The sequence below is a fragment of the Plodia interpunctella genome, chromosome 16, assembly GCF_027563975.2.
Source record: "Plodia interpunctella isolate USDA-ARS_2022_Savannah chromosome 16, ilPloInte3.2, whole genome shotgun sequence".
Classification (NCBI taxonomy): Eukaryota; Metazoa; Arthropoda; class Insecta; order Lepidoptera; family Pyralidae; genus Plodia; species Plodia interpunctella.
The window spans coordinates 3,755,849-3,898,107 of NC_071309.1; the positions used below are offsets into that span (position 1 = coordinate 3,755,849).

The 142,259-nt window shown below is 34.6% G+C and overlaps 4 protein-coding genes and 1 long non-coding RNA gene across 5 annotated transcripts; 4 read left to right on the forward strand and 1 right to left on the reverse strand.

Moving 5' to 3' along the window:
* Nucleotides 1–5,680: 5,680 nt before the first annotated feature.
* Nucleotides 5,681–62,946, forward strand: heca (headcase). The gene is made up of 5 exons (XM_053756286.2): nucleotides 5,681–6,433; nucleotides 24,634–24,730; nucleotides 59,874–60,062; nucleotides 62,427–62,615; nucleotides 62,776–62,946. The coding sequence occupies exons 1-5, from the start codon at nucleotides 5,844–5,846 to the stop codon at nucleotides 62,944–62,946; spliced, it is 1,236 nt and encodes a 411-aa protein (XP_053612261.1). The 5' UTR covers nucleotides 5,681–5,843.
* Nucleotides 43,069–44,673, reverse strand: LOC128676270 (uncharacterized). Its single transcript, XR_008405398.2, has 2 exons — nucleotides 44,535–44,673; nucleotides 43,069–44,238 (listed from the first exon to the last, which is right to left on the reverse strand). It is a non-coding gene; the product is annotated as an uncharacterized LOC128676270 (long non-coding RNA).
* A 123-nt stretch (nucleotides 62,947–63,069) lies between the features above and the next one.
* Nucleotides 63,070–71,605, forward strand: LOC135309864 (uncharacterized). Its single transcript, XM_064436451.1, has one exon. The coding sequence runs from the start codon at nucleotides 63,070–63,072 to the stop codon at nucleotides 63,361–63,363; it is 294 nt and encodes a 97-aa protein (XP_064292521.1). The 3' UTR covers nucleotides 63,364–71,605.
* Nucleotides 71,606–97,144: 25,539 nt separating this feature from the next.
* On the forward strand, nucleotides 97,145–98,944 carry LOC128676534 (uncharacterized). Its single transcript, XM_053756687.1, has 3 exons — nucleotides 97,145–97,586; nucleotides 97,828–97,902; nucleotides 98,697–98,944. Exons 1-3 carry the CDS (start codon nucleotides 97,364–97,366, stop codon nucleotides 98,813–98,815), a joined length of 417 nt encoding a protein of 138 aa, XP_053612662.1. The 5' UTR covers nucleotides 97,145–97,363; the 3' UTR covers nucleotides 98,816–98,944.
* A 20,477-nt stretch (nucleotides 98,945–119,421) lies between these two features.
* LOC128676537 (uncharacterized) lies at nucleotides 119,422–121,680 on the forward strand. The gene is made up of 2 exons (XM_053756690.1): nucleotides 119,422–119,555; nucleotides 120,096–121,680. The coding sequence occupies exons 1-2, from the start codon at nucleotides 119,548–119,550 to the stop codon at nucleotides 121,555–121,557; spliced, it is 1,470 nt and encodes a 489-aa protein (XP_053612665.1). The 5' UTR covers nucleotides 119,422–119,547; the 3' UTR covers nucleotides 121,558–121,680.
* Nucleotides 121,681–142,259: the final 20,579 nt, after the last annotated feature.

Sequence of the window (142,259 nt, forward strand, 5' to 3'; positions counted from 1 at the left end):
AAATAACACTATCTTCAAAAGTATTGAACTAGTGAAAAAAATATTCATTCAGGAATCAATCCATCGCACCAATAACACATAATAAAAATTTTAAATTTTGAAAGTACATTCAGCCGAGTTATTTGGGAAACCTATTAATTTTATACTAAACACATTACTTTCTACATAGTCGTTGTTTTGTAAAACCGCCGAAACAAAGATTGGCCACACGCTCTCAGCTCAAGGATAAAAAAAAACTTCGAAACACAAAAAGAAAAGTGCAATTTCGCATTATGTAATACTCGGAAGAGTTGTCGGACAGGATTCGAATGCAGTCTCGGTTAAAAATAACCCAAGGTTAGCATCGTCGGATCGCAGGGTTCCTTTGTGAGATCAAGGCCCACCGGTTCTGGATAAGTGTGGTATGGCCGCCCGTATTTATGTTCGACAGGGATGGATATTCGATGGAGAAATATTTAAATTTATTGAAGGTGGATTACTATAGAATTTAAAATTTATAATTTTTACAAGTAATTCACGGCGTTAGCCCGTAGACAAGAAATACCACAATTTGTTCCCTCGCTAAAGTGACGGATGTAAAGCTAGCTGCAATAACTTCCAGGGAAATTTGCCTTCTGGATACTGGAAGATCGCAGAACAAGAGATATACCAAGAATATCTTTTTGTCTCAATCTCTCTGACCACAAAAAGCTTGTGTCAAAAATGTAATTTTTGTAAAAAAACTTATTCGCTATAGATTACTCTAACGATATCTATTTTGCAATCGAAAACTAGCATAAAAAAGCCGCCATGTATTTACGAGTATTAACCTAAAAATGTCAATATTTTTATCTCCAGACGGGAATAGCACATAGCAAGAACAGACCGCACACAAGACCAAACTATGTATTAAAAACCAGTCTATCTACTTATATATGTAGGTATGTAGGTAGACTGCACATCCTGCCTGAAGGCTGACCCGTAACGAAAATAGGGTTATTCAGTGTGAGACCACACAGAGTTGACCATGCTTGTGGTCATATGGTTAAACTACGTAGTAGTTAAAAATGAAAAAAAAAATGCAATTTTTTTTTCGTATCACGTGCATGTTTACTATAAAGTCGCCAGTAACATTTTTACAAGCTTTTATATAACTTGTGGTTATGTACGAAAGTAATATGTATGTTTGTTCGGGTGGACAAATAAATTTTGATGCAGATATTTTCAACGGATTACAGTGTTTTTTTTTGTTTGTACACATTTTTTTTTGTACGACAATACATTGTGATGATGGTTCACCAGATCGGCTCCCAACGAGTGTACTCCTCAAACGGTTTAATAATATATTGAATACAATAAAATCGTTCTGACATTAAATAATGTAAGATGTAATAAAGTACCTACTTTCACTATTACCTATTTAGTAACGTCGGAAACGTCCTCATGGCACAAACATTTGAGCATACGCACTGTGAGCACCATGTGGTCTCGTAACTAGTGCATAACCCTAAAAAAACAATAAGAAAAAAAGCGCATGTGCCAAGACCTTGAAGGACCCCATTGCAGGTGTCTTCCACACAGCACCTGCCCCATTATGCCGTGACCTATAAAAGTAATAATTAAATAATTTATTCCTTTAACAAATGCGCTGTGGATGTGGGTCAAATAAAAAATAACGTTTAGGGTTCCGCGTTCCAAAAACATTCGTTTGCGAATAAATAAAAAAAAAAAGAACCTTAAGTCAAGCATTTATGCTAATATTATTAAGCATATCGCGTGCCACAAAAATTGCGTCCATGCAGAGAGCTGTTGGGGAGTTCCCTCGTCGGGAGCCGATCCTATATATATATAGATCCTAAACCGATCCTATACATGTATATATATATATATATATATATATATATATATATATATATATATATATATATATATATATATATATATATATATATATCTTTCATCAGCACTTGATCACAATCATAATATGTCTCAGCAACGGTCGTTCCGAAACGCAGTAGTTTGTAGCTTTGGTAAACATCATTTAATTTGGAATATGACGTGAAAAAGTGCCTGAGAAGGCCTAATTTCTGAATAAATGATTTGATTTGATTAAAATAAATTACATATATATGTATATCCTACTAATATTATAAGGCAAAAGTTTATGAGGATGTACTTACTCACTTTGTGTTTATGTTTGTTACTCTTTCACGCACAATCTACTGGATGGATTGTTATGAAATTTGGTAGGTACACGGCTAGAATATAACTTGGAATAAAACATAGTGTCGGTACTTTTTATTACGAAATTCCCACGGGGCGCAACTAGTAAAGTATATATTGTACCTATTATTTATCATTATCATTATTGTGTCAGTATAATTGAGTACTAGATCGATTATAAACATCTGGAACTCATTGGTTCTTTGTATGGGTATATAAGTAAAGTGACATATTATGTAGGTAGATACTACTGCTCGTTCTAGCAGAAAAGGTCCGCCATCCTAATTAGTCCTGTCCTGTGTTTTAAAATGTCCAGGGATCGTGCTTTTATCTACTGTTTTTAGGTATTTCAGAATCCTAACTACCAATATTATAAATATTATAAATGCGAAAATATTAAGTTTGTTCCTTTGTTATATGTACCTTTTCACGCTCTATCTAATCAACCAAACTTCTTAAAATTTTGTATATATATAGTTTGAAGTACGGAGAAGGACATGGGGTACCTTTTATCCCGGAAAAATAACTGCTCCAGTGGGATATCACGCGGGCGAAGCCGCGAGCAAAAAATAGTTCACAATTATTTTTATGCAGGTTTTTCTTTTTTTAACCTATCTCATCTGATCGTTTTCCCGGTTCCTCACCCATTGAGCGTCGGGGCCCAGGGTCCGCTTTCCTACTTTTTCGTCTCCACTTAACACGGTCGTCGGCATCTCCAGTTGTCGGACGATTGACACTATTTGACACGAATATAATTTACTTCCATTTATGGCTTTCCAAAACGCTGAGGAAGACAAAGACGATTGATAGCGCAGCGCGACGATCATTACGATGCCTTCCAGCGACAGTTGTCCACAGATGTCAACCCACTGCCGGGCATAGGTCTCCCCAGTGACCGGTTGGTAAACCACCAGATGCTGGTCAGTTGACATTGTTTGGGTGACGAGAAAGCGATGGATTCTCATCCATCGCTTGGCACAGGTCCATCAGAATTAGCGCGAAAAAGGATGGTATAGGTACCTATGTATAGTCGTAACTCGAAATGGATATCCATATTATGTATAGGGATATATATCTTATTTATTTATACAAATCTTGCAGAAAAAATTTATAATTTAATCAATAAGTGCGCATAACTAAACTATAATGTAATTTAAAAGACATTCTTATGTATTTAAATAAATAATATCTCATTATATTTCTCATTATATTTCTCATTATATTTCTCATTATTTTACATGATTATTTCATTGATAACAAACTTCCGGAAGGAGGGAACGAAAACACAAAAAACAAATGCGTAGTACGTAATACACAATGAAACCAAAATACAAGAGCACACTCACAAAAAAACTGCGTAATTTTACTAGCTCATGAGAACCAGAGGAGGCAGAACAAATCTCATTCATACTTATACCAAGCTATTCTGCGCTTGCGCACGTGTGTAAATAGGGGATAGCCATTAAGCGGATAACAGAACAGAATTCCCTTTCTTCAAGAAGGGCTGTTCTCCTTGACCCCTTTGGTTCGTCTCCGCAAGTATTGAGACGTGTTAGCTGTATTGTAAGTAGGTATGTGCATAAAAGATGCGCAGTGCGCTTATCTTCTTTTATTGAAAATGTCATTAGATTACCGTGAATTTGGAAAGCGATATTTATCATATATTTATATGAAAAAGTAATCATTAATTTTATAGACAGGTACTAAATAATTAAGTTGTCTTTTGAAGAAATGCTCACTCAACTTATATTACCTACCTACTCATTTTCCAAGGGTTGCGATTAAAATGATATTTTGATTAATTTTGAAACCAATCAATATTACTTAATTAATGGACCCCCCATTAATCAACCGAGACCTAACTAACCTTTATAAAAATATATAGTTTTATAATAATAATAAAAAATTAATTAAATTTTTAATAATTAAAAAAAATTAAATTTATTTAAATATTTAATAATAAAAAAAATCAATTATTTTTCGAAAAAAATGCAATAGCTAATCAGAAATCCAAAAAAACAACAACAATCATATTCAAGTATTTTGCGGCGGCTTGAATAAATTGTAAAAAACATTCTAAATGGATTCAAAAGGAGTCCATCTTTCCCAACCGGTTCAAGGCTGGAGGGTTACAGAGGGAATAAAGGTAGTACCAGCAAACGTGTGACCCAATTTCTTACTACCAGGTGATCGCATTGCATTAAACAGGGGAATTCAAAGGGACACGTGTGAGGCAAGTGGACCCTCGGCGGTCCTACCAAAATAATGCGTAATACCGCGTTAAAAAAGTTCTGTATTTTTCTCAGTCGAATACCTCAGTAAAAAAAATCTGTACTTTTCTTAGCCGTGTCGTGAATGTAAACATCTCAGCGATTTGATATCAGATTTTGGTCATTTTGCCATGGTGTAATGGACTAAAAGTTAAAGCAGAAAATCGGATAGATGACAAGCTCAGAAAATTGTAAAAAATATATGCTCTAAATAAATATATATTAATATATTATATAAATATAAATATATATGCTCTTGATAAAGTATACCTTTAGTTAAATTTATTGTCATTGTGTAAAACTTGGGAAAGTCCATATTATAAAACTGTCATTGTCACAGTAAATTTTTCACTTGTGTTTTAATAATACCTATCATCTGTACATGTATTGTACACTTGTACAGGGTGTAACAAAATATCTAGTAGATAGTACCTTGGTTGTGTGAAGTTTTCTTGTATACCTACTTATAAATACATATTGTTATTGCAATAACTTGTACCTAATTTTGGTTTAGTTAGTAAGCCTAATAAATATATTTGATGTGATGAAATTAATGAAATCATACACGTTTATTGTACCTATTGAACTCCCAACGAAAATCACAATTATTAAACCAGTTTCTGATTCAGCTATGATGTGGAGCTCTTTATATTTATTTGTCCCATTAAATCCACGTGTGACCTTTGAATAGCCATTGATTTCTATAATCAGGATGCATAAAAATCCTTACGAATTCGGTTCACGGTTGATGAGCAAGGAAAGGGAAATAAAACGCCTTTTATTAACAGAAACCTGTTTTGGAATCTTGAATCTTTGCCAAATAAGTAGCTAGTGCTTTGCTTAAGATATTTTTTACTTAAAAATCATTTCACAGAAGATGTGAAGGGACGCGTGTTGTAACTAAAACAAATCATCTTTCCGGTACCTACGTAGCCTGCGTAGGTATGTAGTAGTCAGCTCATTCAATTCTTGGCTACCGCTTTATATAGAAATATAAATGTTATCATTGCAATGCAATGACAAATCCAATGGTCATCCAATAGCAAGCCGCCCCGGCCTCTGCAGCTACCATGATCACGATGCGAAAGTGAAAATTTGCCAGGCACTTTCTCCCCACCGCCGCTGCCGCCGCGGCAGCAGCTTCGCCCCGCCCCTCGCTTGCACCCCCGCACCCCGCGCGCCGCAAGGTCAGCCCCGCCGGCCCGCGTGCCGTGCAACGACGATGGCGCGGCGGCGCGGCGCGACGCTGCGCTCTTGAAATTTCGCTTTCGTTCATCGCGGTTATTAGTCGGCCGCGCGCGCTCTGGCGAGCATGTGTCTTGTGTGACGCGCTCCCTATTTACGTTCGATTTCGTTCAAGTCGATCGCGGCATGGCACCGCGGCGGCAAGGCGCCACCGGCGAACGGGAAGCAGACGATGTCCGTGGGTGCTGCGTTCCCGGAGAGTGCCTTCGCCCTCGGGAACCGGTGCGCATAGAAGATGCGGTCCGCGTGCTATGCAACAACGACACGTGCGCCTCCGGCCGGTACATGCACCGAGAGTGCTTCGAGCAATGGGAAGGCGGCGTGCTCGCTTATCTGAAGTCATGCGGCAGAGCGCGGTCCTGGTCAGAGAGGCAGAGGCATCAGAATCTATGGACGAAGAAGGGCTATGATTTGGCGTTCAAAGCTTGCGGTTGTCGCTGCGGTCGCGGGCATTTGAAGAAAGATCTGGACTGGGCGCCTCCAGGAGCCGCCGTGAGGGCTGATGAAGAGAAAAAGAGACGCCGCCGAGCGAGGTCAGGCCGCACGCCGGTGATAGCCGACGCCCGCACCAGGGCCTTCAGCCTGTCAAGCTCAGGGTCTTGCTCGCCCCCGTCGGCGCCTTCCGAGCCCTCGGCCAGCCCCACTCATGCCCCGACACATGCCGTTACACCCGCTAAGAGAAACTCCAAGCCCGAAATCGTGTCTGATAGAATCAGGTAAGGTCATTTCTTATTAGAATCTTATATTCTCAAATAAATTGATATTGTTTACTTGTTGGAATCTTAGAGTCTTCGGCTTTGGTAGTATTTTAAAAATAACTAAGTAGGTACCTATGTTATTAATATATCAAAAGGGTTTTTTGTGCATTATCTCCGCTAAAAATAGACTGCAGTTTTCATAACTAAACATTGATAAAACTTATCGCCGGCCAACTGATAGCAAGCAGCGAACAACTTTAAAACTCCCTCGAGTCGGCTGGCCAGCAAAACTGGTCCTATAGAATTTAGATAGACTGGCTGGGAACCGGTCCACGTCTATTGAATTTAGATAACATTGCAGGACGTGGCAGGTAAGTGGACATAATGTTTATATCCTTTCGTTTTATAAAACCTGTTAAAATGTTAACAGGGAATGTTAAAAAGTTAGACTGAGATGGGGAGAAACTGGATAGGTAGGTTATCTACAATTAGTAAGGGACTACCCTTAATGTACTAACATTGCCTAGGTATTTAACTCCATCTACTTACCTATGCATTTTATTGTGGAATTTTAATTCTGTTAAGCTGGAGAGTTTGTTCTAGCTTAATCTTTGGAAGTACCTACCTACGTTGAAAAATTAATAATAGCGAAATTCATGAGTAAGACTTTTTTCATCGTGTGATCTACATACCTATTTAAGTATAATATAATAGTTTTATGTTTACATAAATAAGTAGATACCTAATTATGAAAGAAAATCTGTGAGCAGTAGCTTAGTTATAAATAGATTGGAGTTAGAGATTGCAAAGAAAGTTTATAGAAATTATTTTCAAAATTTATATTCGAAGCAATCAAATTTGTCTTTTTATGCTTACCTACCTACCTATGCTCACGTTATAGGTAGGTCCATATGTTTAACTATGTTTTAACCTGTGGTTTCTATAATGTACGATATTTTTTTGTATAAAAATGAAATTGATCAATTCTATTCATGCTCAATGGATATTAATTACAGGAGATACCTACCTAATATAATATTTATTATTCACATGTCTCGTTAAAATGTACTGAATTACCTACCTAGGTACCTACTTGATTCTATGGATAGGTTCACGAAACATTATAATGCGTTTGTTTATCGGCAAACAATGCGCCCAACTTTGACGGATTCGGCATGGTACATTGCTGGTTTTTATTGCGCTAAATAAAACTTCTCATACAAACTATGCAATGTTCATTCTATCTCGTCGGCATCTGAGTTCGGAGATAGTGTGTAGCCGCCATAAAAAAGGTGGACAATCTTGAGGTGTCTTTTTATTCAAAATAGGTACTCACTCATACATTTTAAAAATTCATAAACAATTTACAATAATAGTGTTAATTATTATTAGAAAATACTTTATTGCAATGTGCGAAGATTTTTATTTTTTAAATTGAATATTTCGCTAATGACATGTCAAGATTGTTTTTCTTTATTTGGTGTGTGAATGAACAAGATTAAACCTACTTTATGCACCTATTCTTTTGTTCCGTGAATCATTACAATTCACCATTCGAGTAGGTTTGGGTGCCTGAATAAACAACATCGCTCTTCAGATTCACACTATGACAAAATGGCCTTGAAGAAAAACTGCGCACGATTTTTTCCAGCCTTCCAAGATCTATCAAACTTAGATTGATCCGAGGTTGCGCTTTGACAAGGCACGCTCTAGTTTTTATTCAAATAACGACGAAAACGTGTTTTTGTTCCAAAAATAACAACACAAAATAAAATTTTGTTTAATTTTATCTTTGCTTAAGTATAAACGCTAAATTAATAGGTATTTCGTTCAATTATAAAATCAATTTTCATATATTATAAAAAAATCTACATACAATAAGCTAAGTTAATTATAAATAAATCGTGAATTTCGAAAATAATAATAAATGAAAATAATCTGTTTCGCTTCCGTAGAAAAATCAACGCGGGCGAAGTCGCGGGCAAAATCTAGTATTCAAATAAATTAAGTAGGTATTTTATTTGCATTTCTAACAAATTTTAAATATATTTCCGCTCTCATATTTGTTTCAATACTAGGTTTGAAAATGGAACAGCCGAAATGGCAATACATCAAAAACAGGTGAGCTCTCTACCTGTATTTCCGCAAACGTCAAAGCGTCGAATTACCATTTTCGTTTTAAAAAAACTTACACAACAATTTTTGCATTCGGTTGTTAAGAGGAGTCCGTTCGTGAATTTATTTATTATGAAACTTTTAAGATCAATTAGTTAACTATTTATTATAGGCAAGCGTATATTTTCCTTTTCTAAAATAATATCATGGTATTTCGAAAAATAATAGATAACTGCAAATTAAATTTTAAAAAATTCAAATAACTGAATTAGCTTTCAACGTTTTACTTATATTCGCATAAAAAACGACGAAATGCAACTACTGCAAGTAGCAGTAGTTTGTAGCTTGTGAGAAATAACTATAAATATAAACTAAATTGACGAGAAAAAGTGCCTGTGAAGGTCTAATTTCTGAATAAATGATTTGAATTAGCGTAGTACTTTATACATTCCTATAATAAATAAATTGTCTGTGTAGTATTCCTCTTAAGTTAAATTCGTTGCACCATACCCAAATTGGTGGGGCCCTAAAAATGCAATTTCGGCAGTGGCATGCATTAACTGCGCTTCGGTGCACATCTGGTTTCCGTTTCCCGTCGACAACCTGGCAAAAGTGCGCTTTCCCGAAATTGCAGCTGGCTGCAATAGTGCTAAAATTGCACTGTGTTCTTTACGACTTAATCCGGACTATTCCATGTTTTTTTTTACTATTTTCACAAAGATTTAATTTGCTGATAAAATTTTGCTAAATTGATATCGTAATAATCACGCCGTGGAATGTTTTATATTATGATGTCACAGGAAAAATATCAACGTTTTTTAAATGAAAACTTAAATCAAGAATATGATTTTGGTTGTTTTTCTATGGGAAATGAATGGAAGTTTTTATATAATAATTTGCATTGAAAATAACACAAGTAAATAATGCACGTATTACGGTGCAGCAAAATATGAAGTAAACAAGTTTATCTCTGCTAAAATGCGAGATAAGATCCGTTACATTTTTGGGCGATAAAGCTCATAAAACTCGTGGAGGTTATCTTATCTGGAAGTATTTAGATAAATAATGATTGAAGATGTTTTAGTGTAAATAAATATAACAGTTATGTAATTAAAATTTGGTCACAAAATATCGTGTTCAAAGAATGTTAAAATTTTAAACTACTTTTAAACTTTCGCGTTGCATAATTATATACTAAACAACAGCTTGCTGAGTCAGTCGCCCAGTGACCACGAACCTTTGCAACAAGGTCCGCAACGTCTGGGAAATAAAAAAAGGTATGTGCGAATTAATGTAAATGTTATGACAACTATAGAGTTATATGAGCCATTAATAATGGTCTCCTTGTTCGAAGTGAGATTGCGCAACGGATGAAGAAAAATAATATGTACCTAACGAAATTTGATATGCATATAGTCAACACCCAAAAGATTATAATTGGGTGACTTAATTGACTATCACATAAAAATATTGGTTCTAGGAATGAGTAAGTTGGCATGAGTAAACACATTAATCACAAAAAAATAATTATACTGTCAAAAGTAACTGTTTTACGCTGACAAAGACGCTAAGGATTACGTGCACTCTTATATGGGTTTCAGAAAGTGATGGTAAAAAATAAAAGATATAGCGTGGACTGTTCTATTCTCTGCGGGAATAACAAAGTTTTCTATATATAGATTTGTTCGAGACAGGGTATTGCTATTTTCCACAAAGGGACAAAAATGGCTTGAAAATTAAATTGGCTATAAAATCCTAGCATCAAAAACCGCGAGGTTATTTTTCGTGTTCAATTTATAGGTCAAGTTAATGAATGAAGACTTTATTCACCGCCTACGTTTCAATCAACCGACTATAAAACACTAGCACCTACCTACACTGATTACTCAAAGATCCAGTGAGCACGTGGCCACACCAGATGCATTTCGAGTATTCTACATCAGAATAAGATCTATATTTGCTTGTTACTTTAAAAGAATCACGAGCGAATTATTGCACAATACAGTGCTAAGGAAATTATACTGGAAATGACTCATTTGCGTGCGCCATTTTTTATTGAGTAAATAAAAAAAAGGTTATTTTTTTAGAAGATTTGAAGCTGACTTTGCGACTGACGGTACTTATCACGCCAGCATCAAGAAAATCTTAATGATCTTTGATGACAATCCTCAAATAGTTGGAATCACTCGACATATCCGATATCCCCCCTGACACTGGCAGAAGGGGAAAACCCGAGAAGAGCTGACTAATGTTGTGAAAGATGATTGTACGTGCGAATGGTCTCACAATTAGGATACAATACAACCGTACAAAGTGGAGACGAAAAAGTAGATAAATGACAGCATTTGCAATTATTGTGTACAGGTACAGGTCAGTCAGTGACGTTAAACGTCATACATATTTTGTTGCGTTTCAAAACATATATTTACGAGCGGAAAATTGTGAAGTGCACGCCGTTTGAAATGCAATTACAACTTTTTATTGTTATTTATACAACACAGAGATATTTAAAAAGTCTGCATTTACAACTAGAGTCGACAATACATGCGTCGACAATCAGGTCAAAATACCTAATATTATAATATTTCGGTATAAAAATTAAATTGTGACGGAAGCGAAACCCAAGGGAGTAGCTAGTATCATCATCATCTGCTGCTTGGTATAAGCTTCCTTCGGTTATCAATAATATATAATTTTAGGGCAATAATTTCTTAGATTATTTTTTGTTTAGATATATATCAAACTGTCAACTGTCAATATATTAAACTACCAAACCATCCAGTAATGTGGTAATTCATATGCGTAAGCGCATCTATTTGGCGGGACTGGTAACTCATTGTTACAAATATGGCGCATTGGGTAGGACGATCATCATTATTTAATACTTCTGTAACAAAAATATAAATACAAAGGTTTTTGTTGTCAACAATGTTATATATTTTTTTATTCTTGCTTAATATGTACCATATGTTTAACAAATATTTTAGCTTAGTATACATTTTAAAAAAATGGTGTTGTTTCAAGATGACATTAAATAAATATGGCATAGAATAATAATAATGAAAATAATGAAATTTCGTGGCAAATTCTTCTCCATCCAATTTTCAAGATCCTGAAGCTAGGTACGTGCTAACTAAACTATAAAGGAAATTACTATTTGAAATAAGGCTATTTGCATTCTGTTACCGATCTAGCTGCCGTTCCCTCATTGTGCAGTCACATTAGACAGATCTTGCAGATCTGATATGAATTTTAAAATTCTAGTTATATTGTTACGTCTGCAAAAAAAGGCAACATGCATTGCTTGACGGAAATAGTTTGTGGTATGAGTTTGCGATTGACAGGTAGTATAGAAAACAAATCGCCCGTTGCTGCTTTTGAGTAAATAATGAGGACAGGTGAAGTAACGCAATCGCCCGTACAATAAAATCCATTATGTTGTCCTGCGTGCTTCTTTGCACCTGACAATAACAGCAGCGGATGAAAGTGTGACGTTGGTGCTAAATGGTGTTTAAGTGAAGTATGCATGAAGAGATTGATTAGTATAGAGGAAGCGAGTGAGATTTGTCAGAATCATGGCAAATGAAATCCCTAGGTTCTGTCTACCCTTTTTACTTGGCTCTGGGGCGTACACAGTCGTGAGCGTGATAATATGTATGTATGAGTTAATATTAAGATTTTTAAATATAAATTTACATACATAGTTTAATTTATTCAATGAAATGGATTCGATACTCAGAATAACAGCTGAATAAATTTTATCTCTATGATTAATTTGGCGGGAAGTTATAGTGTATCGCATTTTTAGTCGACAAAAAGCAGTCTGGTCACGTAGTGGCCTTGAGACGAGCCCACCGACCATAGTTGTTTTGTTCAGTCAGCCCCGTAACACAACATAAGTGAGATAGAAGGTCCAGTACATACGAAAACACGCTATTTTTATTGAATTGAAGGTATCGTGAAAATTAATATGACTGGTAATAAAATAATGTAGTACAAATCGCTAATTAGTCTTATATGTATGTATATCTGTCTGATGAAGTTTTAAATTCACTGTTTTTAATGAATTTGTTACTTAAAACCCCACGCTGTTATAACATGCAATCTGCCGTAACAAGAATCTGCCCAAACCAGAATCTATCCTAAACCAGAAAAAGTGCAAAATTGAACGCCTTAAAAACAGATACAGACAGTATGAAAAATCAAATGGGTTTTAAGAATTTAGATATTTTCTGTCATAGTTACAAGCTTTTGTTTAGTTTCACATGTATCGTCAACGGTCTGTACTTAGATTAATAATAAAGACTGATAAAATCTTACAAGTTATATTTATACTATATACTATATACTTGTCAACACAGTTGAAGTTTTCGGTTTACTGCACCAAAATGATTTTAATTACGCGTTCAACGTAACTCATCTCTCTGACGACATAAAAGCTTATGTCAAAAATGAAAAAACCTACAGATATATTTTTAAAACTGTCTTTCTGTATTAAATATCTACATAGACGATATATGTTGTGGCATTTTATAGGCGTGGATCGGCACTTCACTTTGTACATAACCGGTATACAGCTGCGTTGAGTAGAAATGTCACATTGATTAGCTATCACGTTATTTTGGACCGTACATTATTGTCTTGCTGAACAAAAACATCTATTTAAACCCGATATTATTCTAAACTTGATAGACACTAAAAGAGTTGGAAGATAATATACTATCCTTTTACAGCTGTCTATTTCCTAAAACAAACCAAAAGAAAAAAACCTAGAATTTGAATACATTCCCATAGTAATTACCACAGCTTTTGCTTTACGTGTATTAATCACACTCCTAACAGGCCGTTTCACGAATGTTTTTATAATAATAATACTTAACAAAAGTCGACCTTGGCTTAGTTTTTTAACGAATGAACATGTTCCCTCGATGTTTGAGGCGATGACTCAGACACAAGTGGTGCGTGAAGCTTGTACGAGGGGAGGCCTCTGAAGGGTATCGCCGATTTGTATAACGTCTTGAATATGTATAACAAACTCGTTATGAAGACCGAGGAAAGCAACGTCGAATACAGTCACATAATTATGAAAATTACGACTACAGTAATATCAAATCCTTACGAAAAAGGTTCTTGATTGTGGCAAATTTATGTGACATCTGCCTGGCTTGTGTTTTCTTGACATTCATGATTATTTGATTTGGTACTTATAGTACCAAATTTTTAATTATGATTTAAACGTATACTCCATTGTATTGAGTGCCTGCGTGAGTTCAACTGTTTGATAGGTATGCGGTTTTTGACAGATGGTGACATAATAAATCATGTATGCCACTTCTGCTTGGCTTGTATTATTCCGAATTTGGTAAATGCATCCGTATGAATATGGTTTTGGGTGCGTTGTTAATATACATAAAGTATGTTGTATCGTTAGAAACCGAAGTAAAAAAAGTACATATTCGCGTATACTGATGATATCTTATTTGTTTCCTGAAACGAAAACTTTCAAATTATTTGATATTGTTACTTGTAAGTAAATGAATCCGCAATATCAAGTAAAATGTTCTTACCGTATGAAAACTAAGTAGGTTGCACTGTGAAAACGTAATAACGGTAATTCTCCTTGGTAAATTAAACCCTTATATTGTTTAAGTGGTTACAAATTATCGTCTGAGGTCTGTCTGTGTTTCCCGTCGCCAAGAACCGCTGATTTCCTTTCCCATGCAGACCCTGGCTCGTTAGTTCTGTTTTTAGGGCGTGATCGACGCAACGATGCATGCCTGCATAAATTGCATCCAAATGATACACGAACCCTTTATTAACTTCATAAAACGTAATCATTTATATAAACTACAGACTATTCGACCTTCCGTCAAATTTTGGTCCTTATAAACAAATCGCCGCTTAGCCGAGACAATAAGGTTTTGCAATGAAGCTTAAAAAGTGCCGTGTCTCGTCATTTTACTTGCAAATTCACGTGATTATGCAGCGAAGTCGGGTGAAGATGTATTTACGTGTGCATTGTATGCATTGTGTGATGGTGAATAAGCGTAAGCGTGTGGGCACGCACCAAAGTGTGCAACACAGCGCTCCCCTCATTCTGTTTCAAGCGACGACACTAAAATGATCGATGCAACACCACAATGCGTATTGCAGTACGAATGGCATTCACAGTCATAGCCAACAACGACACTTTCAAACTACACTTGATCTGTGCCCATTGCCTGTAATATATACCTTTCCAATCTCGCTTTCGATTCCAAAACATTTTATTAATGCTATATTTTACGACCGCTCTACGTACATGGTCAGCATTGCAGCGGGTTCATTACGCAGTCGAGCGGCACAGCAGCGACAATTCAGAGCGAACTATGCATAATTTAGCCATTAATTCTCAAAATTACTCTTGGAAGTTCTGTGCTCGGCAGACGGTGCTGACCGATGCTATAATATGGTGCATGAATATGCGCTCCATCTCAGGCTGAAATTGCAAACATCGGTGATTCCAAATATTTTACATTTATCAAAAGGAAAGTCGGATCCCGTGAGAGACGGCATCTTGCAAGTGCATTACTCACGGTGTAGCGAACACTCGAATCCAGGCAAGTCTGCGCCTGTTTGAAGCAAACTAACAAATATTTTCTCGACGTTTGCGCTGCATCGGACGGGAGAAAGTTCGTTTAGGTTCAGGGACGAACGGCTATTTGCGTCTCGCGGCCGGCGATCGACGATGCAATTAAATTTGTAAGCGAAGCTTTATGTACCGGCTAAATATACCACGACCGCGCTATGTTGCCGAGCGCTCGTCACTTTCCTCGAGCGTTGGAGAACCCGATTGTTCTTTAATGCAAACGCTATCATTGTTCCTGACATTACATTTGGTTAACAAAACTAGTTCATTGTGAAAGTACTAGGACGTTTAATCACTCGGAAGTTTGTGCCTAAATCCAACGCAAATCATTGTATTCAAATATTGAACTAAATTGCGATAATTGACAGTGTTCGGGAGAATGGATGTCATTGCTGCGGGAATGTGAGCGGTGTGGCAATCGCAACCGTAAGCAAAGTTCAGTAGTTCAATGAGCTCAAAGCGAGCACCTATCGCGAACATTGTCCCTTTCATAAAGGTCAAAGTTTAGTGTTAATTTACTGAAAACCATCGAAAATAAAATTTATAATTCTCTCGTGATTTTTCTTCTTTGTAAAGTGCTAATTATTTGAATTTCAAAAACAAAATATTTTAATTATCTTTTGATTTCCATAAAACTGAAATCTTTTATCTTTTGCCTTCCCAATCAATTTTGGCTCACCTGGGGACATCTTGCTTGTAATACATAAAAATGGTTAAGCTTCTATCATCTAAATTTATTTCATTTACCAGTAAATAAAGTAAGCAATCTAAAGTTGGTTGTCCAGATTTGCCGCATAGCCCGAAGGCGAGATTGGTTCGTCGGAGCCAAGTCCATGAACGAACGAATATATACTACAGTAACTTATTGCTCGCTATAGGCTACGAACAAAGAATTCGAAGTAATAGAAGTTAACTAGAAGTGGCATAGACGCATTATTTTGTCTTCTCATATCTCTCACATCACATACAAGCGAATCAAATCAATCGACTTTTCATTTTCAACCACCTACTCGTATAACTAGGCGAGTGGAGAAACAAAGAAGTGACATGATTGGCATTAAAAATGAACGAGCTCCCATAAAATCCTGGCTTCTTAAATTTTGACAACGATGAGTCTTTTATCACTTTATTTATTTTGTTATTTTTACTGACCGTCTAGAGTAACTTCTGCTTGACTTATTATTTTAAATTCTGTGTCTGGAAATGACGTACATTATTGCTGCGTTGACTTGCTAACTTGATATCATATCAAGTGGGGCCTGTGCAGAACATACTATAAATAATCATGTTAATATCCTTTTGTTTGTATGTCGTTTTGATTGCGTTTGAAATGTTGGTTGCATCGTTTTAGTTTAGTTCTAGCTTAAGGGAGAAGTAAATATCATCTCCAAAATAAAACGTGGTAGAAATTATTTACTTTTGAAATTTGTAATATAACTATGGTACAGAAGTATACACACGGCAGCGTGTGCCGCCAAGTTAAAAAATAAATAAAAATCTGGCGACCGTCGCAGACGTGTGTAATAATAAAACTTTCACAAAATTTGAATGTGAAATACAATGAAGAATGCAGTTGTGCAGCGTTGCAGTATTATATAAGTGTCGGGTTGCCGTGACTGACGTCTTGGCGTGTCATAAAATAGCGTTTTATATTTGTTGTGCACTAACAATTACTGCCGGTGTCAACGAAGACATTGTTGTCTGTTTGTCGTATTCCTCGACTCAACGACAATAATAATCATTCATTATACTATACCTCTATAATATGTGAACATAAGAAATTTATACGGAGCCTCGCATCACTGAATTCTGACTTTCATCTATATATAACTAGATTTAAAAAATCAAGGTGTTTAATTTTGTTAGATTTAATATAATATTTTTTATTGAATCCAATGAAGAAAATTAACTTGTTTTCTGTTTGAAAGAAAGAGTTTTATTCGATTGTCAACTTAAATTTCAATATAATTTATATGTATTGCGAATGTATTTACGCGTTATGTAATTACGTTGAACGATAATCAATTATCGTTTGTAATTTAAACATAATATTTAAGTTCTGTTGTAGAAAATTAAGACGACAGCTGCTAGTCAAAGCTAAAAAATATTTTAATCTATTATATTCAAAACCTACAATTACTAGGCCATTATCTACTAGAAACAAAAAACTTCAAGTAAAAAACCTTCACTCACGTAATAACCACACTAAAATCGTGACTAGTTTTTAGTTTATAATAAACAGAATGATATAAATTACGGTTTAGCAAAATGCGCCAATTTGTTCTTGACATTATCATATTTTTTACCAATAAAAAATAAATATTTCTGTTTATATGCGGAAGTAAATGAACAAGTTGAAAGTAAAGAAAGGGAAGGATTTTTTGAAATAAAAATAGTTTTATTTGATTAAACTGCAAACGATTTTCATGCTGCTTTTTGACAATTGAAATAATACAAAATGAACGAACCCATTAAAGTCTAAAAACAGACCTATTAAATTGAGAACTAGATGGTTTTGAACATATGATTGTGCAAAAAAAACAAACTGGTTTATTAATATACACAGTTTTATTAATATATTATTTGTATTATAAAAAAATCTAGGTAATTTATGGAGTTATTAATCGCGCAGTCATTAGTATTTATTACTAACTTCTAAATAAAATAAAAATTAACACATTAGTATAATATATAATGTATTGATATAAATATTATACTGATATGGGTTGTTTGTAAATTTAGAGATTATCATATCAAGCCTCTATATTTCTGTGTAGGTAAGTGTAAGTACGAATACAGTAAATAGTAAATCTGAAGACAATTGCTTCTTGTATGTATTGTTTTAACAAGTGTTACTTTTTATAACAATACTAAAAATGTACAATGTACAATTGTAAAAAATCAGGTTTGGTGAGGTGTACCTCACAATCAGCACATTAGTTACGCACCATAAAGTGAAAACGACAAAGTGTTTCTGATGACTCATCATTTGTGCATATCCTCATGTGTTTATACATTTAATAGATGTTGCCCGGGGCTTCGCTCCCGTGGGAATTTTGAAATAAAACATAGCCTATAGTAATCTTGGACAATGTACCTTTCTAATGGTGAAAGAATTCTTGAAATCGTTTAGGTAGTTTCGGAGGTTACCACAATTAAATATACAAAATTTCAAGTAGCGTGTTAGTATTAAAATTCGTCAACGTTCGTCCAGTGGCCCAGTCGTCTATTTCGAGTAACAAAAATTCATCTACATAAGTAATGTTGGTAGACTGACATTAAAAAATATCTCGGCTCTGGTAACGGCCGACTGAGCACGATCATTTTACTTTACATACAATGGAGATAGCCTGTCTTCGCCCGCCACGCCCCCGCTCTCAATTGATCTAATTGCCTAATTATTTTTATTACTCGTTTGTTTCGCCTGCCTCTATTTATAACAATTTTTCAATTGACCTTTGTGCGTTGTTGATTTGACTTTTGCTTCTAAAGAACAGAGAGACATTAGGTACCTATGTTACAATTGAATGATAAACATAACATTCGGAAATTCGTAACGATCCCCGATCCTCACTTATCAGCAAAAAGTATTTGAAACTGCACTAAAACAACAAAAGCATATCTGAATTATTATGAAATTGATATAGGTAACTGGTAGATATATTTTTTTGCATGTTTTTTGCAGCGAATACCTATTACGAAAGATTACGTGTCGCTCACAAATTAAATTGTGTACAGAAAAAGCCCGTGTAAAAGTTTTCACGGCCATATTACTAATTTGCCCATTGACATCACATAAACCGTCGTGAATTGGAAACAAAATTTATTTATCGGTATTTTCTAAGCGATGGGAATTTCAAAAAGAAAGTCTTCGTTATATGTTTGGTATCTTAATTTTTTGTGGTGACTTGGTTAGCTCGCGTTCATTTTATGCCAAAAATCGTGCGCAATAGTTGCCGGCGGCGGCGGTGGCGGTGCGGGCGCGGCGTGGTGCGGTGGCGCGATTATCGAATTTGGCGGGGCCCAATCTTCGAGGCCAAGGTCTTTGTTGTTTACATCGCACGGTGTTATAATGCATTAGATTTGTAGCTGTCTCGTTCGCACTCTGTTTGCTACGTTTTCCGGGTTAGCAATGAGGCCTCTTGCATATTTTTAGGATATTTTGCATTTGTTTATTTAAAGTTTATTATTGCACTTAAAAATACCTACCTTTGATGATTACAATACATGTTACAAGTGGTAACTTATTGTCTAATATATTCGTTTTTTCATATATATGTTTTTACTCTTGAATATGATCCTAGAACTTATTTGCTGTGTGTAAATTGCAAGTTTAAATCCAATTAACATGGCAACCTACTGTCTGTGCTATTTAGAGTCGCAATAACAAACTACGATTACGATCGCGCATTTGCAGCGATTTACATTTTATAGTGTTTTGCTTCAAATTAGTATTTTGTTAATTAAATTAGTATGATTATTATGACGTAACCGCGAGAACCCACTAGCCTGCCTGAAAATAATAAAAATAACTTGTAATACACATACAGTGCATCACAAGTTTTTTATTTTTACTTAGTTGAGATGTAATCAAATCTTAACTATATATAAATAAAAATCTTAAAAAAAAGCAAGACAAGCAAACATCGGGACAGGAGAAACTAAATTTACGCTTGTAAAAATAAAAAATGTGAAATAGGTAGTGTTTTGCGTTTGTTATGCCAGGCGAATGTGGCATAAATCTTGAAACCTGCCTGGGTATCTACGTCAATTTTTGCCTTTGACCTAACCTTCCTGTGCTTAGCCAATTCATTATTGTATTGACAGAAACACTACCTACATATTTACAATGCAAACATTTTCATGTTTAGTTACTAATTTATTTGAGTGCACACAGTCCATCAAGTTTCGGACATACGATTGTTTGTATGGTAATATAGCCTAGAAACTTGCATGACTTTCATGCATTTGACAAAGTCACCTTGAATGCATTGTGTTGCTTTGTTTTTATTAAAATTCCTTATTTATTTATTTTTTATTTTTTACCGGAAATATAAAAAAAATATACAATACCGGCTGTTTACCCGCGGCTTCGCCTGCTTAAATGCCCTCGGGAACAGTTTCTTCTTCGTATTAAAATGGGCTATCCGCTATTAGTTGAAACAAAATATCCATAGCGCATTTAAAAGTGTCGCCATCTAGTGTTTTATTTGCAAAGTATTTTATTAGCATTTAGCGCCACCTATAATAGAATACAGGTGTTTCGCATATCCCATAATACTAGTTTTTTCGGGAATGAATTCTTCTCCATAATTATGATTGAGTAAAATATTTATGGTTGAGTAGAACGCATGAAGAGGTAACAAACTTACTTTCGCATTTATATTAGTTGGGATTGGGATTGTATATTAAAATGGCAAACAAATCAGTTTCCCGCCACATGGTCATATATTTAATCTGTTGCAAGGGTCCAGCCGGTCTGGCGTGGGCCGAAAGCTCATCAATGAGAAAGTCTGATACCGGTTCAGCTCGGTTTCTGCTTTCAATTTACAATAGATGTTCAGTTTCGCGTACTAAGTCGATAGCTACTGTGCATGTTGGAATCGTTGTCTGGATTTTTGTCTGTCAACTTGGAAAATTACATTATATATATTTTTTAAATTTCTGGTTTTTTTTTTTAATACATCTAATCCAATAAGTTTAACTGCCAGTTATTCAAATTAAAATTATACTAAAGATGGTTGATTTTTTTTCTTTTAAAAGTAGCTAGGCCGTTTTATTTTATTAAATTTATCTTACATAGGTACTTCTGCTACAAAATAAATCAATTTAAATATACATAAGTAGTTAGTAGAGGTACATACGTATGTATGCACTCAAAACGCACGCCCGCACTGATAAATTCTCTGATATAAAAATCAACTCGACAAAAACATGTTATTTTTATTCAAGTGCCAAGGCCAAGTCCGCCATATTGCATCGCTATTTAAAACGAACAGTGTTTGTATTGTAAACAAGCTCTATACGAGACAAGATAATACGAGTCAAGAATGCGTGGTATTATTTTTTTATTTAAGTAGGTACCTACTTGTACCTACCAAGATTATTTTATGAATCTTCTGGAAAATACATACAAAGAATATGAATGCACCTAGGTATATATGCCTATCCACAAATGAAGTTCTATGTTTTATTTATGAAATGAAATAGGTAATTTTTTTTTATTATTATCAAAAAATACTCCTTGTATTAAAGCTATGTATAATAAACATACCTATTTGTTCTTATTTTAAAAACAATTGTGTTTATACAAAATTTTGTGATTTTTTTTAATTCATAAAAGTGGAATTAACAGCCAGTATTTTCATCGTTATCGTTTGTAAACAAACCATGCGGCGTGAATTATAAACTTAACAAATACCTACCTACGATGAAAAGATAAATTGCGAGATTATTTTTATCGTAATTTATGTTACAAGTGAGTGGTTATGTCACTTAATTGGGGCAGTGTTGTGAACTTTTTGTTGGTGAATTTAAAATAACCCATTGTTCAACCGGCCAAGGTTACCTACATAAGTCAGCCGCACTTCCGTTGCTTCAAAAATTAGAACTTTACGGGCGCACGCGCGTGCATGTTTTTTATTTAATTAAGTAGGTACATACCTATATATATAAATTCCAAAATAGTTGTTAAGTAGTAGTATTTTAATTTCATATTATCTCTATCAACTAAAATTAGTTGTAATATTGTAATTAAAATTCAAATTAACTTTGCTATGAGGTTAAATAATATCATTATTCTGTAAAAATGCAAAATTTTGCAATCAGGAAATATATTCTCATCAGGTTACAAAACAAGTTTAACAACTTTATATAGTTATTTTTCTTGTTTCATACGAATACGAAATTCTTGTTCACAAATTCTTAATTTACATTTTTAATAACATATTTTCTGACCTTTTCGTCTTTATTTCCTGTTAATATACATTATTTTAATAGAAAACTCTCAATTGTTATATACCAGAAAAAGCTTCACTTTTATTATGTAATAAACACATGTATAAATACATATAGTCGATATAAACGAAGTAAACAGACGCCGATGTTGACACAGTCGAGCCCGCGCATCCGCCGCTCGTAGGTACCTATCTAATTCGGTTGGCCTTGGCAATGAACAACATGTTTTTATTTCGCCACACCTTCAACCTCAATGACTTCTATAATACATACAAGCTAGATTACTCATGTCTTGTACATGTGTATTAGTAGCTGCGCTCTCGGGCTACGCTCCCGCGGGAATTTCGGGATAAAACGTGTGTGTTATTCCAGGTTATATTTTAGCCGTGTACCTACCAAATTTCATAACAATCCTAGTCTAGTAGATTTTACAAACATACATCCACTTTCGCATTTATAATTTTTGTAGGATAAACACTGCGAAACTGTTTTTATTTTCTCTTTCACAGATTTGTGTGTGGGCAAATAATGGCAAATACAACTTAGGGTTCATTTACATTGGACGCCATTTTCCAAAACATTTGTTTTGAAACTTGAATAAAATGAAATCAAAAATATTCGATGGAAATTATATGCTTGTAAAACTATGTAGGTATGTATATCATCTGAAGATTCTTCTCTCTATTCTTATATTATCTAGTAGAATAGTATAGACCTCATTGTTTAGGTTAATTTGCATACAAACGAGTATCTGTTGGTTGTCGATGTAGGCTAAAAAAAAATGCAGGTCTACATTATTTCCAATTCGCAATTTGGATTTTGTGCAAATCAGTAGTAGCGATGCGTCATTTGTTTTCGCGTTATTTAACACTCGACCTTGACAGAATCTCGCTAACTAGATTTTTCTAAGCACTTTTTTACTGTTCATACCTATCTATATCGTGAAATATTTTTTTTTTTATTTCTTTCCATTTTGTTCTTCATTTGCTTGTCACGATTTTCACCTGAATATAATTTCTGTATGTTCGTTCATGTTGAAATTATGAATGGTTACATTAATGTCTTTACGCGTTGCATGATAAAAAGAAAAATAAAATAAAAATATAACATAATAATAAATTGGTATCGAACGATATCATTTTAGGTTTTTTTATTAGCCTATAGTGTACTACTGCTGGACAATGGTCTCCACTGTAACCCTGTCTCTATATCTATTCATCTCTGTCTGTCGAATGTAGAAATTATTTAATTTTTTTATTTTTATTGAGCACTTTGAATTGTAGCGTTGGGAAAAAAGGAAATTATTTTTCTGGAACGAAAAATGTGGGACAAGTGTTACATTAATCTTCGCGTTGAACATTTAACCAGTTGGACGCCACTCGGCCGGCCGACTGCCCAGTCTGGCATTCTCGTCAAGGGTAGCAATGAATCAAAATCCAATTTACGTATTTCATTTTACGATCGTTCTGACATTTCGTGCTGGTAATGCAGGTATTGAAACGAGTCGTAATCCCATTACGCTGCTTTGTCACGATCACGCAGACAGGCAGGTTGTATCTGTTTTAGTTGAAGCTTTTACACAGGGTCAATCGACCCGTGCTTACTGGTCCAAAATATGGTTTTACCCGCGCAAAACAATAATGAAAGGTACACCTAAACATTAAGAATCACATTATCTATTAGTGAACAGTACAAAAATCGTTTTAAGGTTTATAGCCTTCATACAGACAGACGCGGCAGGGGGTCAGGTTTTTTGATGAGTGGAAATTCGAAAAGATGAGCCAATTTTTCTTGGTGTTGAGGTTAGCGTGCACAGTGATCATGATTAGATGACTCAGAAAATAAATTGTTATATGTACAATGTTGGTACATTGTGAAAGAGCTGTTTGTTTAAGACTTTGATAAAATCCAAGTAGGTACTTTTTTAAATGAAAAACGCTCTGTTTGTCTTTCATGACGTGCCTATTTGCGAATAGTTTCTCGTTTGTGGATATTTCAACACATATATACAAATACGTATATTGTATGTTTTGTATATTTATTTTACCTATAAAGCCTTATTACTATTACAATAATATTATGTTTAAAGTTAAATATTTGTTAATATGAGTGAGTAGGTATATCCCAACCAATATTAAAAATGCGAAAGTAAATTTGTTTGTTACATCTTCACGCTCTGCAAACTAAACATTTTTTTTTTCAAAGTATATATGTAATTGGAAGCCGCGAGCAGAGCGCCGCAGGCAAAGCCGCGGGCAAGTTACAATTTAACAAATGTAAAATTTTTACTATTTTTGTGTCAACAGTTAGAGAAAAGAAAAACAAATAAAAAAAAGAAATTGTGATAACATGTAAATATTTATTTTCTTTATTTATTGTTCGCGATCTTCTTGGGACGCGAATTTTTTTTTACAAATCAAGTATATGTAGGTACATATATACTTAGCTTTGTACACGAGGTCGTGTACAAAGCTTGTTTGCGTTTTATCAATAAATAAAATCGGTTAATTTGTTGCAGGGCCGGAGCAGGTGCCAACGGGATATTTTCAAGAAGACTGGACTTTTCTACCTTCAATCTTCTGCCGAAGCACAAGGTCAACTCTTACCAGATAAAGGTTAGTGCCAGTTTTAGAAATTCAACAGAACATATTTTATAACATTTTTCTCACTATCGAAACATTTCGATGCGAGACGCAGAGAACCAATCACATTACCTTGTGGTTGTCGTTGCGTCACAATGGCGCATTGTGATTGGTTAGGTGCGTCTCACTGCGAATGGACTCGATATTGAAATGTAAATAGCAAAGTCGCACTTCGTAATGTCTACAAAAACACCTAAATCTGCTTTACCCGACGCAGTTCTCATAAATTTGTAGCTGGTTGAAAACAAAACCTGAAAAACGGTCACTCCCGTCTGTCCCAACCCTCCAAAGCGCGTCGCTGCCCACAGTACCCCGTACCAGTAAAATATTTTTATTGCCAAACGCTTGCAAAGGTGAAAGTTTGCTTTTGTTGTCGCCGCCGTAAAAACATGGCTGACACTTCTCGCGATAAAACCCTGTCACGGTTGGCGCCGGCCACGCTTCTCTGCCGAATAAACGTAACTTTTTCGTAATTTAATCGCGCTAAGGGTGCTTTACGGGACAGCTTTGATCAATATCGTCTGTAGGTACTTGTCTTAGAGATTTATGTTGCAAGGATATTGTAACTAGATATCAAAACTTCACTTAAGCAAGGACCCGGAATCTTTTGTTTTGACAGGTGCAAATTTAGTTATGCTATTCTTTTCTTTTAAGTAAAATAGGTATGTAATATAAGGTAATGTCTGCTAAGTATTTTTAGTACTGTACAGCAGGTACACAGTAAATTGACCTTTATAACTGCTGCGTTATATAACGAATATGTTTCAAGAGACAGTAGACAAACTGTAAAAAAATCTTCCAAAATATAATGAAGTCAGAAAGAATACCACTTACAAAGTGTATTTTCCATGAAGAATGTTTTGTACATATTCCATTTCATTTTAAGATGATACCATTATTTTACCATGCATGGACATTACGAGGTGGTAATAACACCCAATTTGCAATGCATTTTGGCAAGTTGGTGTGCTTTTCACTGTACATTTCATACAGACGAGCTTAAGCTTATTTTGTTTGAGTGCGACTCGCGTTTCCCATACCTTCTCTTTGTCTGCTGATACCACATCAATCCAATCTACCGTCTGCCGATGGAAAACATAAATTAAAAAATCTGTTGCAGTTTCCATCAATCCCAACATGCAAGTCACGCGGCGTCCTAAGTGAAGGATTGAACGCCACACGACGCAATGCACCGTTTATGTTTTGAGTGCACACGGCCGCGACGACATAGGCTTTCAGATGAGCACAGCAAACCCATCTAACATTATGGGTATCAATCGTGATGTATTTATAACAAAATGAAAATTTTGTAAAAAAAACAAAGGATTTAAGAGGAGATGTTAAGAGATACCACAGTTCAAAGACAACGAAAAGGAATTAAATTATTATTAGTAGTTTTTTACTACAAAATAATGATGCGATTAATCGATGATAAAATCGATTTTCTTACTAACTAATTATACACAAACCAATCTCTATTTAGCAATACATTTGTGTGTCCATTTGTATCACGTCGCGTCGCTCGCGCTACCTTGCCGCGTTTGTCGTTCACCTATGACTGCGGGTCACACACACATGAATTATTTTGCAATTTGTCGTTGTTTGTTATGCGTACCTACAGTATCTAATCTCCGCAGTCCTTGAGCCAGTTGTGTGTCAAGCAACGGTCATTCCCCTGCGCCGTGCCGACGTCTATTTTTACCCTACGTTTGTTTGTTATTTATTACTGGCAATACCTACCATATGTTGCTATCAGACTTTGGTAAGTATTTAGTTAAGTAACCAATATGCAAAATAATAAGTTTTTTTAATTTAATAGTTTTTTTAATTTAATATATTTTGAATTCTATTCCACTTATAGAAACGCCTTTCGCCTTTTTCAATTTCGGTTATTTGAGCTAATTGTAACTCTAGGGCATATCTACTAATAGGCACAATTAAATTTAAATTACATTTCTTTCAACCTATGAAAACGGTTTCGAATGGTATAGTTATTTTGGCCGCAAATTGGCCCACTGGGCTGAACCATACGAAAACTTGCTGTGCGGACAAATATTTACTGTGACTCCTGTATAGTCGGCATCACGTCATCCTACTAAAAAATCACTGCCGTTATTACCGCGGCATAAGATCCATACAGGGTAACCTCACATGCATTGACCGTACTTTCACGACGCGTCGTCGATTGAATAATTATTTTCTACCATTTTTATCGGTTGCCAAGCGCTGTCGCCCGCCTCTGCCGTTTTCAGTTGCATTATGCTAACATCTGTGAATGATCATTCATTCAACACATAATGTAAGCATATGAGTGTGAGTGAAAATGGATTAAAAATAAAATGCGTGCCCATGTTTTTATAATTTATCTAACATAAACAGAAGTTTTAACACGACTTTTTCAGGTAGATTTTAGACTGGCTTTAAATATATTTATCTATATAATAATGTTTTAACATTTAACGTAAAACAAATCCTATTTTTCCGAGTTTAATAGTGCATTTTTAACATCCACAGGCAAATTTGTTGGTGCTATATTTGCATTCAGCATTCTTATCACTCAATTGAAAGCATTGTTTGTAATGTAACTTGATAGATCTGTTTGTTTGAACAAAGGGCTTAGAAAGACTTCCGTGAAATATGTATCAAAAGTAACAATAGTTGTTTCTATTTATAAAAAAGAAATACAAAACTTAACAGATGAGATTCTCGATTGGAAATGTACCTACTTTAGATTTCGGTGGTCTTTTTTGAACGATGAAATAGTTTTTTTTTTGTATTGATTTGCTTCTGACGCGTAATTGTATATGAAATATTGAAAAAGGGAATTTTACTTTCCTGGCTCAGCTTCCCTATTCTCTCTCTCTTCATCTTGGCCTCCGATTACTAGAGTTTTCCACTCTAGTCTATTCTGCGCTTGGATGGCCTTGCAGATATCTTCAGCGATATTTGAAAAAGTATTCAAATTGTTTATTTTAAAAGGTTCGAACTAACATTTAATTTCAACAAAACTCAATAATAAGTGTTGGGAAGATTGTTTACATGTTGATCGATTTGTTATAATTTTCATGTTATCTCTATCGCACTAAGACAAGTTGCCTTGTTTCGCTCCAAATCGCGTGACGGTACACAGTTTGCTCGCGCCACCCGGGGAATACTTCATAATGTCGTTTACTGTACCCCAATACTTTCCACAAGCCTTCTGCCAGCTGTTCTCAAAGTTACTTTAGCACCCCCTTAGTGATAGGGGCAAGGACGATATAAAGAAAACTAGCTTTTGCCTGCGGCACCGCGTGAATTTCCCACGGAAGCAGTGATTTTTCTGGGATGAAACGTAACTTATGTATTTCTACGTCCAAAGTACATGTAGGTATGCAAAAATTAAAGAAGATTGGTTGAGCAGATAATTCGTTAATATGTAACAAACAAACAAAACTTACTTTCGCATTTATAATATTAGTTGGAATTGTAGAAAAAAAGAAAATTCTAACAACAGTTCGTCGTAGTCGCATTCACCATTTCGTGTGCCGCTGGTAGCTATGTTTGAGAATAATTGTTCCACCTACCTTTATCTGTAACGGTGTAAACAAGATCGTACTCCTAGATTTCTATAAATTACGAGCGTTCCAAAACGAGGCAATAAAATTCAATCACTGTTGTATGAAATAAACAACATGGTACCTGTCTGCGTTTTCCTACTGGATCTAATAACCAGAGTGAAACTTGGACCAGTAAGCATGATTGATAGCTTCAAGTGTTGCTGGATCATTATATCGACCACTTCTTCTATTTATGGGGGCCGCTATCTACCAGCATATTAATACCGGAGACCGGTCGACTCGTGGAAGGACTTACTGTTTGGCTACGAAATATGAAGATATTATTTTACGAAATTGAAAAGAAATCAAAATTTTCTAACTAGTATGCATGTTCTCTCAAGATAGATATCCCTACAAGGGATAAGTCCGCCGTTGTATATTTTTATGTACTTATTTTCGTGCAATAAAGTAAACTTAATACAAACAGATATTTTTGATGAAGAAACGGACCAGCCGTGGGGCCAAAGTCTTGGCAAAAATAAGGTGGAAGGTTTAGTACGGGTCTGACTAAGCAGCAGCGCAGACGCCGTATGCAGAAAGGGCCCAAACAAGACTACCTTCGAGGACTGTGTTTCCGAAAAAAATCTATAAGTACTCTTCTTTACTAGAAGCAGTAATAGAATTATGATTGCTCTCTCAGTTCGTGGCCAATCGGGCGAGCAAAGGCGAGCTTTAATTCGTAGTGATTTGCACACATATGTTGCGATCACGACCAGACAGCGGCTAACGAGCTCAACAACTTCATAAAGAGATTTATCTTATATGTCTCTGCGGGACACATCAAATTCTATATTTAGACGCTTACCAGTTGTTCAATATGTCCGGCTGAAGTTGGCCAGGTTTATTACATTTTCATGTAAGTTTACATTTAGACAATTTTATGAGATATGGCATGAGGAGCCTAAGGGTCACAAAGCTCTAACAGCTGAAAGGTAACTAGCAGTTCTCAAAGAGGGATGACGACTGGCAGGCGGTTGTAAAATCATGGTCAAATCTTCAACATTTATCAGAAATTTAATTTTTCACGCGAAACTTGGGCTTCGGGGCATCACAGCTTCGAATGTAATCAGGAAAACGCAAGGATAAGAGAGACTGCGTTGGAATGGAAGTCACGGAGATGGCCGCGGTCGTTTGTGTAACTAAAGCCGGGAATGCAACTCGACACCGCGCTCAAGGCTTCCCATGTGGATTAGCGCCGTGTTTTTCTTTGAATCGCCTTGCCAGTCGCCAGCTCCCGCAATTGTTATTGTCGTATTCTACCTCTCATACAGCTCTTTGTAGAAATATAAATCCCTTCAGCAACAGAGACTAACTTTAACATTAACCAATAAAATACAACGCACGTATTTAACGTGGGTTGTAATTCAACTTGAAACAATCAAGATTTATGTGAGAAAATCTTCGTGTTCAATGTCCATAAAATTAGCAATTAATTAGTAAATAGTGATGATAATTTGCGACAAAATAATTATATCAGATTTTGCTTTTAAGGTAAAAATAACTATATTCCATCAGAAAGTCTGATATTATTGCAAAAACTGATTCAGTTGGATCTCGAGCAGTCCCAAGTTATGCCGTAATTCCGCCTCTTCATAATCCACTGTTACTACGAATGCATCTTGATTTTCTCAGCGGACCGTAAATGGCAAGAAATGAGAAAGTAGCCGGTTAATAGATACAATAGGGCTGGATAGGTCTTGCTGTGCAACTTTCCTTCGCTGCAAAAAGTTGTAGAATGACAGGGCGACATGAAGAGAGCATCGTGTTTCTACCCAGACACATCGTACGTTTCGTAAGAATACTATCGTAATCACTCCATTACATAGATGTCTCGATGGATAATTGCTATTTAGGCCTTGTGTATTAAACCAACCGGAGAGCGCTTATTCCTATGCAAAATCACCTGTTAATGGTAGTTCATACACGAAATGTTAACTATTAACGCCTACTGCGTCCGACAACATCATAAACTAACGCACACAAAAATAATGGAGACTACTAGCTTAAAATCTGTAGCTTAAAATGTGTAAATAGCCTTTTGTGTTGGTTTAATACTCAATGTATTTTAGATATAATGAAGTCCTTTAATCTTCTGGAATTTGTGAACTCATTACGCGCTCGCGCCGTGAGGCAAGATTTATCTTGCGTATTTTCTTCGGTTTAACTCAGCTTTCGACACTATCTGAATGGCTACTGCAGTCCTTATAAGGTAAACAGCCGTACGAACTTTGGCCAGCTACCAGCAACCACCGGCCAATACATTTCATGTACTTTTGATCAAGTTTTTATGAAGTTAACGCAAGTACCCAATGCAGGACACTAATGCCTTACAAGGCGCGCTTTTGGTCCAAGTTTTTGTGACTACGTTCGATCTTGATAAGTGATTGCCTCGTTTACGTATATTTGGTGAATATAAGATATATTTCTTAGGTTTATACTGTAGATCACTGATGTAATTTGGAACCTTTCGCTTGAACGACAATGCTGAAAGCCGTTTTTTTTTTTGTCAGGTCTAACATTGTAGTATTTTTTAGATTACTAAACTTTGGGACGTAACCCTAGGTTGTGGCTATTATTATAATCAATAATGGGAGTAGTAAACATAGCATTTGAAAGCATACATCGGTGTGCATAATACTGCCTACGCGGCTGCGACGTAGCGCCGCCATGCGCCCACGCATATGCAAGTTGATTTGGCTCAAATCACCGCTTCATTATTGTATAATGTTGTTGATAGATGAATAACCAAACCTAACCCAAGCTCGCCAAGCCTATAGTTTAGCCTAAGCATTTCCGTATGTAATAATTTACAATTTATTTATTCACGCTGTCGTGTTTCGATGTTTTGGGCGATATGCAATTTTTTGGTTTTTAAAACATTTTTTCTAAAAAAAGGTAAGCAGATTTCGTTCAAATTGATACAGAAAGATATAAATCTGGAAAATAATTAAAATGAAACTTTCTATTGTGTTTATTTTCGGAAGAAGCTCCACCGTTAAGAACGAAATTCATAATTCGGGGTAGTATTTTAAACACCAGCAAAACTTGTACCTACTTTATTCTGAATAAATGGAAAACAACAATAAAATTTAAAGTGAAAGAACATAAGATTATGACATTATTAAGTCGGATCAGCTGATCAGTAACCCTGGAATTTTTTGACACAGAATTCTTTGGACACCAATTCCGTTTCAACATCGAAATCTGCTCATGCGCAGTGTGAAAAATCACCCGTAAATATAATATTAAACAAAGTATAGAAATTCTAAGCACTTATAATTTTTAGCACATTATACTACCTATGTATTATTGTGATTCTGAAATCACGTAACTGAGCACCTAGTTGTTTATTATTAGAATAGAAGCGGGCCGGTCGTTGCTCTCGACTATTATTATTATCCCGATAACGAGAAATTATGTTTGTAAAACATTACTTGATTGCACACCAAAATCGCAAATTTATTATTAGTCATTAGTCGGTAATTATTGCGAGATGATTATAATTCGTATGTTCTTCTACTATGTTCGATGGTATATCCGAAAACGCTACGAAATCTTTTCTTGCCAGAATCTAACCACTTCAAATCATTTATTCAGAAATTAGACCTTCACAAGCATTTTTTACGTCATATTCTAAATTAAATAATATGTACCAAAGCTACAAACTAATAGCATTTCTGAATGCCGAAAGAAACTCATTTAATAATGTTAAGCCCTATCAAGCCAGGAAGGGCTTACCATTTTTTAAATATAAAAAATATATAATTTTTGCTCAGTGATATACCAATATAAGTACAGTCCACAGCACATCAAACTACCCAAATTTATTGCAAATTCCGCTTTACCGCGCCATAGAGGTTCATGCAGGGAAACTTAACGCGCTGTTAACTGTACAAGATGAAGTACATGGTCAAAAGGTATACGAACACATATTATGATTGTGACTGACTGCTGCTGATAAAGAAATAGGTAGATATAATTTACCAAAAGAAATCTAACTTCATCAGAAGCTGCCATCAAATCAGCTCGAATGCAGGTGTACAATATTGATGCAATAATCGTAAATACATATATCGTAATAATCGTGCTTATTGTTAACAACACTTCGGATTTTGTTCTGAAAAGTTTTCCCTTTTATAACATTAACTGACTTGCCAATTATTATCTTGATTAAAAAATCTAGTCAAGACTTGATTAAAGTTAAATAATATATTAATTGCAGTGTTACGTAATGTAAATAAAGTACATTTTATTGGCGACAAGTTTACAATTATAATCGTGAGACTTGCACAATACAATTTATCGACTGGTGTTTAATTATTTTAGAAGTCTCTCTTTTTTTTCTTGTCGAAACATGGAAAACAGTTGAATAGTTTCTTGAATTATATTTACTGATTGAAATTATTGTTTTATTGCAATAAAATTTGAATGTATCTCCCCTTTTTACATATATGAACTGACCTATCGGATGAGGATACTAATACTATTTCGATCATTGAAACATTGTCCCGTACTATAATACTATTATAAATGCGAAAGTCTGTCTGTCTGTTCCGTTTTCACGGCTAAACTGCTGGACCGATTTTGATGAAACTTGTAAGGCATATAGCTAAAGGCTCTCTTTAAACATAAGGTAAGTACTCTTTTTTAATCAACACTCAAATGACTATAATGAGGGGTGAAAGTTTGTGTTTCGCTTTCGTAGAGAAATTCACGTGGGCGAAGCCGCGTGCAAAAACTAGTTCCTTATAAAAATACGTTTGAAGACAAGGCGCTTATTCAAAAAATCACATTTATCAGTGTCACGTTGTGTTCATCTTTTCTTATGGCTCCATCGTTTGCGATAAAAATGATTTTGTCAACATTTTGTATTACTTTTTGTTTTTGTGACGTCTAACGCCTCATAAAACTTTTGAAGGAATTGTAACAAGTCTATTTGAAACATAGTCAACGCAACGGGTGCAGTTGATGTAGTTTTAACCCTGAAGTCGGCCGCTGGTGTCAATGCACTCGCGCGCCCTACATACAGTCATACACTGCGCTGCACGTAGCTGCGACTTGCAAATCTCTTGCGCAGCCGTACCGTGCATTATGATTTGTTCGGTTTATACTATACTAGCGGCCCGTCTCAGCTTCGCTCGGGCAAAATCATAATAACCTAAACCTTCCTCCGGAATCACACTATCTATATCGCATCAAAATCCGTTGCTTACTTTTCAAGATAGACAGCGATAAGCAACTTTGTTGTAAAAGTCAGTCGAGGGAAAGGCCTACAAACTGCAGATCCTTCAGGCATTGTGCTTACGATTTTTCTTGGTAACTTTTTAATCTCAATTTCACCCTTATTGTTTGAACTTGTCTAGCTATACGTGGCCTTGCTAGTTTTGTATTTGTTAGCTCAGTTTACTCGGCAAGTGTCCAGTGATAACTGGGCGAGATTTTGTGTCAATATATTTCATTGCTGTTTTTTATTTGATTATATGACTAGATATTTAATATCATCTGTAAAAATATTAGCTCAATTTTTTTATCCAAAATAAAATTAATCTAAGACGTATGATTGTTAATTTAAATTGCATAAATTGGAACGACCAGTTTTTATTAGCCTTTAGTATCCCACTGGTGGGCATGCATTTAATTTTAAATATTTGTATAACACCAAAGAATCAAACAGCTATTTGCTCTCTATCATCGGAACACATTCTGTAACAAGCCCCATCAGTTTCCTTATTTGGCCCGTCTATAATAAGCGATTCTTGTAATTACACCCGTAATTGCTAGGTGTGGTCTACGCATTACTTCAACAAATTATAACAGAGATAAAGCCAGTCTCAGCTAAGGCCGCCCGCACGCTTGTAACTTAACTGACTTGCAAAATGGGATTATCGATTTATTCGTATTTGAATACCTACATTGGATTTAAACTACATATTATACACATATATACAAGGACATTGATATGTCAGCAACATTAGGAGAATAAATAATATGAATAAATAAAAGTTCGTGCTAAGTCCCGTTAATATATATGTAGTTATGAATTCATATTGGTCTCAGAATATTACCTGCTTCTGTGTCATCCATTGTGGTATTTGTCAACTTAGTTGTTTTCATGTCCTTCTGGAGTACTGGCCTTCTTTTTAGATCGACATAAATTTCGTCTAAAACTTTTTTATTGTTTTATTTGTCGTTAATTTGTTGTTGTTTCTTCAACTTTATTTATATATTTGTATGTATAACTAGTTTTTGTAAAACTTTTGAATGTCGATTAAAAGCTTTTCGCCTTAATAAAAATTGGTAGACGCGACATAAACATTTGTAGTAAATTATTCAGTTTCATCGATGGAAGTAATAAAATAAAAATATAAGGTACGTATATAAGGCCAGGCCAGGAATGTATAGTCAGCCTTAATACTAGTCACGCATTTGCTTCTCTCCCATTTAATGGACCTCTAAATAGTGGTTGTTACTGGATTAGCTGAACCTACAATTTATACTATTATCATTTAAAGCGTTTGCTTTTTAATTGCATTTGATAATTTTTTGATCATATTGGCGAATCACATACGAAATGATAATAAAAAGGTACATGATTTTATTGAAGATCACCACGGTATAGTGGTTTATACCGATATATTGCTCCAAGATGAAAAATACCAAATACTCAAGTTTCTCATAATGCGCAGATTCCCGTCGTGCGGCCACTACCAAGCAATAAAGGCGACATTTTATCAACTTTATCCGAGCTGGAACTGATAAAAACGGAGAAACAAAATGTGTACGTGCTCTGCCCACACGTATCACCTAGCTATTTATATTCTGTGCCTACATAACCAAGACGAGACAAACAGTAGGCAATTAACACACTTGTACAGTCATTATCTCTAGTATTACTCAACAATGCCACCAATTGACTCGATCCCATTATAATCTATTCAAAATAGAATAAATTATGTAAATGTTAGAGCTAAAATTAACCCAAGATACTGTATTCTCGTAAGGGATTTGTTAGTTGAAATTTTTGCAGTGGAGCGATTCGCTCGAGTGCCATTAGGCGCATTGTTATTGCCGGTATTCTCTGTAATGAGGCGCTCGTTTTCGTCCTTTGATATTACTGCTTTCATCCCTTCAGGGCTGAGGCAAACACGCCACTTTTAATTAATCTTATAAGCGTTCGAAAATCGCGAATTTTCATTATTGGCTTATTTCTGATTGAAGAATCTTCTGTATATAGGTAACATCGAAAGGATTAACACTAATCATTAGGCCGATGACCGTCATCACCGAACCGAGAGGTCCCGGGTTCGATCCCCGGTCGGGTCATGATGGAAAATGATCTTTTTCTGATTGGCTCGGGTCTTGGATGTTTATTTATATATGTATTTATTATAAAATATAGTATCGTTGAGTTAGTATCCCATAACACAAGTCTCGTACTTACTTTGGGACTAGCTCAATCTGTGTGATTTGTCCCAATATATTTATATTTATATTTATTTATTTTTAAATCCCGCCGTCGATTTCAATTCAAAATCTTTGCATATTTCCAGTTTCAATTGCAAGTATGCATGCTGATGAGCCATAAAGCTGGATATTGGCTTCTCGAGTGCTAAAGTCTAGGTAAAGAAATCCACCGCAGTTGTTTTTCGAATTGACATTTTGCCTGGAGTTTCGAGCCATTGCCTCCAACAGCGTCCCGGCGAAGGGCTATTTACATGGAAAGTTAGTGAAATATCAACATCAGCTGCCGATTGTCACGTTATATTGAGATATTCAAACTTGCCCCCGTCGGGGTTGGTGCATCTAATTTAAATAACGAGACACCTCGCTTCATCTCAGCTTTACTTATCATCTTTGATGTGGACTTTTGTATCTGTGCATTATTCACTATACTTTGTGGATTAAACACAAAAACTGTTATTCTTTTTTAACTTATTTTTACGTGATACTTGTCATAATACATGAATTAAATCATGTTTACTTATTATATTTTGCTTTGTTTTCTAGGTAAGTTTCAGTAGTTTTTCATTATGTTTGTTGTAAAATAAAATAATTTCTGGTAAAGAAACAACTTAGTCGACATTTTCATTAACAAAACCAAGCCAGCAATTTCGCGCTGTCTTAGTTAAGAACACGAAGCGTGCTTTCTCCTACGAAACTCGCGGCGAGGTGAAGTTCAAGACTATTTATAAACGAGCCAAGACCTTACTGGGCGTCTATTGATCGTCTAGAGAACACGCACCCCGTATTACGGTAGGTTAGTATGCCCGCGCGTTCGTACCCCGGAACCGACCGAAAACTCCCGAAATTTTACTTCCCCGGCCGTATTGATCGGACTTGACATTGAAATCGTAATAGACGCAAACAGCTGGGAGCGAGGGTGCCGGCCGGGCCCTCACGCAATCTACCCTTCTACGACAACTCGATGATAGAATCAATTTATCTTTGTTCCAACTAGTAATTATGCACAGGAGCCGCAAGACGCATTCTAAAATCCCATTTATATTCAAAGCGTTCTGAGTTTGAATGTTATCTAAAATCCGTGTTAGGTGTCGGACAGGATTGCTCTAATCTGGAAACTAAACACATTGTTGAGCTAGCCAGAGCTTTGTTCTCCAGACGTAGCTACAATCACTTGTCCAGACTTGTAACTATACAGATAGAACTTATACAATTTAGCAAACAATGCGATATTGTTTATTTTATTAACATTTGGTGCTATCAGCAGTTGTTTTTATCGCTGAACGTTGTTATAAAGTACAGCAGACGTGGAAGTGTTGCAGCGTAAGTTCTACTCTCTTATCAATTGTCCCTTTTACTATAGACGTGCACCCATTTCCTGGGCGTACAAGTTCTGCTACTTACAGCGCTTCCTGTAGCACTGGTGCCAAGTTGATAACTTTCTTTTTGATAACATACGTGTTCAAACGTGTGCAATGCATTAATAACGTTCACATTGTTCCGACTTTGTTGCTTTTGTTTGTATTTTATTATTTGAAAATTATTGTTATTTCAAAATGGAAGGTTAAATTTTAGCTGGAGTCATATTCCATAACTATTTCCTTATAGTTACTTTTTATTTTTATAGCTTGCTAGAACATCAATGTTTTGTATCGACGTTTTGTTGTTACAAGTTTTAGCACTGGGTTCTATAGCAAGTTTATAAATAAGTTAAATGTATTAAACATTGTTGCGCAGTGCGTCGTTGGGAAAACTCAATGGTCCGTTACAAATTGTAAAAACTCGTAAGTCACAGTATCACAGCCAATTTCTTTGAAAGCTCGCTAAGATAGAACTGGATTACCCGAGGATACTAAACGAAATTGTAGAGAAGTCTACTATTTTTTTTGTTTCTTCCTTATTTCATAGAATAATACTAAGTAACTGCTAAATATTTATTCTGCAAAAAAATAATGAAGACTAATGTATAATTAAAATTGTATACTTACAAATCATTTGAACCAAGTAAAATAATTTGGAATTCAATCAAATCCTAATCTGGCTGTGGGAAGGAAAAGCCGACGAAGCATCAAGTTGAGGACACACCGAGCTTCAGCTGAATACTGATCAGTTGGGAATTATTCCATTACGGCAACTAGAAAAATTCATAAATAAAAAATGTCGATGTCTGCTCCGCTCCAATGCATTTCTATAGAATCACGGTCCCAAGTTAAATAAGTGATCACCGGTCGCCCGCACGTGATCTGGGAAATAAGTGACTCTACACCTGCGGCTTTGAGATCTGCTGACTCGTGTCGTGTACTTCTTTTTCTTTGGAAACTTCAATGAAATATGATTGTACGTCACACCTTTTAATACAAATATGACAAATACGTCTGCAACCCCATACTGCACCTGGATAATTGATATACTGAACATTTTATGTCGTTTGGGTTAATTAATGTATCTGGGTGGATATGAGTAACAATTGGGCGGTTATAAATTTAAAATGGAACGTAAAGGTCGATAGATTGGCTGTGGCGCAGCGGGCGGCGGGTCCCGCTAATCGATCGATGTCTGTGTGCACACTGCTTGCTGGTTGCACCCGTGCATCATTTTGTCTCTTTCCACGTCCCAATATCGCGCCTTCTCCATCCTTATCGCTTATTCATCGTCCCTAACCACCCGGTAGTCGGCTGCCACCCGAACTCCTCTCGTATTTAGACACTACACTACCTAATTTATGTTTTAAATTGTGCCCTTTCCTCGGGGACTTAATGATTATATCTAGTGTTATCGTTACTGTAATGGGCAATATCGTTATAAATTTGTCTGGATTGCTGCACCTGTAATGGCGCAACGCTCGCCCTTTGCTCTGACCTTTAGGGATTTGTTTTCTATCAATGATTGACTTTCGTAAGCCGGGATTGGACGTCTGCGCAATTGTTTGCGTTATTTGGCAAGTTCTAAAGTGCAGTTGCAGTCGCCTACTTATATAACGCACCTGCCTTAGCAGGCCGAGGGCCGTGCCTCACGTTCGCTCGCCCATTCTATGAATTACTTATGGGTCATAGACCTTTCATTATTTAATTCTGTTCCCTTAATTGATTGCTGATTGGAATTCCAGATCTGCTTGTACTGTACTTGTTCGAAATAATACCATTGATCGTATATGAAGTTTTATTAATTTTAATCAGAGTTCTCTTTATCACAATTTTCATTAAAATCTTTACCAGACGGCCCTTTTCCATAAATTTGTTAAAACACAATCACAATACTATTGAAAACGTACTTCAAAAGCTTGTCAGACAAAACTGAGACGTTATCTGAACCGGAAATCTCACACTAGGGTTAAAGGGATCTCAAAGTTTCAGTTCGTTTTCCCGCCTTTTTGCTCCGTCTGTAAATGCGCCAAATCCTCGAACATCCAAGAGGAGGCGGGATAAAACCGGACTGACTTAAACACTGTAAGTACCCTCGACGACTGTGCAAACACGGACTGAAAATTTTTAAATGTATTTAATCTTGTCGAGAACTTCAACGTCTATGAAGAACCAGATGCAATTTCGTAATATCTTTTGTTGGTTTTCGATTTATTTATTAGTACCTTTGTAGCATTGTGTATTAAAAGTACCTTTAGTTTTAACATCTACCTTACGAACAAGTGAAAATGAGCCGGTCAAACCATTTGATTATCCATTGTGTGTCGATTCTCGGCGATCGACGGGTAAGACACCAAAAATAGTGTAGTAATGAAAAGATACTTTTTATAAGCTTTTTCTTAGCGTGTTGATTCGGCAAAATTTGTAAGGATAGCTAAACCAACAACAAAGCTAATGAACACTTATTATCATTTTAAACAGGCTTCTGTGTCAATAGCTAAAAATAAAGATTAATTATTTGAACTTAGCTTTTGACTTTTTGGAAATATCCAAAATACTGGAAGCAGTTTGCCTTCAAATTAGAGAGTTATTTGATAAACAAATCTATTTATTGAATTGATATGCTAATTAATGCAATTAATGCACACCAAAGGATTTAGGATACAGGTTTTAATTGTGGATCGTGTATCGAATAATTTAATTTCAAATTTAGCGATCATAATAATAAATTAAGTCTTGTTATACATAAGGTTGATTTTATCCATGGTAGCTTGGTTGATATAGGATTGTTTAGTAGGATTATTTAATTAAGCTAGTCTTCAAGTTCTTCTCTGCGAATAGATTGTTTTACAACTGCCTAAAACTATTAATCAATAGAGAAAAGAGAAATTTTTTTGAACAAAATTAAAATATGTTTAAAAATTGTACACTACATCTGTTTAGAAAACAGAACCATAACCAAACATGTCTGTTATTATTTTTTGATTCGAAAGTGAATTGAAGTAATAAATATCTAAGATGCATTTACATTTAATTTAAATAAAAGCGTAAGAAAATTAATTCAAGTGAGTCGTGGAGCCCGGATGATGTATAACTGCGTTTACGCTGGTTCTGCGATCTTAATCCGGTGAATTAACCGGATAACCGACCTGACGCGATTTATTATCAGAGACGTGAGGTGGGTGACGTGGTGTTCTTAGCTAATAAAATTATGGTGCCTACAGTCGTACTGTATGGACGTTCTGTAAACGTATCATCCCCACCACTGTAAATCACTGCATCATATTTCTAGCACATTAGCTAATAAAATGCAATACGTTTTAAGCGTCACTTACGAAACATTGTATCTAGCAAAATTTAGATTTCAATACTAATAGTGATAATTCAAATAGACCTATTATTTGCCCCGTATAACAAGTTGTAAATCCGGTCTACACGTTGCAAGTAATCATAATATATTGCTTTGAACTGAACTAGACTAGAAGCCATTATAGAGTAACATATTAATAGACATATTCATACACTTTGTATGCAAGGCTACATCGCTAATGCCATATCACGCGTTTTGCTATCCTTTAGTTTACCATCTTTCAATAAAAAAGGGTTCTTTTCCAACCCAAACCAATAACTGCAGATCAAAAAATGCCAAAAAATCCAGAAATGTCAAGGGATTTTTAAAACATTATTAAATGAATACATAACACAATATAAACAAAAAATACTTGGTTTGCTTTTTAGCCGTCAATATCTATCAGTCATTGCACTAAACTAAACTTCACACATCAGCACTTGAACCTATTAGTTCAACCAATCAATAGCTTTCATTAATCTATTACCGCGCGGTAACAGTATACAAACAAACGCACATACAGTCAGACAATGATATCAGTCATTCCCCGAACCAATGCATCATGTACCTAACTGATTAGTCAAGTATTAGATAGTGTGAATTGATGTTTCCTATTTGAGTATATGACTAGTATTATAAGTTGAAGTATGTTTTTTTAGCAATAATTATATGAAAAATCAATTGACGATTTTCAGCCGAGTCAATTATTACTACCTACAAACCGAATTTGAGGAAAGTAAAATAGTAGCATTTCTAAAACAACTGCCATTAATAAATTTAAATAGTGATTTTAATTTCGTAGGAACTAAAATCACCACTAAAGAAATTATCCACTTTATAATTTTAAGTATGGAACACAGCGAAACAAGCAAGCTTATTTTAATGGCACTGGCTGTTCCTAAAACACTTGCAATCGAACAATTGTAATCGAAGCATTTTTTTTTTCATTAATTTTCTTACCGCCCCCGAGATTTGTTTCTTCCGACCGATTTTTAATTACAAAACACCATTTTATATAATCTTCAATTAAATACTAAATACATGTAGTAGAATTATTTCATATTTAATTAAATTGCATGTGGGTTTTATTGAAATTAGTTTCTTGCTTTATGTCAACTTTATGGGATTACTATTTGGCATTTTGTTTTATGGAAAACATGTTATTTAATATATTTATATAATGTCATCTCGTTAGAGTCAGTTATTGAAAATAGTCTTTTCCCACCACCATTCTATAATCGAATATTTTAAGTCAACAACAACAGTAGAGAAACGCGCGCGAAAATTTTTAATATCTATGTTTAAATATTCAACAAATCATTGATCGTGAAAATCGATCCAGCGTCTTTTAGTTGCAAATATATTTTTCAAAATTCTTTTATTTTGAATCTAAAGGCAATTTGCAAACCAAACGTACCTAGTTGAGGCAGGGCAAGTCCATAAGGCGTAGTTGCAGGCTAGAACAACTATGTTATGTAAGGGCCGTGCGTAGTGCATGTTTATTGACGATACGTTCGCCTTGAAGCGGTCGTTATCCTCTGCAGCCTCTGTGTAGGGCTGTCACAAGGCGATTTTTTGAGCATTTTGACCGTCGTGATTACCGTCGTTCCATCATTATTGTCCCTCGTTAAACACTGATTGTGACCTTCGTAGTGGAGGTGTCGTTACATCTTCCATTTAGAGGTTTTATTCGCAGTTCATATCTTCGAATTATTCCCTATAATATATACGACCATTATTTAAATAATTTCATTATTGTTTTCTAAAGTATGTTTAAAAGCATGTGTGACGACCGAAAGGATTTGTTATAATCCTTTTAAATAATTCCCTATAAGTTATAACCACATTTGTTGATCAACGTGAAAAAAAACTTTTGTCATTTCAAGGCTGCGGTTTTGGTATAATCGATGATACAATCTAGCACTTAGCGTGGACCGTTGAGTGTTGCCCATTTACGTGAACTAAATTTTTGATATATTCTTCGTTGTTCCACTAATTTGATGCAAGAGAAACACCTTAATTATTTTCGTAATTTCAATAAACTTTGTATTACTAGCGGCCCGTGCCACCTCGCCTGAAGACTATAATAAATTATACACCTAAACGTTCCCCATAAATCACTCTACCTATTGGTGAAAATCGTACAAAAATCTGATAGTTTTAGTTTTAGAGTTTATCGCGTTCACGCAGACGCGACACGATTTATTTTTATAACATGTAAGGTAGGGGAGACCGGGGATGGTTGACTAGTTTTATGTTTGAACCTTAATAACTTTGGAGTTTTTAGATAAACATACCAAAATATTGACTGATATGATTAATTATATATTCTTCTAACTAAAAAAGTTTATTTCATTAACATATATTATTATTTAATTGCAAATTTATAGATTTTTTAAGAGCCCTTACCTTTAGTCTATCTACCCCAAACACGGGGTATGTTGACCACATTAAGGGGGTAAGTTGACCTATGGTGCTGACGATGATGATTTATTAAAACAAATTAGAGAAATCTAATTTAGAAAAGAAAATAAAACAACAAAATTAATAATCATATTATCCCTCTTTAATAAAGACGAATACTTCTTATTTTTTTACAACAATTAAGAACATAAATTAACTTATCATCTATTTTTGCACTCAACATTAAATTGCCTTTTGCACATATTGAATGGGAAAAGAATAGATTCAGTGTATTTACTAAATCCATTCTTCACCAGGCGGACTAACAGAATCAGTGCATTCTATAAAAATCGTGTTATCATCATCACTTTCATCTGAATAAGCTGCTGCATCATTATCTTTATTTTTAGCTCCTCTGACCGTTCTTACCTTTTCCCTTAACCTTAACCTTCCCTTTACATTTTCCTTTCCCCTTTTCCTGACTTTTAGATGTAAGTTTTTTAGTTTTTTTCTTCTTCAAATATTCTGTACACGATTGTTTCTGTTTTAATTCCATAAGTTTTTCAGGCATGTGTATAAATAGTAGTTTGCGTACATTTCTTCGATTTTCTAAACAAGTTGAGAGCTTTCGGAAAGGGCATTATGTCTGTTGGATGAATAAAAGAAGTAAAAGGGGTATCAGAAGTTGAAGGCGGTGGAGTCACTCTTTGGTGTTTTTCCAATTGATATTCACTTTCGGGTGTTTGTATACTGAGCTCTTCTCCTGACTCATGCTGTTCAAGAATTGAAGGTGATTCGCAATTAGTACTAGCAGATCTTGAGCGTAATGGCAAAGCAGTAGTCGATTCACTTGAAACAATTGGTTCTTCTGCAGTAATTTCATTATGATGATCAGAAGTGAAGTTGACAATGTTAACCATATTATTGAATATATATATAGCAGAATTTGGAAGGGTGATCAAATGTTCAGCTCTGGAAGACCCTGCACTATCGATATTCTATTCTGGCACTGATGGTATAGCATTTACGTTCGGATTTATGTTCATCCTAGCCGTCGAAGAACCAGCAACATCTTGTGATACTGGCACTGGCCTATCCATCACATAAGCTCCACTAAACTCCGATTCGGGAAATATGTTTTCATTGAGTGGTGATATACCGGATATTATAAAACCAAACTGCATATTTTCAATGGTAGCAGGCAGAGCTTTCTTGGTTTTGTTTCACTTTGGACACACATTATGGCAAGCTCTTTCCACTATATTTTGGGGTACATCAGATCTCGTTGTTTTTCTCTTATATTCTCATTTTCTGTAACAAAATAAAACATACAAAATCAACACATCGTGAATTTGTTATTGTTAGGTATATAGGGGTTGATTGACTTATTAGTCTACCAGCCCCAAAGAAAACTAGTCAATCAGCCCCAGACGCCATTTTAGATTTTGATCGCATATATATTCTAAACAAACATGCTTAACAGAAAATAAATCTATGTATCGGAAAGAGATATCCTTAAAACTATCTGTGAAATAGGAACAATAAACTTCACAACGTATTTATACACGTGACAAAACAAAAGTGTATAGTAGGAAAATAATACTTACGTAGGTCAAAATTCGTTATCTCAGCACCAAACAAAAACGACGCGCGTCGGCTACACGGCACTTCGTACGAATGAGCGGGGCACAGGGCTCGTTCCTTGCGCCTGATTGAAGGTCACGAAACACGTGATGCCGGAGTGTTTTCGACGATTAGTCTACCTACCCCTATAGTCAACCATCCCCGGTCTCCCCTACATATAAGACCTACATTTGTTAATTGACGTCTTTGGAAAAATTGGCTGCGGTGAAGTTTGTGCGCCGCTTCTTCTTCACCTACGCTTTGGAAGTCGACAGTAGTTTAATTAATTTTTTGACGTCAATAAGTGATCATCCTAAATTGCATAAAGAATTTTGAATTTGATCAACCCTAATAACCAGCCGTGGCTTATCGCACGCGTCGGTCTCGCATATTATAGACTTAAGGCTATTGTGAAATGAACACAACAATGATAACGTTTGTGCAGTCATCCAATATGACTGCAGAAACCGCAGAATGACTTGAAAAGGAAAGATAAAGTGGACATTCTAGTCTCATTTAGCATTGAAGGTGGCTCATTGAGCAGTTATGGTCTAAACAGAATCATGTTATATATTTATTATAGTCATGTTTCTCATTCATTGGATGCGAAGTATTTACATAGAAATAGGAATAAATAAACTAAGTTAATAGAAGTGGTAAAGGCGTATAAGTTTCCACAAAGCAACATAATGATTCCACAGCATGGAGGAACTCGGGATAAAACTATTTTGTTGACCCATCTAATTACCGACCATTAGAAACTGCCTTAACTGCCGCAGGCCGAGCCTCTCTGCTGCTATAGATGAATATTGAATTAATACTAATTTAAATAATCGTAATTAAGTCATTACCACAAAGTCTAGACCACAACTCGTGTTTGATACATATTGATCACGTTAGAAATACCTTGACATGTTGGCGACAGTACAGTCAACAGCATATCAAGCCACCTAAATTTACTGCAAATACGCAAATTTTACCATGGTAAAATATCCATGCAGGGTAACTTGACATGCGGTCGACTGTACGTAGTCGCAACAGTAAACAAATTAACCAATAATACACCAATATTTTTGTTTACGTCTGTTGCAACCAAAACTGAAGTTTCTTTAACATCAATGTATTACTTCATACACTATATTTACCAGTACATGCAATAACGCAAACTTTACATTAATTAGACTTAAATATTTATGTAATAATAGAAACATTATTTTTAAAATCAAAATTTTTCGATTCGACTTTTTGATATATACTACCTACACATACCGCCATCTAGTGGCAAGATGTTTCCGCCCGAGTCCTGAATGTTTTCAAGTCATTATTAATTAAATAATTTATGTTATAATTTTTCTCCCCTGTTAGGCCATAATATACGAAACAGTACTAATAATTTTAGCAATTTTAAAGATACAACAAGTTTATTTTGCAATGCAATCATAATTTACTTATGATAGCAAGGTCGTAAATGTCTCACCTATTCTTATCAGGTTATAAAATGACTGATATGATAATGTACTGCATTGTACAGATGTATACATCGAGAGTTATCTTTGTTGTTGTTTATTAATTTCACTTTATCAAATTGTCACACTCAGGCTCTTTCTGATAAATACATTGCAAGACAGAGATAACCAATGACGTACCTAATAGTCAAAAATAAGATTTTTTTGGTTATATTTTGTCAGAGATCTTGTTTGCCAACGCGTAACACTAAACCGTTGAGGTGTTCCCTCGTTGGGAGCTGAACCTGGGTGTACCATTGGATCATGCGTATCACAATAATGCATTGTCATGGAAACTGAAGCGATAAGAAAGTTTCAACTCCGTCGGACAAGCGGAGTAGAACATTCTATTAGCAAGATTGTTTAAGAGACATCAGGTGAAACTAAAATAAAACCTTACATGATACATAAATAACAATTATGTGTCCTTATATATAATAATACTTAATAATTATTTATGTATCATATGTACAGGTTTATAATGATATATCAAACTTGACTGTAATATTCCAGCGGCTGCAACCTGGAACTTAATCCAAATACAAAATTAATTCGTACCAATCATAATATCATACAACAAAGACTCACTGTTAACTGAACATACAAAATAATCTTTAGGTTACGTAAAATGTAACAAAAATTTCCGGAAAGAGCACAGACAGCACTCAGACTCCTAACAAATATTGGTACTGAGTTGGAAATCGAATACCGTACCTATGTCGTTAGCACTTCAACGCTACGAAATGCCACACCACGTCACGTCATGAAGTGCCATGAACAAGCCATTGACTGGGAACATGTGTTAATGTACTTCATTCATTCAATAGACATTGACTAATTTAGATACTAATTAATTGGGAAGTAAAATGCATACATGTATTGATCAATTTCATTTATAGTAAGATTTAGTATTTTTTAGTTCTCATTATATAATTTTAACTCTTTATGACTCCAGCATTTGTGACGTCACTTCGTCCCTACTGCCATGCAAGCACCATATTTTATTTTTAATTTTTGACATACCTAATTGTCTGACCTGATAAAGGCAATAAAATGACTTGAAGTTTTTTTTTTAATTTCGGTCACCGGGGCAAAATTTTGTAGGCCAATATATGTTTGTTTGTTAAAGCTCGACTTTTGTTGGCGAACAGAATGAAAGGTGGATTTATCGGTTAAAAAATCTGACTCGATTGATGCTTTAAAAATATGGAATCACTTTTAAACGTATCTGATCTTTGTGCGTTCGGCCAATTAACTATATGATTGCATAAAATAAAAAAATTCGAAATATTAACATTTGTACAAAATAATGGACGCAGAAACTGGCACACAACACATCCAAAACCGCAAATATCTGTGATCACACTTACAAACAGTGCTGAGATTTTAATTCTGGATCATATCCCTCACGGACCATACAGATACATATACTTCATGATATCCTACTACTTTGTAAGTAACATACTTTATGGTTATGTATTGCCATTTTATTTATCTGTGAACAATTTATTATAAGGCGTTCAAGATACTCAAAACAGGCAACCAAGAGCGATAACTAAAATACCTACAATCAGACACATATCTGACAACTTTATGCCATAATATTTATGCGGTATAAAGCAGAGTTTATGACCATTATGTGTGATCGTTATGACTTCGAGTTAGTGCGTTTGATAGCCCCGAAGGAAACAATAGTTACAGATTTATTCATTTATGATATTATACTATAAATACGCGGAACATTACAGTTACATTAGCAACATAAATTTATAAACGCAGAAACCGGAATTATTAGCGTAAATTGCAGATTGTTTTGTTTATGCAATTGACGCACGTTTGTACACAGCCAGCCACATTCCATACAAAAATCGCGCATGCATACGCGTTTTTCAGTCAGGTGCACCGGCACATAAGGCCACAACCTGTTTAAAAATTAAACCGAATGATTTTCATAAATCTTATTGAAATAAAGGGTTGTTTCGGTTGTATTTTGTGACATCTCCTGCTCATGTATTTTTGCTTATTCAACTTATTTATCATTCATCCAATTCCTAAACGTTATCTATAATATTTATTTGGTAATATTTCCTTCAGGATTTTACAAAATTCCATTGAATCAATAAAATATACACGATAATAATGCTAAAGTTAAGTTAGGAATAATAATTGCAGCGTACGATGCAGAATAGAAAAGAGGTCATAGGATGAATTGAACGGAGCAACCGTAAGTAAACAGAGATAAACATAGGTACTTACATCTAGAGAATCTACTTCTTAATGAAATAAAACTGCAGTTAAAAATACCACTTATATTAAAATTATAAGGTCAGCGCCGATTAACTAATCTTTTCGGGTTAAAGGTTATCTCAATGTAGGAAAAATAAAGCACCATTAGTGCAATTTGTTAAATAAGTTTGTTTGTTCCTGGGTTCAAATTATTACAATTTCAGTCATTGAAATTTTGTATAAAATATTTTGTTTTCTTTTTTTATATTGTAGCTTAACAATATTTTCAAAGAAGTCTTTTTTCTAATTACTAAAATTCTACTAAATTTACTTGCCAGCTCATTCCATAATATAATTCTACAATATATATATATATATATATTTAATAAGTTAAAGTAGGTACCTACATAGAAAATATCTTGACCAAATTTTCATGTTATTGAAAAACACACATTTTAAATCAAAATAATATCATCTGCTACTTATTTGCTTAACCAACTTGTCAACAACATCGATATTGGTTCAGCTGACATTATCAAATGTTTGGAACAGCTGGTTTGCTCATCAGTGCATCTTCATTTTGTTAATATGTACCTAATATTAACAAAATGAAGATATTATTTTGAACTTTCAAAAAAGTTTTATTTTTTATTTAAGTGTTGGGCTTAAGGTTTTATGTTGCGCCGTTTTTGCCAATCATGCAATTTTTTTAAAATAAATGTTTTCAATTGTAAAAAGCATATTTCGTTCTAAAAAATATTTTTGACTGTCTTACAAACACACTCTTTATTTATATTATTATACACCGATCGTATAGTTACTAGATTTTATTTTTCCTTTGCTTCTGTGTCCACGATTTCATTTTACCGATCGAGTCGTATCCAAAGGACTGTCAAAACAAAGCGTTCCAGACCAGATATACTTAAAACATCATATATTATTCGCGAGGTCGAGTATTCACTAAATAAATAGTGTACGTGCAAACCGAATGTTCGTGTGTTTGCAGTGCCGAATGAGTTTGCAGTTGACACTGGCGCATAACGATATGCGCCAATATAGATACATATAGTCTATGAAAGTGAATTTGCATGTTATCATTAAATTTTAGAGCTCCGTTCCCGAAAGATCTTTTTTTAGACTAAGCAGCCAACAAACATTCGGCTGATGGTTAATGGTCACCATAGTCCATGCAGCAGTTGCGTGCAACACCAGGGGGACACGCGCGTTGTCTACTTTGTGGCCTAGGGTCTTTTGCCGCAGCACCCTGTAATGAAATTGCCTCTCTCACTCTTCAAACTGGAACACAACAATACAAACACTGCTGTTTTGCAGACATAGATGAGAGGGAGGTACCCATGAAGACGATATTTGTGTCAAGGTCAAACTACTCAACCAATCTTCTTGGAATGTTGTGTACCATAAATTTTTGATTATGCCAAAAAAATTAAAGGTTTAATATTATCATATTATCGTTTATCACCAAAGTTATTGAGGTTTAACATAACAATGAATTTATGGACGTAGTTTGAAACTCCAATTACTCCAATTCATATTTTATAGTGTTCTTTCGCTCTCCCGTGCAATGACCATGGCATAGGCAAAAAATAAATAAGTAAAAAAGAATTGCCACAATTTCTCAATGAAAATCGACTTTGTGTGAACCACTGCACTGAGCCTACCGACACTCTAAGTATTATAATAACACACTCTAAGTATTATAATAGATTTTATTGGATAAATTTTGGATTTAGTTTTTTATGTTTTGACTATGCACATATTAGGTATTAATAATAGGTACTGATAGCCCATTTTATTTTTTGGCATATTAATAAAATTATGGTGTATAGTCTGAAGAACGAATAAGGATATCTTCCATCCCGGGAAATTAACTCACCCGTGGGAACATCACGCGGGCGGAGACGCTCGCAATAGCTAGTAAAGTATATTTTTCAAATCTTCAAATCCTATGCATTTTTAGAGATTGGTTATTAATTAAGTTCTCGCATTGATAATTATAATTAATAGCAATTATACCTTCAATATGAAACAACGTAAGCACGCGAAATGTTTTGCAACTGCCGATAATTTTACTGTCTGTTCTGTTCTGTGGATGTAGTATGAGACAGTTAAAGGATTTTAAAGCCTTTATGGCTGATAGGCAACGATATCATTCCTAAAGAAAGTTGACAACAGACATTTCGACCGATCATAAAATCAGAGCAGAATTTTAAAAATTACGTTATTTTGTTTTACTTCGGGTGTCAGCTGAGGATGAATCGTACTCGCCAGTATGAGAGAGAGAGATGTCTGTATTTTATTGCCATTATGTTACCCAACCGTGAACATTGACGAGTGTGTCTAGCTAGCAGTTAGCACTAATGTGCTTCCACGCCTTCCACACATAACAATACGAACTAACGATAAAACGAAGTCTGGATAAGTACTTTTTCTTGTAGCGTCTCGCGCGAAATAGCTTCTAACATTCTTGTCACTCATACATCAAGCGTAATTAAAAATATGGTAAACTGGTAAAACAGTGTCTTAAAAGCATTTTTATATAAGATCTAGCTGCGGTTTAGGGCTTCGCTCTAATAAGTACCTCTGTATTATTTTTGTTTATATTGTACTACTGCGCTTAAAAATCCTCCGACCTCCGAATTGATCTCCGTGGCCTAATGGTCATCATGCCGGACTGCTACACCAGAGGTCTCGGGATCGAACCCCGGTCAAGTCAAGATGGAATCTTATAGATTGACTTGTGTCTTGGATATTTATCTATATGTATTATGTATGTATATGTCATAGAATATAGTATAGTTGAGTTAGTATCCCATAACACAAGTGCCTAACTTACTTTGGGGCCTTAATCTGCGTGATTTGTCCCTATTATTTTTAAAAAATCCCCAACTAGATTTTATTACTGCAGTAACAAAGAAGTATAGAATAAAAGATAAAAAACTTAAAACATAAAAATTATTTTTTATTTCAACACTAAATGTATATTGTAACTAAAGAAAAAACAATAAAATTGCTCGTCAAATTATGAATAGATCATGCAATTGACATGGATACAATATTTCATCAACATTCATGCCAATAAAATAATTTATTTGTCATAAAAATGGTGCAGTTATAATAAAGGCGTCTCGTCAACAAGCTCATCAAAAACGCATCAAAACTCTTGCGCCAGCCATTTTTGAGATATGCCATTCTGTACATCAATTTGAATAGCACTGATGAGATTAGATAACACGCAAAAAGTTGGAATTTTAATAGCATTTAACATTGCGAGTCAGCTCTCTGATTCTAAACAACGTGATCTGACGTGTGTGTGACTTGTTAATATTTTCACATGATATTTGACCACTAAATTGTTTTAATCAATTTCTTAATAAACTTAATTCATAAGATTTTTACAACTTAACTCGAGCTAAGAACGTCAACTTTCAATTATTCGTCGAATAGGACCTGTAAAAGTAATCGGTGCTATTCGAATTGGTAAGCAAAACGGCGTGCATCATTTTTAACATGCATTTGTATAAGTTCTGCTTTATTCTCGACAGAAACGTACAGAAAACTGGCAATAAAACAGTAACGACTTGGTTGCTAGTTTGCACACGCCTTGCCCGAAGATATGATTACTGGTTGCGAACGTCTGAATGGACCTTTTCAATGTTTTAATACCCACTAAAGCTCGCATATGAATCGCTCTGCCTTACTGATTTTACGAGTGCAAATCGACAAGGACATTCTCACACATGTTTGTTTACTGCGAAGACTTTCATTTTTTTTTTAAACATTTGGCGAGTGACAATTGCGTAATTTTCACAAATGACAGTGTGTTTATAAATACTGAGGTTGTTTATTTTATTCAGTTACAATAGTTTTTTGTGCCTCACTTCGTCATCTCCATCTGAGGATCTCACTGAGAACTTTGACATTGCCGTGGCCATTATTGTTTAAAAAATATATATTTTGACAGCCTTTTCAACTCGAAAAAGAAAAGGTACTTTTATAAACAAACACAACATGTGTATTTTTGTGTCGAAATAAACATTTCAAGAATTCATTTTGTACGATGTATAAACAAATATTGAGAGGCGCGAAAAGCCTTGATGGGTATGTTGGAATATGTGACGCGAAATATGGAATCCTCGGTACGTGGGACTAATTCACGCGAAAGAGTCCCGCAAGACATTGAATTTTTGAAGGGCTCACCCGCCCTGTACATGCATGAGAATTTTACAAATATTCATCCCAAATCTTCAAGGTACGCGGAGCATTTTCAATACCGTCTGAACGCTGGAAATATTCCTTTGTGAAGATTAACAAATTGCACGCTACGATTCCCGGGAGTTGTATCGACATTTCGAGAGTAATAAATGCTGGAGATTTACATAAACCACCGGGTACTTTGACAGTCGAATACTGATGAGAACCGGGAGTAATAGCCGTGAGGACATTAAAGTACAATTCGCTTCGAATGTCACTTTAACAGAATATTTTGAACAGACCTATGATAATGTTTAAGCCGAATATATAGGTATGATGGACTAGCTGCGCCCCGGGGCTTCGCTCCCGTGGTAATTTTGAGATAAAAAGTAACCTTTATGTTATTCCAGGTTATATTTTGCCCGTGTAACAAATTTCATAACAATCCGTCCAGAAGATTTATATGCACGTATATCCTCACAAATTTTCGCATTTATAATATTAGGAGGAAGATGCTCTTGGACCTGCGCTTGGAAGTCGACATTAGCATAGTAAATATATATAATATATATGTATAATACTAGGTAACAGTAGTATTTTTTTGAAGTACATAAGTCATTCAAGTCGATTAAAGAATTTAGAATTCAAAAGTTAAAATGTTTTCTTATTGTTTGAATCTATAAAATTTGCTGAATGGAAAATATGATAAGATTGTGCGGGAGCTATTCGATTGCATTTGTAGAATGCATTTTCTGATACAAAGGGCGGTATTAGCGGAGAAGTCTGAGACAATGGCAAATACAGGAACAACCGAACGACGTAAGGATAATATATTGAGCACGGCAAATATCCTCCACCATGTGACATATTGTTTGAGATGGCGAGCTGAAAAACCTCTGTTGGCCTCCCTTTGTTCTCACTTTTGAAATCTATGACTGTTATTTTTCGGCCTAATTTGTTAAAAAAAACAATTGATATGTCTTTTAGTGACAATCTCACATTTAAAAAAAATAACTGGCTATGACTATCCTTTATTTGGAACTGAAAATACTATAGTTTGTTATATTTGACAAGTTGGTAGCAATTTTAACACGCCATTCAAGTAATAAATTTTAAATAGATGAACTCTTTTTAGGTTAGTTTTAAATGGTGTACCCACAGTTTTGCCCCACACTGGTGCCATAAAGAATAAAGTTGCCGCCATATTGACGTCATGGTTAGAAAACATTCGTAAAGTTGTTTTTCACCCACAACTTGCTAAATGCGCTTTACCTGTCTGTACCTAAAGAAGCACTTACTTTAGTAAATTATATAAGTTCATGAATCAATTATATATTGCAAAAAAAAAATAAGCCTAGACGATCATTGAAATAAATGAATGATCAACAAGCAATATAGATTGAGCCACAATTTTCGTTCAAAACCGCTTGGCTGTTTAAAAAATCGATTAAGTAAAGGATATCAGATCTAGTATTGAATATCTTGTTGAAGTTAATTGGATTGGCTGTGGGCTCCAATTTCTGCTCGCCTTTCAGACCACTTATTCGCTTCGCTTTTAATTTTTATTTAAGTACTTTAAGTATAGTTGTGTTCTAGTCTAGGTGGTCTGGGACAGTGTTGGCTTAAATTAATTACTTCACAGAAGTTAATTACTATGATTATTAAAACAAATGATCGATTATATTCGATCGCAGAAGGTGAGTGCTGAAAATCAGTGCTGGGTATTGTGTTCAGTGTACACTGAGTCTTCACCTATTGCACGCATACTCCAGTTTCATGTTTTCTCCAAGTTCATTTTAGTGAAATGTTTGTTGGGTGTATATATGCAATAAAAATTAATCTATTCTAAATTATTTTTAGTTCGCGCTCAACTGCGTCGTCATACCATCCTTACCTTACCTTACGTCCGGATTTTGCGTTGAGTATTTCATTCCTTGAGATTCACATACCTATATCATATAAAGCATATTGAACATATAAATTTCAGATTGATATACAGACAGACACAGACATATGAATGATCTTGTGTCGTAAGATTTTTTGATATTCAAGGCCTAGTACCTATGGGGTGAGTTAAGCACTACTAGGCTATTTTTATTTTTATTTTCATTATCAAACTATTTTAAATTTAGCTACGTATTTGTTGGCACTGTCTATTCTGTAGTTTATTTTTTTAATACGTATTTGTTGGCACTGTCTATTCTGTAGTTTATTTTTTTAAATGTCTGTGGCGAGTACCGGCGACGGGAAATATAATAGGAAAAGTTTCATTTAGCTAATTAAAAATAAGCCACCCTCGGGTACAATTCAGATTTATGCTCATTATTCAGCCATGTCTGCCATTTTAATACGAAACGCTCGGTCTACCGGATGAATATAAAGAACAATGGAATATTAACAAAGTTGATTATGTAACATAATAGGGACGTTATTGATTAAATTGTTGTTTCATTATTTGAATGAATTAATTGAGCATCTAAATTTACATTTTCATTTCCAGACAAACAGGATTTTTACTGAATCACTGTCAAAAAATATACCATACTAGCGGACCGTCTGCTTCGCTCGGGTAAAACCAAAAAAATCATACACGTAAACATTCCTCAGCAATTACACTATAAATTTTGAAAAAGCTCATGAAATACGTTGCGCAGTTTTAAAGATCTAAGCATACATAGGGACAGATACAGCGGGAAGTGACTTTGATTTATACTATGTAGTAGAACCACTAGTTTTTATTTCTAAAAGAGAACTTGAATCGGCAACAGGCGACATACGGCTCAAAACGATTTCCGTCGTCAGTCACCTCAATTCGTAAAGTTTTAATGTGTGTACTTTAGTCCGGGAGAACGAGTACTCCATTTCAAGCACTCTTTCCTCCTCTCCAACACAAAATAAAGATAGCACAGGAGCTCGTTCTTTGAAATTGAGTTGACTTTATGTACAGTCGAGGATAGATAAACCTGACTTATGGTGTGGTAGAAATTAAGTCAGTTATATGGTGCGTTAGTTCTGCTCATAAGTGTACCAAAAACCGTAGAGGAATTTCGTCCATCTTTTTTTTTTGCCAAAATTAATGCTCCTTACTTTATTAAAGTGCATTACGGAATTTAAATCGCTCCAATTTGTGCAACTATTGTATGCCCCAATTTGTGCAACTATTTTCAAGCATCACGTTGATAAATATACAATTAATTATCGTCATATTCTGTATTATAATTATTTTAGAACATCACTCTTGTGGGGCTCTTTCTGCTCTTGTTCTTTAACAACTCCCAAACATACAATGTTAGACTCAACACTCGATTACTGTGTTTCATTAAACGTATTTTAATTTAACTTTCAAGACTTCCTTCGCGGAAGGTTGAAGATGCGCAAACGTTTCGACGCCATCAAGGCTAGAATTAAACTGAGTTTGCCAACTGCCAAGTACCCCGCACTATGTAAATCCGACCGACGTAATTAGAGAATACTGCGATCGTTGGAGTCGGCTAAATAGCCCGTCTGCTCGTGTTAACCGACTCTAGTGGAGACTGAAAACCTCCTTTATGTTCCTGCATCTGCAGCTTTAGGTATGAGCTCTCTGTAATAGTGACTATAAAATAGGTATGATTCACTTGATTACATACGTGATTTGTAATGTTATTTTCGATATAATTTGTAGCTGCCTGACTGGGCGTATTTTGAAACTACTGAATTTACTGGGGCGTCTTGGCGACTGTAAGAGTAAGAGAGTTTTCGCTGAAATTTCCACGGGAACGGAAGAAATGAATGTTCACGCGCGTCAAACTATAGAGTAATTTTGACTCTATAATTTGAGTGGAAATTGCTAACTATCTAATCGTATATAATTTATGAACAAATCATGTATTTAATAAAATAATAACTATTATTTATTTTATTAAATTTTGTGTATTATAGTGATAACTTTGCTATGTTAGATTTAATAGAAACATAGTAAGTTAATAATGTTCTTTGTAAAGTTTTTAGTAGAGATCTTGAGTTTTTCGTTTGGTTTACAACTATATATAGCGTCATCAGACAACCGTAAAAGGCGACGTTTGCGAGACAAAATGTGATCGGATTGAGTAAATAAATAGTCTGCGTCGGAGTGCTCATCAATCTCGTCGTACAAGTGAGTTGTGTAAGTTTGCAGCCGACTACACAAAATAACCAAAACCCAGATGTGTACATCGTCAACGTCCTTGTGCAATAGCCGCGTGAAAAAGACAGAGCGAAAGGTTGTGACTGAAGAAAGAGACAGAGGGCGTGAAACTATCCATACTCGCGTTTCACGTATGTATGTATTTAGAGTTTAGCATTTTAGACGGGTACAACGACGACACATTTACCAAATTCTAGAGAGTAATATTGACGTCGCCTATAAATTTAACTATAACTTGCTATTTACTAACCCAATTCTAAATATTATGTAATGTTGCAAATCTTAGCGACCATGTGTTATTGTAAACAGACCATGAAACATTAAAAGTAGTATCTCTGATTTTATTATCCCTATGAATAACACAGGCATAAATTACACAGAAGAAACACATTTTCAGCTTTTGAGTTTTTGACGACATTTTTGACTGCTTAAACATGCACAAATAAATTATAATTCTGCATCTTTATAATTTGTGATCGCAGAGTTCGTCGCCCGTCGACCTGCAACCTCACTAAACTTTCGTGAGCGCGACACTTAACAATTTAATTGTCACTCATTAGTCCTAAGGCGATGAGACCAACGCTGTTTTAATTAACTCAGTAATTCATTGTCATTTCATTAGCTGTATGCTGTGACCCGCCATTTTCACCCGATTCAGCAGTGTTTTACACTTTAGCGCAGCAGCATCTGCTGTTGATCAATAATGCAGACAGTTCGCCGGTCATATATTCTATCACTTTCAAGAAAGAGCAATTGTGCTCAAAATCAAGTCTATAAAAGATGAATTGAAAATGAACGCCAGTGAAAATCTAATAGCAATATCCATTACAGAATGCAAACGATTAATTTTAATTGAAATACTAGCTACCATCTTCATTAGTGGTTATTTCTATTTAGTTCTTTTTATATTATTTTGTCTGAGTACCAAGCTTAAAGCGAGGCGCAGATTTGCTAGAAGAGTTGACATCAGTATAAAATATTTTGGGATAAAAGCAGGGACAAAAAGAAAAGTTATAGCAATAATCTTCCTGGATACCGCTGAAAATTTATAGCTCATTGAAAATTCCAAATATTTAGATAATCATTTCACCGGAATAGATATGTAGTCGGGTAGATCGTGGCACTATTTGCTATGCCGGATGGCCCGCCCCTCCCGCCGACTTGGCAAACTGCACTATACAGCAAACTGCAAATCATACCGAGTTTGTTAGGTCAACGCTCTCGCCTGTTACGTTTTATGTGTTCCTGGTGTCACGACGTCACTCTAATAATAGATAGGAATGCTTACCATCAATATTATGCATTTGGTATGCGAGTTCCTTACATATGCGCAACGCGTTTTAGCAAGCTGGTGCTATTCTCTTCATAATGTGATGAGTCGACGAACAATAGCCTCGGTCTATTGCCAAAAGAAGGACAAAGAATTGTATAATACCAGCTATTTGTAGGCAGTAGTTTGATGTAATGACCTGTCGATTTATTGCAGACTTTAAGTATTTGCATGAGGCAAATGAAACTATTGGCAACGTTGTTTGACATTGTCCTATTTCAATCTCTCGCAGCTTTTCTAGTAAATCACAGAGGAAACTAAAATCTTGAAGACATAGGTAGCCTCTTTCAATCGTAAAGAAACAACCAGTAGTAATAATTCGTTAATTTTGTCGCAAACTTTCCTCATTTCGTCTTTAAATAAGATTATACTTTGCGGAATAGGGTTTTGTAAACCCAGTAACGCTACACAATCTAATGGGTTTTATATTTCACCGCATTATAATACGTGTTTAATTAAGTACGCCTCGCAACTCATCAAACTTTCATTATCAGCCCTGAAATTGCGCGCACGTGAACGAAATTCATTCGATCGATAGCTTTTGTTTGACTCCGTCTCCGAATACGATGTAATTGCCTTCCCTTTCATTATTCAACTTTATGCAGTCATTTACTGGCGGTAAAATATAAACGACGCAGAGGTAGGATTATATGAGGTGACTAAGTTATAAGTAACTCCGTTATACACTACACTTAGTTGGCAACTAAGTTATATTACTATACTTTAATGTCGAATACGTAAGTTAAACATATTAACCGCGTGTTTAATAAGAGATATTAAACAAAACTTTTCTATAAAAAATATATGGAAACATCAAGTTTACAAAACGGTGACAAAATTATCCTTGACTAGCGGCCCGTAGCGGCTTCGCTCGAGAGTAAAACCATAATAATATACTTTCCACAAGAATCATACTATAGATCTATTATAACCGTCTCGTAGTTCTCAGTTTCTCGGGTCTATATATCCATATCGGACAGAGGGCTACGACTTTTTTTTTATTGTAAAGATTGTTTCCGGAAAAGTCGGAAAATAGTGATCACTCTTGAATTTACTCTTACAACTACTTGTCCTATCCCTAAGATATTTACAGTTTTTGTGTACCTAGGGAGTCGTTACCAGGGGCACATTGTATATGCGGGATACTTCTGTACTTCGTTTAATTTACGGTTATTGCGAGAAAGTACGTGTGGGTAGATGCATTAATCGTAATATGTAAATGGGGTATGAAATATTGAAATTGCGAGAGTGGTTTTACAATGTCTACGATTTAGAGTCTTTGTTAGAAAGTTACTTGTAGGTACTGTTTCTTCGTTGTTAATGTCCTGGTTATCCTCTTAAGTACGTTTATTAGTTCAAGAAAATGTAAACTAATTTACAATTCATATTCCCGTTTGTCAAAAATCATTTGAAACATCAAGGTTCATGCGAAAAAAACATCGTGATTGACCTGTACAGTATAATGACTATCTAATTCATTAGAGCGTAAGCGATAGATGGCGTTAGTCATAAAAATACGTGTCAGATGTAATAGATAGGTTTGTGTAATATTACACTCAAATGAGAAGATATATGGTACGGAAACTTTCGGCTTTCGATAAAAAAATAAAAGACAGGCAGTCACGGGTTCTTCGTCTATAGTACAGACGTGAAAATAATCCAATCCCATCCCAATACAAACTAATATTATAAATGCGAAAGTAAGTTTGTTTGTTACCTCTTCAGGCATTATCTTCTAAACCGATTGTTATGAAATTTGGTACACGGGTAGAAAATAACCTGGAATAACACATATGGTACTTTTTACACCGACATTCCCACGTGAGCGAAGCCCCGGGGCGCAGCTAGAAAGATATAAAAATAAACAATGTTATTATTGTTGCAGATCGAGGATGAAGGTAACCATGGCAACGATGAGACGAGGCTGTTCATCCTGTCCACACTCGCGGGTCAGCACAAGCCCAGGGTCTCCTGTGCTCTGTGCAAAGAGACTCTCCATGTCTTCGACCGGTACCCCTTGGTCGACGGCACCTTCTTCCTCAGCCCTATACAGCATACCAGCAGCGCTGTTGAGGTATGTCAAGATATTTGGTAACCAACTTTAACTGTTATTCACTAATTGTCGTATATTTTTATTTTGTCATTTCATGTCATTTTCTGATTTGGGTTGCCATGCCGTGGCATTAGTGGATAATCTATTAATTTTTCATTAACAAATTCAGGTGGATCTTCTTTATTTGTTAAAGTACAGTCTGCCTTACTTATTACTACTTGTTACCACAGGGGGATTAGGTTTTTCTGCCCCGAACTGTACGTACATGTAACAATAAATCATTAATAAAACGTTTAATAAATCATTTTTCCGAAGGCTTTCCAGAGGCAGAGTTGGAAACCAAAAAAATATCTCTAATTTGAGCGATTTTTTGGTTTCCACCTCTGCTATAGCGTCGGAGCTCAAGGTCCGCTTTTCTACGTTTTTTCTTCACTTCGCACACTCATCGCACAGTCTAAGAGACTATAATATCCAGAGGGTTTGTAATTGAGATTACTTTTTAAATCGTTCCTCTGCCGTCAATTTCATCACTCAAAATAATTTGGCTAAAGTCCAGCTTAATGATCATGAGCCAGCTTAATGATACTGAGTACTTATTTTTATCCGACTGTTTGTTTCGTTAGACATAAAAGTAGCGAGGTATTTTATTTAAAAATAACAAAAAATATATACCTAATTAAGTTTTCAAACTGTCGCGAATACCTGCAGAACGAAATTCTTAAAAGTTCAACCAAAGGTTGGATGGTAAAAAAGTTTAGTCGTTAAGACCGCCACAACTGTGAATATAAGTGGCTCGTGTTTTGTGAACTTTTGATCGCGATATGACGTTAGATAGTTCAGGACGATAGCTTCACGTTATTTATAAGAAAATAATTATGCCAGTGTCTTTTATACTAGGTTGAACAAGATTGATTGAAGTAACTTCGGCTAAAATTTATTTTATTAACTACTCATTATGTATTCGTTTTATATTTTTAACCATCCCAAATATTTTTGCCATATATATTTTCAAAAACACATCGGTTATTTCAAGAGACGAAATTTCAAAAGCGCAAGACAAAGGAGATAAATCTTTTATAATCGCTTCCACTGCTTATATTTAAAATTTAAAAAAATACATGTTAAAAACATCACGACGCATGCGATGCCAAACATGTGTTCGAATTTTAACTTCAAACAAAATTTCATTTCCATTTACAAGCAGACACAATGCCAATACCGGTTCTTTTTAAAATATACGAATCACAAGTTTATATCTGCAAACTTAAATAAGATTCCGCAAAGTTTGTTCAAGTCTACGAAATAACAAACACGCCTTGCCAATGAGTAAATACAGACAACAAGAAGCTTAGCTTGTGGAATACATTTACCAACGCCCTTGTTCGTTATCTTAGCATGAATACTGTAAAAGTTAGTATTATGATAGCGACATCAATATTAAAATTTAAGGATACCCAAGACTGTGTTTTGCAGAAGTAAAACTAGGAATGCGGCCCTGGGCTCCTAAGCATTGTAGCTGAGGCAACAGAAATGCGCTGGGATAGTAAAGATCGATACTGAAATTCATTGTATGGTATATATGAGGCAAAATATTAGTTAACTTCTAATGATGCATTTGTGCACCAAATATTAGAATGAAAACAGTATATAGCTATCAAATGACATTAGCACCTGTTAGTTTTCTCTGCTGAATAATTAATTACTGCTTTTAGCGTAGTAAATGGAATACCTAATAAATTTCATTGAGATAATTTATGGCTAATAATGTCAATTGGGTCATAATCCAGTATTTGTTAGTACTTACTTAGTTAGAATTTTACTCGGGCAATCTCAAGGATTTCAAGAATAAATTAATGTTTGAGAGCACACTCCTTGCCTAACTCGGCATCCTGTGACAATGTTTGTTCAAAATGTTAAAGAGAAACATGACAGTCTGATACCGTATTTGTATGGCGTTGGAATTAGCATCCCTGGAGGCTTTTCGCGTCTACGGCATAAAGTGTCGCTTAAAAGGGTCCGCATGCTTGTTTGAGGATTCACTTTTAAGTGAGTTTTGGCCATGTTTTGCTTTTTCTTTTGATGTGAAGAAGCATTCATTGGTTTAGCTCAGAGTTAGTCATCTTGGTGAGAAGTTTTAATTTCCAAACAGAATTGAGGAGTCAGATTAATCAAGCGTACATCGTTTGTAGAGAGCGGACGCCTCCGACGCTCAACAGGAAGGAACCGGAAAGATGCCAGATGAGAGAGGGTACCACTTCGTTTTTAGAGATCGCGTTTTGAATGCTAAGTTAGACATACAAATCTCCTAGGATTTGTGTCGTCTTTGGTGAGTGGTCAGCTGGATGCGTCTTAGTGTTCTTCTACATCATATGTTCGCCTCCACAGGTAAAGGTGGAAGGCCGTACGCAGTATATGACCTGCGTCTGCATGGGTTGCCTGGAGCGTTGCGACCCGGAGCGCACCATCCGCTGTCGTTTCTGCGGCCAGAAATGGGATGGCTCGTCTCTTGTCCTCGGCACGATGTACTCCTACGATATCTTCATGGCTACGCCTTGCTGCGCTGAACGATTGAAGGTAATCTTTGACATTGACGTATCACGGAGTCCATTGTACCAAGGTCACCTAGGAAAGGGGGTGACCACTACTTACCTTCAGATGTATCGCATGCCTGTTTTGTAGTATAAAAAATGTAGGAACGCTTGCCAATGACTAACAACGGAAATCTTGTTCACAGTGCAACAGCTGCTTCAAGCCGCTGCTCCACCCGCAACAGCGGCTGAACTATTCCGACTACTCTCACCCGCTGACGTGCCCGCACTGCCGGGTCCTGGACTCTCACTTCGTCAAGCCTCTCGGCTACTGTTACACAAAACGGGCCTACCCGCTATTCCAGCAGTGGCCATAACAGTCGGCGGTGCCGGGGACCTCCCCCGGCACCCCCCCTGCCGCCGCTGATACGTGGAACCCTGCGCCGTCACCCCCGCGCCGCGCCTCCCCGCCTGCCCTGCGACCAGTCATCAACACGAGCATGGCCTCGCGCGCGCCCGAACCTCCAGCTGAAGAGCCCGCCAAGTACCTCGCCCCGACCCTCGCAAGCATTACAGAGTCTCTCTCCTTGCTCGGTCTCAGTCCGGAGTCTCTTGCCATGAGTCTCGGCGAGTCCCTGGCCGACCGCTACCTGGCGACGCTGCGGCCCAAACCAGTCGCAATCGAGCGACCCGCCCTGGGCGGCTGCGGCAACCTCCGCCGCGCGCCCCTTGCGGAACCCTCTCTTCAGCTCTTCTCTAATGATTTCATCGACTATTTGAACCAAATCGCGTAATCAGTGAAGGACTCGAACATTTGTGTCGTCGACACTAGAAATAATTTCTGTTAAATTAAGTTGGTATTATTGCAAATAATTTTATGTGTCGGTTTAAAACGTACTATTGATTTTATTTTAATTTTATTCTGCACTTTGTTGATTAGATGTTGTTTTTTATCGGAAATGACGATTAGTGAAAGTGACGCCAGAAATTGCATTTTTTTGTTTTTTCGTTTACAATAAAATTCGAAAGTAATCCTTTTGAAGGAAACGGCGATTAAAATTATTACTTTATACTTCAGTGATACTGATGACGCCCTATCTGATAGGGCCTCCTGAGCGGTGTGTTGTTTAGTTCAATTTAGTTTATTAGTTATGTTTTATTTTAGCAAAATTTTAAAGCTAACTTAAGTGTTATACAATATTTTCGTAGGTTTATTGTGAACTTTTATTTTCTCCCACCAAATGGCTCTTTGATTGTAGCGATTCAACGAAAGATGCCATGTTAGTCTATTCTCTAATATCATTTTCACGTACTATAATTTACTTTTTAATTTAAAGATGTAGAGGATTTTAATAGTAAGTTATTGCTGTGTCACCAATAATATGATTAGCTTGTCTATATCTATTATAATTACTGTAGGATTGTGTATCGTGAATTGTTTATTTAATTTTTTTCTATTGTCTTTGAATATTATTCTTATCTCAGTGATTAGTGGAGTAATTGTGAATTCTTAAAATTATTCTTTACATTTTTCGGAATCGTGCCATATCAGATAAATTATGTAGTTCATTTTTTAATGGAAATTATGATTGTTTTAGAATAACCTCTAATCATTGAGAATTGTTTGGTTATTGTATTTTTTAAAAGCATGTTTTTTTGTTTTTGTTAATCTCTTCAGAACTTTCGGATAACTTCGTAGTTTAGATTAAGGGTTTTCTTATAATTATCATGAATGTCTATTTATTTATAAGTAAATAGCGCTTCAACATAAATAAGCGTATAAGTGATGTGCACATTACTCGTAACTGTTTAACGTTAACGTTTTAGATAAGGTTTTTTATACATTTGATACTTATTACTCGCAAAGTGATTAAAAGTGATAAATCTTAGTTCTAGCGTGTGTTTAGTGATATAAAGTGGTGCGGATCAAAAGGCGGATCGATAGGACTTGATACTTGAGGCACAACGTGATAGAAGCGGATCGAAGGCCTGAAATAAACAAGAATGTCATAACTATTATGTTAGATCAACTGAAGGCTAAAGTATTGACATTATCAATTATATTTATGCTCCCATATTATTGCTTGATTTTGCACCCAAATTGGCAATTAATAAGGCCATACCACATGGCTCATAATACCTAATAACAATATCTAAAAAAATAATAATTATATAAGTATGCGATAATTTTGAGGACCAACTCATATTACCTAATTTGCTTTGATCTAATACTTTCAGTTGACCTAACATATTAATGATCGACGATTCTAAATTTTTACCATTAGTCTTAGAGTGATATCAATGGTATCAGGCCTTGATACGTTGAATGTTTAGGCAATAATTCTTATAAAGACTTACACTTTTTATAAATTAAAATTTTTGCATTCTCTTAAAATCGATACTGCCATTTACCTTACTAAACTAGGCGAGGGTTTGTTGATAGTGTTGTCACTTGTTTCTATGTGGACCACATAGTAATGATTTTAAACACTTGATGCAAATCTTTCATCTCTTTCATACGACACATTTGTTGCATAGTAAGTAGACGGCCATCGTCATTATTATCATCATCATTAAAATATTGTGTCGCTACAAGATTTTATACAATATGGCTTACGTTGGTTCTAAAATGGGCTGATTTAATTAATGATAAATCGAAGTAGAACTTTCTTAGATCATATTTTCAAAGTAATGTGGTTAAGCGATGGGATCTTATTGCAATATCAATATATACATAATTCGGCAATATTTTTTCATTGTTTACTATATTTTCTTTGAAAAGCTGAATTTATTTCATAAGGCCTACACAATTTTCTTCACCAAATGTATAATGTCTTGTAGTTCCACAGTGTCCTTTAGGCCATTCACGTCGTCATCCGCATCACTCACGTCATTGTCATTGTCATCTGGCACGGTCTGATTGGAGAGCGTATTGGTAACTACATCTGAAAATTTTACTAGTTCATATAAACTTCGCTTCCCATTCCGTCCGTTAGGGTTTGGGACGCGTGTTAAAACACAATTAATTACATACAACATACAAAATTTTAACAAAATTTTCAGTACATAGATAAAGATCTACTTATGATAAGAAATAACATTTTCGACGGTCCATAATGAAAAACAATTAAATTCATATGAAAACAATTTGAATTTTTGCTATAGATTTCTATGTAGCTGCTCAATTTCGTCAAAACCGCTGAAATTATGATGATGTTTAAACACGCTCTGCATATAGAACACTATTATAGAAAATGTCATCATGATCACAAAGGGCAAGATCACAATTTAGCGAAATCTTGTTTGAATCTTAGAAATAAGCCAATACATTTGGTGTTATGGCTCAGGGTCGCGGGGTCGATTCCCATACCAGGACAATAATGGCACGTTACTACCATTGTTGTCTCGATATACTGTTCGGACTAACAATATATCGACTAGCATTTACATAGAAACTGCAGATCGTAGTTACCAGTCGTTTTGTGTGGTTGTCATACCTCTTAAATATTTTAAACTAGTGTCCTCAGCTTCAAAGTTTAATCTAAGAAAGAGACAACACAATACCATTATTAGTATTTGTCATAGTATTTGTAAATATACCCTTTATTCTACACGCAGATGCTTATTCTATAATCAGATTGCATATATCTAGATTAGACACAAATCGATAGTACATAAATTCAACAATATCAAAGATCCCTAATTATTTTATAGCGAGAGAACCGGAGTGCAATGACCCTTCATATGTTATACAATTTTAATTTTATCGAAGTTTGCTCGTTCGAATATAGAATTATATTTAAAAGTTAAATGTACATCATTCGGATGTACCGAGAAAATATTTGAAAATAATAAAAAAAAATTAAGACGAGCTGTTGTTGGTATATTTAGGAAAATATTAAATTGAACCAGATCATCTGATGGTGGCCATGTACAAATGAAAAAGTGAAGGGTCATTGTAGTACGGGACACTAGTAAAAGCTACACAAATTATAAAGACATTGTTTAATAGTCAATAAAATCATCTACGTATATGTAATGCCAACTCTACCCGGCTCCCACTTTCCGGTACAAAAACATATGAAGCTTTGTTGGGAAATATTAACAGATCAACTATATGAACATGTACAGTAAGGCAGTTTATTAATTCTATAGATTTCAATATTTAAACATTACCTCTCTAGATACAAATGTAGCAAATTATATTAAAGAAAAAAGTGAAAACAGCGATTTGAAATCTATATCCCGTATTTAAATATAATTTTGGTTGCAGAGTACAAACAATACTTTACATGGTATAAAAAGTATCAGAATGTATTAATAAATGCTTTCAATATTTTGTATGTTATTTAAAGGTAAATAATATACAAAATATTTAAAGCATTATACTAGTAGCTTGACAAACCAAAGTAGAAATATGCATTTTAGATGATATCCCAATTATTCCTTGTGAAAAGTTATGATTTTCTATTCTATATTTTATTTGAATCGATTACTTATCTATTTTGGATATGTCATTAAATATTTACGTATCAAACGCTTCGAAGGTTGTATTTAGATCTAGAAAATAAACCTCAAGGATTTAGTTCTTCCTTACGTAATGGAGGCATTGTTCTTTAAATACTCATGTGATTATAAAACTATCGAACAACCACAACCTAGATCGCAATGCAATGTTTCAATATTCGGGAATGACATACCTGTCCGATTTTTGTATAATCATATTCTATTCCTCTATGAACAAACTCCTAAATCCAAACTATTTATAATTATCGGAATGTGTTTGATTCTTCATATTTTAATCACTCAGTTAATTGTTCAGTTAAAATAAATGTAATTACACGATCGTTGCCAACTTCTTAGTTTATTTGCAAATATATGTTAAATTTTGTAAGTAATGACAATTTATTTAGACATCGACATGCACATTTCTTCATGTTGAATTATAATGTTTAGAGAATTGCTTAAAAGTACAAAGAAACGATTTGTTACTTTTGCAAATTTTATAAAATAAATCAAATACATATTAAAGTAACACACAATCTAGATAATACAGCAATTGTTTCGCCGTATTTGGACAACCATTGCAGTAATCTTGTAAACTAATCTAGTTTTCTGTTGGTGAAAAAATTAGGATCAAAAATTGTTACTTATTATAAAAGCTATATCTTGTATTACTTTTTCGAATTTGATTAATTTACAAGTATTTTATCGAATGCTTTAGTGTATGTCTAAGCACAGATTAAGTAGATTTATCATTCTGCATAATATTCCTTTGACTGTAGGTATTGTGTCTCGCATGTAGGCTAAATCTTTTCCATGTGTAGTTATTACTTAGATACTAGGTTTCTTTAACTATAACGTGTGAATGGGATGAATGTATGAGATCACTCTTAACATTAATTTAGGCATCGCATTAATTTCATACTTATTGGTAGTTGTAACATCGTGCCAAGCGAGATTGTTATGAATCGTGTATTTTCTGGTCATGGTTGTTGTTCGAGGAACGACATTTTTAAGGTTATGTAAAATCAGTGATACTAATTGCCTAGTTACGAATACAACACGCACATGGCTACTGCCGTTATCACTGCCGGCTTAGTCTCATTCAACGATGAAAAAATCGTTTGAATCGTAATATGCTAAATGATTATAGACAACTAGGTAACTGTAGAAGAAGCAACGGCATCTAACACATTTTGATAAAGCTAAATTCAATCAATGTTTTTTCGAAGCAATTTTTCTGAACTGATGCTTAAAACCTTTTACGGGCCTGATTTGAACACGTAAACGCGTTTAAATATTTATAATAATGTCTTGTTTTTATTACACTTTAAACTATAGGCTATTTGTAAAACATAATAAACTACATCCGTTGCTTTAATACTTTACCTAGAAGTAGAAATTCGATTTTTTTTCCAAATATTCCACAAAATGATCCAGCGTGTAAAAGGCTCAAAAATTCCAAAACTCATTGGCTGATCTAGTATACGGCTGTAATTGGTTAGTGAAAGTTGCAAATCAACGTTAATTATATTTTGATACTCGATGTTTTCTACACTAATGTAGTAAGTTCATATTTGTCTTTTGAAAAACTTAGTTAGGTAGTTCCGTGATCCATCGCATTTAGAACATCAACACTAACCGCATTTTAGTGGTATTTTTCATAGCCTGACAGAAAATGTTTAGCGTCGAATATTCGTCTTCCTAGATAAAAAGCAACTTTGTATGACGTAATGTGATCCTTTTATAAACGGAAGCACACAACAGCTCGATTATAATTTCAAAGTCGGGTTTACAAAAATGATCTCTTAGCTCACGTTCGTAAAAGGTAAGAAAATTCACAAAACAATTAGAAAATGCGATGGAAACACGATGTGATAATTGTTAGATACAGATAACGCGAAGGCGTAGTACTGCACTTGATAACACACGTTAAGCATGGTCGCCACCAAGATGTAAGGATCAAATCGGTGATAAACTAACGAATTGCTTGAAGATAATAAAATAATTGCGTGGCAAATATAGGAATAAAGTTTACTACGTAACGCGCGGGGTGCATCAGGGTACGAGTGTCATAATTTGTATTAACTTTTGTACTTTCGTAAAAATAATTTAGTAATAACACTTTTCTATTTGTATGTATAATGCGTAAATTAAACAACAAGTAATATACTTTTTTACTGGAAATTTAGGTGTAGTATTTTTGTAAGACAAGCGAGTTGATCTCGTATGTACGTGTATCACAGCGATAATAGCTACTTTTAAGGCCATGGTTGTCGTTTTAAGGAGCAATCTTGTATAAGTCGTATCGAGATACGAACTTAGCTTTAAAATTTGTTATGCGCAAGATTTCTTCTTGATACCAGACGTTTTCGGCAAGGTCATTTGTATATCTAGGCTAGGAAGTCTTTATGTGTGCATTTTATACTTGAGCAGAGCAGCTGTGTATGTTACCCTCACTACAAAAATTTTGATAAATATCATCGTAATTGGAAAAATGGCAAGCTCAAGAAACGTTCAATAAATTTAAATTCGAAACTGAACTGAACAATGACATGAAGTGTCTCACATGGCATTTTTTCAATAGAATAGATAAAAGAACATGTATGTTTGGATTGTATGACTCGTCTATTCGGAATCCCTCGTTTATTGAGCAGTATACTTAGTTGACTCCTAACAAAACAAATGTGTGTCACTCACACTAATGTTTTGGTTTCATCAAGTGTTCTGTGTAATGATCTCTTTGTTGTTTATTTACAATTTTTCTGGAATAAGGAATGACGTAGTAAAGTAAGGAATGATGTTTAAGAAGCTCAGAAAGGAAACTCCAATCGATTAACGTTAAGTAAAATTTAAGTGCTTGAATTAATTATAGGTCGTTTTAATTAAGAATGCGCTAAATATACCAATGAAAATTGATATTGTTTGAAAACGATACGTCTGAACGTGTATTTTTGTACATTTATGGTTGATGCGTAAGGAATTGGCACAAATATAGCTATCGTAAGATATTCGGGTTTTGAACATTTTTGTATCGATTTGATAATTATTGAGAGAAAACTACGACAGTGAGCGTTGTATTGTCTATTTTATAATGTTGGTAAAGCATGACTAGCTATAAGGTTGTTTCAGAAAATTGTAATAAATCATAGGGAGCGAAAAAAAATGTTATATTTTATACTGATCCTGATATTGCGCCAGCGTAGACTGGCTTGTGTTACTTTACGAAACTAGTGTGTAAGTTTACTCTTTAAAAGAGTTCTCGCAGGTAGTAGATTTAGTAGGCTTAGTGTTTTTTAAACCGGCTTGATGTTGTGACATTTATTATTAATATGATATCGATAATCGCAGAATACCAGACAAGCGGCCACTGTTCAATAGCGGAATGTGTAGTGGGTTTGTGGACAACCTTCTTTATGAGCGGGCAGTCTTGTTAAACCAAAGTGAAGCTGTTCGCAAGCATATCATTTTAATACAACGCTAGGTACATTTCGGTACAAAACTTAGCGGAGTTTTATTCGATTAATAATATATTGTTAGACGTTTAGCCGTCGGTTCTGTAGCTGGGGGGGAATATTGTTTCGGATCTCGATGTATCGATAGCCGGATTCTAGTCGATATCGTCGGCTCGATACATCTCTTATCGGTCCAATAAACTGATCCGCTACAGAACAGGCGGCGTTCCTGAATTATTTCAGTTATTTAGCAGAATTATATTATTGTCTAGTATTTCCGATTATGTTACGTTTTATATTGCTTATATAATATATTATGGATACAATGTTTATTAAGTATTTAATATTCATTTTGACGAGGACCTAGTCGATTCTCTGTAATATCACATCTCCCAAAGTACAAATTCCTTGTTGTTTAGTCCAATTTTGTTTGACTGTTATCGAATGGAAATTATTTTAGCGAACGTTCGTTCGGCGCAAGCGCAGTGGTGGAAATGATTATATCCTCCTTGGGGAAGGCAAGTGTCGTGTGAGTCGTAGGCGTGTTGAAGTATCCATATACATACATAAAGTAATAAATTATCCTAAAATAAAATTTATCCAGAAATTTAATAAAAAAGTCTGCTATTTGAATCATATATTACGGACCACTTTAAAACGTCTCAGATTTTCACACACTTTGCCCGTAATGGCGGTGTTTCTAGTATACATAGTTTAAATACATTTTTCCATAACCATTTTTTTTTTGTGTTCGCACAATATTACAATTATGTTTAGCAGCTTTATAACTTAAGTTTGTAATTAGGATAATTTTAATAATCTACCTATTTTTAGTTATGCACAATTTTAATCACCCAATAGTTTAATTCTATGTTTTCTTTACTAATTACTGCATTTTCATTTGACCGTTAATTTTTTTTTTAACATTTCTTTCAAACTTACCATTTCATTTATAATTACGTAATTGCCTACTACACATTATCCAATCGGAATGCAAATTAGCAACAGAAATATTTCAAATTACACTATATTACGATAAATACAATGGAACCTTTATAAATTAAAAACTTAAAAGAACTATAATGATTTTTATTTTCCTGTCCTTATTAACTTATATATCCTATTTATCACTTTAAGATCAATTAATTTAGTAGGTACTAATAATAAACCAATAAATGAGTATGAGTGCTAATGACAATTAAAGATAGTAACAAGGTAAAATATTCACAAATTATTTTATGAATTACATCATCTAATGTTCTAATACATGTATTTGTTTGAATAAAAAGACATATTCAGATTTTGTAGTACTTACTGGCAGTCGCTTGAAATAACATAGAAGTTGCATATTATTTACTTTAAAACAGCCCATTCTAATAAAAAGGCATATTAAGAAGACATGCCAGAAATACATAGTTACCAGAGATTTATTGGGTTTATGCTTATAGTTACGTACGGGTAAGTATTGTAAAGTATTTTTAACAAAAAACAGTGCTTTACATATACAGCTACTTTATTTGTTAACTAGCTAGGTATTTACCGGCGACTTCGTCAACGTAGACAGCACAATTACATTTATAAGATCTGTCCAGCGGTTTCACCGTGAAATAGACAGACTTTTGCAATTATAAAATTAGGATGGATAAATCCTTGTTTCTGATTTATTGGTATCGGTTAACTTGGTGTCCATTGCATTCACTAAACCGTCACGACGCTCCCATACTTTAATTGCTTAGTACAATGATGCATGAATCATTTGACTCTATTGTAATATAAGTAGTTAGTACCTTCTGCCATAAAAATTATCATGCATGCGACTTATACCGGTTACACTACTCACCGTTGTAGGGAATCGTAAAATACCTACTATTGTGCTACAACACACTATCGCCTACAATACCACCAAGCCCGATATCAATCTCAATTTAGTCTCAATGGAATTCCAATCATAATTTTGTTTGTTACTCTTGAAGTCATTAGTCTATTGCGATTGTATTGGGATTGTGTCGTAATAGTCGATTCCACTGTACGTCAACATGACATCAACCTGTCAGCCACGGAAATAGAACGAATGAATGAACGAAAACTTTAATAAAAATAATAACTTTAATAAATTTTAGTAAGTAATTTTAAAGAAAATTATTTATTTTCAGAGGTATCTACCTAATTGTATCGGACCGTATTGCGCGTTGGATCAGATCGTAAGGCTTACTTAGGTATACCTACTATACCTACTTCAGTTACAACAGCGCCCGATACGATCCTTCATCGTGTCGTTGGATCGCTTCACAAGGCTCTTCATACTGAATGCGATCAGCGTGCGCGACGAATCGTTCTACGATCTGCAATCGAAGACTGCGATACAATAAACTATTTTTTCTATTCAAAGATTTTATTTGAGACTGTCGCTTGCGCTTACTGTCTGCGACAATGTACGTATGGATTGGTTAGCCACTTCCGATTTTAAAAGGAAACTTGAAAAGTACGTCATTTTATCTAAACGCCAGGGGCGCGCAGGCCGAAGGCAACGTCAAAGATGACTGGTGCAACTCCTCAAGTTATTACGTAAAATATATACACTATATATACAATAACATTTGCCCTGTAGCAGGTAACATAAAATAAGTACCTACCCAAAACAGAGAAAACAAACAAACATCTGTCAAGCTTTGTTGTAACGAAAGGATCCTTCTGAAATTACCAGTTATCTATTACTAACAAACACCGCACATTATCGGAAGTACTACATCTTCTTAATGCGAGTATTATGGCTTTACTTACGTTTGGTTAATAAATATCAACCTTTCGACAAAGTAAATAATGGCCGCCCTTTGGCTTGTTCCCGTTGCTTCTGATGTATTCGCTCCTGCAACTAACAAATAGATAGAATATTTTTTCTCATATTTTAACTAATCTCTGACTAGGTGTCTTCGTATGATTATAGTTTGCTCCATATTATACCTACCAGATTCAATGAAATTGATGAAATTATCGAAATAAAAAAACTACCTAGGTAATTCGTGTCGTACAAAACGTCTCTCTTTTAATGTAGGTAATTTAAGTGAATATAATATTAATATGCAACAATTGCCACAATGAAAAAATATGAGATCTGAAGTAGAAAAAATATGAGCTTTATGTAAGTTAGCAGCCCATAACAAACGAGATAAAATAAAAATACACGGATACATCAAAATCGACTAGATTACCTATATATTGGATCACATGTCGTTGTAGCTATTACTAAAGAAAGGGTCAAACGAAAGCAACCAACAGGAACACATCGCCATTGCTATATCTCACACACCCTTGAAAGGATTACGAGCTCCTCCTGTAAGTAGTCGATTCAAATTCGTCTAATCCCTACCGTTACTAATTTAGAGATAACAGAGCCTCCCTGAAAGCTAACATGCGTTTTAGCAAGGAAACGGAATTAAGGGATTCCCTCCAAGTGTGCTGGTGAAATACTTATGCTGGAACGATTTTGGTGTGCTATGAGGAAGATGTGATAACTGAGTCGATGTCGAAATATATTTAGAGGATTGGAAATTTGAAGTATCGTATACTAAAATAAACAATTGAAATAGCTATTACTAACGAATACATAATAACAGTTATGATAGAATTAGCTAGTGCCCGCGGCTTCGCCCGCGTTAATTTTCCGGGATGAAAGGTGCCCTATGTCCTTCTTCATCAATTCTCCATACTTCAAATTACATGCATGGAATTAAATACACACAACTTTCTTGGCATTATTAATGGAGTAGTTTGCCATTGCCTTCTCCATTTCACACACAACTTAATAAGAATCAACCAGTGTGCAGGTTTCCTCACGATGTTTCCCTTCACCGGAAGCAAGTGGTGGACGATAAAAACTACTATACATGAGTCAGATTGGTATACAAACTCATGTGGCACGAGTAGGATTCGAACCTGGGACCTTTCGATGGCGGACATGCAAAATTTCACGAAGATTGGTTAAGTAGATAGAGCGTGAAGAGGTAACATACTTACAAATCAACAAACAAACTTACTTACTTCCGCATTTATAATATTAGTTAGAATTAGGATAACTACGCAAACATATTGGAGCGGCTATGACAAATAGCTATTACTTTTCTTTTAATAATAGTTTAATAAGAAATCACGCGTGATGAATAAAATTAACGATTAATTCCATTCGAAATATTTATCAAAGACATCACCCTAGTTCTCATAGATCTTCAGAAATTGGTATAATCAAACTTTGTTATTTAATTTCCCGTCTACTAGAGTTAATTACTTGAATAATGTTTGCTCTTACGTAAACGCAACGACTTACCTATTTTTATCAAACTAGTAATTTAAGTACCTATATTTACTTCTACCCGAATGACCTTACATATCGGAAATAGGGTTACCAATTTTCTCAACGCGAATGAACCCAGCAGTAAAGGGATATTTTGTAACACATTGTATAAATAATAAAGATGAGTTTATAGAAATTTGAAAAGCATAAAGTGGTCGGCGGTAAAGTGCAGATGGGGGTCCTAGGGTCTATCTCGAGGTCCAGGGGTCATAAACTTTTTATAGCTGGACGTATGCGTGAGTAATTCCGTTCTTTTTACACTTGTCCACCACCCCCACCCTCAGCCCCCTACTATTTGCTAACTAGATTGGATTCGTGCCTTTTTTATTTACTCAAAGTATTGTTGTTTTAAGTGTCTAAGAAAATTGGACGCTAAGTAGACGCAGTAAATGAGTCTATAAACTGTATGTCCAGCAAATTGAGAGGAAAAACAAAGTATTTTCGTACAAAACTGAGTTTGCTTTTTCGCAGTAACATTTTTTGATTTAATTGTATTATGTACACGGTGATGGAAATGTTTAGAAAAATCGTGTAGGTATTTTAAATATAAATAATTTTATGTGTCTCATGATAAACATATTACATAAATCATCCTTAGAAGATATACTTTACAAAATTAATTAAACGTAACAATATTATTTCAGCAATCTTCGAGAAAATAAACACCCAGAGATAATTAATCTAAAATAAAACGCAACATCTCCAAGCCGCAGCATCCGTGTTTATGACGCGTAACAAGCTATAAAACGCTAGCTATCGTTTTGCAATCGCCCCATCTCCCCCAAACTTTATATTTGCCTATAAAAAAATTTATGCACCTCGCACGGCTCCTTGATTGTCACGTCTTGGTCAGCAAATGTAATGAATCGTAAAGCCACTGAGCGGTACAAAATAGACCCCTCGTAAATAGGTAATCTACCAACGTCTTCGGAATTGGGACCCAAGACGCATGAGTGACGCGTAAATCACGCTTCATAATGCAATGAGTTTTCGATCACAAGTATTGTTTAGGTATTTGTAAATATTTACCTATTATACTGATATACAGGCAATATCAAAATGCACTGGTTTACTGTAAACAAAATTAGATTAGATAAATCAACCCCAAGATTAGATTTTATGTCGTTTCTGTACTCCGTATGTCTTTATAAATTCTGTGATAACAGTGTAACAAGATGGATTAACCCAAAAGACTTTACAAATTATTTTATAGCTTTCCCTAAAAAATATCCCACTTCTTGCGTGGAAAATATACCGATCTATATCAGAAAATGGTCAAGTCTGAACCAATTAGGGTGTCTACCTAAACCCTGTGAACAAACAATATCCTTTTGTAAATCTTTTAATTTTTTCTACAAAGGGTCGACGTGGGGTATGTCAGACCCCCGTCGCTCGTGAAATTAGGCAAGTCAGGGACAAATTAAAAAAGAAATCTGGTGCAAGTCGATTCGGAAAGTTTTAATTACGTTTATTTTACTCATCAGGCATTCGGCTTAATTAATTTACAAAGAGGAAAACGTCCGTGCAAAGGAAGCTCGTGAAAATAGAGATATTTGCATAGAGAAAATCGGTTGCTTTGTTTTCACTTATTTGTGAGTTGTACTGTCGTAAAGAAATTAAGATTTGCAATTTATTGTGAGTAGGTACCGCTTTTTCTTTCATTATACATATTTGTGATCTGTGACAGATAAACTAACGACTACATAGGTAGGTACTATATAAATTTGTCTGAAGCTGTTTGCCAGTTAGCTCTATTTAACACTTTGAAATTGTGAAATGTGATTACATTTTAATTACTTTTTAATGCTATCTGATCGATATGTTACATTTTTGCGCTATCTTTATCAGCAAGCGTTGAAACAGGCCCTAAGTTTCGCAGGAGGAATTTGATGTGTCAGCTGTGATGTATATGATATGTATGTATAGACGAATATGATCCTACCACCATCTCCTACCTTCTTCTTTTTCTAGTGCGTGTCAGATTTTTTCAAGTCGCCTAAAGGCACCTGACATGACTGACCAACCTATCATCCATCCCCAAATGTAACCGGGACGACGCGCAGACTGAAGAGAGAACCAAACACAAGAAATCATTGTTATTATAATAGTCATTCAAAAGATGGACAATTCCAATGAAAAGTATAAATTAATGGTCGCACACAAGGGACGCTATTCTCAAAGATATTCAGCATTCGTAGATTCCATATTTCATTTTTACGAGTTAGTTGCGTCTGCGGCTTAAAGTATGGAACTTTAAGGAGCCATTATGACTGTTAGACAATGTAATGTGGGCGAAATTGCGAACTATAATATATTAGATTTCGCTAGAGTAAAAATTCAGCCTTTGTCTCAAATAGGCTAAGCACTTTGTATAATACTAATCAAATGGAAGAAAGTCTGAAAAGAACTTATTATTATTAATAACTTGTTTTGTGTTAATGTACGAAAAAAACAATACAATAAAGACGTCTCTAAACTGTCGTCTGTAAACTTTGTTGGAAATGCCAACTATAGATTTTAAGATTTATTATTTTGATTAATTATCTGTGTTAATTTTGCTCATGGCGATACTGAGTTTAAGTGGTCTTCTGATTTTTCTGTGGAGATTATTGACCAACTGTATAACGAACGATGTATAAGAGTGACGAACTGAATAAGTTCAACAAAGGATGGCGCGATGTAGCACTGGACCGAGCGTTTTGGATAAATGAGAAAGAGGCCTTTGCTCAACACTGGGTCATAAATGTCTATTAAATAATAATTAAATAGCTCCATAAAACGGCACCTACAGTCCACTGCACATCGAGCTAATATTTATACACATTCTTATGAAATTTAGGAAATTCTACTGGTATCTTAAGTATTGTTCCCCTATAAATTTTACGCCATTCAATTCAATTATGTCATCAGAAAAGTTTTGGTGTATTATTTACAGGTGTTTATGTAAAAACTAGTATTGGAATATAAAAAAAAAATTACACACGGAAACACTCAGATTTTCCAATTAGAACGCTTTGGCATCTAAAAATGTCGCAAAGTAAACTTTTCCAATTTCCACTCACATTTAATGCCACGTAAAATGAAAACGACTTGGAGAAATATATATTTTGAGGTTGACGACTCCGGAGCCCTACTATTAAAATTAAGACGTTATCGAATGTTACTGCGTTGCGTTGGATTTTTTTCCTTATAAATCTTTGTTTTGTTATGTGACGTGCCCTTTATTTCATTCAGATGATCAATTTAATGGGAGGAAAAACCCTAAATCCATACTTCCATATCAATACTAATATAATAACTGTGAAAGTATGTTTGTTTGTCCTTTTTTCACATCAAAACAAAATTTGGATTGAGGTGTGGAGATAGAGAGTTGGAGTTTAACATAGGTCGCTGGCGGAGCTGCAAACAATAGCTAGGTAGATTTGTACAAGTAATTAAGAGAAATGCCCTATTTTACAAACTTTTATTTAGTTTCACCTGTACCGATGTTTGTCTGTCTATAAAATTTTGCAAGTAATATTTCGCCTGATATATTCGCCTTATGATAAGCAGGATCAGATGGTAGACCCAGGATAGGCTTCCGACGAGGGAGATTCTCAACGGTGTCAGTAGACCGTTGAGTCTCCCTCGTCACGATTTGAATGATCACGCGGGCAGCGGTCACGGGCATGATGTCTCTGACGACAATAAAAATTTGAGACAAAAACTTGTTTCCAATATATTTTTGGAAACAATAAAATTTCGTAGTAGCGCCCACGTAAAAGTGCCTTGGTAAAGGCTAGCAGGTATAAAATTCATGTAAACACCTCTTTTAGGGAGGGCCTGGAGACCGAATGTTGGCGACTCCTTCAATTTAAATGTCGACGACATCGTCGCGAATTCTTAGGAACGTAATTGGCTGGTCAAATAAAACTCCATGTCCTCCCGTGGTACTTTGACAGCTTTTAGGCATAACTTTGACAGCTTTCAGGCATAAATAACATTCCCACAAAGGATTGACGTCAAATAGATATCGAAAAAAAGCAAAAGCAAATCTTAAAATTTTAACGTTTATTCTTTTGCGCTGACTTCGCGGGGTCACAGGTCCGGATGCAACCGGGACAGATGAGAGAGATAGAAATAAGGTACCAACTATTATTCATACTTATGACTCTAATAAATGAAGATACTGTATGCAAAACTTTGCTATATACGGCGCACGCCTACATAGAGTAATTCTATAAATAGCATTTGATATGGCAATGCATCAATTACTTCATAAAGCAAATATCCTTTTGAATTATTCAATGTTTGTAGAACCAATACATACAACTTGTGCAATGTAATTTTATTCAATTCATTTTATGTCATCGGAAATGTTGCTATGAGATAATCTTATTTATAGTAAGTACCTACCTATTTGATTTAGTAGCGTTAAGGCATAGATCTCATCATGTGCTTGAGTACTGCCAAGTCAAAAACGACGTATTTTATATGAAATGCCTAATTAATCCAATAAATAATCTTCCTTAAGACTTGACTCGAAGTTAGCACATCCCTCACTTTAATATTTTACTTGTGTATATTGTTTTGAAATTTAACAGATTTCTTAGTCAACAAATTGTTTTTAGGAAAGAAGAATTTCTCGAATTATTTTTTTTTCTCGAGGAAAGAAATGAGAAGAAAAATATAAGAAAAGATACCTATTGATTTATAACGGTATGCAAAGCTTCGAGTGCTTCGATTATTATAGTAGGTACTGAAGATACTAGAGTGTACTATAAGTAACACCGCATGAAATCAGTGCTATAAGTTAATATAAAATTCAATCTGCAAAATGGTGAGGCGGACGGCCGACTGGTTTGCAATCATTCTAATGGCGGCTTTCAGGTCGTACACGAATTAGTTCTTACACACATTGGACTTAAAAAAGCCCTGGGTCCGCTAAAATAACTAAATTTTGAAGATTCTGATTGTGATTTTATGATCTGATGTCAACCATCATTGGGAATCTTTTGGTACCTCTTTGCTGTCAAGACATATTTTATTCCTTAGTCTATCTTAAACAGACATCTCGAGATGGACATGACTTATGAGCGGCAGCCACACGCCAAATTTTATAGCAACCACATAAATTACGAGAGAGCACTTTTATCCGTCAGCTAAGTACACAAAATTGTTAATTTGTTGTAGTTGTCATAAATAAGCAGTATAAAAATGCTGTATTAAAACTACAATTACCCGAGAATAACACAATAACAAAACTTGTCTACAGATGCTTCTTACTATATACCTGCCTACTACTTGCTTTATGTCTAAAGGTTCAGTTCGTTCGCGTCACCTCCCATTTTCCAGCGACGTGACAAAATTACCGCCAGTAATTGTAACTTTGATTTCCTTAACTTAACAATTTGAACGTTAAATTCAACCTCACGTGTAGAACAGCCGATAAAAACTTGCTAGACGCCGCTGGCGCTTCATAAACGATAATTTACGATCGTGATACGCCGCCTTAATTCAACCTATTCTTAATTCTGACATGTTAAATCTATGAATATTGTTAAGTGTTCTTTTTTTTTCACTGTTTTGGTTCAGTACAGTAATTTACGGGTAGTTTTTTTCTAGCGTAGTCTACATAGATATTTTAGACTTCACAGCGGCAACATCGTTCTCTTTTTTTAACTTTTCTACATATATGATTCGAAAAGTATATTATGTAAAAGTGTATGTAATACCTAAGAATGGCAATAAAGTGATTTATTATTATTTTGTTTCTCCTTTTGGGATTCACAGCTCATAGCCCGGTCCTTTGAGAGGCTTGCGTGGGGATGTAGATCCAACACGTTGAGACCCATTGGAGAATTTTTATGTAATGTAGATCTAATTATTATGAAAACCGATATCAAATTTACAGCTAACTTATTTTAGAATTCAGTGCAAAAGATAAATGTAACTAGGTACATTTGTTCTTTCTTATGCTAGCTCCACACTGTCGCCGCGAATGCGTGAATATTGTGTATGTAGTACTATGAGGGCTTTTATTTACCACAATGAATTTATTTACCAGCAATGTCAAAGTTTGGCGAACTGTTCGACGACAGTGTGGAGATGGCATTTGGCGTTATAAACGCACTTATCACTGGAGATGTCATTGGAAAATTTATCAATGCAAGATAAATAATCCAATTCATACATACGTACAGAAATCTCAATAATTCACAGGTATATTAATGTAATAATTCACAAGATAACCCTAAATATTACTCACACTTTATAGCGCAAATTATTCTGTCGAAAACAATACGAACACAATAATGGAGGGTTACGTATTGTTCTCAGTATCGCAGGTTCAAGGTTCTACAGCTATTATTTTAATTTGAACAAGTAGATCTGTACTTAAGAATTATCATGAAAAAATATTTTTTTTAATGAGTGAGTCATAAATACATGAACTAGGTATATTCGTGTAATGGTCGGTCTTCTTGTTACGCATAGTTTATAGAATTTACCATAATAAGTGATAATTTATATAATTAATTTAGCATCATATAATTAATTAATTTACCACGTATAATTAATTAGCCCATAATAAATGGCAAATTAATGATTTTGGTGGTTATTTTTGTGTGTGGTTATTTTTCATTGCACATTTCTTTTAAAATATCCCATTAAGAATATATATACTTAGAATAAATATAACTATAGGTATTATTTTTAGAGTTCCGTTCCGCGTCCCTAGGCTTTATCTCATAATAGAAATGTTCACAGATGATATATTTCTCTTGCCGCTATAAATACTAAAAATAAAAAATAAAAATTAGACATAGACATAAAAAAACGTCTATTTGTGTCGCCACAGACACTAAAAATAATAACATATAAAGCATTAAAACAATATTGATATTACACGGACATACAAGCACAATGCTAAAAGAATTAGTGTGCTGCAGCAAGGCAAAAAGGCCATAACTCAGTGAACTTTCTGCACATTAGTATTTCATGGGGCTTCCATACAATAAACATGATATTTTGGTCATTTTTAAAGATTGCCACCTGGTCGGTTTTATTCTCTATTGTTACCCAAATAGCGATGTTACAAGCAGTTGCTTTATATACAACTAGCTTTTGCCCGCGGCTTCGCCCGCGTTTATTTTCCGGGATGAACGGTACCCTATGTCCTTCTCCATACTTCATACTACAACAGTGCAAAATTTCAAGAAGATTGGTTAGGTAGATAGAGCGTGATGAAGTAACAAACAAACTTACATTCGCATTTATTATATTAGGATATCCTGAACAATGAATTTAATTTGTAATTAGACGGTTCAAGTTTCTGTCATTACACGATTGTATAGCTACCACAGCACTTTGCGGTCGTCTTATAGCGGTGATAAGGCGTCGTTTAGCGACACTATTATTTATATAATTGTCTTTTTATTGGTGGTTGTATTGTTGTGTAGTTTTTTGATAGTTTCAGTTTGTTGTTGTTGTCTTTCAAAGTTTACAATTGAGTGAAGAGAAAAAAAGTAAATATATGTATACTATACTTACTTTAACTTTTAGGTAAGTCAACATTTATTAACGTAATGTACAGAAGTGTATCTAACTGGATCCCCGATCTTCATATGAAAGTTTCGGTTATTTTGTATACAATACAAACTGTTAGGATACACCTCTTTGTGATTCGTTTTCAGATCAAAGCGTGGTGAAATTCAGGAGATCTCCACGCCGGGATTTTGTTTAGACTATACGGTGTACACAGTATACACTAACACGTTTCTAACAAACAAAACTTCGTGTTAAATTCAGAGAGCCAATATATTTGATTGCGATTATTCGAGTAGTGAAAGAGTGAAAAACTATTCAGTATTTTATTTAGCTACTAGAGGTCCGTCTCGGCTTTGGTCGGTTAAAAACCATTATAAAAAAGTAGCCTATGTTACTCCTGATTGTTTCGTCTGTCTCTGTGCCAAATTTTATCAAAATAGGTCTAGAGTTTATTAATCACAAAAAAAAACAAAAATTAATATATTGCCCCGTTATTTCCATTTAATTCTTCTCCTACGGGAATTATTTCTCTGTGATTGGTAAGCACGTCGCGAAAGCTGAACTTAGTACGAAATACCACCTAGTATCAGTAAGTATGAGTAACAGTTCCACAACGTCGCTTTACGCCGGCTCCACAATATCGCCGAACTTTGCGAGATGCCGACGCATTGCGTAGTTTGTATGACTACTTTTATTTACTGAAATGAAAAACCAGCAATGTATGTGGATCTGCCAGTTCGGCGAACTGGTACACGATGGTGCGGGGCATTACGTTCGCGCTCATACGGCAAGGTGTTTACTGCAGTCTAGACGAGAATGTTTACGACATCGCTCGCGAAAACGCAGCCATTACCACCAGCAATTTGTAATATGATAACCGTTTTTTTGGGTAAGAGTTTCTGTTTTTTTTTCAGGAATTGTATATTTATTTATTTAAAAAAAATATTGTTCAAATAAACAAAATAATGATATACAAAAAAACATAAATTTAGGAGGCAAAAAGAAAACTACTCTAAAAAAAAGGAATTCCATTCTTGATACTCGTATTGACATATTAAGAAATTAAGTCTTTAGGCATATGAATGAAATTTGAAACGTGTGTCTCAATTCGTAAAAGAAGATCAAAAGGCTCACTGATTTATTATCTACTAGCTTTTGCCTGCGGCTTCTCCCTAGTTTATGTGCGTCCGCTCATAAATTATTTTTGTCAATATTTCGGGTTCTTAACAAGGTATTGCGTTGAAACCTATACCAGATTTTAAGTTAGACCGTTTGCTATACAACTGTGGAAACCGCATCAAATTCCATCTAGTAGTTTTTGTGTGATGCTTGAACAAACAGGCAAAAATTAAAAAATAATTGTTTTGGCTTCTATCTTCTATTAGGCCCCCATTTTTTTTTACTGATATATCTCCTATATACAGACATAGTCCACTTACAGTTTCAGTATATGTATAGATATAGATATTTCACTGCAACACCTTGAAACACTAAAATTTTTGAGCATTTACAAACTTCAAATAGTTTTGCTCACTGGAAACCTCCAAGAATCTCCGTCAGTTTTTCATACGACATGGAAAAAAACATGATATGTCGTGTAAATTTATGTATTTATGTATTCGCTAAACCTGCGATGCACAAATATGTTTGCAACGTTATGTTTAGAAACATCTTGTTGGCCATGAGACCGTTTACCTCGAATTCAATACTGAATAATGCACGCTTTAAAGTGGATACAATCTGCAAAAATTATGAAAAATATTGTGATATCACTACCTATATCTAAAAATAGATTTCAAGCTTTTTTCTAACGTCTTAAAGAGTAATTTGGTTTTCTATAATTGTCATCAGTTTTCTTATAGAGTGTGTTATTGCATAAAATCTTCTTCTTCTTGACCTTATCCCACTCATGTGGGGTCGGCACAGTATGTAAGTTCCTTCTGTTTTGTTCTGTCATTAGCCATATCCATTGATACTCCTTTCCTGTTCATACTATCCACTCCATCTATTTCTTCTTAGGTCTTCCTCTATTCCTGGAATCCTTTACTTGTTACTGCATAAAATAATAACAATAATTAAGGACATAAAATCTACGGATATAAGTTAGAAATACGAATATTGGTACCTTCTATTCGATTTAAATTAAACGAAATACGTTTTTCAACGAATGACCATTAAAGATAAATTTCTCAACTTATCCTTACTAATATTATAAATACGAAAGTAAGTACCTATATTTGTTACCTCTTCCCGCTTTATCTACTCACACAATCTTCTTGAAATTTTGCATTTACATAGGTGTATTGTGGGTTTAAGTACGGAGGATATAGGGCACCTACCTTTCATTCAAAAATTATCCAAAATGAATTGCTTCCGCTGGAAACTAATGAGGGCGAAGCCGCGGCAATAGCTAGTTGTAATTAGTGATATCCATAGATATTAAAAAGCATCTCCCTATCTTGATGAATAAAACTTAATATCATTGCAGTCCCATACGTGGTATACCTACTTCAAATATACCACATTTCTAACGTTCTATATTCACGACTACATTTTCAAGGTATGCGTTCCATTGTAATGAAATATCGTATGTGGTTATAATATAATATATTATATGTGTATCTCGGGTAGATCGTCTAGGGGCGCTCGTAAAAATAATTTAATGCCTCTGTCGGCGTCATTAGCCGCTTGTCGCGCCATCTGCTGGCACTAATGCACTTAAAGTATGGCGGGAAATTATATTATCTAAGAAAATGTCAGGAAAATACAGGCGAATTTTCAATTTGTCTGTCTGGCAACTTTGGGTGCCATCAGTTTAAAAAAAACAATATACCATAATAATCCATAATTATCAGCATAATTATCAATTCAGGTAATATTCCGTTATAACGCCAGGATTTAGTGTTGATTCTGCTAACTTGTCTTATCGTATCTCAAAAGTAGTAGAAATAGTATATATTACAATTTTATTTTATTAGTCTGTAACACTATTATCAAAAACCATAATAATAATTAATAGTAAAACTTGTATAAAGTCGAGATTATGTATACCTACTTACTTGAATAAAATAAGATGCGCTTCAGACAACTAACAATTACAGTCAACACTTCATTAACCCATGCAAAATTCGCCCTGATACGGGAATATTACAAGTTTTATAACTGTTATGAGACAAAAATAATACTGCCGGTCACTTCTATCTCCAACAAAATCGAACTCCCAAATCCATAATCGAGTGATTCATAACTTCCCCAATCGATTTAGCAAGTTCCCGAAACTATCAGAGCAACAACTAACAATAGTTGATCGTTTACTAGACTGCGATAAAACTGATCCTCGCTCTGGTCCGGGATTTCGGACTTTCGGGACTTATAGTACACTTATAGTAATGGGTGGACTTAAGGTAATGATAGTGCTGGCTGGGACGTTTAACAAATGTTTATAACGGCAAATACTTAGGTAAATTTATCTATTTTGAAGTACTAGCGACCTGCAGGCTTACCATCAACTTTTACGGAACGATTCCGATTTAAATCTTTAACCTAAACCCAAATTTTAAAGAATGAAACTAAAGAATATAAAAAGGTCTCATACAAATTTTGGAACATTGCTTGTACTCAGGACGGATTTTGTAGGAACAGAAAAAAAACTTTAATTTGAATTAATACTAACAGAGAAATGTTCATGTTAATTATTAACAAGGGACCATTCCCCTGAAGATGGTATTCGAAACATAGGTTTTGACCGATTTAATAACAAGTTAGTTTTCTACAATACGGTTAACTTTAATTCAATCAACTTTCATTGTATTGCATAACTAGTTTTTGACAACGAATCACTCCCATCTGAGCATTTGCCCGGGTTCTTCCTCAGCCGTTGAGCGCCAGAGCCCAGGGCCCGCCTTCCTGTCGTCTCCACTGCGCACGGTCATCGGCATCCCTAGCATATCATTCTTGATGACATCAAGCCAGCACTTCTTGGGTTGGCCCCTTCTGCCAGGGCTAGGCGGACACGGCATAATCAGACTTTTTTGTCAACCAATCTAAATACATAAAATGACATTGTGTGTACGTACTTTATTGCAATACATTTACATCAACAACACGTATGTGCAAGGTACTAAAACTGAGCATTTATTAGAATTGAGAAAGTAAAAGTACACGAAATTAAACATGTACATCAAAGGAGATGAGTATTATTCGAGTGTTCTTGCTGCTTGTATCCATTGACATGCGTGAATTTAACGATAATTTTGAATCTATCGAATGAGAATATACGATAATTAAAAAAAATATATAATAATTAAAAAAAAAAAACAATTTCTTTAAAGTAAATATTGAAAATTATTATACACTATATTTAAATTAAAAAGAAATGTCTTTAATGCACTTAAGTATTTGTGTTTTAAAATTTGATTGTTCAATAATTTATGTTCCTTTAAATGTGTTTCAAAACTTATATATTGAAAATTTATTTATTAAGAAGTATGTTATCATTTGATATGCAACCGTAAAAATAGTGTGTAGTTATTTAGCTTTTTGTATTTATGAAACAAATGAATAGAAATCATAAAAACAGATGACTAGTATTTCACTTTTTTCTTTTCGTAGACCTGTGGACACAGGCTCCGAGACTCTTATTCGCTAACATTTCGCTAATAACACAGTTTACGACAAAGTGACGTTGTTTGCTATTAGTTTTATAGTCGCATTTAAGAGTACTATCGCGGCGAATATGTCAAGTCTAGACATTAGATGTCTCTGTCAAAACTTCTAGTATTTTTGCGTTATCCCGCCATTCGGAGCCGTAACGCCGAGCAGCCCGGAGTCAGCTTAAAAAATGAATGTATTCAACAAACATTATTGAAATAATAAAACAGGAAAATGTCGTGACCACAGTTAGTGACATTTCAATTGACCAATTTTAAAGTGTGATCTGTTCTATTGTTTGAAGGAGGAGAAGGTTTTTTTGCTCTGAAACTGAAATAATGAAGTTCTTATAAATTATCGGTATGTCATTTAAAATAATATAACAAATATATATATATATTTCAAATATATTTTTTATGTATCTGATTTGGCTTGATGTGACTACATAACGTACAATAATTTTTATACGAAACGACTTAAAAAAAACCTTATTAAGATAAAACTTTTTAGAACCAACAATACGTTTATAGCTGCAGGAATAAAAACACAATGGCGACTTTAAAACACAAAAAGTCGGATTAAACCTCCTCTTTTATTATCAGTAACGGAGGGTAATTGAAAAAAGAGCTTACCTGTTCTCGTTTTACTAACAACGTAATAAAAGAACTTTATATATTGAACAATAAGCAATTTGAAAAGGGAAACTCCTGCAGGAAACAGCCTATTGACATTAATAAATCATTATATTTTTCCCAGTGGCGGATTTTAAAATTTGCCGCCTTTGGGCTGTTCAATTTTAACCGCCCATTTTAAACTGAACCCACTGAAAAAATGAGAGTTCCTAGATTAGTCATTTTTACATAAGTAGGTAGGTAAAGTGATAATAATGAAATCTTCAAAATTATAGTCACGTAAATTAATCTAATTGTGAGTTAGTATTCTTCATTTATTTCATTCGTATATAGGGCAATCAGGCATGGGTTCTACCTGATGGTAAATGGTCGCCGAAGCCTAAGGACGCGCGTTGCTCATATTATGGCCTAGGGTCTTTTGACATCTAATGACTGCCTCTATCAAACCAGTTCATGTTCAAACCGAAACAACTAATGTAAGCACTGCTGTCTGACGGGTACATTGCAAATCATATCTTTTGAAATAATTTTGCGCCCCCTAAAATCAGTCGCCCCAAGCTTCAGCCTGCTTACTATGCTGGTAAATCTACCGCTGTATTTTCCCTAGATGATGGCTGTAACCGTTACTACGGCGGATTTCAAAACGAATTTTCATTGTGAGGCGCCACAAAAGAAAAATCTGTATTTACGTAGCTTTGTTAAAAATTAATTCGATACCTTTATCTCGAATTTCTTGGAGATTTTCTTTAGAAGATTTTTTAAGACGTTACTGCCATCGTGGATATTGTTTTTTGTATACCTTATTAATACCTTGCCAAATCGTGTCATGCTTTTGAAGATATTAAAATTTTTATTGAGGCGAATCCGGTGTGGTCTTTTTCTTATATTTAATAATCATGTTAAATGAAATAATTGAGGTATTATTTTATTTTCTAGTCATTAAAGATGGGTTTACAGCTTGGCCATAAAGGGATGACAAAAAATGAGGGCGCTATATTTTTCGTATCTGTCACATTTTTGACGTAAGAATGCTGAAGTATGGCAACAATTTTGTAGGTATGGAAAACTTTTAGTTCCACTCATGAAATTAGTAGGTACTGTTGTACGAAGTACTTACTAAATCCATGGTTCCACTTTAATTAATTTCTACCCTTTATGGTCAAGTTGTACGCCTGTCCGTTTGCTGGGCAGACCATAGATATTATAAATTTGACCCAAGAAAAATAAAATAAATAAAACAAACGGTGTGAGCTAAATAAAACCGTTTAAAAACATTAAATTGGGGCGACACATTTTCGCCCGGGCGGCATAAGCCATCTCGGGCAGTCACTCTCTCTGGTGGATTTTTTCCAATTCAATAAAAAAGTAAGCACTTCTTATATATTTCATTAAATTCACGTGTGAATCCAATAAAACTTTTCTGAACATTTACTCCCGACTTGGTCAAAGTTACGTTATCTAAGGAATTATGAATCCAATTATTTGACACTTGAGAAGCGCCATACTTGTTCGCAGTTCACTCCGCTTCGGTAGTTCACCGACATTGCTGGTTTAAGCACCACAAGCAACCTGGGCGTAATTTCTGTGACGCCCCTTATGTGTAACTCTATGCTTCGAACTATTAAAGAGGCGCCGATGTAATGAAATACCTAATAAACATTTGAGCGCCCAATAAAAGAGCCTGGCCTGATACAAAAAGAGGCACACAATTGGCTATTTGACATAAAATACATATATAAAAAAATGATAATTAAATGTAACTTTAATTGAATAGTTATATTTACATGATTTAATATTTTCTGTTCTCATTATCATATCCGGAATGGTTTTCGACTCCAAAATCGTGACGTCATAGCACTTCACTGTCACACAAGCTCCATATATATTTTTTGTTTTTGATGAGTTGGGACGGCGCCCCGTTGTACACAGCGCCCTGGAACCGTGTAGTGGGACCGACCCAATCACTCTCTACCCTAACGCCGCTACTATTCACCGATTCGAGAAATTTCTAACGGGATGAACGATCCAAAAGATAATTTCGCGTTATCGCGAATGGTTGAACGAGTGAACGAACGAACGAACTATGTGATAATGCTGTTCGAGTTTACAGAAAATTGGTTTTCGATAAGCGCCGAATTGGATACTTAACATGCAGTAGACAAGTTATGTTTTTAGTAAATTTTGCAAAATGTTTTATCCTCCCTTATGATATTCAAAGTTTTTTGTAAAAACACTCATACTTTATTTTTATGGTTGAAATTAACTTTTTTTTTCATTTTCAGTTCACTAGAGCTCAAGTGGCCTGAAATATGAAAGGATATTAAAATTTAAGTATTAATTCGTTATTTAGTATAATATCAAAGTAGAATCACTTTCTTGTTTGCTATTTTGAGACCTAAACATGAACAATGGCATTCTATTATACATATCCATATGTTGCGCGTCCGTCTGTCGACCTTTAAAGGGTTGTAACATGTAACTAAATTATCACAGAATATTAAGCATTATTGTTATACCTGAACTGATTTCATCAGTATGAAAACTGTAAAAATATTGTCAATTATATTTAATATATACAAAACACGTAAGTTAAACAATCGTTTACTAATTTTTATATCTACTTTCTACATAAGTACTAATTAATTTTCACTATATTAAATACAAGCGGCTGGCGGTAAATCGATCAGTAGTTTTTGAGTTTATTAATTTCCAACAAAAATACATTTTTTTTTCTCTATATTAATATGGATATGGATAAAATACTATGGACTAGTAAAATTGGAAAATAAATGATGTGACGTGGCATATTACATTCAACACCATTGAGTGAGGCATTTTTCATCCGAAGAGGCATAACCTCAACTTTTGCCAATTTATGTTTTCCGTATATCGTCTATTCCCCTCATTCCTTTTATCTATGGTACCGAAAAACGTCCATTTCCACTCTTTGTTTCCAACCGAAAATTGTGCAAAAAGCATTCAAATCTAGACTTTCGCCCCGGCTTTTGTTTTGCACTTATTGGCATGCCGTAACTCTTTTAATTTAGCTAACAATTTTTCTCGTCTGCATGACGCGAACATATTTCACAGACCCTACAGAGTGCAGGTGCGTCTGGCAGCTGTCCGTAGTCTTGATAATTATTTTTTACTACTGATAAAAGGGTTTGCGTAATCTGTTAGGAAATATTACTTTTCCCGCTCGAAATCTAATGAGGGAAATGACGTTACTAAGTAACGTTATTCTTTGCTATTTGTATGTATAAAGAAATTGGAAGAAATACAGTAAAAATATTGTACTAATAGGGTATTTTTTACTAAACATTTTAAAATATTTTTTTATAACAACTAGCAGAATAATTTACAACGAAAAAAGAAAATTTCACAGTAACCTTACATAACTAAAAATGATATTACAAGAAAAGTCTATTTCGAATGCTAAATTTTATCTAAATCGGTTCTGTAAAACATTTAGTTACAAACATACAGACAAAAACTAAAAAATAATAATATTGGCTTCTATGAACCCTGTAAAATCACATATCTAACCACACTCATAAATTTTAAGACCTAGAACAGAAAGTTAATTTTTTTTATTAGATATGTAAAGATTTTGATAGATATAATAATGTTATTATAACTACAATTTCATATTTTATTTTAATTACACCCTAAGCAACACTTTGAGAAGAGTTTAAGAGTGAGTTGCACCAGTAAATTTTGACATTAATTTTAATCTGTGTAGAAAAACGCAAAGCAATACCGCTGTCTGTCTGTCCCTCTCCCTATGTACGCATAGATCTTTTAAACTGCGCAGCGGATTTTGATTCGGGGTTTTTAAAGAGCGATTCAAGAGGAAGGTTTATATACATTATAACATGTATAATAATGCTTATACACGTGCGAAGCTGGGGCGGGTCGCTAGTTTTATGTAAACGTCGGTACCGCGCAGGTTAAAGTCAACGTCAAAGTTGGGCGGTGCAACCCACCTTAGAATATTTTTCGCTATCTTACACGCCAGTTATATTATATTATCCCCTGTGGTGAACACAAGTTTATTTTTATCTGACTTTAGACGAAGTATTTATTATACGAAAATGGTGTAAGTGATTACACCCTATGCTTTTGATGTTGGTGCTTTAAAAAAAGCGAATAATTTATCATATACTTACGATACGACTTTCGTGAAATACTAACTTGTATTTTTTATACTATTATGTTGATGGGTGGTGTAACGGTTAAGACGCCCGCCTGTGGATCGAAAGGTCCCAGGCTCGAATCCTACTCATGCCACACGAGTATGTATACCAATCTGAGTCATCACCATCTGCTTCCGTTGAAGGAAAACATCGTGAGGAAATCGCATACTGGTTGATTATTAATTTATGTGTCAAATGGAGCAGGCAATGGCAAACCACACCATTAATAGTGCCAAGAAAGTGTTTGTGTTTGTTTCACTCCACGTAATGACCACGATCCTCAGCCATGAGGAAATAGAAATATGTAGAGACATTTCATTTATTCACAGCTTGGTGCTATTTTTATTTTTTAAACAATACCGAATAAAGATTAACTTGTAGATTGTAGAATTTAACTGGTATAATCACAGGTTTATTGGAGAAAGACAAAGAAAATTACAAGTATTGGTGAGCCAATATGGAATCTCTATTAGAATGTACAAGAATATTATCTACAAACTCTTAGAACGAGTCATACAAATAAAATTTAAATATACTTATTAGGAAATGCCCCCTTTCTGTTGGCCTTCGGATATTTAGTTCACACCATCGTGAAAAAGTATATTTTGGTCACCGAGTTAACTTGACAAAACGTACTATTATTAGTAGGCTATTCAATGTATGGACAAATTGATTAGGTACTTTATATCAAGTCGCAAACAATGTTCGAACGTATAGGGATTACCTCTACGGTCACAGTCTGCGACGAGACGGGCTTACGGTGTATAAAATAGACCAGTCAGTTTAAACAATGGATAATACGGCCATATTGCTGTGTTATACTATGTCAACTATGTGTTACGTAGCATAGAAACAAATGTCTGTCTATGCTTCTACCATTTGGTCCTGGCAGAAGGGGCAAATTCGGAGAGCATATAAAAATATGATGAATGTTTAAGATTCTTTGTTCAAATCAATTGAAGTATTAAACATTTATTATTGTATTATCTCAAGGCTGATAAGGCACGTGCCACAGTGTTAACAATAAGGATGCTGAAAACCGTGCGAAGTGGAGAAGAAAAATTAAGGAAGCGGACCTTGGAATCCGATGCTTTATGACTGTGGAAGGAATGTATGATGTACATCTCTCCTTCTCTCGCTCAGTTGAGAGAGAAAGATGATGATGAAGCATCTGTTGTATTTACTTTGTGATATACATATGTATTTGACTGTGATAACATATACAATAAGTAACACACATATGAATGACATCGCGTTGTTGGTACTCTTCAGCAATCGACACAGCGCTCCCACTTCACACCCGCATTCGATATGTGCAATAATTTCGTGTATTCGTATCGCAGCAGGATTTGGACGGCATTGCATAAAATATCCAGAGTACAAAAAACCTCTTAAACAGTAGTATAAAGTAAGATCGAACGAATTTAAAAAATCAAGGCAATTTCTGAACAATGTCGTTGCGAGTGTCTCTTCCTGACAAAATGTATGAAACAAACACGTAATGCACACTGACATAGGTCTTACAGCTATAAAAATAGAGAACAATTTTTTTTTTTAAATTTTTTGTCTGTCTGTCTGTATGTATGATCACACTTATCTCTGAAAGTACTGAACCGATTTACTTAAAACTTTCACCAATTGCTTTGTTTTAACTTAGCAAAACATTTAGTTTAGTTTATATCATCAAAATCGGTTTATTAAAAAAAATATTTGGCCATACAGCATTAGGCAGGAGCCTAATGCATTCAATCCATCGCTTCCCCTACTTATTTTCCCATTCAATTTAAAATTCTACTCTCATATATTATCTCTCAGTATAACAAGTATATACTATAATATTCATTTCTATTGTAAGAAATATCCCATCTGTTCTTTCCATACTTGCACGTTGAGTTCCGCTGGCACGCGCCGTATCGGCGACTGTCACCGTCGACGCCGGCGGCTTGACGGAATGAGCTGGAAATGTTTAGGGTGGGTTGGCTAGTTTCACTGAGTACATTTGCCTGTCATCTCTATTTGCATCCGTATATCTATGGGCATAAAACGACTTAAAAGCAGCCAATCAGCAAGCGAGCGTTCTTGAAATTTTGCATACCTACAGTATGTAGTTTGAAGTACGGAGAAGGACATAGGGTACCTTTCATCCTAGAAAAACAAATATTCCCGTGATAGTTTTATTCTGTACCCATGTTCTGTACATTGTAAGCTCGCAGACTTGAGATTTTCACTATACATACATACATGGTAAAACACTATTTGTTTGTTCCAACTTGTAAGTAGATAATTATTATCATCAAATTAATTTATTTATATAGGTACTTTTACATGGAACAATATAGTTTAACAAACAAATAAATGTCTAAGGTCGATAGATAGCTTCTCTATATCAATATCCTGGCCTTTGAGCATGTTTCAAGAAAATATAACGTCGAAAGCAAGTAAAAACCTGACTTCGAAGAACAGTTTACGCTCGCGGAAGTTGAGCTTGCTCTGCTCAGGTCGGAAGTAGGAAGCGTCACTCACCTTTCCTATCCTATGCTGTCGGATATCGCCAACGACATTAGCTTGAATTTCCACTCAATTTCGCTAGCAACAGCAACAGTCAATTTCAGACGTTGGAACCTATAAAACTACGTTAATAATGTCTGCAGGCCTACCATCAACTTTTTACGGGACGATTTAAATGTGCAGTGTTTAGGAACCTGAAATGAATCGCATGAGTATTAAAACTTGATGTAACGAATTTGCGATAATCAGTTTAGGTCCTAAACTGCTCCTTCAGTCCTATTTCTCATGGCTGATGGTCGTGGTCATTAAGTGGAATAAAACACACGTAATGACTTTTCGTCTACATTATCAAATCAATCAATCAATCAATCAATCAAATCATTTATTCATATAACAATAATAATTGTGTTTGAATATAAATAGAATACAAAATAAAAATTACAAAAAAATATACAATTAAACTTAAAATATCTAACAAAACTTCGATATATGCAATAATTTTTTTTATTTGTTGAAGAAATCCTCTATGTCGTAAATGTTTTTGGCAAGTAACATATTTTTCAGTTTGATTTTAAATAAATTAAAACTGATATTTCCTCTAAAATCAACTGGCAGTCTATTAAATAATTTAACCCCTTGATAGTACGGACTATGCCTGACAACATTTAGACTGGGTATTATATTAGAAATGAAGTGTTTTCGTCTGGTTCCTTCACGTACGATTTTTTCTTGTTCCGTTTCTAGTTGAGGTAGCTGTTTTTTAAAATCAGTTAAGACCACAAGCAAATACAGACCAGGTACCGTTAGTATTCCCAACTTTTTAAAATGTGGTTTACAAGAATCTTGTGGTGATATTCGTACCATAGCGCGTATAGCCCGCTTTTGAGATACAAAAGCTCTATTTATATTATAGTCATAGCTTTGTCCCCAGTATTTTATGCTATAGCGAAGCCTGGACTCAACTAACGCAAAATATACCATTTTGATCATATTAGTTAACGAAAACTTTAATGTCTACTAGTATACAAAAATAACGTTGACTATAGGTACTCAATGTCATTTTTGTATACTGACATTAAAGTTAAGTAGGTGCTTAAGTCAAATAGAAAATAATTTCCACGAATAGCCCACGGGAACAGTTTGTCGTACATATACGTCCTTCTACGGAGAAGGACATATATAGGAGTACGGACTCCTAGATATATGTATGCGAATGAGAAGATGAATGAAAGAAGCTGGAAACTCCTTGGAAACTTTTTCCATCTTAATCTTGATAAATCGGTCTTCAAAGTTTTCTCTTATCAATCTAAGATCGGATTCTCAAAAATAGTTCATTGCATCGATGGCACGATCCATCACAGATTTCTTTTTTTATTTCATCTGTAGAATTCATTTCGCAAACTATAAAACTCTAATTTCAATGTCATCTTATAATGGATTGAAATGTCTGAGAACATCAAAGACATATACGTTACGGTCTACGTACTAAACCAGTCAAAGAATATCCTCTAGCTGTTTTGAACTAAAACAGCTAAATAATGACTTAAATCTATCTCTCTCGTCTGAGCTATTTTACGGTTGTTTACTCAGCCATTGAGCGACGGAGCCTAGAGTCCGCTTTCCTTTTTTTTTCATGGCATCCAAACAAGTTGCTTATAAATTGTCTTATACATTGTCTTATAAAATTGTCATATAAATTGTCTTATAAAATTCTTCAAATAATAAGTGATCGGGGATCTCCGAAATTCTTACACTAAATTTCTGGATAGAGCTATTTTATATTATGTGAAATTTATGCTATTTTACATTATCATCAACATCATTTTAGTCTATTTCCGTTACCATTGCGTTTTACATTTGGCATTTTTTCTATGTCTATGTCTGGGCATCATAATGATTGGCAAGACCATGGATTTCCACGGGCAAGACACACTGGTAAATAAACTGGTTTTCAGAATCCAAATTATTTCTGCTTATTTTCGTTCTGTTTTTTTTTTATGTTTTTAAATGTAAAATTCATTGCGATAAAAAAGCGATTGCGTGCGAAAAGATCTTTGAATTCTAGTGACGTTTATAAATAGCTGATCTAGGTTCTTAGTAGAATAGTGGTCGTTGTAAAGAAAAATGTAATATAATGTTGAACAAGAAAGGTGGGCAAGCTACGATTGTCTGCGGGGGAAGCCAAGGTAGGATTTGTCTAGACGAGAGATGACAATACGAGAGGGCTTTTATTAGATTTTGATGAGTTGGTGACGTTCAACGGTTTATATCTCACTTCACTCCTGTGTCGCATCTAGGAGTTTTATTGCTCTGTGTGATTTAATCATGGAATTAAAAGTATGTACTCTGTCGGAGTACATACTAATTCCATGGATTTAATAAATTACAATGTGATTGTTAAAATACTATTTATGTGTAAGAAATGATAAGAAGATATTTCGCTTATGTCCTTCTTCGTTCAAAAAAAGTTATAAGAACATTTAAGAATATCTGTGGCCATTCAGCCTTGTAGTCTGAAATTGCAGTTGAGGAAGAAACCGGAAAACCCTACAGCCGAGAGTATGTAAAATAAATAAATAAATAAATAAATCTATTAGGACAAATCACACCGATTGAGCTAGCCCCAAAGTAAGTTCGAGACTTGTGTTAAAACTACTTAGTATGTGGTTCGGATAGAACTATTTTCTGTATATTGTTACGAGTATGTATACAATTTTTGGGTAGAATAAATAAAGAAAAAAATATATTTTGCTATGATCATCGTTTCCTGTCTAGTACGTTATGTAAACTATTTCGATGTTTACTGTTTTATAGATTGACAATAAAATTACTTTTCATTCAATTTGTCTTTGTTACTCTGTCATTTTGAATCCTCTGGTTTAACCACATAATGTGACCATGTTCACATAAATCTGTAAAATAATATTATAATAATGTTCATCAATATGCCTGTTTAGAAAATTAAAAACAAAAAAATGAGCAGCCGGCCCCCAACTAAACGTCGCAGGTCCCGAAAATCCAGCCAACCTGAACGCCTCATTCTGATGACCCCTAAGACAAAGGACTTTATCCAGAAGATCTGCTATAAAAAAACCGCTTCTATCGACATGACCCAGTATGGTTTTATCACTGAAAGTAGAATGGGACCGATCAATGTTTACGTCAAACCATTGAGAGATCAGATCCAGAAGATTTTAGGTTAGTTTTTGACCGCGTGATTACGCGGGATCAGCGCTTTCTGCCGCGATGAAAAGTACTCACCCAGTCCATCTGTACACTACTAGGTATTAAAAATTTTGAAGAGTATGCTTTCTGAGGATATACTTACATTTCATATATCATCAGAAAATATGATTAAATATACAAATATAAATCTTAATGCAATTTGACCACCAACATAAAGCTTTTCTCTAATATATTTGTAATGTATTTTGTATAGAAACGTCTAACACCAAGGAAGTTAAAACAATGACTTCGAGGAGAAAATCACGGCTGCCATCGTCGCCGCTATCAGGTATGAAGAATTACTTCTTATAATCTTAAAAAATATAGTCAATAAAAATATTGTGGCTTGTGGTTCCGCCCTAGAATAGGACCACTCTATATACACTCTATATTCTTCCGAAAATGTACGAGACGGCGAAGAGACGGGGCAGCTGAAACGCAACAACGGAATTCTTAAAGAATCTTCAACATTTTTTTTACTAGCGACTCGTCCCGGCTTTGCTCGGTTATAATCATAGTCATAAAATATACCCTAAACCTTTCCCAGGAATCACGCTATTTATTAAATAAATCCGCATCAAAATCCGTTGCGTAGTTTTAAAGATCTAAGCATACATATATAGACACACAGCGGGAAGCGACATTGCTTTATACTGTGTAGTGATGCTGATCACGGGTTTCCTGGCCTCAAATTAAATAAAAATAAATAAATATATTAGGACAAATCACACAGATTGAGTTAGCCCCAAAGTAAGTTCGAGACTTGTGTTATGGTATACTAACTCAACGATACTATATTTTATAACAAATACATATATAGATAAACATCCAAGACCCGGACCAATCAGGAAAAGATCATTTTCCATCATGACCCGACCGGGGATCGAACCCGGGACCTCTCGGTTCCACTGAACCTTACCACTGCGCCACCGAGGTCGTCGTCAAATTGGGTCGAGAATCTGCAAAGATGAGAGAGAGAATAGTTGGAAAGAATGATAGAGAGTTAATATGAACTGTCAACGTCTGCGCAATTATTTTGAGAATTTGTCTTAAGTATTCTTATAACTTATATATTAATTTCAGATCCCACCTACAGCAAACTTAACGAATCAAAAACTGACCCATCTCAACCCAGTATTGAATCTCTAAACAAATTCATGATAGCTAAATTACAGAAGAAATCCGTTGTATTTTCATTGTAGACACTTTCTAAAATGTTATATAAGTAAATAATAATAATGTTATATAATTAATAATAATAATATTCATATTTATTTCAATAATAACTAATGTATGAACATGTATTTATAATACATTTAATAAATATTTTATAGCCCGTGGAAGTCTTTTTTTTTTAGCATAGAAATTAACTAATCTTTAGAACAATTTAATCGACCAAGAAAAAAATTCGAATAATGTTTACCTCATGCTCTAATTAACCGAAACAAACGAAATATCTGAAACAAAAGATTTACTCGCAAGCTGCTGTATTATTATACACTCAAAGCGGATATAATTATATGTAGCCATTCATTGTTCCAGGCAATGACAAAGTCGTGCATTGCATGTAATCAGGTTATGATCGATTCTAGCCAAAGTTTAGCAGAGTAGACACCCAAAGGTCCTATCAAACGATCGATAACTATCAATTTATCGATAAGGGTACTAATCACGCGAAGTAACATGAGGCTATAAACTTTCCCTCATCAGTGAAAAGTGAGGCTAGTCACGAATCATTGGGTAATGACGCGACGCGCGGCCGTGTAAGTCTGAAGACTTACACGGCCGCGTCAACAAATAATTAAGTCTAGAGTTTAAAACTCGACATTGAAATGTCGAGTTTTAAACTCTAGACTTAATTATTTGTAGCCATAGTTTGTGAATGTATTGCGCTGCTACGGCAAGCAGAGATACAACTGCCAATTAAATTATCTGTAATTTACTTAGTGTCTGTTAAACACTAAATAAATTAGTATTTTTATGGAAAGCATATCCTAATGGTTCACCGAAAATCGACTCGCAATTAAGGAACCACTACACGGATATGATTTTTGTGAGCTTGTATCGATAATGAAATGTTAAAAAAAAACTTTATTACAACAGGTACTACTGGAACAATTCGTTTTCACAGAAAAATTTAGGATTTATAGAAAAAAAGTGAAAGTGTCACGACATTTGGCATTCAGCCGCCAAGCGTATTGACAGCAGACGGGGCGCGATTACTTATTCATAAACGTTCAAAACTTGGCATCGCGCTACCGCGCCACCACGTACGAGCATTATGTACAGTAGTGCATCAGAAAGGGTTATTTTTGGATGGAATAATGAGTTTTTGGACGATGTTTTGCAACCCGACCATTAGGATGTACAAAGAATTATATTCTTGTAAAATTTCACAATCATTTTATAAAATATAATTCACACTAGCGGCCCGCCCCGGCTTCACGTGGTGGGAAGTGGAAAAGAAAACTTGCAGTTTATTGGGTTGTTCACCGCTGAATTTACTATTACTGAACGGATTTCGATGTAATCTGGTACACGGGTAGATTATACTTACCCTGAAATAGCACATAGGCTATTTTTTAATTAACCATTCCTACGAGAGCGAATCCCCGGACTGCAGCTTGTTATAACACCTGATTCTATTTGATCGTACACACCTATAGCATCAAATATTGGTTTTTCACTAGAGTTAATGGCACTGAACTCTGCTGTCGGTGTGAAATGATACTATGACCCTACTCGGTGAACGCCCGTATGTCTATCAATCCAAACGCTTCATATCAGTTTGTCGACTATATACTGTCTCAATAGGTCGAATTCGAAGTAAAAATTTTAAATAATACTGAACCTTAAAAATTTAAATCCAGATAAAATATTTCAACTTAAACTTTAATGTTAGAGAAACCAACCGTATAAGTAGTTTTTATTTACGAGATTATTTCTCTAAACAGGCATCCTCACTGAGCGACGACATGCTTTACAATGCTAGGCGTGGTAAAATATTAGCGTTCGTGGTAAATAATAAGATTATGTTACTCCTGTGACCAACATTAAAATCGGTCCAATAGTATTTTAGTTTATTCGTTACAAATAAAAATACAAATATTTTCTCTTTCTAACATTAGTATGGATTAAGGCAACAACAACCAACAGCATAGGCCGCACGAAATATAACAGACGTTTGATATTGTCGAGTCGCAGCGCGTCGCACTGCATTGTCGCGTTTCTGGCCTAGCTAGGACACTAAGTAAGAACTGAAGCGAGATTTGCGTTTGAGTTCTGGAGTTTTAAAAACTTTATGAATAAATAACTAGAATTGTCTGTGGAGGAACAATCGATGAGAATAAAAATAAAACTAAGCGAAATAAGAACCCTTTCGGAATATTTTATTAGTTATGCAGTTTTAAAAATGCTTTCTCGAGCACAGTGCATCAATAATATCCGAAAGTACAAAAGTTTCACGTTCTAACAGCTTCTATTGAGGTCAGCTATATTTTATATTTAAATTTATTACAAAAACATGTAAAAGGTGAACTTAGTTTGAGGCTTTTTATTAACACTTTAGCAAAATTTTAAAGTTTCTATTAATTTGTGTAGTAAGTCGCTCTAAATCAGAAAATATCAAACACATCCAATGTGTACCTACTCATTGTTATTAAAATTTTCAAATTGATTAAAATGGTTCAATTAGAAATCCAAACATATAAATAATATTATTATTAAATTTTGGCGTTATTCTGTAAATTACTGACACTGACACTAAATTACTGTGAAAACACTGTGATGTCAGTCCTACAATAAATTGTATCATCTAAATGACAAATAGAGACGTCTGCAGAGTGGTATTAAAAAGACATCGTGTTTAAGCCCTGGTTCGTGACTTCCATCGCGCAAACCCATCAAATTATAACGAATATAGTCTGCATATTTCACCTTCAGATTCATATTTCATATTTGGGTACGGCAGACTTTCCCCGAATCGAATTACGTAGTTTTTTTCTTTTCCCATTATTATTATTTTGCCGTGGTAAAGATCGAGTACAAGTTATGGACCAGGTGATTAATTATAACAGTATTAAAATACCGGACACTTTGAATATTGATAAACAGTTATGGACGAAATAACTTGAACCATCAAAATCACTTTTATATTGTCATGTGGCAGTTGGGCAATCATTTGAGAGATTTTTATAATAAGAATAACCTACTTTTATTTGTGTATTCGGGGTTTGTATTAAATACGGAAACACGTTTTTGCATTTTTGCTAGCGTCCAACTAATCACTTGTAAATGCGTGTTTATATTGTTACATGTTAGTGTCAGCAGCTTATTCATATTCAACTCAGCGTTAAGTCTCGCAATACAGCGAGGAATTGCTGCCAGTGTTTTGGGTACGTTGTCTCCCTGTAACGCTAAATTTTAACTCATTTTGCTATTGTTTTGATCCTCCTCTCACTCTTAAACCTTCACGTAAGTGATATGTTAATAAATTATTTAAATTAAAAGATTTTCACAATAATTATTAACAAATGAGATATAATTTATTAATGTAGATACTTAAGATACTGAGTTGTCTTTTTTATTTCTTCGAAATGGTTCAGTACCTTATTATTACTTTAAAGTTACTTAGCTAAAATATACTCCGGTGAAAATGTAAAAAAATACAAATTCGAAACATCTGTGGCTCCTCTTTACTTCAAGAACACGAGCAGTAAGACTTTAAAACACCTTAATTTCTTCATTTAACAACACTTTTGAAGAGCCTTTCAGAGCCCAATCTCGGTGTATCAAAGTTTCTTTGAAAAATTCTTTTCAAAATATTTTCTTTTTTTATCGCAAGCCAACTGGCTCCGACGGCCCGCCTCAAAATTATGCGCCAACTGATGAAGTGCTATTACCTTTTTGGCTTTATGAGAATTGGCCTCATTACGTTTTCAGTCATTTAAGGCCCCTACACACGGAGTCTCGCTTATTTCGCTTCTCAAATACCGCAACGGCTTTTATTTGATGATACTGTAAAATATCATAGGAAAAGTTTGGTGAGATGCATTGCTGTGTGATTGTTGATTAGTTTTATGTGGGAGTAACGATCCTTTTTTAATAGCAACTCACCCTTAAATGTTGTTAGTAACTACTTCATTCTATTTTTTACATTGGGTGTTTCTTCTTATGGTGTAAGTTATGTGTTACCTACACTAATGTCAAATTTTATTCTATACATTTTCTTACATCTGACAGCACGAGAAGGTATCTGTCATGGCGTGATACCGGTGCCATTTTCAAAAAAGACACCTTAGTTTTGAAGATGTTGTGATTTTACTACCAGCCGCGTGCCTAATTTTAATCTCATGTCTTTTGATGCATAACAGCTGTAAGGGTCCCTTGGTCGACCCTTACGATATCAGAAGTATATTGAGCGGGAACCACACGCCGCACAAGTCTGTAAAGAAGCAGCAAACATTATAACTCACGAACAGTTATAATAACAAGACTGTAAGATACAATTTAGGTCTGTGGAAACTGAAAATATTACTCCAAGCCGTAGCAACCACGAGAAAAATAAACGATGTCTTTTTGTAATACTCGGAGTTCATGTACTGACATCAGTTTTGTGTTATATTACGTAGGTTTATGTAGCAAATGGCATCGCTTAGGAAAATGTAAGAATTTTTTAGTTTTTAGCCCCCGACTACAGAAGGAACGTTATAGTTTAACGTGTATGTGTATTTATAGTCCATGGCATCTGAACCGATTTTGATCTAGTTTTCTTTTTAAGATTTTAATCAAGAGTGTTCTTAGGTATTTTTGGAGTATGTTTTTCCATGGTGTTGTTCAAAGTTTTATAGTAGAAAGTACCAATAGCTTTTGAGCTAGACCACGGATGGACATGGCGAAACGAAACTACAAGGGACTACGGAACCCTGAAAACGACCTCGTCTAAAAACTTAATACGATTTATTCTTATAAATTTACACAAGCGTTAAATCTTTTCACACTTTGTTAAGTGTGCCCTCCGAGCGAGTGTGTACTTTAAAATTGCGACATAAATAAGTACGAAGATGTTTTAAAATGTGTTTGTTCCAACTAAGAGTAAGTATAAGAATAAATTTAAATATAATGTTCACCATATAAGCACTTAGATGAACTCCTAGACATCGAGCAAAAACGATTAAGGGATTATACGTAGTTTGGATAAAAGGAACGACATCCATATAATACTAAAAAACTTTAAACATACTATCAATATAAATGCGAAAGTCGGTCATAACTAAACCACAGAACCGATTTTGAAGAAATTTGGTATGCATATTTCTACCCCTAGAGATTTGAAACGGGGGTGAAGGTGTTTGTTGTCTTGAACTATCTTTAGGCCTAACTCAATTTAAAATATGTGATTTTAATGGACTCTTGATTTATATGTTACTGGTTACGGCTAAACTCCGAAGTGCAACACCTAGATATAGCTGAAATGATGTAAGCTAAACCTAGGTATAACTGGCTAAGTCTAGGTGTAATCGCACTTTAGGGTTTAGCCGTAACAATACATGAAAATAGCTAGGGCAGGGGTAGGAGACCACAAACGTCCATTTGCAATCGAGGAGCCGGTATGTCAGGCAGTCAGACAAGATTTCAGACGCATCGCGTACAGAGATGCGCACAAAAAGTCCGGCGGAAACCCAACCCATATAAATGTGTTTACGCCGGACTGTTTGGGAAGAAACTGGGCGAATATTCGACGTAAACCCATCTATGATCGCGCAAGATATCCCAGGAATCTGTCTCGCGAAAACTATTCAGGGCTGTCAGCAGCTGAATATAGCTTGTGGAAATTTGTGGTATTTCTCTTAGTTCACTGTATTTATTTTTATTGATAGACGATGGTCTCATGCATTCCGTAATAAAATTATCTGCAAAACTATCTACTATCTACTGGACGGTCCACCACCACTTTATTTACTTACTTAATTACACGACATGTTAAATTAAAAACTGATTAGAAATAACGAGTATTGGCTCGATTGATCTAGGACAAGAGCTGAAAGATCAACGATTCCCTAACAGCATTATTATGCTGTTAGGGAATCGTTGATCCTAATTTGTCAATTTGTTGTCTTGTAATAACAAGTAAATCAAATTGACAAATTAGGACAAAAACTCACAATTACACAAAAGTGGAGCGATTCACAATTCATATTTCACAAGAGTTTCACAAAGCGATTTATTTTCGTTACATGAGTCAACGTAACCTCGTGAGTCACGCGTGATTCAGACGACAAAGAAAGTATACATTTCGATGATATAAATTATATCATTTTTGTTTGGAACATGTGCGCTTGAGAGTAATATATTGTCGACATGTTAATTTCCCCTTCGGCCGGTAAAGTAACCAGTTCATATGGTCATTTCCATTAGGACAGTAAAAAGACAGACACGTCGAAGATTAGAGAAATCAAGCAGAGTTAAAGCTTTATATTGTATGATAACTTTCAGAGGGCTTCGCGGCTTCAGCGCCCAGAATGTAACCTAGAACAGAAAAGGATGGGAGAGAGTTTTATGATATTTTTCCGGTAAAGGCATTTACATTTTAAGTCGAAAAAAAAAAATAAAGAGACAAGAGAGTCAAAATAGTGACTAGTCGCTTGGAAGCGAGATGGACCTAGAGGACGTGTGCTCCCGCCCTAGAATGGGATCGCTCCATAACCTTCCATTGATGTTCAACTATTACTGTACGATTTAATTAAATTGCAACATACATACAATTCTTTGCAATGAATTCGTGATTGAAAAAATGCGTGATTCACTTGCGATCGTTAGTCATACAATACAGAAATAGCTATAAAACAGTTTATCAGCAGTACTGTAGTAATTAATGACTGCAACAATGTCAATCATTGATTGAGAGAAAAAATCGTAACTGAACGAAAAACAGATAAACAAATTATTTATTTTCTCCGAGCTATATTAATACTTATTTTCATAAGAGTAGTATGATGTGATGAAATAATCATGGCAAAATATATTTTTTTATTATTATTCATCTGTACTTATTAATAGAATCGCAAAATTTTATAAGAACATAAAATATCATTAAGAGTCGTTAACCAAAGTTGAGAGAAGTATCAACCAATTAAATTTCCCCTATGCCACGATACTTACACAATAAAAATTGTAGAAAGTGATCTCCAGACAACAAAATTAAACAGTAATGAACCTTCTTGAAAACGAACTCTCAAAGAAACTTATTTATAACTTCGTTGAATACATTTTATTTTGCACGATCCTTCTCCAAGAAACAAGATCTTTAAAATTCTTTCTCAAAGATTAATGTGAAAGGCTTTTTTTGTGAAAAATACGACAAGTGAGAGCTGGACTCGGGGAGAGTTTCGTACAGTTTATAAATAGATATGATACAGATTCCACTCAAATTAAAATATTTCTGAACGAAAAGATCCATACATTGGGGTTGATCTTCCACAACCTTCTCAGCCAGCATGAAAAATCTCCATGTCCTTCGATTTCTAAATTGTCATCATGTACATTGGAATGGACGTTATATACTGTAAGAATTTATTATGATCCGTTTACATCAAAAATGATTTTTTGACAGTACCACTGTGTTAAACATCGTAATATCTTCGTCTGTTCATTCAATAAAAACTGCGACAGCCGTAACAAAACGTATTTCATGCCCACATTGTCACACACTAATATCGCCGCTCCGTAGCCATCATGCCTGTATTAACGTTATAAATTAGGACGTTAACGTTCTCCCGCACTCAAATAACCGTAAACCGCTGCTAGTGGTCATTGCGAACACTTGCGCTCTCTACGCGACTTATGTTCTCCTGGTATGTTTTAGCGGTCGTTGCGTTTTTCTCTATTTATTCCTGTCTGCATATAAATAGATAGAGAAGAGAGATTTTGTCATAATTATATTGTATTTTACATTGATTACGTGAGCTCTTTCCGGAACTTATGCTACGTATGTCTTAGAGGTGGTGGCGTTTTTCTCGAAATATTTTTATTGTCTTGTTGCTTCAAAATAAATTCTAAGATTTTACTAAACTCGCGTCCATTTGAGTTTCATATCCTTTCACTTTTCATTGGCAAAAACATTTTAAATAATAATATAAAAACATTATCAAACTAGGAAATGAAGTCGCGTGTTTGCCGAAGAATTTACTACTGTAAAAACACGCTCTTTGGCGTTCGTTCAGACAGACGTACACACAACCATATACTTTACAGGGAAACTTCGTCCTTTTCAATAACTATTTTCTTATATCGCTGTTTCCCTATGTATACAACACACGTTGAAACACTCGTATTAGAAGCGAATGTAAGAGCAGTACTAATGGTATTGAGTTTACTGAAGCGCTACCACTTGAATTTTCGTAATTGTTTCTAGAAATGAAAATTTAAAAAAAAAAGAAAACAAAAATTACTTCTTTGGAAGATGTTACTATCTAATTCAAATATTTATTGTTTTCCTTATTAATCTGTGCCATTCACATATACTTTTTTTTTGTCTCCTAAACAAACCTGACACATTGAGTCATAATTTTTTTATTGCATTTTATAGTTTCACGATATAATATTGTAAGTACGAGTACCTACGACGATGGCTACGACACTGCTACGATATGCGGAAAACAAGCTATAGTCGTAGCTCGTAGCTGCTACGTACTACAAATTTATCTGGTTACATATTTTACTAGCGGCCCGTCCCGACTTCTCTCGGGTAAAAACATAATAAATTATACACCTAAACCTTGCTCAGGAATCACACTATATATTGGTGAATCGATGAAATTCGCATTAAAATCGGTGCAGTCGTTTTTTAGTTTATTGCGAACAGACAGACGCGGCAGGGGACTTTGGACTAAAGTAGATAAAGACTTGACAACTTCTTGGTGTCAGGCAGGTAGCCAGTCTTAAAATCACAGCATATCTTCAAATAACACGCAAAGATGCGAGAGAAAACTCTTCACAAATGGCAGAATAATATTACAAAAGTTCAACACTATACACACTCTTTAAATATCACAACACGCAATATTTTAACTAGAATAAAAATCTTTAATACTTATTTTCTTTATTATTATTATAGGTAGAATTTTCGTAGGAATTTCGTGATGAAAAATATCCAGATTATAATCTACCTGTTTACAAAATTTCATAAAAATCCGTCCTGTAGTTTTCGATAAAAACGAGTAACAAATATGTATGACGTAATATGTACATGCACACATGCTTATATAGGATAGGGAATAACTTATAAACATTCAATTAAATAAAATATTGGTAGTTATCTAAAAATAATTTGAGGCCGCGACCTGGCTTGGCGGGTTGTGTAAAATTTATTATCAACTTTATCGATCGCCCATATCATATATCCATATCGCGAGCATTGATTTCTGTAACTTTTTATTTAAGAACATATATTTTATTGAATATAGTGAAATCTTCTATATATGTGTATGTCTTTTATGCTATTTAGAAAAACATAGTTTGGTAACCAATCGCATCTAACAAGTAACAAGATTTTTTTTGCTGTTTCGTAAATAGTTGCGAGAAAAGGGACCCATAAAAGTACAAAATGGCGTCGTTGTACTACAAAGTTGAAATTTCCAATGTCGCTTCAGTTTCCATTTCATTATTATGATGAGCATGATGCATTATTATAATAAGCATGTTGGTGCACCCAAGATCGGCTCGCAACGAGGGAACTTCTCAACGGTTTTACTGCAGTTATTACCATATTTACCGGTTTCTTCTGAGTATTAACTTAGATGCGAAAGAAGGTGTTTTATTAACGCGTCTGTATGAGAGTGAGATCGAAAATCGAGTCGAGTCCGTTCAGTATCGAGAAACGTTTGGTAGGACCCCAGCCAGACATCTCGAGACAGCATCAGCCGCAGCCACGACGATGTGATGCATACTTATTGCTCGATTTTCCAGGGAGCATTTTCAATTGTCCTATCCCATTAGTGGGCACGATTGCCGTTGCTTTCCACCCATCAAAAGTTATATCTGAAAATTAATTTGGCGAATTGGTATGTGTAAATGTAGACTAGACAAATGATAATTAAGATTATCTACGGTACTGTATGCATCTCGAAATATGTACAGTCAACAGCACACCAAGTTACCCTGATGAATGAACCGCCATGGCGCGCTAATAGCGGCAAATTGCAATGAATTTATTGTAGATTGACGTGCTGTTGACTGTAGACACATTTTTGCTACATATACTCGTAGTGTCAGTTGAATTGTTTTTTTGTTGCTGATTTGCTGAAATATGGAACAGAGTTTGTAAATAAATGAATCATGAGATACCACCCTACCTATAACCTTTAACTAAACTCTACCTTCAAGAAAAAATGTCGACGAACCACGACACGATTGGCCGCAAGTTTTGTACAAAACTATATATTTATTTTTTTATTCTGTAATTCTAAACAACAACCTTTTTAAATTAATTAACAGTACAACAAAATATCTATTTTACATGTTTATTGCAAGCATGTCCGTGGCAGGGACACTTATATCAAATATTTCATAATAAATGTAGATTCACATGATTTCTGGAATGTTTCAATTTTACCAAAACAAGTAATGTATTGAACAGCATAATATCCAATTCATACATAAACAGAAACGTGGATCCGACCCTATTGAAATGGATGGCCGTCCAGTGCTATCGAAGACGGTTTTAAATATTCCATGTGTGGTCGAGCGTAAAATCCACAAAGAAAATGTATTACCCATCTTTTATTGCATTCTGCCCTCTGGAGAAAACTTGAGTTTGTCATATTTATCAATAAATAAAGGCACGTAGGTAAAATGTATTATTTTAAATTGAAATGTTTAGATATAGTTCGTGTTTTCTTTATGTGGGTTTTTGCTGTGTTATTTTTTAGAAAACATAGTTGGAGCTAGCTAACGTTTATTCATACTGAAATAGATCTAGTTATTTATTTATACAATCTATTAAAATATACTAGATTGTTTTGATCTGACACTATCTGACACCAGTGTTAGATACTCGAGAAAAACAAATGTATCTGGTTTATTATTATATTTTACTAGTGGCCCGTCCTGGCTTCGCTCGTGTATAAACATACACGAGCGAAGCCGGGTTAAAGAATTTATTCTCATAAAAACATAATATATTATACACCTAAACCTTCCTCAGGAATCACACTATCTATTGGTGACAACTGCATGAAAATCCGTGTAGTAGTTTTAAAAAAAATAATATGTAAGGATAATATGGGATATCATTGAAAATGAGGTAAGTTTGGCGTACATTTTGAAAAATCACGAGTCTTCTTAATCCTGAAACAAATAAAACACAAAAGTTCTCCAATATCACACTCATCAACACGAATAAATACTCAATATGCCCTTACTTAATTAGACGGCTTTAAAGGGCTAAGTAGGTGCCTAAGTACCCTCTCAATCAAATTTCCTTAAGAAAACAACCCTTTTTCTCAGATGTCAACTGTCTTTCCGTGTCAATTGCATGCTCTTGAAAGGAAGGGTTCGCTTAATTGAAATAAATATTTGCGATCCGAATTTTCTTTCGTCTCAATTATGAAATCCTTTGGGGGCTTTATTTATTATAATGTCTTGTTATGTCTCGTCATTATTGTTTGATTGTTTAGAATTAGGGATTTCTCGTAATTAAGTTATATGATTACGTGTAACCACTGCGTAGCCTTATACTTTTATATTTTAGTCGTAAAGTCCGTAATATCTACTAATACATTTTAATGTAATTAAATAAAGAGAAATATACTACTCATTATTCAATTATATTTGCAAAATGTAGAAATTTAATGTAAAAATAATATAAAGAGGCAAAGCTTACAAGGAGTGTCCGCAATTGTTACGTGTTTTAGCAGAATTGGCAAAGGAGATATAAATAAAACGAAAAACAAAACAACATTTACCAGATTTACACCTATTTACAGTTTTTTGTCAACTTATTTACACTTTATTCCACTATAAAGAAATTAAAATTCTTCAATAATTTTCACAATATTTTTAGGGTTCCATACCACAAAAGGAAAAAAGCGGAACCCTTATAAAATCACTCGTACGTCTGTCTGACCGGCATTCACGCCTTCACAGTTAGTTACAAAGATGAACCGTAAGTATAAGAATTGAGCACGTAAAGTACAGAAACAGATCTGTTAAATTCCTCTGGAATATCCTCACAACAAAGGAAAAGTAAGGAAATGATAAAATCAGACCTAATTAGCAACGTCGTCTATAACAAAAACGAAAGAAGTGTTTTTCAGGTGCGTTCCCGCTGTCACTACCGCTGCCAAATTCCTACTAACGTGTAGATGTGATTAAGACAAAATTAAAAAAGTAACTGGCCAATTAATTTTTATATTATAAAAGTATAAAATAATAAATATTATAAAAGTATAAAAGTGACCCCTATGATTCAAGTATTGAGTTTTTTTGTTATGTAATGTGAAATAAGTATCTAGTTAGTTATCTAGTTCAATATTTTTTCAGATATTTTTGTGTATTGAGAAACTGAATATTTTATATAGGCATAATTTAATGTCATAAATATGTAATAATTACAATAATTTTGCAATAATACAATTTTTTTTTAAATTTGGTCATCAATGGGAGCAAATCATTAGTACCAGAAGGAATTACATGGCTTTTGTAAAGGGTTGCGTCGATTAGCGATTCAAGAGGGATAAAGGCGTATTCACATAAGCTTGGAGCGTAATTATGAGAGCATTGTGAACTCTTTCTTTGAACGATATACAGTCAAACAATTGTTATCCTTAAATTGTATATTTATTGTATGTAGTCATAGATCAACAAATAAAATAAACTGTAGCCATCTCTCATGGCCAGGTAACATATTTGAATAAATCATCAATTAACTATAGGGCGAACACAAACCTACTTCTATGATCCAAATATTTTTTAACCCTTGACGCAAAAAGAGGGGTGTTATAACTTTGACCGCTAAGTGTGTCAGTCTGTCTGTGTACGTGGCACCGTCAACGGGTGAACCGATTTGGATGCGGTTTTTTTTTATTTGATAGCTAATTTGTATGCGGTGGTTCTTAGATATATTTGATTAAAATCGGTTCAGCCGTTTTAAAAGTTGTAGCGAAATGAATATTGAAAGTCCGGGGGTTTATTTTGTCTAACAAATAAACTTGGTTGAAATATTGTCTTAATTTATTAAACCAAAATCTAATAAAATCTCTCACAGAGATGTTATCAACTGTCAAATGTACAAATATGTTATCAGCTATGTAGGTAGGTAAGTACCTACTTACAAAAAAACTTAAAAAATTACTTATTTAATCAATCAATACAATCTGATTCATGTGTAGTAGTTTTCATCGACCATCATTTGCTTTCGGTGAAGGAAAACATCGTGAGGAAACCCCTGTACTGCAATGGTTAATTTATTAACTTGTTTGTGAATTCGAGAAGGCGATGGCAAACCACTCTATCGATAGTGCGAAAGAAGTTGTTGTGTGAGTTTTATTCCACGTAATGATCACGTCCCTCAGCCATGAAGACACATTTATAAATAAGTAAATTGTATAAACTCTTTCTATTCTTACATTACCATAACAAAATCGCTAATTTATTTGCAAGCGATTTCGTTCAAATTACACAAATTTCATTTCGCGAATGTCACTTTATAAGTTGAGTTCAGGGTTGTGAGTCGCGAGATTACTTGATAACGGGTTGGCAGGCTGCCACATCGACGTTTGGCAGAGAATTGGCAACCATTTCATGGTATAAAGTAGGCTGTTTGGAACACGTGACGTGGAGAGGCGGGACGGCATTCCCTGCCATGTCATGTCGAGTAACACTGTATTTGAATTTTTAAACAAAAAATACTATGTTCGCACCAGTCAACTGTGATTTTAACTTAAACCTGCGCGGCGCCTTTGATTAGATAAAATAGCGAACTTTGCGTAGTTGTTGTTTAAAGTTAACGTCAAAGATGATTCTTAAAAAAATAATAATAATATTTTCAACAATTTTCTGCGATATTTTTATCTCATCTCAAATGCGACATATGGGTTTCAAAGACAGTGCACGAACAAGACAAAATTACTACAGCGTTATTACAAATTCATGTCGCAAACTAAAAATTGTAAGTACCTAGTTGTCTAGTGCGCGCTTAGCCTAAAAGTCTTAAGATTTTTGTGATTTTTTTGAGACATCATAAGGTTATTTATCACAAATAAAAAAAAATCAAGAAAATAATTAATTATACGTATATTTTTTGTAGTTACTCTGTAAAATAATTATTAAAATAGCCCAAGGCGCAATATGAAAGATCTAAAGTTGCTCATCAGTTCTTCGAAGTAAAGAAACTTTTAAAATAAAGTTACTTTAGATGTTGATGCTGAGTACTTTAAAAAATGTTGGAGATTAAATATTTAAGACTGCTAAATCATTAAACCTTTTGAGAAAAAAAAATATTTAAATTCACTTATAGATAAAAGATATTGAGAAAAATATGTATAGAGAAGAAAGGCCTCTTCGTTATAATAAACCAGCGAGCCGTCTCGACTTCGCTCGGGTAAAACTATGAAAAATTATACAACTAATCTTTGTCTACACTATCTAAAAATAAAGTTAATAAATATAAATATATTGGGACAAATCTGTTATTACTACTATAATAGTATTGTGTTATGGAATACTGACTCAACGATACTATATTTTTATATAGATAAACATCCAAGACCCGGGCCAATCATAAAAAGATCATTTTCCATCATGACCCGACCGGGGTTCGAACCCGGGACCTCTCGGTTCAGTGGTAAGAACTTTACCACTGCTCCACCGAGGTAATCTATCGTCGTTATCTATTGGTGAAAACCGTACAAAAAACCATTCAATAAATTTTCAGTTTATCGCGTACAGACAGACAGAAGCAAAGGGAATTATTTTTATAATATAAGGATGTAACAATTAGAATAAACTACAACTAAGTGTTATAATTTATGAAAATTTACTGTTTGTTCAAAATATATATGCAACTAATGTAGCTCAACCAATATAGTAACAAGATTCTAAAAGTGATTTCGATTTCAATATCGAGTAAATCCGATTCGATACGCGAGCACTTTTATTCGTTTTGTGGAGTATCCGACGATGCACTGGATGGCGTCATCAATGCTAACGACTCGATTCATTCACATAAGAATCGATTGTATCGATTTAAGTAGCTATTTGGAATATCCTGCAATAGGTTTAGCAATCCAACTATTATAACCCCTTCTGGCATGATAGGGACCGACGCTGTGTAAATGAGTTTCTTTCGGCATTTCTTCTCAGCAGTGGTCGTTCCGAAATAATAGCTTTTGAGAAATTTTATATAATTTAAAATAGGACGTAATTATTATATCGAGTGCGTTATTGCTAACACTGTATCAGATTTTTTTCAAGTCTGATTACCACTTACATTTTTTTTTCATGCCTTTTACGACTACCTACCCCTCCATCAAGTGGCAAGTAGTCGCATACACACTAGTGAACTAAACTGTCCACCAATGTGCAGGTTTCCTCACGATGTTTACCTTCACCGGAAGCAAGTGCTGATCTCTGAAAACTACTATGCATGAGTCAGATTGGTATACAAAATCATTTGGCGCGAGTAGAATACGAACCTGGGATCATTCGTTCACAAGCGGACATTCGTTAAGACAGTTCTTAACCACTCCGCCACCACCGCTTCAATATTACAATTTTTTATATATTATTAGAAAAAAAAAACATTGTAAGAAACAATAATGGTAAGCCGATCTGGCATGATAGGGACCAACACTGTTCAAATGAGTTTCTTTCGGCATTTCTTCTCAGCAGTGGTCGTTCCGAAATGCCAGTAGTTTGTAGCTTGTGAGAAATAACTATAAATATAAAAATTGACGAGAAAAAATGCCTGTGAAGGTCTAATTTCTGAATAAATGTTTGAATTTTAATTTGAATTTGAACAATAGAATTAACAAATTAATAAAAACTTACATTTGTCCCGACACATGCAAAACTATTAACGTGACAAATGGTCAAGGGTTGAATGTTGACCCTTAGGGTAAAACCAAGGAGTGACTGAAGGATCACTGTCATTATAATACGGTAGTAGCAACAATTCAAATAAAGCAAATTAGCTACCGTCTACCGCCAGCCGCAGAAGTAAGGTGCCCTTTACACAAGCCCATAGAAATATAATTGTTTCAAAAAAAGGGTTGCACTCCAGGAGTGCCGGAAAAAGTGAAAACTTGAATATTAAATGTTGTGCATTTTTTTTACCCATCACAAAAAGTGAAGAAAGCCGCTAAAGAATTTTTCATTTAAAAAAAGCGTTTAGTATTATGAGATTACTTAGATACTTAGTTGTATAAATAAATAAAAATATTTACAGTATTGACAAACTTTGATTTATTCAGAAATATATTATGGCAATATTGAATATAAAATTAACTACACATACACACTTAAGCTATTTATTAAAATGAAAAATGAAAACTAAAATAATAAATGTTTATTAAGACATTACATTACATTTTAACAATTGACGTAGGTATAATAGCTTTTCATTTTTATTTGTATATAGTGAAGTTTATTACGTGTTTAGGAGGCCTTTACAATGTGTTCTACGGATTTTGTATTTTTTATTTTCGAATCTAATACACACATAAATCTGAGAACTGCGTGCGTAACTATATACACATTAAAATCATTAGTTTAAAGGCGGAAGTGTAAAGGCAATCTTATATGTCTAATACTTGAGCTTGACCAGGCTTGACCCCTTTCAATGTGGTCGTAGGGTTGTCTTGGCCACTCGTCTCCGAAACCGCGCAGATTTTGCTAGCAATCAGTTATTTGGACATACCTATTCGTATTTGGATACCAAGAAAGCAATTGAAATATAATTTAATTTTGTGCTCTGTACTAGTTACAGATATTTCAGAATTTCATGGTTACGCAAATTGATAAATAATTTATATTATATTATATTATATTATATTTATATACTAGCCCCGTCCCGGCTTCGCTCGGGTAAAAACATAATGAATCATACACACCTTCCTCATAAATCACACATCAATTACTACTTATGACTACCTGGCCACTAGATGGAGGTAAGTACCTAGTCGTAAAACTCAAGTCAGATGCCTTTAGGCGGCTTGAATAATATCTGACACCAGTGTTAGCAATAACACACTCGATATGATGATGATGACACTATCTATTGGTGAAAACCGCATGAATTTATCGTGAACAGACAGACAGACGCGGCACAGGACTTTGTTTTAGGTAATAAGTAATAATAATTCCTATAATCAGGATTTATATTGAGGATAAGTTATATTGATGATTAATTTACAAAAACCACAATAATGCCGTATGATTTCTGCTCTTTAATATACTGCCACACGACACGAGCCTGAAATAGAATGTGACGTGTGGTTCCGCCCTAGAATAGAGTCATACCACAGGTCATACCTTCCCGTAAATGAAGCGACTACGAATTGCCTGCTGAGAGGAAAAAGCAACATTAATATAGAGGGACGTCAGCAGGCGACGCGGCGGTCGGTGGCAACCGACCACACGATTCTCAAATGATAATAAGAGATCAATACGAAATATTAGAATACATTTTAAGGAAAAATATTTTTCCTTATCACTGGAAATGAACAGATAACTTTTTTCTACGATAATGAAAACTAGAAAATCAACACAAGATGTTTAAGTAGGTCTAGATTTCCCGACCGGCATGATGACGAGGTTAGCATATTTTAATCACGATTACAAAATAATCGTACTCTTATAGGAAAACGCTAAGATGTGATTTTAAAGCCATCATTATTTATATATCAAATAACAATGTTATTCGCCTACTAAGCCTAATTTGAATAGGGTAAAGCTGTTCATTTGCTGAACATTAGCATAATCGCCGCGGGTTGATTAAATTTGTAGGAAAATCAGACGCTCTCAGAATCATATTAATATTAAAGACTTTCAGTGTTTTTATAACTGTTTTCGTGTTTAACTTAAACATGTAAATATCAAAATTAAGTAGTTAACAATTTGGGTTTTCATTTATTTTTAAAACCTTAATTTCCACCTTTCTTTATTTATTTATAACTTTATCGCACAACATTACAAAAAATATTATATAAATCTAAAACTATTATCATAATATTTTTTATCAGTTAGCTTCCAATTTCAAAGAGATGTTATAATTTATACAAATTTAGGTTGAGTTTCACGGTCACGCCGCTGACGTTTAGACAAAATGACGTACTTTGCGTTTCGTTAAATTTCTGCGCACGTTAAAGTTAACGTCAAAGTTGTCGGTGCAATCCACTCTAATTTGCTACTACACAAGTTAAGGAGCCAAAAAATAACCTACGATTTCCACAAAAAAGGCCACAGTCAATTAGATATTGTTGTTCCAACTTTTATACATCCATAAGGTGCAGTAGCGGCTAGAATTTATTACTTACTCAAAAGTTGTTCAACTCCGCAACTTAGTTGAAAACTTCACCGTCATAATAACTAGGAAAGGAAAAAGAAACTAATTTATTTTTCTTCTTGCTGTGAATTTTGAAAACCGTCGCTTATATATAATGCTTTTTTGGCATAGTGATTTATCAGAGAATAAGGCGATTTCTTTACTTCTTTACGAGTCGACTCTCTCCGACGTTTTAAAAATCAGATTTGAAAAATAAGGCGACTGACTGTACTTAGGCGAATTCCGTTTTTACCAAATTTAAAGGTAGGTACATTTTTCAAATTCACTTTCTTACGATTTGAACCCACAAAGATAATTTAAAAAATGTGTATATAGAGGCTTCTGGCTCACTATCAAGTGAGCACATGACGTAAATTCTAATTTAGTTATCATAATTAGTTATTTCAATGATTAATACATTCGATTTTTTATCCAGACTACAGAAATGCAATTTTCATAAACTTTACTCAACTTAGATGCCAATTGAGTGTGGGCCAAGTGAGTTACGGAGTCCGAGGGTGATGTGGTCACCCTCGGACTCCGTAACTCACTTGGCTTACAGATAGAAGAAACATAACAACAAAATTCCGATGACATAATTTCAACAAAATATTTTATACGAAACTGACCAATACGTATTCATAAGTTTAATTATAAATATTCTAATCATAGTTACGGCAAAATTAATTCCAAACAATTCAATTCATTCGACCACATATTTGACTAGGGTTAATTAATTTGGGGATGACCAAGGAGATTTAATTAATATGATCAATGCCGGCCCTTGGCATAGTTTCTGGGTGGTTTCTAAGGGTCAGTTGGAGTTAGGGTACAAGCTATAAGCTGAAGCGGTACGAAGTCGCAATGAAAATTAACTAGTGGTTCGCCGTGAACTTACAACGCGATTATTTTTCCCAAATTATTTACACCCATACATCCCTTAGCTTCTTTTTAACATTTGACGCAAAAAGAGGGGTGTTATAAGCTTAACGTTTCTGTCTGTGTATCTGTTTGTGGCATCGTGACTCCCAAACGGATGAACCGATTTTCGTTTAGTATTTTTGCATCATAGATCATTTTAGAGTGTTCTTAGTCATGTTTCATGAAAATCGGTTCAGCCATTCAAAAGTTTTAGCGAAATAAATATCGAAAGTCGTGTTTTTTGTTTGTGTTTTTTAAATGTGTTATTCTTGTGATTCAAGAGTACAGAGATTTTTAGAAACATACAATTATGTCCTGTGTAAATATACTAAGTTATTAATTGGATATCTCAACTATAGTATAAATGTAATGTGAACGTATATTTCAGTCTAATTATGAGACCTTAATTCTCGTATCCTCTCCATATGATACTTATTCACTTTCACAATTCTGATCCAGTTATTACCTACATAGCTTGTTTTTGATTGTAAACGAGTCTTGTGAGTAAATAACAATAAAAAACAGACGCTGAGCCAGAAATCCGCTCATGTCTTAGGCCAAAGGCCAGCGTGTCAGAAGCAACACTTCCTTGGTCATCAAGACGCCCAGGGCCGCGGTCGAACGTGGCGGGGCGTCAAATTGACTGACGCCGTTGCAAATCCCAGACCGGGAATATCTCAAGTGTTTCTGACGCACTGTTTAAATTATATATTTACTAACAGCCAGTCCCGCATCGCTCGGGTAAATAGTGGTGGCTAAGTTACTCTTGTAATAGTTGATCGATGGGTGACCAAATATTTTTTTTTTAATTTATGAATATGAATTATCTCGAGCTCCTCCGTGCTTTGAAAGGTACGTTGGTACTGTAAGGCCTTGGAACTGCGTGATAGATCATGGCATATACTTCTTATCTATCCTTTGCCCCAGTCGTTTAAATGGCTGGTGATTATGATGAGACAACTGTTTGCCCGCGGCTTCAACCCTTTGATAAATATACCAACTTAGAATTAATTAGTAACAAAACAAAGATAAGCTAACAAGAGATAATAAATAATTGATTAGAGTACAAATTGTAAATTTTGTGTTTGTATTCTTCTTTGTATTATAACAATCAAATGTGGTTGACAGTTTCGCAACTCTCGGCTCTGTCTATCCCGTTAGAGATGAAGACATGAGTATGTGTGTATTCCATGAATTTAGTAAGTCGGAGTACCTACTAATTCCATGGTGTATTCTTCTTTGTAATAGAACTTCTTTGGAGCCAAAACAAATATTTCTAAGAAGATCGACATCGGTAGGTTGTCTGTCATTATCTTTGACTGAAATGTTGGTATTGACAATGAAAGGAAAAAAAATACCTATTCTAATATAATTTATTTACCAATTTCTATAATTAGGTACTCGTTGTTTACATGTGCCTACGTTAAATAAATAAGAGAATTTGTAGTATTTACTAAGATAGTACGAGAAAAGATGAAAAAGTAAGTACTTAGTTATATAGACTAGGTAGGTATCTCAAATCAGTCTTGAAGGTCAGTTGTTGCCCATTTTTAGACGGTGAAAGGGTGAAAGTTTATTTTTGACAACTTCTTAATTTTTGTTTGTACTACGAATAATCCATTATTATTATCTAAAACTAATTTTACATTTAAAATTTGGTAAGACCTTGGAGGAATATTTTTCTCAATATCGAGGATTCCATCAACTAGGATCGCTATTAACTAGGACCGCGGTTTCAATTGAAAAGTCGCACGAAAAATTATTCTCACTCAACCGACAATCCTAGACATGAATTTATTACATGCGCTGAGTCCAGCGACTGGGGCCGCGGTCCTAGTTAATGGTGGTCCCAGTTGATTGTATCCTCCAATAACAATTCCACATTTGGTAAACGGGGTGACGATGATGATTCGTATTCCAAATTTCCAATGAAGACAGAACCCCGGACGCATATAGTATTACATAAATGAGTTTATTATATTAAATTCATACTTACATATTCTATTGTAATCTTTTTCCAGAGTTTCGCCCACCCCCAAAGAAATAGCCAAGAAACGTTTGGCAAGGAGTAAATTCATGAAAATACCCTTATGTGAAAGAAATATAATAGACAATAAGGAGAACCTGATTCCTGAAATAAAAATTAAGAAATCGACATTCAGAAAAAAAGACAGAATGATTAAAGATTTTAGTCCGCGCAATCCTTTTGATGTACCTCAAATAGACCGAGTGTTTTCTAAATGTAAGAAAGCTAAGAAACAAAAACCAGAACCGGATTTAACGTTCGATGTTCACACTGTTCGTGATTTCGATGATACATTTTTCAATATAATTGAAGGTAGACCTTTACGTCGTTCAGATGATATAAAGGTTTATATGAACAACATTCGTGACATGTGCTTATTTAAAGCTAACACAGCATATTTGCTGGATAAAATCGTACATATGGAAACGTCATATGCTACCGAAATGAAAGAATATGAGAAAATCGTCAAAATGTATAAAGAAATTAAGGACGGATTTTCTCAATTCATTGGAGCAAACTATCATAGTTCAAAAAAGTATCAGATGATAGCGTCAGTGTCTGCACTCGCCGCTCAGAGGAAGTCGGAACAATTAAGTATAATTTGCGATGAATATGTGGTACTTAGGAATAGATTACAGGACATATTTGCCTCATTTGAGAAGTTGTCACGGTACCGTCAATTTTTAGACAACCTAACTCCAATTTGGTGGTTAACGGAACAACGCGGTGCCAGTGATTCCTTGTTTGAGGCTGCAGCACGTAACGCATCACCCCGGGTCTCCTTTACATCCAGCGAGTCTTTGGGTGGAAATAAAAAGAAGTTGTCTATAAAAAAAGTAGACTCGCGGCAATTTTTTGTAGATCCCAAACAAATTGTTGAAATTTTTGAGGACATGAGGAGGCAATGTCTCCATTATATGCACGAAGCAGGCATTTCAAATAATATTATTTCAATAGTTCTAAAAGAAAAAGAATCTTTAAAAAGAATTATAGAAGATGAAGAGAAAGGCATGGAGGGTTATATAGAAAGGTACAATTATCTAATCAAATTTGAAGAAGAAAAAGAAATTGCATATAAAAAGCTCTTTGAGAAGATACTGTTAAAAGAATTCCAGCAACTTATTTCTTCTTTTGATGTATGCAAGTTATTTACCTGCCTTCAGTATGTTAATGTAAAGGTGTTTGATAATACAGAAGATCCGAGAGATAACATTTCAACATTGATGTTTAACATAGAAAGTTCTTATATGGATGTGTTATTGAAATTGGATTATTTAGATAATGAGATCGTTAGGAAAGCAACAAAACAGGCATTTGATGAAGATATAGCCAAAATGAAAAGGGCTTATAAAGCCCAGAGGATTATTAAAGAAAGCGATATACTTCGTAAATCACTGTACGACAGTTTTGAACCGCCCCGCACTCGCATATTGAAGAATGTCACAAATAAAAAATAATCTATTTAGCTAGCTAGGTTAAGTTATTTTGGTGTAGTAAGATATTGATTGTAAGATTTTGTTAAGTATTACAAGATATATGTATTCTTTCCACGTGTTCACATTTTATATTTATTTAGTGGTGCTAATAAATAGCGACTATTGAGTATGTGTTTTATTAAAAATATATGTTCTTAGTCCTATAATTTGTAGCATTATTCTATTCTGCCCTGCCATTTGCTGTTTGGTTGGGTTATTCCAAATGTAATTATCATAAGTCTGCGTGGGTGATTCTGCAACGTTCCGTTATGGCACTGCGCGCCGCGCCCTCTGGGACCAAACATCCTGAAATGACGACCTCTATAAAATATGTAAGAACTAGAATAGCTATGTTGAATATTTTTGTTAGAACAATTTTGACAATATTGTTATTTAGTATAAGTATTCATTGCGTATTAAAAGTAGAATATATAACATGATTGGTTTTAAGTAACTGCATTAACTTTTAAGGTTCCGTAGTCGAATAAAGGAAACCGGATGCATTCCATTACTTCCACTATGTAAACAGTCATTTTTTGCAAGAGAAAAATGATTCTCATATGTTTGTTACTAGGAATAAACTCTTCATGAACGACTCGCACTTGGCCTCTTTTTAAAGTGTATTCCAATGAAAACGTATATTTTTTTATTATCTCAATTTAGTATCTAAACAAACGGGGTCTAGTTATTTAAGTTGTTAAAATATATTCTGCAACAAAATCATTACTTTATTATTCACTCTGGAGCATTAAACTTTATATTTGTATACTCGACTCCTACAAATGTTAGTACAAATGTTTGAGAGAACGTAGGTAATCATATCAAGTGTGTAAAAACAATACTTTTACGTAAAAGTGTGGTAAAAACACAAGATGTACAAAAACTATAAAAGGTACGAAATGTGATTTTCATATTTATAATTTCTGTCGATTGTTCTCGCGAATATTCACGCTCCCCCGACTGAAATAGAACACAGGTCGTTGTCTCCTATGATTATGAATACCTTACCATAACAGACGGAACCCGGTAAAAGCAACAATGTAAATTTAATCTCAATTTTACTCTGAACGCGGTGCATTTACTTAGCTAGCGAGTTAACTTTTAGGTATGTATATATGCTGAATTTCAACTTATTTTGTTTTGGTCAATAACCCACTACTATTATAAAGGCGAAAGTTTGTATATTTGTTACTTCTTCACGATCAAACGGTTGGGCCAATTTACTTTTTAGTTTGGTATTGAGGTAGCTAATACCTTGGATTAACACATAGGCCGAAAGTAAGCGATTCCGTGACTCCGGAGGATTGTTAAAAAATGTGATAGTCAATGGCGCTTTGTAAAGTAGATGGCGCTACTGTGTATAAAATTAAAAACGTGCCTAAACGTATCATTTAAAATTGTTGCCTAATTATAAACTGCGTGTAACACCGCAGGGTGAAACTAGGGTAAAAATAAAAAAGTAAGTATTTATTAAATCCATAACTGTAAATAAGTGCCCACAATATTTAATTGTGTATTTGTAACATTAAAATTAGCTTTAATTCAGGACTCGTAATTCTGGTCAAAAGACATTTTTTATGTATTAGTATTTAGTTAAAAAAAAAATTTTACACAATTGTCATTTTTGTCAAGCTTTTAATATTGTTAGACATATACAACGCGTGATATAAAAATCATGTCCTTGCTGTAAACCGTTGAGGAGAACCTGAGGTTGGGGGCAGATCCTGGCTAACTTTAGCCCATCTGCGTAACTTTTTTTACGATTAAGAGGGTTAAATGGGTGGTTAAATGGTGAAAATGGGCATTAGTCTCCGGCCACCACTGATGTAGTTGGACACAGGCCACTATCAGAATAAAATAAGAAGTGTTCTTACCACAGAAGGAGAATAGTATTAGCTTTTATTGTTATCACTTATAATTATTACAAGTAAATCTTGTCTTTAACAAACTCCATTTTCAGAGATTCGCGATAATAACGTTAATATGCCTATTGCATTTTAGAGTCTTATTTACAAATCAAAAGTTGTATAATCTGTTCCCAATTTCTATGAAAATTGAATAATTTCGTTTTTGATTACAGCCCGTGTTGTGCACAAAAAGTTCATATTGTGTCAATTTAACTTCTAATCACTTTTTAAATGCGTTAGAGACGAGACGCTGCGAACGCAAAATAAAAATAAAACAGAATTAACTTATCAAACCCGACTTCAAACTCAACTTATTCAAACACTTAACACAAGTGCGTATATCAATATTAGGTTATTGGTATACTGCACTTGTGTTACTTTATAGATATATACTCCATTTGTTTTAAGTCGTTACTTCATAATATTTTTGTAATAAGTACCAACTTACAGAACTTAACTGAGACAAATTTCTAAATAAATGACCCACTCAGTTACTGTAATAGTGAAAGAAGTTAAGTTAATATTTTAAACACACCAAATGTCATATTGCAACTACTTTATTTGGAAAACAATGTTTTATTTATGATAAATTAAAACGATGATAAACTAACCGCTTTTCGGAAAAAAAATTAGATTAAAAAAAATTAGAGTTGTATTTTATTAATTTATTATTTAGAAAAGATTCTTGAAAATGAAAAAATATATAGCTATTATTGACTGCATACCTTGTAAAGAAGAAGGGATTTTAATTTCTTTTACTTTAACTTTTTATTCTATCGGACATCTGTAAGAAAGGCAGAATTATATTTATTTGTAATATTAATTGTAACTAGTATTTAATTTCCTTCTGTTTAAAAAAGGAATTGCTTGTTTTTTTCCTACCTCAAGCTATATTCCCATACACTTTTTATTCTGTCTGTGGTCCGATCGAGAATAAATTTGAATTTATTAACAACGCCCATTTTGCTGACGATTTAGGGGAAACAAATTGATTTCTGTAGCACTCGGGCAGACAGACCGCCATTGTGCAATTATTTGTATTTGATGGAGATGGAACAATTATACATCTAATGTTATTAAGATTTAATATTCAGTGAAGGAAAAAATATGTAACACACGTTCTTTCTAAAACCAAACGTATAGAGCTTGGCTTGATAAGTGTCACTGCTGTTACGAAGATATGATAGGTAATCTTTTTTTTTTTACAATTTTGATGGTTGGGTCTAGTATATGACTATTTAATATCAAAACAAGTAAATCAAGAAATATGTCGTACCCGGTATAACAAATTTTTTACACTATATTAACTAGTAAAACAATATTAAATTAATGTATCTCGTCCTTGTAGTGTTGGTATTATCTTCGTGGTAAATTTTCTATTTTTTAATATTTTGCCGTTTGGATTTTTGATTTTCAGATAAAAAAAACTCTATTACATAAGTAAACAAAAAATATGTTCAAGTTTTAAATAACGCTCAATACATGATTTTCTATCAACTTTATAAAATGTCTGTCCCGTCCCGACTTCGCTCGAGTAAAACCATAATAAAAAGTAGGTTTCGACTATCGCTGTGCTAAATTTCATCAAAATTTGCCTAGTATTTTTTGAGTTTATTCATTAAAAACATAAATTATTAGTGTAGTGTAACCTACTTATTAGTGTAGAAGTATGGAATTACAATATAAATTCATATTTGTTCGCACACTCGACCGGCTAGAGCCAATATGAAAAGAATCCAAGCGAGCTAAAATATTTAATAAACGTTTTCAAGCGATTCCATTATTTAAGCAAAGTGCTGTGAACATTCCTCCGTTATTAAAACGCACAAAGGAATCGCTGGGCCGACAATTGATAATTAATATTGTTTTATTATTAAGCTGGGTATCTACCGGGCGCATTCGCTTCCGTCAAGGCGCCCAACGATGCGTGGTGTATCCTGTAATGCTCTTGTTTAGGCCAGCCAGTGATTCCCAACTGGCACGTGCGGTTCTAGAGAAAAACTCAAAATAGAGACAGAAAAATTAATATAAACGGCTATACGTAACATTGTTATACGCTTTGGGTCATCCGAATGGGATTAGATATTTATCCCTGTGTGTATAATATTAAAATAAAATTAATTGAATTAGTATCATATAAATACAATTCTCGAACTTACTTTGGAAACTGCTAATTATCTTTGCGTTGAAGCTAATTCAATCTGTGGACTTCGTCTCTATGTATTAATATAAAATACACATATTTTTATTTATTAATTGAAAGGAGAACACTATACATAAGGATTTTATTGATGTATAACATTATTTCATTTCGTGAAAAATATAACAGGAAATCCGAAAGCAGTAGCGTTTGATGTCACACATCAATTACAATTAATGTTAGTCTGGCTCGTTTTATTTTTATTGTTTTAGGAAATAAATAAAAGAGCCTCACCCACACGTAGAAAATGAGTACCTAACTCATTTCCTACGTATGGGTGAGGCTCTTTTGCCGAAAGATTGGGAATCACTGATAGACAGAAGTTAAATTAGTCTTTGTGTTTAGCTGTATTCTGTTTATCTTGAGCCTCTTCAGACTTTCTTCTCTTGAGAACTCCAATTATTACAAATATATCTTCTATAGTTTCACACCTCAGCACTCGGATCACAATCATAACCTGTTTTGATATACCTTTTGACAAAAGTACATAATGTACATACATTATGTACTTTTATATATTATTAGAAAAAAAACATTGTAAGAAACAATAATGGTAAGCCGATCTGGCATGATAGGGGCCAACACTGTTCAAATGAGTTTCTTTCGGCATTTCTTCTCAGCAGTGGTCGTTCCGAAATGCCAGTAGTTTGTAGCTTGTGAGAAATAACTATAAATATAAAAATTGACGAGAAAAAGTGCCTGTGAAGGTCTAATTTCTGAATAAAAGATTTGAATTTGAATTTGAACACCTAACACTCATAATTATACTCATTATGTTAAGTTTAGTAACTTTTATTTTTTACTACTTAGATAAAAAAATCTTAACTCTGCAGGAAGTCATTGTCCATTTTATGTTTTGCTTTATATAAAACATTTTACATTCCACCACAAGTCTGACTGTGATGGTTCATTCAAATGGAATAGTTTTCAGCGTTAGCTTCAACATGACCCGGTTTTTTTTTATTTTTTCCTCTCTGTTCTGAATTTAAACATTCAGCCGGCGCATATTGATTCACATCTAAATTAAGTTACATCGTACAAAACAGATTTGCACGCATGACTGATGGGTGGGTAGACAGACGCTAACGACACTTTAGCCACAGGACATAAAATCATAAAACAGAATGATACTTCGGGGATTCGAAAGAGTTCTGTTATTGTTATTTAAATATTAAGCGATGTCTTTTATATTTCGGAATTTAAAAAATAAATTTAAATAAACGTTTAGTTGGTAAAGTCTCATTGATAAAAAGAAAATTTCACAAAGGCTTTATTTTCCCTGTTTTTTCCAAGAATTCCAAAATATAAAAAAGTACAAACTATGTAATTCCCATCTACCAACAACCAATCAATCTACACACCAGTAACACGTCTCGACTTTACATTCTCTTCATGTTATTGTACTTACACAACCCTCCACGCAATTTTTAAGGCAAGGGGTGAAGGATGGTGACCATTAATCTCTACGTCTAAATTCCGATACAATTATGAAAAAAATTGAATATTAAGCATCTAACGGCACGTGTGCGAGTCAAGATAAATGGTATCCTTGATGTTTTATAAACGGAAGTGCTGGAAGAAAAATGGCACTGGAATCGCTTAGTGCAATCTGGAATGTTTCTCAGAGATTGCCTTCTTGTTTTATGGATGATCTACAGGTATGCTTAATGTTTAGGAGTATTTTATTCAATACTAGCGTAATACTAGCGTAATAGCGTAATTACCCGTCCCGGCTTCGCTCGGGTAAAACATAATAAAATATACCCCTAAACCTTCCTCAGGAATCACTCTATCTATTTGTGAAAACCGCATGAAGATCCGTATAGTAGTTTTTGAGTTTATCGAGAACCGACAGACACGCGGTAGAGGACTTTGTTTTATAATATGTAAGGATGTACCTAATCACGGGTGTTCTATTTTTCTTTCTCCTGTACTAATACTTTCAGGTACTTTTTATGAGACCTGTAAGGATTGGAAAATGGAAAGAAACTCCCTGTCCAACTGAAAGGTTCCACGCTAATAACATGCTCTGACTAGCTGATGAAATGGTAAAATTCTTTATCTCCTAAAAATATTTTAGCAGCAGCTATATTAAATGCCAACTCTCTCTCTCATCTGAGCGTTTTTTTGGTTACTTCCACGGTCGTTGGAGTCCAGGGCCCACTTTCCTACTTTTTCTACTACTTAGTTGTCTGATCATTTTAAATTGCCAATTATTTTTATTTTAACATGTTCAAGGAGAACCAACAACTTGGATACCTACTTAAAACTAGATATATATCAATGGGTTACAAGAAGCCAAATATAGGTTCCCGCTGGTTATTACATAAATACTTGGATAAAAACAAATTTAGAGCATCATGCAAAACAGTACTAATACTAGTACCAATCAAGATGATTGCACCACAAAACTACAACTAAATTTTGAAAAAACTATATTCGAACTGAAGCCTAACTTCAAAGTAACTAATTACGTATCAACATACCTTCTGAATCAGTTAGGTAGTGCTAGTGTTCAGTATATTGACAAAGGAACGTCTCGGCGAGACTCCTGAGGGAGTTTGGGACAAAGTAAAATGCAAATCGTCATGTATTTCCAATTAGCGGCACCGTCTCCGCGGTGCGGTGTGTTCTGCTGGGAGGCAGATGTTCGACCCAAAGACAAGGAAACTATACATAGACTAGTGTTGCCGCACTATCGATGGTATAGTAGTTTTTCTATCAATAGTAATTATAATGTCGATAATAATATCGACATTATATTACTATCGAAAATATTCGGTACTATCGATATTACAATACATAGTACCTATGGAATTAGTAGGTAAGAAAATGCTTTATTCGGCAAAAAAAAAACAAAGTTACAATTTTACATTTGTTATACATATAGGTACATTGTGAGTAGGTACCTACTAATTCCATGATAGATTATATCAATTGTTTAACAATAGAGGCACAATTGTTAAACAATCGATATAGGCCATCGATTAACAATCGATAGTCGATTATCGCGCGGCAACATTAATATAGACGACCAGAGATTCTTTAGTGTTTCAAATGTTAGATAAGACTGGAGAATAAGAACTTGAAAATAATTCTTAATATAATGTAATATAAATATAATAAGTATAATGATTGTTTAAAAACATCATCCATATAACTAGGTTTATTTTTCATAATAAAATCGACAATAGAATCGATTTTTATTTCTTTTTGTGTCTGGCGTGGGTCCAACAGGGACTTAAAAACACCATAATAAAGGATTGAATGTGTATCCTTCGTAAGTGTTACACATTGAATCTGTTCCAGAATTTACAATTTGTGTGTGTAAACAGCGTCGCTGTATGGGGAAGTCCCATTGGCCGCCGGCATCATCAAAGCGCGCGGTGTTGCTGTTCCGTCTTATAACGAACCGGCAACTACACGTCGGCTGTCGCCATTATGCCATGAGAAACCTTATAAACAAGCTGTAACAGTTATTTTTGAAACTGTTTTTCAAAAAACAGATTTAAAGTGTTACAGTTTATTTCTGTTTTTCTTTTAACCCGAATGGAAAAACAGTCAAAACACTGTATTCGGTTATCCGAAAAGTCCCTGGGACCAAGAACCCGGGACCAAAGGGGATAGTCTCGAAACTCGAGTAGATACTTAAGACGCTGCAGTAAATAAAATATTAATAGATACTCGTTTTCGTTAAGCATAGCTTTATGGTAATGGCGATATTAAGACACGAAGTGCTTGCTTAGGAGAAACTTTACAGTCTATGTGTTCTTTAGTATTTACATCGTAACTTGGTAGATTATACTTAAGTAGTTCAATAAAAAAAAATGTTAAATAGGTGTAAAGATTGTTAATTAAAATAAAGGTGGTACAAACAACCTTGGTAGAAAGGTTGTCTGCATGGGTATATTACTCTCATCTGTTTCTGACGCCAAACAGCAGTACTTGCATTGCGTCCCGTTTTGAAGGGCGAGAGAGGCCGTGTAATTACAGGATAATGTGGCAAAAGATCTTTGGCCATGCGTTTGATCTTTGGCCCTGGTGTTACAGGTGTTGATACGCTGTGGTGACCACTTACCATCAGGTTGGCCATGCCTATTTGCCTGTTTCATAGTATAAAAACAGATGTTTTCCTACGGTCATGGATTTCTCAGCCGAGATGCCACGGAACACGCGATAAAGAGAGAGAACATGTCTTTTAATATACAAAAGAGTTATACACTTTTACATTTATCTATAGTTACACACTATTGATTTAATTAAAGCGCCGACTCATGTATGATAAGTAAAGTATTCTTTAGCAATAATAAATAGAAGAAATAACTTAAACATTAAGATATCATGAACGAACAACCTAAAGTTTCATTTCTGCAATCTCATTAACGATATCAAAGGGACTACTTTTAATTAGCACAAAGAAGCCTGTCTCGACTTTAAGAAATACCAATTTCTTGAATGTACATATTTATTTTAACTAAGGGTGGTTTACTAACTTTGACGTGCTAACTTTGACGTTAATTTTAACGTGCGCAGAAAAACGGCAATGTACTTACCCCATTATGTCCAAACGTCAGCGGCACGCCGCCGGTTAAAATAAACGTCAAATTTGACGATGCACCGAAATAGTGGCAGTACGTAACATAAAAAACGTTTGATTATGTAGAAATAATATATAACTAATTAAATCTATATTAGTATTATAAACAGGTAAGCGTTTGTGAGTTTGTAATGTATGAGGCGGGTACCTAATGTCCGAAACTACCGAACCGATTTCAAAAATTATTTCACCATTAGAATGGTACATTATCCAAGATTGTAATAAGCTATATTTTATCTCAAAATTCCCTCGGGAGCGAAGCCTCAGGCAACATCTAGTATCTAATAGAAGATTTGTCTAACTTTGATATCGCGATATATAAACTGCTAGATCGCTGCTTTTATGCGAATAAACGAAGCAACTCGTTTTCTATTCAGACAAATTGACAAATTTTAATATTGACTAAAATATAATCGATTAAAATCTACACAAAATAAAATTTGTTTGTCAGTGATTTCACTGATAAACATACATATTGTCTATACAATAATCATTTTGTATTCTGATTTTACGTATAATAAGTGATCTGATTTTACGTATAATAAGTAATCATTTTGTATTCTGATTTTACGTATAATGAGTGATTTTACGTATGATAAGTGATTTTACGAGCATAATTGAGTTTTTTTTACACATAAGGCATTATTTATCAATTCTTGTGTAAATATTTTAACCGTCTGAAACAGTATCGACAGCGAAATGAGAGACCGACCAAGTATACACTTAACTAAGAAAGATGTGTACTCACCTTTCAAACAATTTTCCCTGAAATCCTAATCCACGGGATCACTTTCGAGCGTCAACCTTCGACAGGTACCCACCTGTTGCCTCCCACTTGATTCAAAGGATCGTCTGAGCTCGGCTGTGTGTCTTTGAGATTACTTCTAAGTTCAATGACAATGATGGTATACAATTTTTTACTTCTAATACAAGCTCTTATTTCAATCTCAATATGTTATTTCTTATAACAAAATTAGTCACTTGCCAGAATTATTCGGTTATTCTCTCTCAACAGGCTACCTGCCTGACGTCAACCCTCGTTGGTGATGCTATTGTTTCCTTTCAGCTGTTAATAAAGGTCAAGCTGTTGTCAAGGCCTGTGTCCCTTATTCGCCTCGTACGACATCCACGGAAGGATTTGGAATGAACCTATTCGGCGAGACAACATGCAACATTTTTATTTATGAAATCAGATTTTTTATGCATTTTATAAAAATGTTTTCACATTCGATAACCACACAAGAAACTATACATACAATTTGAGATAAAAAGGTTTCCTTAACAAAATAAAGGGAAAAATTTCTTCAAAGGCACACCAATTTTTGCGAACTATTTGCGCAACTAGATAGATGTAGGTATGCATTTGTTTATTCATAAAGTAGAATAATTCAGCGAATCCGTTGCAAAATTCGTGCTTCTCTCGTGGCGCACGAAATCTTAATAAATACAATTCAAGGAATGTAAGAAATATGTCGGATTTCTGGGAGATAGGACCAGGAATGTGTAAGGTAAAACCGTCAGTTGTTTTAGCTTCAGCGGCGATGTAAAATATAATACACTCAGAATAAAAATAGGTACAGAATTAGGACTATTTTTCTTGCAATGTGACTTAATTATATATACAAAAATGTATCCGTTGAAGAAAACTATAGTACGCAGTAGTAGTAAGTAGTATTTGAACGCTGTTACATTTTCAATTAAGTAAATATAATACTAGCTAGCTATATCCATACTTCCATACTTTAATATTATAAATGCGAAAGTCTGTCTATTCCGCTTTAACAGCTAAACCGCTGGTACAAGTTTAATGACATTTGGTCTGCACTTAGTTAAAGATCGGTTCAAACATTTTTGATAAAAAGTTTGCCCCAAATGACTAATGGGGGGTGAAAGTTTGTACGAAAATCATATCTGTTTCGGGCAAAGCCGCGGGCAAAAGCTAGTTCTATAATATATGCGAATATAGCTAGGATTTATAAAATTAAGAATGCCAGTACTTTAAAGTAAGTATGTGAAAACATCGTAATCATCTTATCGTGTCTTTGCCCTTATTTTCATATTGGGTATATTTAATTTTAATGGAAAATAACAAAATTATTATAGGAAAATAAAATCAGTTGCCTTGTTTTCCTTTATCGCTATCAGTTATGTACCATAACATAGTTATTTGGGATGGTGCTTATTCCAACAATGTCATCATATAAAACCGAAATCCTTGCAAATACCAAAATGGAACTATATTGACCAGACGGTATTTTTGTTGCATAGTCCTTGGACTCTGGAGGGTAGGTACTTCTGCATTGAATCCCTTTTTAAACAAAATTTTTGTCATAAAATGGCTTTTCTGTTGTGATTCTTAGGGCAACGTGATACTATTTACTTAGGTAAATAGTATCATGTTGCCCTAAGAATCAATACTATACTATTTCAAGTTCCAGTACAATAAAATTATTTTCGCAATGATCTCGTGGCGTAGTGGTCACACGCTATCTGGATGTCCTGGATTCGATCGGGCAAATATTTGTACTCTGCCTGTGATCACAAATATTTATCCGCGGTTCTGGGTGTGTTGTGCCCGTATCTGTGTTTGTATCGGACCCGCGATACAGAGTTAGCGCTTAGTGTGGATCGTTGAGTGATGTCCATTTGTTTGTTTATTAGCAATGAAAAAAGTTATAACAATATTCTCTTGCCTGCTATTCCGCCACCTGCAATGTGGGTAATTTACCAATATAGTCAAAATGTTTGCCCCAAAATTAGGTATCACACGCATACGATATCCATGAAAATGTAATTAGAGTCAGGCATACAGATTGGAACAATAAATTGCATCGACATATGCGTCCCACCGACTGCGCCCTTTCCATTAAGCCAAGCCTAACAATAAAGAGACTACAGAACATACACACGTCATACAAGAGGTCTCATACCTTAAGAGGTATGAGACTTAAATGCTAAAGCAACCTAAGGGTTGCTTTAGCATTTAAGTTTAGTTACCCTTACCCTTAGATAATCCATAATATGCATTTTTTGTCAATTGTGATACTGCCATTTCTAGAAAATTTGAATTTGTAAAGTAATCAGACGAAAATAGTATGAGATGTCTATATCGTGTTGTAGGTATGCATGAATACAATCATTTTTTAACGTTTCGTACATCCTAGATCATCTTATTCATTTAGCCATAAACTGCTGTCCACACACCACAGAGGCACACTTAGTTTCCGATCATTCTCGATTTTTTTTAGAACGGCACGTCACTAAACCCATGCAATAATTACTTACGTAACTACGTATTTATAAAATCCTAATGTTGTTGCGTAATCTGAAACAATATCATGAGTTACCCTTTTGCAACCTCATTTTTTTTTCAACCAAATTAAGACAGCTTGCGATCCCATATGCAAATGAAACACGTCTGCCTAAACAAATATTGCTTATAAACTTCTATATTTATAATACAGACCGTCTCATTGCTAAAAGCTCCCTTATATTAACAAACTAATTTCATAAAACTAAAAAGCATATTACTTTTTAAAACTGTTTACATTTCAGCTTTTCTAATATCTGCTTGCAGACTTTTATTGGAATTTCTAACATAGTATTTTCGATCTCTTTTATGGAAAATAAGGATCTGTTTACTCCAATGCATTTCAAATAGTCTCCGCGCAGGGTTTTGCGGGTGCGGAGATTTAATGAAATGTGAAACATTCGTTACAATTGCGTCTTCCCTATCTCTTTGAACTGCGTATCTTATAAAAGCGAGTTTGCATTTCCGCTACCTATCTGTACGTAGTTGTTTTTCGTTTGTTCAAACTGAAGAATTCCAAAGTTCCTTTCTATTCGTGGCAAAATATCACGAGGCAGTCGCATTCTCCTGATTCTGCACGAGCCAGCGGTTCGGAAAGCATTTCGTGTAACAACACTGGGAAAAATCGGTGGAACAACTTTAAATAGACGATAATCGAGGTGATAATACCGCGTATTATGAAGACTGAAGTTTTAATAAAATCACAGCTCTATAGATGTTCGACGAGGAGGGACGGACGAAGCAATTTTCCAATACAGCCATCAGAGACGGCGAGGTAGCGATCTTACAAGCAGAATTGATACTTCAGACACGCTGTGAAGCAGTTCTGTTGAAAGCTTTTATATTATATTATCTAAGACCTCTCAACACGTGGTGAACGTCTGTCGTTGCGATCAATCGATTTCGATTCTCCTGTCTCTTGGGCAAAGTGTGGATCCGACAGCCTTCGTAGGCAAAGATGTTACTTTATGAAAGGATCGTAAGTGTTGACGGAATCCTTAAACAAGTAAAACTTCTAGTAAAGTTATTGGACGAGAATTTGCTGTAAAGTACTTTATGCTTGGTGATATTAATATCAGTGATATTTGATATTTTTTATTTCACCTTTTATTTGGATTGTTCTAAGATAGTTATTTGAGTCGTGACTTTTGATCTGAAGAAATATAAAAATGGAATGTAACTTACGTTTCTATTTGTTTTAAGGTTTTTATTACCTATTTATTTAATTTGTAGAATTCGAATCTATACAAAATTCATAATTTTTGTAGGTATTTAGTAAAATGCAAGTAAAACAAAGATCGTGTAAATCTCTAAGTAAGATTTTTAAATGCGGTTAGCCGCTTATAATACCTATTTAAGTAGTGACTTAATAAAATAATGTAATATAATTAAAGTATATATTAATACACTTTATCTAAATAACTTTAGTACCTATAACTTATGTAGGACATATGTGTGTACTTATCATGAAAGAATTAGCTAGTGATAGAAAAATCTACGCGGACGTGTTTGAAAAGAAAACTAAACGTTTTACTTTTATTTTCATTTGAAAATAGTCAAACATTCTGAACGTTTTTTACGATAAAACGTATATTATGTAGGTACCTAACTACCTAAATAAATGTTAAATTGCATCTTTGCTCAGAACCCACGGCTGAGTAGCATAAGAACCGTTTAGCATCACTTTCAAATTGCTCAACACCGAAGTGATAGAGCATAGACAAATAATATTATACTTAAATATTAAATAATAAAGTTTTTTAGAACCTGATTCTGAATGTACCTATATACCGAAATAGGTAACGAAATACTAAGCACATTTTATTTTTTTCTATGTTCTTATTGGAAACTTCAAAAATACTTCTTAACTTTATTTTATTAAAAAATAATGTGTAACTTAATAAAAATGGAATTGGTTACTAAGAATCATATAAAAAATTATGCATATAATATTCGCCATCGCTATCTATAAGCTAGTTGATCTAAGCTCTGTGGCTCAGACAACGACTAAGATCGCGCTTGGTATAAATCCACATTATGCGAGTTACAACGTTTTGGAAGGCAGCCAGGCCAGCATGCACTCTGCATGCTAATTTTACTTATTATTCACGGCTTGCACTAACGTAGGTGTCGATTACCACTCTTATATTTTTGCATAGAAATAATAACCTTGATGATGGATTTGCTTTGCTAGTCGTCGCGGCTCCGACCGCCCTGGTCCGGCAAGGTATCATTGAATAATTGGATGCGTACTGTCACACTAACAGAACTTTATTTGACTTCTGTGTTCACACTATTGTGTGACACCGAAGATTTTTCTCTTCACAGTTTCACCCTTGTGTGACATAGAAGTTTTTTTTCTCTTTGCATCTTATTTTGACGACAAAGACAAGTATTTTAGGTTTATTTATTAATCGCAGAAAATATGAAAAGGCCAGCTCGTTCTGCCTTTTGAGCTGAGCTGGCCTTTTCATCTTTTCTTTAACCGAATTGAAAATATCAACAACATAAGTATTATCAACAACAAATAAAAAATGCATTGTATAGGGATAACGAGCAGAAATAGAAACCAAGTCTAAAACTGATCTCTCTGAACAAAAAAGTGGGAAGTGTTTAGTAATAGTACTTTGGTAATAGTAGCATTTGTTTATATGATATTAGTTGCAATTTTGGGATAAAAAGTACCCTATGTGTTATTACAATAATAAATAATTTCATTTCCAGATTATATTCTAAACTGTGATTCTAACCGTGCACCTTTCGTAATCCGCAATCCGTCCAGTATAGATTTTGCGTGAAAGAGTAAAAAACATATATCCCCACAAACTTTCGCATATAATTAGTAGGACTGTCAGAATGCGAGTCGATTATATTATTTACTAGCGGCTCGTCCCGGCTTCGCTCGGGTAATCATAATAAATTATAGCTACTTACCTACACCTAAACCTTCCTCGGAAATCACACTATTGGCGAAAATGGCATAAAAATCCGTACATTAATTATCTGACTTTATCGCGAACAGACGCAGATAAAGGTCTTTGTTTATGTAAGGATTATGTTACATTAATATATATGTAAGGATTATGTTACATTAATATATATCTTTGTATATGTAAGGATTATGTTACATTAATATTTGATTTGTGATAGCCTATTCAAAGTGACCATAAAAGAACAACGTAGGTTTACAAAATAAATAATCGTGAAAACACAGACGAGGCGAGATCCTATAATCTCTTTACTAGACCATGAAATTGCCTAATATAACAATATCCGGAGATTTTAGATTACAAGAGTGTCCAGACATTCGATTGATAGACGGCAATGATTTGGACCAGGTAGAACATGTCATGCTGTCAAGCGTGTAATTCTACAAATTACTTACATGAACGTTTGTATCATTAGATCCTTATTTTAATATTTTCTCTCTTATTACTTTTATTCCGAAATTCATAGCATCATAATCTCAGCCACAATAAGTCCACTATTGGAAACAAGCAACTCCCATTCACTATTTTGATAATAAAATTAAAAAAAAATAACTACTCACTTAAGTAGTTTACTTCCTCTTGCTTTTATACAAATTTATATGTGTAATTAAAAACAATACATTCACACTAATTTATAAATACTTGTTCACAATTTCCTCCCATAATTATTTAGAAAATTAAACGGAGTCATTACATTAATTCTTAATGTGCATAGGTCCGAATTTACTGGCGAGATTCGAACCTGCGACCCCACTATAACTTAGTTCTGAGATAAATTAGATGCGGTCAATTAATCGTTAACGTAGACATTGTTGAAACAGTATCAATTTGCTAGACTTTATAATTTAATTTCCTTTTTATTTAGAGTTCCTTATACCTCGAAGCGAGACCAATAAGAAAATAAAAATATAATAATAATATAATGTATTATATTAGGACAAATTACACAGATTGAGCTAGCCCCAAAGTAAGTTTTAGTCTGTGTTATGGGATACTAACTTAACGATACTATATTTTATAACAAATACATATATAGATAAACATCCAATACCCGGGCCAATCAGAAAAAGATCATTTTCCATCGTGATCCAACCGGGGGTCGAACCCGGGACCGCTCGGTTCAGAGGCAAGCACTTTACCAATGCGCCACCGAGGTCGACATTAAAAAAAAATCGAAAAATAACGTAAGAAATGGCTTTGAATTTATATTTCCTAACTAGGTTAAGGTTGTATATATATATATATATATATATATATAGGTAAAAATAAATAACTACTAATTTACTTTTGCCTCTCGTTTGCGTGGAAATTTCGATTCCTGAATGAATTTGTCTGACCATTCTTACCCAAAAAATCCTTAAATAATTTTGCTTACATAGATACTTCACATCGAATCCTAGTAATTTGTAGCTATGAGTTGACTTGCCTATAAAGGTTAATTTATGAACTTGGGAGTTAAAAAATCGGTCGTCGTCAATCGACGACCTCGGTGGCGCAGTGGTAAGGTTCTTGCCACTGAACCGAGAGGTCCTGGGTTCGATCCCCGGTCGGGTCATGATGGAAAATGATCTTTTTCTGATTGGCCCGGGTCTTGGATGTTTATCTATATATGTATTTGTTATAAAATATAGTATCGTTGAGTTAGTATCCCATAACACAAGTCTCGAACTTACTTTGGGGCTAGCTCAATCTGTATGATTTGTCCTGATATATATTTAAAATACCAATACGGAACCAGGCACAGCTGGATTCTCTCTGATTGCTCAGACATAAGGAAGTTTCGGTATAAACAGTAGGGTAGACGTCTACTCAATTACAAGACGTCTTAATTATATTAGATATGCTGCCGACTTTGTATTTGAATTTCAATCGGCTATATCGTCGCAAAGAACTGTTCATTCAATTAGACCCGAGAGCTTTTTAATGTAAATCGGGAAATTACTGACTAGACATAAGTATAGATAAGCTATATACAGACTACACACCAATTATATACCTATATAATTGGTGTGTAGTAGTTTGCTTGCCCACCACTTTGCTTCGTGGGACCACATATAAGAGATACCATTGTCTGTACTACTTAGTCGAACGAGATACTTAGTCGAAATACCTATTTCGACTAAGTTTTTAAGATAAATTATGACTTAGTTAAAAAATTAAAATATTTTTAGGTATGTGGCAATTCAAAAAATAGAAAAAGGGGATGAAATTTTCATACTTGAATTGACTCGTGGTCCCACGAAGCAAAGTGGTGGGACGGGACTATATAGAGCTTTCTCTTTCTGTCTTTTAGACTGTGTTATTGCTAAAACTGGTGTAAGATTTTATTCAAGTCACCTAAAGACATCTGAGATGATTTTTACGACTACCAACCGATATCTAGAGGCAAGTAATCGCATGCACACTTGTGAACTTGAGCTGTCAACGTATGGGTTTTCTCACAATTTTTTTTTTCTCTGAAAACTACTATATCAGTACTAGTCAGATTCAGTAACTACTAGTCATTTTGGTAAACAAACACATGTGGCACGAGTAGGATACGAACCTGGGACATTTCGATCTCAGATGGACGGCCATAATCATTAGACCACCACCGTTAACGTAACATAATTTTTGGTCGGGTTTTATGTAATAAATTTAGCAACACCTTGAATTATATTGTCAAAATGTAAATACCTACTCTGTTAAAATACAACACCACCACATATACATTATTAAAATACTATATTTACTCCAGTCAACTCAAGATATAGGTAAGTAATTTAAATGCCATTAGCCACAAGTTAATACGTAGGTAGTATGTAAATTAGACGTTATCCCAAGCAGAGAATTATGCATGTGAGGGGTGTTGCTTGACAGTTTCTTACGGTATGACTACAACTAGAAGGGCTCAATATACTAGCGTTTACCCGTGGCTTCATTCGCGTATATTTCCCACGGGCACAGGGCTTTAAAAATAATAAAATGTACTTTATCGTAAATATTGTATTGTTGCTTCAAAAACTTTCCAACGTCCGTTGTAAAAAAAATCTATGAATATACGATGTATAAGTAGGTAATAGATAATCGTATAGGCATACGAGATAATTTTAATACATGCTGAATTCGCTGTAAATAACACTGATATTGTAATGAATAGCACCATATATTCGGCATGGTAGAACTGGTAAATCAGTAAAACTTCAGTAGTTATTAATCTCCAATTTAACTCAGAGACGAAGTTTTTTTTTTGCTAATAGCTGGTCACACTCGTTTCAGTCAGTAACCAATACTGACTGTTTAGAATAGAACCCCGCGACCTGTGTCGTGGGTCAACTAACTTGAATTTATTCATTCTGTAACATACGTGTTCTGTGACAACGGCGTTGTTCAGCATAGCATTCTGCGAAAATGTACAAGATAGAGTGGTTCTTTTTTTTGTGGTTCAAATCGTAGCTACACAAGTATTTTATTTAAGAGTTATGCTAATGTCAGTGTCAGTCAGTAATTCGCTACTCCTCTCTATATTTAACCTTGCGATAAGATACGACGTGACGTCTGCTTTGTTTTTCAGCTGGCTCACATAACACTTCATCGGTCTCCCTGGATCTCTTCTTCTTTTCACGTTTCCTTCGAAAATAATTATAAATAAGGCATTGTGTGGCCGATAATTCTTCCCCTCCTATTTTAAAATACATGATATTTTTTGCAGGGTTTAACAGCAATCCCAATGCGAGCAGAGATTGTGTACGCACATCCAAAATACTTTAGAAATATAAGCACTAGCGTACGCAGAAATGGCCGGGGATCTAGTTACCACTTCAATATAGTTTTTTAAAGTTTGGTAACTATAGACAAAAACTTTACGGTAGGTAATATATTATTATCACTACATTTTAACTCTTATATCTACCACTGAAACGCTCCGTGTTTTCATTCGAAAAATGTGCACCACGAATAGAATAGGTAATCATTTATTCGAAGTAACTAAAATATGCACAAGTTATTTACAAAAAGTACAGCACAATAACACTAAAATTAAATTTAACACTAAAACATCCTGCGTACCTACGTTTCCTGCTGTTCAAAAAGGTCATGGCTACTTACCATAGAATTCATAAGTACTATGTTATTAGTTACTCAATTTTTACAATTGAATGAGCAAAGCTATTCTGCGACAATCTGACAGACGATTGACGAATAATATCGTCATCACAAGTTTCAATTAGACTCACTCCTATATTTTTAGGTTACACACTGAACCGTGTTTTAAATATTGATAATAACATATTATATTCCGTGTCAATCTCAACCTAACGTTGGCAAAATCATCATTTTGTCGAACGAAGGGGCCATGAAACTTTAAAAAAAAAGACAAGTACCTACAGTACAGCGCCATAAATAAATTTAAGCAAAAATACCTAGTTGCAGAGATTACGCCATACATAAATTTAATTTATCGAATTGGCAGCAGTAGTGTATTGTTATGCATGAACTACTGTTACTTCACTAGAGCTCTCATCTAAGTGTTTTCCAGGTTGCTTCCTCAGCTGCATAGCGTCCTCAGGGTCCGCTAACTTCACTAGATCTTGTAGTGTAGGCCAATAATATAATTTGTCAGACAAATTATTTTAATGGCATACACATTTTGTCTATCAAATTTCAGTGTTTAAACAGTTCTATGAAGTTCTAAGCGGACATTACATATTACTACCAATGCGACAAGAAATCAAATTTTGCGATTATTATTCTAAAGATAAGTTGATGGAAAAAATAATCAGATTCCAAAAAATTTTACGTAGCAGTAAGTATCTATACAATACTAATATTATAAGTGCGAAAGTATGTTTGTTTGTTACTTTTTCACGCTCTATCTACTCAATAAATCTTCATGTTTTGCATACATGTAGTTTGAAGTATGGAGAAGGACAGGGTATCTTTCATCTCGGAAAAATAATTGTTCCCGTGGGAAATTCACGCGGGCGAAACCGCGGGCAAAAGCTAGTACTATATAAAAAATAGGTATTATATAGGGTCACATCTCACACAGATTGCTGTGTGATATCTGTCTCTACATAATATTTTGTCGATATATATGTAATGCAATTCAACAATACTAGCCGACACCTACTTAACCTTACTTAATCTAAAACGAAGTTCTTGCTGCGTCTGTCTGTTCGCGATGAACTCAAAAACTACTGCACGGATTTTCGTGCGGTTCTCACCAATAGATAGTTTGATCGTGAGGAATGTTTAGGTGTATAAATTATTATATTTTTACTCGAGCTCGGTCGGGACGGGCTCCTAGTTTATTCTATACTAACAAACACATAAGTAGGTACCTAAGCATAGATAAAAAAACCAAGACGAGAAATTATATTTTCCGTCTTGATCCCACGGGGGATACGTTCGGTAAGAATGCCTGGGCATGGCCTAAAATTGTTTAAAATAATAATTTCTGTGCAACAGATCCTATGGATTTTGCAAGCACCTATAGTTGCAACGCCTGTGGTAATTTCGGGATAAAAAAGTATATGCAAACAACCTTTACACTTGTAAGAAAAAACTGATTTAGTTAGCACATTTTATCCTTTCAGGGATATTACTCAGCCCAAAATATAACATATCAAAATGATTTCACTTTCAACACGCCATTCACGTTTCAAACTGAAAATGTTTTATTACTTGATGACCAATTATT

What these genes read in the sequence shown, in the direction of transcription:
- heca (XM_053756286.2), top strand. Translation starts at nt 5,844, where the DNA reads ATGGCACCGCGGCGGCAAGGCGCCACCGGCGAACGGGAAGCAGACGAT. An exon ending in ATCGTGTCTGATAGAATCAG is followed by an intron (nt 6,434 to 24,633) that starts GTAAGGTCATTT and finishes AATTTGTTGCAG; the next exon opens with GGCCGGAGCAGGTGCCAACG. An exon ending in TCAACTCTTACCAGATAAAG is followed by an intron (nt 24,731 to 59,873) that starts GTTAGTGCCAGT and finishes TTATTGTTGCAG; the next exon opens with ATCGAGGATGAAGGTAACCA.
- LOC135309864 (XM_064436451.1), top strand. Translation starts at nt 63,070, where the DNA reads ATGGCCTCGCGCGCGCCCGAACCTCCAGCTGAAGAGCCCGCCAAGTAC.
- LOC128676534 (XM_053756687.1), top strand. Translation starts at nt 97,364, where the DNA reads ATGAGCAGCCGGCCCCCAACTAAACGTCGCAGGTCCCGAAAATCCAGC. An exon ending in TCAGATCCAGAAGATTTTAG is followed by an intron (nt 97,587 to 97,827) that starts GTTAGTTTTTGA and finishes TATTTTGTATAG; the next exon opens with AAACGTCTAACACCAAGGAA. An exon ending in GCCATCGTCGCCGCTATCAG is followed by an intron (nt 97,903 to 98,696) that starts GTATGAAGAATT and finishes TATTAATTTCAG; the next exon opens with ATCCCACCTACAGCAAACTT.